The sequence below is a fragment of the Macaca thibetana genome, chromosome 6 (assembly GCF_024542745.1).
Source record: "Macaca thibetana thibetana isolate TM-01 chromosome 6, ASM2454274v1, whole genome shotgun sequence".
In the NCBI taxonomy this organism is placed as follows: Eukaryota; Metazoa; Chordata; class Mammalia; order Primates; family Cercopithecidae; genus Macaca; species Macaca thibetana.
In genome coordinates, this window is record NC_065583.1 from 119,218,949 (window position 1) to 119,363,127 (window position 144,179).

General features: G+C 38.8%; 1 protein-coding gene across 1 annotated transcript; it reads left to right on the top strand.

Moving 5' to 3' along the window:
- The first annotated feature begins 214 nt into the window (after positions 1 to 214).
- On the top strand, positions 215 to 117,430 carry DEPDC1B (DEP domain containing 1B). The gene is made up of 11 exons (XM_050794378.1): positions 215 to 984; positions 18,361 to 18,626; positions 51,949 to 52,084; positions 53,869 to 53,996; positions 54,606 to 54,736; positions 56,626 to 56,673; positions 60,292 to 60,432; positions 100,776 to 100,942; positions 103,603 to 103,779; positions 114,506 to 114,691; positions 116,434 to 117,430. Exons 1-11 carry the CDS (start codon positions 937 to 939, stop codon positions 116,593 to 116,595), a joined length of 1,590 nt encoding a protein of 529 aa, XP_050650335.1. The 5' UTR covers positions 215 to 936; the 3' UTR covers positions 116,596 to 117,430.
- Positions 117,431 to 144,179: the final 26,749 nt, after the last annotated feature.

The window sequence follows — 144,179 nt, forward strand, 5'->3', positions numbered from 1 at the left end:
TTCTCCAATGTTTTCCGCTCGAAATAATCAATATACCAATTACGCATATTTTGGAATGGCACATCTTCACTCCTTCAACGTCTTATCCTGGGTACTTACAGAGATGACCAAATTTGAGTAGGGTACAGAGTCGTAAGTATATGGAGTTACTTCATTTGTCCCTCTGAAATATTGCAAATCGGACAAGCAATTCCCAGGGGGAAAATTCTAAGCAGTCAAAAAAGGACTCACAACCCTATTGCCAAGGACTAAAAATATCAGTCCAATACAAAACATAGAACTCAAAGGAGAAAAGACTATCAAGAGAACAAACAGAAGATAATCTGGGCTCCCTTCCCGCTCTTTATTGCCCTTACATACTGTCTACGTTCCTTGTGGCCATGTGCTCTCTATCCCGTTTTTAAATGTCCCTCCATTGGTAAAAGCTGTCGCCTCGCTTCATTTCATTACCTGCTTCTCCCAGAGTTAGCAGCACCTCCAGGCTCATAGTGCACTCGGTAGGGAGGACAGGGATTTATCCACGCGGCCCAAAGCTGGGTTTCGGTCGTTGGGTAACACCCTTTTATTGACCCTTTTGTAAAGAATGCGTGTGTTTGTGTTGCTCCGACGCAGAAATCTGGGAAGGGCGCTGCACAGCGTTGTCCAGCGCGGGAGAGACGCCCCTGGCCCCGTAGTCGCACCTGCCCAGGTGTGCTCGCACGGTGGGACCAGGGTGGGCAACAGATTTCACCTCAGGCAAGTTGGCAGCCGGAGCTCCATGCGCCGCCGGTCTCGGAGAGACACCGACCTCCCCGCCCACTCTGCGCAGTTCCGGTGACGTACCTTCGCGCCGCCCAATCAGCGCCCGGAGCCCGCGGGCTTGGGATTCAAACTGCTGCTCCGCCGGCTGGCGGAGATCGGCGCTGGCGCGGCTGCTGCCGCTGCTGCCTACTCGCCATGGAGCATCGCATCGTGGGGCCCGGGCCTTACAGAGCTACCAGGCTGGTGAGTGAGTGTGCGGGGGCCTGGGCGGAGCCGCCGGTGCCGCGAGCTCCCACTCTACGAGCGGACAGAGTGCTTGTCAGTCTTCGCTTCTGCAGTTCAGCGGGGCCCGGGTGTGGAGCGTTTCAGCTGGGACTGCTGGGGCTGCTTTTTACTGGACCAGGCTCAAAGAAAGGCTAAAGGGGCCCAGAGCTCAGCCGGCCGGGGGTGAGTGCAGCTTTGTCCCGAGATGTTGACTTGGTTTTCGGCAGTAGATGGCACCTCTCTATTTAAAGACCCCAAGACCAGGCTGCTCCCTGCCTTTTGTCCTCTGGAATCTAACGGACCCGGTCGGTAACCTGAGGGCCACCACGTACCCCGTAACGCTCAGCGTTCGCTGCAGTCCAGGCAGGGCGTGTCTCCTTCCTGAGTGACACCTGATGATACCTGACGAGGTATTCGAACAAACGGTGCCCAGAACAGAGGGGCATCGTCCTGGCCACATTTCCGGCCCCTGGCGTTTCTGTTTCTGTCAGCACCGATCCAACTGAGGAGCTGGCCCGGACAGATGTTTTAGAAGAGTCTTTGCCGACCCAGAGGGTCCCTGGGTCCGTTTTTTTTTTTTTTTTTTTTTTTTTTTTTTTTTTTTTTTTTTTTTTTTCCTGGGAGAAAAGCTTTGGTATTGAGGTGTACTTGGTCTGCTTTATGGCCTGGAGCAAGTAATTTTAGTGATTTCTACCTCAAAGGCTTACTATAATGGAATAAAGGGTGACAATTTGGTAATATCTGCGGCAAGTGTTTAGAGGACTTTCTGTGGAAGTGTAATGGTAATCTGGGAGGACGGTAACTTGCTCCTTGGTCTGCCAACCTCTCTGGCCACATTTAACATGGGAATTACTCTCATCGCTCCATGCATCATAATGAATACACAGGAAAAGGTGGGAACTAAGATCCAAACTCTTACTCAGCTAGACTTATGGAAGAGGTGAGGATGCTGGAATACAGATAATGTAAATAGGGTTTCCTTTTCTTTCCAAAGCCAGCTACACACTATACCAGTAGGTCAAGCCAGAGCTGAGAAGGCCAGCTTCTGGAAGAGAAACCATAGTTGGTGCTGATGGGTCTTTTAAAATTTGGCTCATAGATCACTTTGAGAAGCTGATGAAGATTAAGGATCCTCTTCACCGAAAACTGCACGTGCCACATACTCATGAAATTTTACATGATTTAAGGGAACTTGGGGCTGGGCACGGTGGCTCATTCCTGTAATCCCAGCACTTTGGGAGGCCAAGGTGGATGGATCACCTGAGGTCAGGAGTTTGAGACCAGCCTGGCCAACACAGCAAAACCCTGTCTCTACTAAAAATACAAAAACTAGCTGGGCATGGTGGCACCTGCCTGTAATCCCACCTACTTGGGAGGCTGAGGCAGGAGAATCGCTTGAACCTGGGAGGTGGAGGTTGCACTGAGCCAAGAGTGCATCATTGCACTCCAGTCTGGGCAACAAGAGCAAAACTCCATCTCAAAAAAAAAAAAAAAAAAAAAAAAAAAAAAAAAAAAAAAAAAAAAAGAGGACTTGGGAGAGTCTGTGACATTGGCAAAAAGATAAGCATTTTATTTGATTATCCTTTGGATCAGTAATCTGGGCTAGACTCATGTCAACGGGTCTTCTGTGGAGTTCACTCATGTGCCACAAGTAATATGACTTGGCTAGTACTGGATGATGGAAGATGGCTGCTTGACTTGGTCCTGGCTATTACCTGGGTCATATATCTCTAACAGTTTATCGGAGGCATCTTCACCTAGTGGTCTCATGGTTCCAACAAAGCTAAAAGGAAGTTTCAGCTTGTTACTTTTTGTTCAAATCTCATTGGTCAAAGCAAGTTAAACAGCTAAATCCAGATTCTAGAAATTCAACTCAATTTCTTGATGGGCAAAGTAGCAAAGCCACAGAGGTGCATGTGGAGAGGATGGGAAGAATTATTGCACTCATCTTTGCAAACACTCCATACAGACACCAGAATGATCTGGGGTCACGGCTATTGGTAGGTCTAACTTTAGGGATAAGGGTTGTACCTTATCAGGGACTTTCAAAAAGGTTTATTCTCTTTGCGGGAAGGAAAATAAGGCATTTGATGATTCCCTTCACCAATTTATTTACAGGACTTACACAAGGAAAACGTAGTGAGGCTCTGGTTCTCGACATGACTAGTCTTCATTCTTCCTGCATTAGACTACAAAAAAAAAAAAGAAATTACCTCATAATTGAAATTGTATTTTAATCTCATATTCACAGAATTGTATGAGGTACTTCTTTTCATTGATGCAGAGGGCCCATATATAGATACTGCTGGATTCTTGAGTCACATTAAAATATTATCAAAGGAATTTATTTAATTAAAAAAAGGTGCTCTCTGCTCTCTAAAAGTCTTCAGTCTCTAACAAATGATATTCAGGCTAAATTTAGGTTAAGTTAAGAAGATAAATGACGTGGATAATTAATGAAACAAACACCTCAGTTTCACCAGAATTTCCCAGGTAATCATTTCAGTTCTCAACTTTATAGTGTTTGAGGAACATAATATTAAACTAAGATTTGGAAAGCAGAAAAAAATGGCCATTTTTATTTTTTCAAAAGTGAGTATTCCTGCTGTCAGTGATTGCAGCCAACATTGAAGATGCTTCTTTCCATTATAAAACCTGTAATTGTTTCCCCAATGTAATTCAGCTGTGACTTAAAGCTTTTGCTAGGTAAATCATATGTTGAATAGTTTGAGACTAGTCCTCTCTTTACTTATTGGACATAGCTGACCTTTCCTTCCTCCATCCACAACATACAATTTCCCCCTTTTCCCATTATGCTCATTCTAAACTTTCTTCAGGGAAAGGTTGGTAAAAATCTATTGGGATACAAAAACTAGGCCTTTATTTTCTCCTTTCATGGCTCACTTTACTTTCTCAAAGCATGTACAGCTCCATTTTTCTAAAGCTCCAAAGTCTTATTTGAAAATAACATTTTATAGATTAGGTAAAATGTTATGGCAAAAGTCAAATAGCCCCAACTCATGATAAATGTGAAGCTAATTAGTCATTTATACATTTTCTTTGAAATCACTTTCATATAAATATGAAGCTAATTAGCCATGTATACATTTTCATTGAAGTCACTTTCATTTTTGTAAACTTGGTGTCAATAGTTCATTCAAGTAGAGAGAAAGAAAATTTTTTTCTAGAAACTGCTTACATCTTCTTATCTTTGAACTTATTCTGAGTTATATATATGGTCTGATGCAACTGATAAACTTTAAAAGACATATAGCTTTCACTGAATCTGAGAGTTAGAATGGCAAGATCACACAACAAGGATGTGGCAAGTACAAGTAGATCTAGAACTGGTTGCACTGAATTCCCACACCAATCAGTTTCCTTTATAGCACTGCTATCATAATATTTTTGGTACTAAGAAGAAAGGAAATGGAAAACCCTGGAGAAAAGAACAGGACGCACAGCAGTAGGTATATGTCTTATAGTTTGCCTCATCATGTTAAGCAAAAACAATTGTGTGATTTTGTTTTTTCCTGAGAAACTAGGGGACTGAAATTAATAAGTAAAGCAAAACAAACAGTGTTTTAAAATCATAAAACAAATGTTTTGTTCCATTTGCTATAAAGATTCTCTTCAAATATAATGTCATGAAAAAAAATTCAAGCTCTTTCTTGTTCTTTGTTGACATAGGATATTTTGTTTCCAAATGTGACTGAGAATGGTATATTGCTAGATTATTTAAAGATAATTATTTTTCTTTCTGAGTGGGGTAGCCAAATAACCCCTAGTTATATTTGGAAATAAGTGGGAACAGAGACCAAGGTGACCTCAGCAGGCTTTGAAAAATCTATCTCATATATGAAGGAAATACAACCCATAATGATAAATACCATTCAAAATCAAAATAAGTAAACTCAAAAGTCTATTTATAAATTGTCTTTTTAAAAGGGGCAATGAGACTTTGATAAAGATGTTTTATTAGACATTTTCTATTTCATATTTCTATTATGAAATAAAAGTCAGTAGCAATAGAGCAGTTAATCCATTCTAAATCCTAATGGATTTTTTTTCCCTGTGTGGGAGAATGCAATGAATTGAAAGCTCCTGCTGAAGAGTAAAAATCTGAGAGTTGAAAAGAATTTTCCCTCACAAAGAGAAATGAACCTCACAAAAAAGTTTTCACGCCGGTTGTAGTGGCTCATGCCTGTAATCTCAGCACTTTGGGAGGCCAAGGCGGGTGGATCACGAGGTCAGGAGATCAAGACCATCCTGGCTAACATGGTGACATCCCGTCTCTACTAAAAATACAAAAATTAGCTGGGTGTGGTGGCACATGCCTCTAATCCAGCTACTCTGGAGGCTGAGGCAGGAGAATCACTTGAACCAGGGAGCTGGAGGTTGCAGTGAGCCGAGATCTCGCCACTGCACTCCAACCTGGGTGGCAGAGCGAGACTCTGTCTCAAAAAAAAAAGAAGTTTTCACATTCCCTCACAAAGAAGACAGGGGCGTTGTCCTGCCAGAGATTTATACTAGGTATTGACTGTAATGACAACTGTATGGTATTACACAGGAACAGATAGTTGTTCAATAGGATAGAAACAATCAAGAAATGTGATATGTAAGGTTACTTAATAGTGTTTCTGTTCATTTAGAAAAGCATGGCATAATTGACTCTTGATATGGTTTGGACATTTGTCCCCTCCAAATCTCATATTGAAATGTAATTCCCAGTGTTGGAGGTGTGGCCTAGTGGGAGGTGTTTGGGTCACTGGGGCAGATCATGAATGGACTGTTACTGTCCTCATGATAATTAGTGAGTTTTCACTCTGAGTTCATGTGAGATCTGATTGTTTAAAAGTGTGGCACCTGGCTGGGCGCGGTGGCTCATGCCTGTAATCCCAGCACTTTGGGAGGCTGAGGCGGGTGGATCACAAGGTCAGGAGATTGAGACCATCCTGGCTAACATGGTGAAACCCTGGTCTCTACTAAAAATACAAAAAAATTAGCCAGGTGTGGTGGCATGCGCCTGTAGTCCCAGCTGCTGGGGAGGCTGAGGCAGAAGAATGGCGTGAACCTGAGAGGTGGAACTTGCAGTGAACCGAGATCTCGCCACTGCACTCCAGCCTCAGTGACAGAGCAAGAGTCCGACTCAAAAAAAAAAAGCGTGGCACCTTGTCCCTCGCTCTCTTTTGCTCCTCCTTGCTGTGTTACGTGCCTCCTTCTGCCTGCTTCTGCTTCACCTTCTGCCTTGAATAAAAGCTTCCTGAGGCCTCACCAGAAACTGAGCAGATGCTGGCACCATGTTTCTTATACACTCTGCAGAACCGTAAGCCGATTAAACCTCTTTCCTTTATAAATTACCCAGTCTCAGGTATTTCTTTATAGCAATGCAAGAATGGACTAACACAATTGTCCATCCAGAAAAAAATAGAGATCCCCTGCCTCCCACCATACAAAATTCAGTTAAAGGTTTACATATTAAAAAAGATACCCTCTAAAATATTAAAAGAAAATTTTGATAAATATTTTAATACCTCTGGATGGGGAAGCTTTAAGAGAATAAACCTTGAACTGATAAAGAAAATAGATTTTATTTCCTTATAAAAACATCAACATCTACAACAAAAATCATTGTATAGCTACAGACTATGTAAATAAATTGATAGACTAAGATAAAACATTCTTAACATATAAGAAAAAGGTTTAATATTCTATATTCATCAGTACATATTAAATGAGTATACTATATGTCAGGCACTGGTCTTTGTTGTGAGGATATTGAACTGAACAAAACTGATTAACTTTCCTGACTTCTATGCCCTTAAACATTAACAGATTAAACAGTTCTTAAAATTGATTTTAAAAAAGAGACAACCCAATAGAAAAATGGCAAATCTCAGAAGAAGAAAGGAACATGACTAAAGGTAAATATATGAAAATGCAAACAAAATACGGATCTATAATTTCTTTTACATAGATTGGCAGAAATGAAAGGAATGATAGTGTCTAGTGTAGGCCAAAGTGTAAGGCTTTAGGCTCCCACATTGTTGGTGGAAGTGTGACTTGCTACAACTGATTTAAATATGCTGATATTTTTTAGAAATCTATCAAAAATAAACAAAAGCCTTGCTACTTTAGGTTATATAAACATGTATATACTTGTAATGTATTTGTAAAAACTGAACTGGGCACAACTTGGATGACCGTTTGTTAGAAAATGGCAGAAGAAATTACGGAACATTCTCAAGAATGGGCTAGATTTGCAGGTATGATGCAGAGAGATATCTATGTTAGGTGCAAGTCTTGTTGTATTATAACATACACAACACGATTGATCTCATTTCTTAAAATGGCAAACAACAACAAACAACACACCTACAAAGGAAAAATTCCGTCTATGTGTCTGTATGTGATAGGTATGGAGTAAGATATGCAAACGCTTTTGTGTATACTTCTGTATTTAATTCGTTTGTTTCAATGAGTGTTATTACTTCTGTAATTAAAAGAACAAACAGAAGAACTGCTAACCAAACTGGGTTAATTAGTGGATATATCTAGTGATATTTGGAAATATTGGGTCCCAGAGAGCCATGTCTTCATTATGTTTATGTAATGCATAAAGTATTATGCAGTAAGTAATTTTAGTTCATGATTATGATTGTTCAACCAACATAAAATAAAAATCTTTTTTGTTAACCCTCCCCCCGGCTCTACATACTTCATTATGCCTTTTTGGTGCAAAAATCTAATGATAAATGAAAGCTAGGTATCAGAGCATGTATTAAAAAAATCAATAATCAATGATTAAAAATACGTGAAAATTGTTTAAAGGTGTGATAATATCCATAGGTACTTGGTATAGTGAAATGACTACTTGAAGAAAAGTCCGTAGCACGGGATTCCAGATCTTATTCACAGACTAAGTACCTGAATGACATTTGCTAAGTTGTGTATCCTGCTAAGGTCTTGATTTTGTCCCAAAGATTTTTTTCCAGCTCTAGAATAGATGAACCTTGTAATTTAAGAGATATCCTGGACATTTTATATATTATCCTTATATTTGAGGAACACATTTTTAACAAAGGACTTTTATAGTTATGATCTCATTTGATCTTACAATAACCTTGTAAAGTGGGTGGATAGGTAGAGAAGTTAAATCAGCGTTGTTGGACTCTTTATGGGCTCCCTTTCTACTATTCATTATTTAGCCTTTGCTCTGCTTTTCCTGTTTACATACTTTCCCTCCTTCATCCACTCACTTGGTTTCTTCTCCAACCTCCCTACTCTCTTCCACACCCAGTTTACCACCCCAACCAACCAGTTCATATTTGCCATCTTTCATGTGAGTAATAATCTACAACTGTGGATTGCTCTTAAGGAGGATTTTAGTATGTGAGCATGTGCGTATGTATATTATGTGTTTTTGTTTTTAGGTGTTAATTAGGCATAACGTACATAAAAATGCTCAAAAAAATTTGTTGAGTTGTATAGAAAGTATACAACTCAACAAATTTTCATAAAGTGAGCATCCCATGTAACCAACACTTAGATCAAGGAATATCATATTACTAGCACTGTAGAAGTCTCCTTTCCCCCACTTGGTCCCTACCTCCTTATGAAGGTAACTACTATCATTACTTCAAATATCACGGATCATTTGGCCTGCTTTTGTACTTCAAGTAAATGGAATCATATAGTATTTACTTTTCATATCTGGCCTCTTCATCTCAGTATTATTTTCTGAAATTCGTCTATGTTGTGGCATGTAGCAATAGTTCGTTCATTTTCACTGCATTCTATTGGTGAATATATTAAAACTTATGTTGATGGACATTTGGGTTGTTTCTGCCTATTATGGATAGTGCCATTATGAATAATGTGTCTTTTGGGGAACATATATATGGATTTCTGTTGGGTATATGCTTAGGAGTAGAATTGCTGAGTTATAAGGTGTTCAGATATTTAGCTTTTGTAGATACTGCCAATCTGTTTTCCAAACTGGTCACACCAATTTACATTCCTTTCAGCAGTGTATGAGATTTCTAGTACTTTCACATTCTTACCAGCACTTAGTATTGCCTATCTTTTTTCTTATGTTTTAGGTCTCTAAAAATTTTTTTTAGTTTTTAAAATTGTAAACTGACAAATTATAGTTGTATATATTCGTAGGGAACAAAATGATGTTATGATTTATGAATTCAATGGAATAATTAAATCAAGCTAATTACCATATCCATCACCTCAAATACTTAACATTTTTTTGTTGTACACTTGAAATTTAGTCTCAGATTTTGAATGTACATTATTATTAATATCTTTACCATGATGTGCAAGATACCTCAAACAAAAAAGATAATTTCCTGTCTAGTTAAGGCTTTGTTCCCTTTGACCATTATCTCCCCGTTCTCTACTCCCCTCAGTCTCTGGTTACCACCATTCTGCTTTTTGCCTCTTTGAATTCAGTTGTTTTAGATTCCACATATAAATGAGAATAGGCATTATTTGTCTTTCTGTTCCTGGCTTATTTCACTTGGCATAATGTTCTCCACTTCCATCCATGTCCTTGCAAATGACAACATTTCTTTCTTTTTTTAAAGGCTGAATAGTATTATATTGTATACGTTTACCACGTTTTCTTTATTCATTTATCTGTTGATGGACTTTTAGGTTGATTCCATAACTTAACTCTTGTAAATAGTGTTTCAATGAACTTGGGAGTGCAGACATCTCCTTGACATCTTGACTTTAAATCTTTTGGCCAAATACCGAAAAGTGGGATCGTTAGATCAGCCTGTCTTTCATTTTAGTTATTCTGACAGCCATGTCATGATATTGACTTGTTGAGTTCTTTTACATTGCATTGATAATTAATGAGGTTTAACATCTTTGTGTATGTTATAGGACATTTGAAGATCTTTTTTATGATATGCCTGTTTAAATTTTTTTTTTTATTTTTTAATTGGAGTGTCTTTTTCTTATTGATTTTTTTTGTTTTGTTTAGGCATGACAGATATATCTTATCCTACTCATGGCTTGCCTTGTTTCTGTGTGTTTTTAAATTAAAGATATTAAATTTGGACTAACTTAATTTGGAGCATGACTCATAACAGTGTCAAAAGAAGTAGACAGATTAATGTGGATAAGAATAAAAAGCTATTTCAATTTGGCCAGGAGGAAGACATGATTAGGAATTAGTGGGATTAAATTTTGTGAGGTTGAGAAGTTGGTTAAAAAGAGTAGAAAAAGTGCTGGGTGTGGTGGCTCACGCAGGTAATCCCAGCACTTTGGGAGGCTGAGGTGGGTGGATTATCTAAGGTCAGGAGTTCAACACTAGCCTGACCAACATGGTGAAACCTCATCTCTACTAAAAATATAAAAATTAGCTGGGTGTGGTGGCTCATGCCTGTAATCCTAGCCACTTGGGAGGCTGAGGCAGGAGAATCGCTTGAACTCGGGAGGTAGAGATTGCATTAAGCCGAGATCATGCCATTGCACTCCAGCCTGGGCTATATAGTGAGACTCCGTCTCAAAAAAAAAAAAAAAGTAGAAAAAGTGAAAGATCGATTAAGCACTTGCTTACTGAATACCTAGTGTAGGTCACACACTGTGCTACACATCTGGGGTGCATGCATACACAAACCCCACTTCAGCCCCTCAGGCTCCTGCTGTTGTATGCTCAGGAATTATAAATGTGGCTGAGAAGGTTGGCCATCAAAAATAAAAGAGAAATAGAATAATAGTTTCTCAGGTGGTTGGGCAGCAGAGAGTATGAAATCTGGAAGAAAAGACATGATTAGAAGGGAAAACATGACCCAAGGTTGGGCAAAAAAAAACTGCAAAAAAACAAAAAAAATAACTCTGAGATCAGAAATATAGTTTAAAGAAAAAGGTGACATCAGAAAAATATGATTTAAATAGGAAGAGAGCTGAGAAATAAAAGATTCAGAATTTGTAAAATGACAGACTTGAATGAGAGGAGAAAATGAGAATATGACTATGAATTTTAAGGACATTAGGAGGACTGGCAGGGAGCCTATGTTCCGAAAAAGATGTCGAAGTAATTATGTAGGAAGAAATTAGAGATATATTACACAATAAAAGTTGCCTTATATTCCTTCTTCAAAAGAGATGACTTTTCTTTTTTTTGAACAGTTTGTTATATATTCATTTAGCTTTTCACATGCATATACTAAAGCAGATAGGATCAGATTATATATAGTGTTTTGTATGTTTTTCTTCCACTTAGTTATATTTACGATATCTATTTCTATTTGGAACTATCGATAGTATTTTGTTTTATGGCTATTCCACACTTCAGTCAATTTTATTCAAATTAGTTCTGGTTTTTATCTGATTATAAAATGGCAAATTAGTTCTAATTTTTCTCTGATTATGAAACTTATAAATATAAGTATATAAAAATACTTATAAATGCTTTATCTGAAAAAGCACTCAGGTTTATTAAATATAATTCAACATGTTTAAATAAAATTTAACTTGTGAATACTTTTATCTTTCTTTGAGACAGGGTCTCACTCTGTCGCCCAGGCTGGAGGGCAGTGGTGCAATCATGGCTCACTGCAGCCTTGACCTCCCAGACTCAAGTGATCCTCCCACTTCAGCCTCCCACCTCAGTTTCCCGAATAGCTGCGGCTACAGGCACACACCACTACACCTGGCTAATTTTTAATTTTTTTTTGTAGAAATGGGGTTTCTCCATGATGCCTAGGCTGGTCTTGAACTCCTTGGTTCAGGTGTGCTGCCCACCTCATTCTCCCAGAGTGCTGGGATTAGAGGTGTAAACCACTGAACCTGGCCTGTAAATGCTTTTTAATCTCTTATATTGCTGCTTTTATATAGTGAATCCCTAAAAGTAAAGTGGCTGGGAAAAAAAAAAAAAAGAGATCACATATTATATAAGCATTTATTAAACAAGTACTTATTCGATTCTTTTCTAGAGCTAGCTTTAAAACAATATGGAGATGAGACTGTTATTTCCCTTTAACATTTTTGTATTTTCAGCAGACTGTAGGTAGAACATAGGTTTTTTTTTTTTTTTTTTTTTTTTTTTTTGCAGTTGCAAAATTTAATAGAGTGAAAACAGAGCTCTCATACAAAGGGAGGGTACCCAAAGAGGGCAGCCGTTGCCAGCTTGAATGCCTGGGTTTATATCCTAATCATTGTCCCTCCTGCTGTGCTCTCAGGCAACAGATGATTGGCTATCTTTACCTCCTGTTTTTGCCTAATTAGCATTTTAGTGAGCTCTCTTTACTATCTGATTGGTGGTGTGTGAGCTAAGTTGCAAGCCCCGTGTTTAAAGGTGGAAGTGGCCACCTTCTCAGCTAGCCTTAGGGATTCTTAGTAGGCCTAGGAAATCCAGCTAGTCCTGTCTCTCAGTTTCCCCTCTCCACCGGAAAAACCAAGTGCTGTTGGGGAGGTTGGCCGATGACTGCTCTAACTGCTTCCTGCTGAATTGGGGCGTAGTAGGGGTTGTGCAGCTGAGATTTCCTCGGGAGGGGTGCCTTCAATGTCATTAACATCGGAGCATGGGCTAGCAGGCCAGTCTAGGGGTCTACGGTAGATCTTGGTCATGGACTGTATCTAGGGCTCCATTTGAAGAATGATTTGTAGTTTTACAGCTTTAATTCTGGAAGGGACAAACTTAACAAGGAGGTTAAAGATACAGAGTCCAAAGAGGTGTAGCAATATTATAGCTGTTAGAGGTCCTAAGAAGGGGAGAATCCAGGACATCCATTGACTGAGGAGGTCCCAGGGTCCAGTGTTTTGAAGCTCCTCTGCTCTACATTGTATTTGATCTCGAATTTCTTTAACTTTCTCAGTGATGATTCCGGATTGATTAACATAATAGAATTGTCCTAACCTTTGTAAAACATCAATACAGCCATCAGGGTTATCTGAGAATTTACCTAGGTCTATTTTAATTTGCTTTAAGTCTGAGAGAGAAAAAGGTACATGCACTCCGGCTGGGCCAAATTCTCCTCCTCCCACTGCTTGGAGGAGGCGTAATCGGGGACTATTGGCACTCTTTGGTTCGTTGTTTACCCCTTTATATATCTCCTTTTGGACTGTTTGGGTTGAAGGGGGGTCCTTATTAGTTGGAGAAGGAGTCAGGGGAATGCTGGGGTAGGGAGGTAGACTCTGAGGGCTTCCTGGAGGGCATAAATCACACTTTTTACATAATTGCGAGTTGTCTCTTAATGAAAAGAAAGTTTGTACATATGGCACTTCACTCCATTTGCCTTCTTTTCTACAAAAGAAGTCTAGCTGTAAGATGATGTTATAATTTATACTTCCCTCAGGAGGCCAGGTTTCTCCCCTTGAAGAGGATATCAGGTGGTACTGCAGAAGAATGTAAGTCATTTCTTCTTAGCGTCTGAGGGTCAAATTGGTCCCAGTTCCCCAGAATACATCTTAGGGGTGTTTTTGCCTTGCGGAGGGGAATGTTTCCCATCTGAAAAAAGAACATAGGGATGCCAGCGCCCCTAGTCATTTTCCGATGAGCATTACTCCTAGAGTGTCCTCTATGATCCTAATGCTTATTCCTTTCCAGGGTATGTAACCATCCATGGACCTCTGCTTATCGGATTAGTTATGCTCACCAATGTAGCAGACCTGCATCCCTTTTCCCGCCTTTCTTGACCATAAAGAAAGGGAGCCGGACTGTTGGATTCTACTGGTCCTTTACCAGTGTGCCCAACATTGCCTTTGTGCTCAGGGGTGAGTCCTAGAACTGAACTGGGTTCCTATTTCATAATAACCCAGCTGCCCCATCAAGATGTGTACCCATAAAAGCAGTTCTTATGCAAATTTGTTTCAGTGAGGGTGTAGGTAACCTTTTGAGTCAGGATTGAGATAGTCCTTTTTGATTCTGTAAGTACTTTAAGACTTGACGAAGTGCAAACAGCTTGTAAGTTTGAGGAGACCAGTTAGTTATTAAGCAATTTTTCTAACTCTGCTTCAACAAGAGTCTTCCTATCAATTACTGAATACCCATTGTGGTTTTTTCCTCAATCACCTGGGAGGAACCATCTATTGTCCTTTCCTGAAGGGAGTTCCTCCTAGGTCTGGTTGGACCTTAGTATGGTAATTAAGATTTAAGTCCCCTGTTAGGATCTGGGTTAAGTGAATTATCAGTGGTTGGTGTTAAATTACCTTTTTCTAACAGAAGAGCCCCATGCTTTAAGATTTTTCAGTTAGTAAGCTACCTTTTTGCTTTTTTGACTTAGAATAATTCTGAACTGGTGAGGTGTGCTCACAATGAGGTTTCCTCTAAAAGTTATTTTTCTACTTTTAGCAAAGCAGTTGTTGCTACAGATTGAATACATTCGCGGGTTACTGGGTTAAGGATTTTTGATAGGAAAGCTATGGGTTGTCAGTGGTCTCAGTGTTTTCAGGCTACGCCCTTGTTTACGCTGACAGTGAGGTAGTATTGGAGTGTTATAGGGTCACGGAGAAGACCTTCAATTATCAATTATAGGTTTTAAATTTACCCTGGCTTTTAAAGGAATAGGGCACACTTTTTTTTTTTTTTTTTAACTATTTCTTTCTCTTTTTTTCCTTTGACTTCCTCTCTCTCTCTCCCCTCCGTCTCTCTCTCTCTCTCCCCCCCGTCTCTCTCTCTCCCCTCCGTCTCTCTCTCTCCCCTCTGTCTCTCTCTCTCCCCCCCCCTCTCTCTCTCCCCTCTGTCTCTCTCTCTCTCCCCTCCGTCTCTCTCTCTCTTCCATGTCTCTCTCTCTCCTCCTCTTAGCCATTACAAACTTGGGGTCCTGGCAAGGGTGGTGGGGAACAGGTCCCACATAACTGCTCATGTGGAGAGCTGTATGCCTAAATTGCGAGGGACACCAGGGATAAGACTCCCTGGGTTTATAGCCTAGATGCCTAAGGACTCAGCGTAGAGCTTCCTCAGATCGCTTTGGAGATACAACTTGCTAGAGGAAATCTAAATCTAAAGTCTAAACCATTAGTACCTAGGAGGCAGGGATTGGAAGAAGTAGATTCAGAGGTAAGGAGAATTTTGAGGCTACGCTTTCAAGAAAGTCGTGGTCGGGACCCAGGAGGTATGGTCAGAAGGAAAGGTGGGGGCGCATGCATGGGCGACTGTTGAGTAGAGACTTCTGGCTGCGCCATGATCTGAACCGGCTAATGCCGGGGGTTTGGGACTACAGCTTTCTGCCTCTAGTCCGCCCTCAGCCTCCCCAAGAAAACTGAAAGTGGAAGCTGGCTCCAGGCAGACCAAGGACCCCAACCCTTCTGGGGACCAGGCAGACCAAGGTCCCCAACCCAGAAGGGGTTGTTAAAAAGCTCTTCCTCAGATAGCCTCACACCTGAGTCTTAAGTCCCGCGGCCATGCTAATCGTTTTTAACTGGCTGACAGGTGCCCGGTATTTTCCTCCAATTCTAAGGAAGGATAGGACAGAATAGCAAGTGAAAGTGGTCCAATATTACTCACCACTTTGGAGGGCCCTTTGTGGTCGCCAAAATGTTACCTGGGGGTCCTTGCTCCCAGAGCTCCCAAGATGGTCCTGGGCCGTTTCCAAGATGGCGGCGGGTCACTTCCAAGATGGTGGCAAGCCTTGTGTTCTCTGACCTTGGGTTCTTGGCCTCACGGATTCCAAGGAATGGAATCTTGGGCCATGCAGTGAGTGTTATAGATCTATTAGAAGCCGTGGGTCAAGGAAGAGAACCATGGAACCCAGTGACTAGTGTTCAGCTCGATTAGGGTGAACCCGTGCACTTAGCTGTGCAGGAACAATGGCAAGCCTCTAGCTGGATCAGGAGCAGCAGTGGGTGCCTCGCTGGCTCAGGAGCACAGCTGACACCCTGCCGGATCCGGAGGGATGGAAGTCAGCAGCGGGTCTGCGATGGTATCAAACAGCAGTGGTGGACGGCGAGCTGTGGACAGCGAGCGAAAGCTCAGCTTGAGCTGTAACAAACATGGACCAGAAGAGTGCAGTTGCAAGATTTAATAGAGTGAAAACAGAGCTCCCATACAAAGGGAGGGGACCCAAAGAGGGTAGCCTAGAACATAGATTTTTTAAAATTCAAGTTATAGATTTGAAAATACAGATTGGTTCTACCACTTATTAGCTGGGTAGATTTGAGTACATTTCTTAATTCCGTCTGAAAGATGGTTATTATGAGGATTTCATATATATAAAGACACAGTGGGGAGACAAATTTGGGACATATTGTAGTCTAATGAGAACAAAAAAGTCATTTATTTGCTTCCTGATTTCCTGCTCACTGATGTAACTTCACAGATATAAGGAGAAAGAGGCTGAGTTGTCATGAAGTTATTTGAAAGTAACATTTAAGAGAGACATATGGTTTTTGTCTTCAAGGATGCTATGAGACATGGCAGTTCACGTGCCCCCTAGTGGCATCTTGTAGTGGAAGGAAACTGGATTTTTTTCAGTTCTTAACCATGTGCCAGGCCCTGTGAAACCAGTATATGGCAGAACTGGGATTTGGACTCAGGTCTGACTCCATACCTCATGTTTTGCCCATTCCACAGGGATTGATTCTGTTATCCTGAGGTGGTCCAGTGTTTCTTAACTTAAAGGTTAGGATCATTGGGTGGTGAGCATTGCCAGCAGTGTATTACAATGAGTTAGTATGTACTTGATTTGACAAAGCAAGGTTCCTGAATAAAGTGGAAGCAATGGGATATATATTCCCTGGATTTAACCGAAGTGGATCCAAGCAGTGTGTGGTGTGCTGTTTCTTAGCAGACCTCTCATTTTAATTTCCATGATTTTTGACTCCCAAAATCTGAAATTTTCTGAGCTTCTGGGGCCATGTTTTTATTTAGGACAAATTCCTAGAGAAAAGTGTGAACTGTACCAAAGCCACATAGTTATTGGCAGATGCTGGACTAATGGCCAATGGAGACCCCATTCCAGGGTCTTTCCAATGTACTCACTCAGCTCTGACAGCCACACCCACCCTGATAATATTAATAAATACAGCAGCAATGATGCTATAATGGCTAATGTTTATTAAGCACTTCTTTCGTGACAGACACTGTGATAGGCTGCATCAATATTATCTCATCTGGTCTTTGTAACAACCCTATCATGTGGGTACTGTGTTACACCTGTAGTAACGGAGGCTTACCTAGCAATGAGTCAAAGGTTGCCCTGCTGGTCAGTTGTAGAATAGGCCTCTCAACCCAGCAGTGTTTGACAGAGTGCCTGAGCTCTCTCTACCCGGTCTACTTTTCAGTGTGGTATCTGAAGATGTCATGCACACTTAAACTTGTAGGTCCTTTCCAAGGAACCATGAGGTAGTTTTAAACTAATATATATTTTTTGAGGTATCTAGTAGCTATTCTTTCAAAAAGCTTTGTTTTACGTGTAAGTAAAAACTGGCTCATCACTTTTCAAAGGTTTATTCTTTGTGGTTTTGAGCTGTTTGACATCAGGCACTGTATTATCTTTTTCGTCTCTTTTCCTCCCTCCACAATGCCTTTCACATAATAAGCAATCTAGAAATATTTGCTGAATGAAGGTAAAGTCATACTAAACAGGGGGCTCCAAAAAGCAAAGTTTGCATAGTAGGCTTAGTTTTAATCATTATTTACTGTACGTTCTTCATTTATGTAAAAATCCATTAATAGGACAATTTGATGGCAACCTCCTCAGTAAATATTTCTTGAATGAATAAATGATGAACCACCCTTGAAAAGTTGTATTTTCTTTAGAGTTTTTTTTCTATCAATAATTTCTATTTTTGAGGCTGTGTGCAGTGGCTCACTCCTGTATATCCCAGCACTTTGTGAAGCCGAGGCGGCCGGATCACTTGAGGTCAAGAGTTTGAGACCACCCTGACCAGCATGGTGAAACTCCATCTCTACTAAAAATATCAAAATTAGCTGGGTGTGGTATTGGGCGCCTGTAATCCCAGCTACTTGGGAGGCTGAGGCAGGAGAATCACTTGAATCTGGGAGACGGAGGTTGCAGTGAGCTGAGATCATACCACTGCACTCCAGCCTGGGCGACAAAGCTAGACTCCATCTCAAAAAAAAAAAAAAAAAATTATTTTTGTTTTAATTGTGGTAAAATATACATAATATAAAACTATTTTAACTGTTTTTTAAAGTGTATAGTTCTATGGCACTAAGTACATTCACAATGCTGTACAGCCATTACCACCATCCATTCTCCCAAACTTTATTAGAGTTTGAAGCCTGTAGATAAAACATTTTCAAGGCTCTACCTGTTATTAAAGCAATTTAAGTGGAAAAATTGCATTCTTTGCTTTAATTATTTGGGATGTAGTAATCTTAAAAAAAATCAGTTGATTACTAAATGCCATTCTCTTTCTTTCCCCTAGTGGAATGAGACCGTGGAGCTTTTTCGTGCTAAGATGCCCTTACGGAAACATCGCTGTCGTTTCAAGAGCTACGAGCATTGTTTCACAGCCGCCGAAGCTGTGGATTGGCTTCATGAGCTGCTGAGGTGCAGTCAAAACTTCGGCCCCGAAGTGACCCGCAAACAAACGGTCCAGCTGCTAAAAAAATTCCTGAAGAATCACGTTATTGAAGACATCAAGGGAAAATGGGGTCAGGAAGATTTTGAAGACAATCGTCACTTATACAGGTAATGGCAACATGTAAACCTGGAAGGTGAGGAATTGGGGAGATGAGTGAATCTGGTCCAAGTCTGTTGAAGCTTGCTGATGTGTAAGAATTTACCTTGTTCACTGAACAGTGGGTCTAGTTGTGATTTGTTGAGTGGAGAACTGAATATGTGCTACAATAAAACCAGTTGCGATTTTTCTTGGCTTCTTAGCTGTGTTTTGTTGCAGTGATGTTTCAGTAAGGAAATCTTTTCTTGCCTTTTGCTCACCTGGGAAGATGGTGGCCATAACTTAGTACTTCTGGAGAATCTGAAATGGTGGAGCAGTAGCTCTGGGTTCAGCTTTTCTGAGCAATGGGGATTGGTATATTTAGGAGGTTAGTAGCAGAGTGTGTGTGATCTTTAAACAGCTCAGGGCCTATGTGAACAATTATGCTAGAATTCCCTGATGTGTCAGATTAAGCTGACAATGTGAGTCTGCTTTTCTGCAAACATTTTTGCTCATGTTTCAGTGCTATTTTATCCTGTGGACACTTACCACCAGATAATCCAAGGGAAAATGAAGATTGCTTGTCCTGCACTTCCCTTCTTACTGCATACTTGGCAGTTTTATTGCTGGAGGTGGAGGGGACCAACCTAAGATTCAGGTGTGGGAGAGGACTAAAGAGGAATGAAGTCACACAGGTCCATAAAGGAATTGTTGAGTTCTCTACATGGATTAAAAGACGGAATGGAGAATATGGACCCTTATTATGTGCTTTTTTTACTCCAGCTGAACAATAAGGAGTGTGATTGCATCATATTCAGTGAGGGCATTCCACTGAGACACATGGCTTTGAACAGAGGAAATCTGGCTCTTTCATATCTGAACCATTTCTTTGTCTCCCTCTTGGACTAGCTGCTGAGAAAGGCAGAGAAGGGTGAGAGTGTCTGTCGTGAGTGCGTAGGGTGAAGAACAGACATTGCTGTGCATTAGGATCTAACTTCCTCAGGGAGTTTCATCAGCAGTCTCTTGCGTGCAGATATCAGTATTGTCATCTGGGCAATTAGTCATCTCTCCACTTGGTGGTTAGTTTTGGCTTTGCTGATTCCACTTTTAATTAGGATATTGGGTAATCTTGGCCTATTCTGAGACCTTAGTACTTAATAGCATCAGGCAGTGGAAATTTTAGCCCTGATTCTACATGCCACACTTTATTGGGAATTCTTAAATGATTATTTCTCTTGGAAAACTTTAATTGCTTGTACCCCAACAAGATTTAGCTAGAACACTTCTGAAAGATTCTCTGGATGAGTAACTTCCATTCTATTCTATTGCGACCTTAAACTGGGTACCTCCCATCGAGTCCCAGGAGGCTTTATGAGTCCCAGCAGAGTAAAATAGGAGCCGATTACAGAGCACTAACTGTCAGAACATGTTTCACTTCAATATTAAGACTTAACCATGTATCCCCTTTTAAAAAATAGAGTACACAAGATAGATTAAATTCATCCATTAAACAATTATTTTTTCCCCCAGTTTCTCTTTTTATACTTTTTATACTTGTGAGTCATAAATGGAACAGTATTTTTTTTTTTTCACCATTTACTACTTGAAAGTTCATTATGGCTTTCCATTTTCCTGAGTGGAAGTTATATAAGTTAACCACTGACTTTTGCCAATTACCTAGATTAATCTGGGATGAAATCCATTTAGACATGTAAGTCATTTGTTGAGGTACTCGTGCCTTGAATTGAGAGTGAGCTAATGAGTGTACAGCCAGCCGTTGCATACATGCAGGCTTCTATTACAGTGCTCCACGAAAAGAGCATTTGCTGTCCTACCTGCCGTGTCTCAACTGCTTTCCTTGGGCGAAGAGTACTACTGCCAAGTTATGAAAACAGAGGAGGAGAGTATAAGCGAGAGGCAGGTTAGATTTGAAAACAGATGGAGAGTCAATGAAATGTCAAAATCCAGGAGCATCCTTCTAAATATCAAGCTTTGTGGAAAGGAGCCTTTAAAAATTTATTTCTTTAATTTATTTAAATTAAATTTTATTAATTTTAAATTTATTTAAATTAAATTTTATTAATTTTAAATTTATTTATTTAAATTTTAGTTTAATTTATTTAATTTTTATTACCATATAATAATGGTATATGTTTATGGAGTACTGACTGATACATTGATCTAAGTATGCAATGTGTAGTGATCAAATCAGGGTAGTTAGGATATTTATCACCTCAAACATTTATCATTTTTTTGTGTTGGGAATATTAAAAAAGCCTCTCCTCTAGCTTTTTGAACATATACAAGAAATTATTGTTATTCAACTTATAGCGCCACTGAACATTAGAATTTATTCCTCCTATATAACAGTAATTTTGTATCCATTAACCAACTTCTTGCTGTCCTCCTCTCCCCTTACCCTTCCTAGATTTAATAACCATAATATTATCCTCTGCTTCTATAAGCTTCTTTTTTTAGCTCCCATATATGAGTGAGATCGTGAATTATTTATCTTTTGGTGCCTGACTTATTTCACTTAACATGTCATCCAGGTTCATCCATGTTGTCATGAATGATAGGATTTCATTCTTTTTTTTTTTTTTTTTAATGGCTGAGTAGTATCCCACTGTGTATAGTGTATATGTATCACATTTTCCTTATCAGTGGGCACTTAGGTTGATCCATCAGTGGACACTTAGGTTGATTCCGTATCTTGGCTATTGTGAATAGTGCTGAAATAAACATAGGGGTACCGATATCTCTTTGGTATACTGATTTCCTTTCTTTTGGATAAATACCCAGTAGTGAGATTACTGGATAATATGGTAATTTTATTTTTAGTTTTTTTGAGAAACCTCCATACTGGTTCCTTTTTTTTTTTTTTTAAATACTTTAAGTTCTAGGGTACATGTGTACAATGTGCAGGTTTGATACATAGGTATACATGTGCCATGTTGGTTTGCTGCACCCATCAACTCATCATTTACATTAGGTATTTCTCCTAATGCTATCCCTCCCCCAGTCCCCCAGCCCCCTAGCCCCGACAGGCCCTGGTGTGTGATGTTCTCTGCCCTGCGTCCAAGTGATCTCATTGTTCAATTCCCACCTATGGGTGAGAACATGCGGTGTTTGGTTTTCTGTTCTTGTGATAGTTTGCTGAGAATGATGGTTTCCAGATTCATCCATGTCCCTACGAAGGACGTGAACTCATCCTTTTTTATGGCTGCATAGTATTCCACGGTGTATATGTGCCACATTTTCTTAATCCAGTCTATCATTGATGGACATCTGGGTTGGTTCCAAGTCTTTGCTATTGTGAATAGTGCCACAATAAACATATGTCTTTATGGTAGCATGATTTATAATCCTTTGTGTATATACCCAGTAATGGGATTGCTGGGTCAAATGGTAACAATTCAAGATGGATTAAAGACTTAAATGTTAGGCCTAAAACCATACTGGTTTCTATAGTAGTTATCCTAATTTACATTCCCCCCAACAGTGTATGAGAGTTCCCTTCATACACTGTTTCCTTGGTGGTTTCCTTGGTCTATGAGTTAGAGAACACTACCTGAAATATAAGGGTTCTTTTTGTATATTTTAAAGAGAGAGAATTTGCATATATATGTTAGAGAATTTTATAACAAAAATGATGAGTAAAGCCCTTATTTTAGAATGGTCAAAAATGATTTCTAGATTTAAAAAAGGCATGTCATATTTGTTCTGTGAATGCATTTAAATTTGTTATTTTTTTTAAGACTCAAGATGTTCAGTATAGAAAATAGAAGGGAGGAGTGAATTTTAGTGTATAAGAAGGGAAAGCAAGTTTGTAATATCTGAATGCCTATAATAATAATGAGATGTTGCAGAGATGTACTCAGCACTATACTTCTTTCCTGTTAACCAATAGCAATTACTAGAAAGAGTTCTGGGTTTGCTGCTGGTAAAAACAATTTTAGATTTCACTAAATGGTGCTCATGGTTGAACCAGATGCTGTTGTCTGTGTCTTAAAGCTTCATGACCCTAAACTTATAATGGATAAGGAGATTGAATTATACTACTTTATTTGTTTATAAGAAATTTTGGTTTATGAAACATTTCTACTTCTGTGATATCATTTAATCTTTATGATCTCCTCTGATCTTTACGACAATTCTATGAGGTAGACAGGGTACATATTTAATCCTCAGACACTTTCCTCTTTAAAATTCTAAACAAAATACCAAGAATGTTCTAGTAAAAGAAATTCTGTTCTTACTACTTCTGCCCATCTGCATATGTGAACAATTATGTAATATTATTTAAACCTAATTTAGTGGGTTCTGTACAAATACAAATGTATATTATGATAATTGTTTTGGATTATTTAATGAGAAAAATGTCCTGTTGTAGCTCTTTAGCAGGAAAGGGTTCTCTGGCATGGAGCCTATATATGGCTCCTGACTTGCTCTCATCACTGGTGCTAGCTCTGATGGGTGGCTGAACTGGAAAGGTTTTCATGGCTTGCAGGTAGACATTCACTGGCTCAGATGGTGGGGGCTGAGATTGAACATGTAGGGACCATTTTCTTTTTATTCTCCTGTCTGTCTCATTCCTTTTTTTCTTTCCTTCTCTTTTTTCTTTTTTGTTTCTACCTCCATGTGTGTCATTGTCATGTTTCAGCCTCTCTTTTTCTTCCTCTTTATCTCTTTCTATTCCTTTTCTCTCATACTTTCTTATTTTTCTGGCCTATTTCCAAAATACTGATTTTAATTTGAAACTAAAGTTTGTTATGTAGCTATTGCCAATTTATTGAATAATGTTACTTTCACAGTTCTTAATATAACAAGCAGAGGAATCATACTACCCAGTTTTATGGCTTAGTATATAAAGCCACAGAAGTTAACACTATGGTATTGCTGAAGTGATAGATATACAGATCAGTGGTACAGAATAGAGAGTCCAGAAACAGATACATATAAATATGCCAATAGATTTTTTACAAAGATGTAAATTCAATTTAATGGGAAAAGATTAGTATTTTCAGCAAATTATGTTGGAATAATTGGGCATCCATCCATGTATATGCCAAAATAAAAAAAGAGCCTCAACATAAACCTTATACTTCATACAAAAATTAGTTCAAAGTGGATCATAGATTTAATCGTAAAACTATAGAACTTTTAGAAAAACAGGAGAAAAATCTTTGTTTTGGTATTAGGCAAAGAGTTCTTAGACATGACACTAAAAGCACCAAACATAAAGGAAAAATATGATAAACTGGATTTCATCAAAATGAACAATTTTTGCTCTGTGAAAGACATTGGATGAGAGGATGAGAGGACAAGCTACAGATGGGGAAAATATTTGCAAACCACATATGTGACAGTGGAGTGGTATCAAGAATATATAAGGAACTCATCAACTCAACAGTAAGTAAACAATCCAATTAAAAAATGAGCAAAAGACTTGAAAAGATATATCACCAAAAGTATGCAGTTAGCAGATGGGCATTTGAAAAGATGTTTAATGTAGTATACATTAGGGAGATGCAAATTAAAGCCCTAAGGAGATACAACTATGTATCTATTAGTATGTTCAAAATAAAAATACTAATGATATCTAGCGCTAGTGAGGATGCAGAGTAACTGGAAGTCTTATACATTGCTGGTGGACACCTAGATTGTTAGTCACTTTGGAAAAGTTGGTTTCTTCTAAAGTTAGTAAGTACATGGACTATATGATTCAACATTCCTACTTCTGGGTATTTACCGTAGAGAAACAAAAACAATGTTTACACAAAAACTTGTAAGTGAATATTTATAGATTGCCAATAACTGGAAATAACCTAAACATTCTTCCATGGATGAATGGATAACTATTGTTCACCCATACAGTGTAGCACTGTTGGGTGGGAAAAGGGTGCGAATGTAAAGGGAGAGCAGGAAGGAGCGTTTTTGGGAGTAATGGAATAGTTCTGTTTCTTGATTTTGGTGGTAGGTACACATATGTATACATGTGTTGATAGGAATATACACCAAAAATTTTTTTTTACCATATGCTAATAACTTTCTTAAGCTAGAGATTTGCAAAACCTGTATTTGTACCTCCAGTGAAAGAAACTCGAATTTAAGTTGTTTGAGGGAGGTGGCCCTTAAGTCATTTTCTGTGGCCCTGGGAAAAATTCTTTCATCGCTATCCAATAGGTCTTTTGGACCCGTTTTAGATACCTCACCTTTAAATTAATGGACTACTTCCTCCCTCTAGTGGACATCTTTTGTTTTTCTAGGAAAGCACAGAACTGGTGAGTGTGATTGTATTTTTCCTTTGTCTTTACTCATTTCATTGTCATGGGTTGTTGTCCTGTGATTGGTTGAATAAGTTCTTAGCCTTACTGGGCATCAGTTTTCTCAAATATAAAGTGACAGGGCAACAAAGTGATACCCTGTCTTTACAAAAAGTTCAAAATTTAGCTAGGTGAAGTGGTGGCGTGTACCATAGTCCTAGCTACTCCAGAGGCCGAGTGGGGCAGATTGCTTGAGTCCCGGAATTCAGGGGTGCAGTGACCCATGATCATGCCACTGTACTTCAGCCTGGGTGACAGAGAGAGACCTTGTCTCATAAAAAAAGGAAAAAATGAAAAAGAAAAAAATGACAGGGAGGACTTGATCGTTAAGATCCTTTTTAGTTCTAAACTTTTATGTTTCCAGATATGGAGTACCTATCACATGTTTTCCAATCCGTGGCAGTGAAGGATCTAAAAAGGAAACATAACATGATTCTTTTATCTGCCTGGCTTTGTAATCTCTTTTGAGAGATAGAGTGTGTGTTTATGAAAAAGATTCTGCTATGTAGCAGAATCAAGACAGTATTTAATTAATTACCTAAAATAACCCATAACAAGCAATCAGTTACACTGGCAGTCATTGAGTTGACATATCTGTTTTGTTTGACCAGCATTGTGGTTTAGTCATTAAGTTTTTTTCTATCTTTTTATTTTTAAATTTTGTATATTTTGTGAAGATAATGCATTTATGTGGTTCAAAATTTACAAAGTGCAAAAGGGCATATGCAATGAAAAGCCTTCCTCATATATCCCTCCCCCAGCCACCTAATTCTTTCTCATAGACACCTAGCATCATTAGCTTCTAGCACAGTGTCTTAATACATTATGAACCGTAAAGTCTTTAGATGGGGCAAACTCACTCCAGTGGCCACATTCCCCACCATTTCCCTATAATATTATACCAGACTGTATCCTGATTATGTTATCTGCCTAGCCATTGTAGGAATTGTGTCGGTGATCCAATTGGTGTGGACTGGAGTGTTTGGAACCTCATGGAACAGGAGAAGGACAGGGAGGAGAAGAAGGAGGGGAAGGAGGCAGAGGAGGAGCAGGACTTCAGCCTGGGTCTGGTAAACATGGCAGGATCTGGATAATAAGAAGGGCTGAGAAGGAAAAGGATATTTCGGGTGTCAAAGATGGCACGATCAAGGCTGTCAGTTAGAAACACACAAATAAGCTTCCTGGAAGAAAAGGGAGGAGGATGACCCAGCTGGAGCAGAAATCTTAGGTCAGGAAATCATGAGGGATACATTTGGTGGAATTTCTTACATTTCTGACTGTGGAGTAGGCTTTTATTTCAAAAGGAAAAGTTATTAAAGCCAGGCACAGTGGCATGCGCCTGTAGTCTTAGCTACTTAGGAGGCTGAAGCCAGATGATTCTTTAAGCCCAGGATTTTTTTTTTTTTAAATGATACTTTAAGTTCTAGGGTACATGTGCACAATGTGCAGATTTGTTACATATGTATACATGTGCCATGTTAGTGTGCTGCAGGATTTTTAAGGCCAGCCTAGGCAACATAGTGAGACCCCGTCTCTTAAAGGGAAAAAAAAAATGGTCACGCGCGGTGGCTCACGCCTGTAATCTCAGCACTTTGGGTGACTGATGCAGGCGGGTCACAAGGTCAGGAGATCGAGACCATCCTGGCTAACACAGTGAAACCCCATCTTTACTAAAAATACGAAAAAAATTTAGCCGGATGTGGTGGCGGGCGCCTGTAGTCCCAGCTACTTGGGAGGCTGAGGCAGGAGAATGGTGTGAACCCAGGAAGCAGAGCTTGCAGTGAGCTGAGATTGTGCCACCGCACTCCAGCCTGGGTGACAGAGCGAGACTCTGTCTCCAAAAAAAAAAAAAAAAAAAAAAAAAGAAGAAAGAAAAAAAAAAGGAAAAAGTAAAAACAGAGAAGGCAGCTACTGTTAGTGTTTTGAGCAGTGATGGAGTCTTTGTTCTAGAACAGAGTTAACTGAATAATAGGAAGAGAATGGATTGTAAAGCAGAGAAGCTGGTGAGGTATTTAAGGTAACTGATGAAAGCAGTATTGCCTGGATGAGAATGCTAGCTGTGGGGCTGAAAAGGAAGGAAGGGCTTGTGTTTTGTAGGCAAATTTCAGGCTACACCCTGTAACTGCTCTGCATGTAGTCCATAAGCTTTGTTTGAAGTCTAATTTTTTTTAAACAAGTTTAAACATATTGTTCATTAATCTGAAATTGCTCTTTACATTTAGAATCTTTGTTAATGTTTAGCATCTGCTTATAGAGGCTTGGAATGTAACTGTAATCATTTTCAAGCCAATGAACAGTTCTTCGAACACACCTGCAATGTTTAGTGGGTGTCTGTCTTTGTGATGGCTTTGTTCCTAGGTAATGTCTCAAGGATTTTGGAGTCTCTGGAGCTGGGTGACTGTCTCAGAGTCTGCACCCACATCTCCCACAAAGGTCAAGAATGAATGTCTAGGTTGTTGTGGGATAATGATGAAAAAAATATATAGGGGACAACTTTGTTGCTACCAGGCATTTCTTTTCTATTTCTGTTTCTTGCCAAACTCCTTTTCTATTTTGTGGGAATCCCCATTTGTGTGAGTGTTGGTGGGAGGCAGGGCCCTGTACCCTACAGTGGAAGCTAACAGGGGTGAGACACTCCTGCTTCCTACCGCTGGCAGTGAGGGCTCAGGCACGTCTTCTCCTTGGTCATTTATATGTTCCTCCTTAGGACTTTGAATCTTGAATGAGGCATGCAAACGGGAAGCGACAACAATTTCCTGTGACAGAAGTGGTAGACTGCAGGAGCAAGGACAGAAGTACACAGAGGCATTCAGAGCTACTGGCAGTGGCTTTAGGACCAGATTGTTCCTGGAGCATGAACTCGCTTCCTTCTGTGTGTGCTGGGTGGCCTCCTTTTCCTCTTTCATCTTATCCCCCACCCTCATCCTGTTTCTCCAGCTCTCCAATTGATTTTGTGTACTATTTGATATCTCCAAATTCCTTTATGGCTAAATCAGCCAGAATTTATTTCTGTTCCTTACAGTTGCAACTAAGAACCCAGATGGATATAACAAGCAATGACTGTAGAGTGAGCAAGACTGAGGCAGCTTTTTGGGCCTAGGAAATAGCACAATGACTATTATGTGTATGTGACTGCAACAGATTATTAGATGTATGTGAAAGCAAAGCAACAGATCAGACTGACCTGTAGCAATCAGAGATATTGGGGATGGATTTGAGTTCAGGATCCTTTGTAGGCACCGAGGCACAGGAGCAGAGTCTGCCAAGTATAAGTAGTAGGCCGGTTATATGTGGACCCAAGGTTCAAAGTTATGTATTAAGCTGTTAAGTCAAACTGATTCTGGGGTTATGTTATCACTGCCGTCTTTGCAAAAGAGTCAGTACCGACAAGTGTGTTAAATAGAATATTGAAATATACTGCCCTGAGTCATGAAAGATAATTCCTGGTTATTGATAGACTTTTGTTTTATAATGTTCTTTTTTAGGCTTTTTGGTGATTAACTCATGATAATTTCAAATCCATGGCTTATTCTTCTATCCTGATCCTTCATTTGGGGTCATAGTTCCTGCTGATTTATCCTTTCCCTTTGTATTTATTTGTTTTAAACATTTGGTCTTACCAACTGGCCTTGAAATGCAGTGGCACTATCTCTGCTCACTGCAAGCTCTGCCTCCCGGGTTCACACCATTCTCCTGCCTCAGCCTCCTGAGTAGCTGGAACTACAGGCGCCCGCCACCATGCCCGGCTAATTTTTTTTTTTTGTATTTTTAGTAGAGATGGGGTTTCACCGTGTTAGCCAGGATGGTCTCGATCTCCTGACCTCGTGATCCACCCGCCTCAACCTCCCAAAGTGCTGGGATTACAGGCGTGAGCCACCACACCCGGCCTACTCAGGTTTTTTTGCTGAGAATTCATGATGCCTAGTTATTAGCCACTAGTGTCATTGTCCTATTTATTCCTGAGGTTGCGATTTTTTGAATTTTTGCAATCAGACTTTGGTGGTGACCTTGAGCAGTAGGATAGTAATGACTCCTACATACTTAGCGTTCCAATAATGGAGCACTAGGCATAAATGAGTTTAAATAGGAAATGGAATAAAGGACTCCAGAAATATGAAAGGAGCACGGCTGACTGAAAGCTCCCACTTTACACAGAAGAGAACACTCTTAGAGAGAACGGGGATTTGGGGATTGAACAAGAGTAGTTCTCAGATATTATTGACCCAGAAACAAAATAATAAATATCATTAATCAGTTCTAAACTATAACTTGCTGAGAAAAGTGGGAACTTGCCTTGAGATGTTGGTTGTTAAGACTAGATTTATAAAAGTTGTTGAAAGCTGGGGTATACTATTCCCTGAATTTGTGGAGTTGACAAGCTCTCAAACTAGGAATGAGAGAGGCCCACCAAATGTTTCCTGTGAACATGAGGAAGCACAGTCGGCTTAAGCATTTTATGCAGCTAGTGCCCAGTCAGCATTTCCCCAGTCACTTGATTAACACTTCTTTTCTGGCTTCTTAGCTCGGTTTTGTGTTTTTGGGTCTCTGTTAATTAGATCCTCACATATGCTGCTTCTTCCAGTGCCCCCCCGTCCCCCCTCCTTTCCTTTCTCAGGCATCATGGAGTTCCTGTTGCATGCCAGGCATGGTGCTAAACACTTTTGATGCATGCCCCTATCTATAGTTTAATTAGAAAGACAAACAGATAAATTTGAATTTACTATTTCAAATGCTGTAATGGATGTGAATTCATTGTTATAGGTGGGCTGAGGAATTTACTTGAATCAGTCAGAGAATGGTTTGCTGTAGAGGTGACACTTGGGTCTTGATGCATCAACAGGTGTTTGTCAGGGAAGGAAGGGAGAGAGGTTGGTCAGGGTGATCAAGGGGGTGGGAACCCAGTAAACAATTTAGGTATTATTACACAGGCAGTTGTGGGAGATAAGGCTATGAAAGAATTTGCCTTTTACCTCTGTGTCCTCAACACCCAGCATAATGCCCAGTATTTATTGACAAAGAAGTTCAAAGGTTAGTCAGTGAGTTCCTTTTCTTACTGTGAAGGAGTTAAACAATAATCACCCCGCCTCTGTTCCCCAGTTAAGGTAGCTCAGTCCTCCCCATGTCAGGTGAACTGCAGTTAAGTATAATGTGAGCTCAGTATTGGAGGACTATAACAAACACAGGTTTAGAATGAGGCAGGCCTGGGGTCTAATCCCAGCTCTAAGTTACTACCATTCATATGATCTTAAGCGAAATGCTGACACACTCTGAATCTCTGTGACCTCATTTACAAAGTAAGACTGCTAACATTTCTGTTTTTAGGATATACTGGTCACCAAGAATAGCTGTAGGTATGACATGGTTTGCCTCTGTGTCTCCACCCAAATCTCATGCTGAATTGTAATCCCCACATGTCAGGGGAGGGACCTGGTGGGAGGTGATTGGATCATGGGGGAGGATTTCCCCCTTTCTGTTCTCATGATAGTGAGTTATCACGAGATCTGATGGTTTAAAAGTGTGGCACTTTCCCCTTTGCACTCTTTCTTTCTCTCCTGCCACCTTGTGAAGAAGGTGCTTGCCTCTCCTTTGCCTTCTGCCATGATTGTAAGTTTCCTGAGGCCTCCCCAGCCATGTGGAACTGTGAGTAAATTAAACCTCTTTTCTTTATAAATTACCCAGTCTCAGGTAGTTCTTTATACCAGTGTGAAAATGGACTAATACAAGGTATTTCCCAAGTCTACTGCAACTTGTGCTCAAATTGAATAAGCCAGTTTTTGGGGATACAGTGGGAACATGACAGACAGACTTTTTATCCTGGTGGAGCCTGTACAACAAGCAAGTATTCTTTTATCTCTGTATCCACCAGACCCAGGTCAGCAAACTTGTTCTGAAAAGGGCCAGATAGTGAATATTTGCAGGTCATATAACCTCTGTCAGAATTGCCTAACTGCAGTTGTAGGGAGAAAGCAGCCATACACAGTATGTCAACGAATGGGCGTGGCTGTGTTCCACCAGTAAGACTTTACATCTAATAACACAAGTGGTGGAATTTGGCTCACAGGACATAGTTGTTAGACTCTCAGCAAGTTTCCTGAGGGCAAAGACTGTTGTTTATTCTTGTATCTCTGTTACCTATTGGTGTCTGATATGTGGCAGGTATTTACATTGTTTGCACTGATCTGAGTTCATTACACATAGATAAGTACAAGTTAATAGGAGACTCTGTTAATTCAGGTCCTCTGAGAAGAGAAGCAAATGCCAAGAGGGAACTAGATGTGCAAGAGATTTAATGCCAGGGGTTGGGGTGGGGCACCAGGAAAGGATAAATGGGGAAGGGAACAGGAGGCGGTGGAGTGATCCTTTAGGCTGTGATGAAGGCCTCACCTCAGGGAAAGCAGAGGGGAAAGAATTGGGTAGGAAGAGCCTAAGACCCCATGCCGAAGTTCTGAAAAAGTTTCCCAGGCCGATGGGGAGTTCCCAAGCAAAGGATGCTGTTAGAAGAGTCTTAGGTCTTCTGGAAGGATTATCTTGGCTCATTACCTTGCTGTGCTCCTTGGTGGGCTGGAAGCAGCCTGGGGAAGTGTGAAAGGTAGAGCAGCTGGGAGCTGTTGGCTTCTTGGAGGGAGATGTGAGCTGTGCACCCCTATGGCCAGCACAGTCCATTTCTTGTGCTTCACAGATCTGCTTGCCCACACTTGTTGGTGCTTTCTTCCTGAGTGAAAACCTAGAAGATAGAAATTACCAGGAAGACTATAGCCCCTGTTGTTGCAGTTGGTCTCATGGCTGCAGCTGGTACTCATTGTCTCCCTCCCTGACTCTTCATCCTCAATCCCCTTACTGTCAGCCATCACCTTGGCAGGCCTTGGGTGCCTTACCTTGGTAGTGTGACCCAAAACTTCATTCCTGAAGATCTGGACCCATGGTAATCATGCACTTTTTCAGCTAATGTTTCTGTACAAACCCATTCACAGTTACAATGAGACAAGGAAGTACCAGGAAGTGCCATGTAGATCTCCTGGGTGCCACAGGTATTTCTCCCTGCCCCTGCTGTGTAAATGCAAGTCTCCTGCCTGCTGATCAGGATCCATGACCTCTGCCAAGATAGTGATTCCTTTTCTCTTCTCACCTGCTGCTCCCTGGCCACAAGGAGTCCAAAGTACCCTTACTGTGTCCCCTGGCAAGAATATGTCCCTTTAAGGGACAAGACTGCTAATTGCAGAGCCCAGGGTGATGGAGATGGGAAGCACAGGGAGGGATGGTAAGTAGGGCCACTCCTGCTTCCACTCTCTGGTTCCTAGTACATGTATTCTTCCTAGGGGGATACAATGCCATATAGAGTCCTCTGACTTAATTTATATACCATTCCATTCTATATGTGTAGCTTGTCTCCAATGAAGTCAGGTAATGTGAGTTCTCCAACTTTGTTCTTTTTCAAAATCGTTTGGATTATTCTAGTTCGTTTTCTTTTTCATATACATTTTAGAATCAACTTGTTTATTCCTGTAAAAATTCTTGCTGGGATTTTGAGTGAAATCATATATTTAGGTGTTTAATCTCTCAGCAGCTTTTTTGTAGCTTTGAGTATATAGATCCTGAACATTTTTAAATTTTTTTTTTATTTTTTGTTTTTTTTGAGATGGAGTCTCGCTCTGTCGCCCAGGCTGGAGTGCAGTGGCATGATCTCAGCTCACTGCAAGCTCTGCCTCCCAGGTTCACGCCATTCTCCTGCCTTAGCCTCCTGAGTAGCTGGGACTACAGGCACCCACCACCACGCCCAGCTAATTTTTTGTATTTTTAGTAGAGATGGGGTTTCACCATGTTAGCCAGGATGGTCTTGATCTCCTGACCTCGTGGTCTGCTCGCCTTGGCCTCCCAAAGTGCTGGGATTACAGGCGTGAGCCACTGCGCCGGCCTGTTATATCTAAGTAGTTCATGTTTTTTGGTGCAATAATCACCCCACCTATTTTTGGGGTGATTATTTTGGTGCAGTAATCACCCCACCTATTGTGGGGTTTGGTGCAATAATCACCCCACTTATTGTGGGGTTGTGCTATTTTAAGTGGTTGTAGTTTTTCTTGTAAATCTTGTATGTGTGTATTTATATATATTATATATGTATGTGTATATTTAAGTCATAGGTATTTTATAGATTTTTTTTTGCTGTTGCAGATGGTATTTTCTAAATAACTACCATTAATTTAAGGTAGGAGTATCTTTCAGATAAGCTCACCTCTCTCCTTAAAAATGCTCACTTGATCCTTTACTTACAATGGAATCTTTATTCATGTGGAATAAGGAAAGATTTCTGAGTTTGGATTTTCAAGCTTTCCTTAGTTTGGTTTCCAGCTTCATCTCCCATTCTCCTTTCCTCAAACACTTTATGTTCCTGACACACTTTCAGAAAGTATTGTGAAGTGTAATCGTTACCAGTTTTTCAGCATTTAGGTGATATATACCACTAATGGGCTCAAGAAATATGTTGGATGGGTTTACAGAGCACAGCAAAACCCTACAAATTGCTATGGTTTTGCATAACTCATGGATTTCTGGGAAATAGTAGTCTCAGAAAGCCCAGCCCATATATTAAACAATATCTGGCTGTGTTTTTTTGTATTGTTGTTTGCTTTTTGTTTTTGGGCACAAAGTCTGTAAATTAGTAAGGCAAGGAGGCAGGCTGGCCAAAGCTGTTGATGTTGCAGATTTCTACTGATGCTTTCACAGTATATAAACTCTGAAAAGGGCTTTAAATCACTGAGAGATCTGTCATTTATCAGTCAAGTTTATTAAGATTTATAACTATGTTTCTTTGTGGTTTAGATGCCTTTGAATAATTTTATTGATTTATTAGGTAATAAATCCTACTTTTTTTTTTTTTAACAAGTAAATTCACCAAAGGATAGTTCTGGTATGGATTATTTTAAAATTGCTTTTCTCCAGCCAATATTTGGCAGTGGTGGTAGCACTAGGAGACCTGCATTGTTTGGTTGGACAATTAGCTGTAGCCAGTAACTTTTCTGGCCTTAATTTCTTCAGTGTACAAATGTGTAGTTTGTTCTAGATGATTTCTAAGGGACTTTATAATTCTGGAATCCATGATCATGTTAGGATTAAATTTACAGTTTTTAAAACAAAATGAAATGTAGCCCACTAGAGGGAGCTCTGCTCTTTTTAAATGTTCTCAGTTTTATTGAGAAAGACATCTTTCATAGAAGAACATATGCTAATTTTTATTTCAGTAGCAGAAAATATTTGATATTGACTTAAACTTTTGCCAATTTGATGTGTGTGAAATTCTGTTTCATAATATTATTTTGAATTTCCTTGATTACTGATGAGGTTGAGTATATTTTTATGTTTATTCACCATTCCTGATTCCACATCTGGAAATGCTTGGTTCATGTGTTTTGCCTTTTTCCCCAGAAGTTTTGTCTTATAGATTCATTGTGGTTTAAAAAAATATATTCTGGGCCAGGCTTGGTGGCTTACGCCTGTAATCCCAGCACTTTGGGAGGCTGAGGCAGGTGGATCACCTGAGGGTCAGGAGTTTGAGACCAGCCTGGCCAACATTGTGAAACCCCATGTCTACTAAAAAGCTACTTGGGAGGCTGAGGCAGGACAATTGCTTGACCCTGGGAGGTGGTTGCAGTGAGATGAGATTGCACCATTGCACTCCAGCCTGGGCAACAGAGTGAGACTCCATCTCAAAAAAAAAAAAAAAAAAAATATATATATATATATATATATATATATGTATGTATTCTGGATATTTTATACATATGTATATTCTGGATATTACTGGATATGTAATCCATATCAGTTATATGGATTACAAAGATCTTTCATGTTTTTCACTTTATGGTGTCTTGATGAACATAAAAGTTCTTAATTTTAATGTAGTTGAATCTATTAGTCTTTTTCTTTATGTTGTATGATTTTGATATCTTTCTTAAAACGAGTCTCTTCATTACTCAAAGTCAGAGAGATATAATTTCTTTTGTCTTAGAATAAGAGATATTTTTGTGCCTTATGTTTAGTGGTTTTGCCCATGATTTTTTCATGCTGTGAGTTTGGAATTGTTTTGATTTTGTGTTGCTGAGAAACAATCTACCTCAAAATTTAGTGGCTTAAAGTAACCATTTTATTTTGCTCATGAGTTTTGTGGCAAGCATTTAGAAAGAGCTCACCTAGTAGTTTTTCTCTTCCAACAAAGGTGGCGTCAGTTGGGCTGGAAAATTTACTTCTAAGATGGCTTCTTTCTCACCTCACGAATGTGGTGTCTTTGTGCTTCTTGGCCTCTCTTTCTACATGAGGTTTCATCCTCTAGGTCATCTCCATGTGGGTTGTGCTTCTTGTAGCATGATGGTCTTAGGGTAGTCAGTGCCACCTCTGGGCTGGAGGCCAACCAACACAAAATCAGTCACTAAACAAAACTACAACCAAGGACCCTCACAGAGTCCACTTCACTCCCCTGCTACCCTCACCTGAGCAGATGCTGGTATTCATGGCTGAGGGACCTGAAGATAGATCACATCACAGGAGTCTTGGCAGACACTCCCCCAGTACCAGTCCAGAGCCCAGTATGCACAGGGTGGCTAGACCCAGAAGAGAAATAATAATTACTGCAATTTGGCTCTCAGAAAGCCCATCCTTAGGGGAAAGGGGAGAGTTCCATATCAAGGTGTTATGCGGGGCGGGGCAGCGATCTTTGTTCTTAGAGCTCCCAAGATGGGGGCGGGCCGCTCCTAAGATGACAGCAAGCCTTTTGTTTTCTGACCTGGGGTTCTTGGCCTCACGGATTCCAAGAAATGGAACCTTGGGCCATGCGTGAGTGTTATGGCTCTTAGAAACAGTGGATCAGGAAAGAGAACCGTGGAACCCAGCGACTAGTGTTCAGCTCAATTAGGATGAACCCTGGGGCCTTAGCCATGCAGGAACAATGGAGAGCCTTTAGCCTGATCAGTAGTGGCAGTGGGCTCCTCCCTGGATCAGAAGCACAGCTTCCGGTCCGGAGGGATGGAAGTCAGCAGGCAGTCTGTGATGGCGGCAAACAGCAGTGGTGGAGGGCGAATGAAAGCTCAACTTGGGATGTAACAAACACGGACCAGAAGAGTGTGCTCAACTCGAGATGTAACAAACACGGACCACTTCTGTTCAACATAGTACTGGAATTCGTAGCTGGAGCAATCAGAGAAGAGAAATAAATAAAGGCATCCAAACTGGTAAAGCAGAAGTCAAACTGTCACTGTTTCCTGATGATATGACTGTATACATAGAAAACTTTAAAAGACTCATCCAAAAAGCTCCTGGAACTGATCAGTGGATTCAGTAAAGTTTCAGGATACAAAATTAATGTACACAAATCATTAATGTACAAAATTAATGTACACAAATACCCCAACAGTGACCAAGCTGAGAATCAAATCAAGAACTCAATTCCTTTTATAGTAGCACCCCCCCAAAATAAAACCCAGAAAACTTAGGGAATATACCTAATCGAGAAGAGGAAAGCCCTCTACAAGGAAAACTAGAAAACACTGCTGAAAGAAATCATAGATGACACAAACAAATGGAAACATATTCCATGCTCACGAATGGGTAGAATTAACATTGTAAAAATGACTGTACTACCAAAAGCAATCTACAAATTCATTGCAATTCCCATTAATATATCACCGTCATTCTTCGCAGAACTAGTAAAAACAATCCTAAAATTTATGTGGAACCAAAAAAGAGCCCACATAGCCAAAGTAAGGCTAAGCAAAAAGAACAAATCTGGAAATATTACATTGCCTGACTTCAAGCTATACTATAAACCTATAGTCACCAAAACAGCATGATATTGGAATAAAAAGGCATATAGAGCAATGGAACAGAATAGAGAACCGAGAAATAAAGTGAAATACTTACAGCCAACTGATCTTCAACAAAACAAAGAAAAACATAAAGTGGGGAAAGGACACCTTATTCAACAAATGGTGCTGGGGTAATTGGCAAGCCACATGTAGGAGAATGAAAACTGGATCCTCATCTCTCACGTTATGCAAAAATCAACTTAAGGTGGATTAAAGACTTAAATATGAGACCTGAAATTATAAAAATCGCAGAACATCGGAAAAACCCTTCTAGATATTGGCTTAGACAAAGACTTCGTGAACAAGAACCCAAAAGCAAATGCAACAAAAACAAAGACAAATAAATAAATAGATGGGACTTAATTAAACTAAAAAGTTTCTGCATAGCAAAAGAAATAATCAGCAGAGTAAATAAACAACCCACAGAGTAGGAGAAAACTGTTCACAAAGTATGTACCCAACAAAGGACCAATATCCACAATCTACCAGGAACTCAATCAAACCAGCAAGAAGAAAACAATCCTATCAAAAATGGGCTAAGGACATGAGTAGACAATTCTTAAAAAAAGATATGTGAATGGCCCACAAACACATGAAAAAAATGGTCAACATTACTAACGACCAGGGAAATGCAAATCAAAACCACAATGTGATACCACCGTACTCCTGCAATAATGACCATAATCAAAAAATTAAAAAAAATAGATGTTGGCATGGATGTGGTGAAAAAGGAACACGTTTACACTGCTGGTGGGAATGTAAACTAGTACAACTATGGAAAACAGTGTGAAGGTTCCTTAAATAACTTAAAGTAAATCTGCTATTTGATTCAGCAGCCCCATGACTGGGTATTGACCCAGAGTAAAGGACATCATTATACGAAAAAGACACTTGCACACACATGTTTATAGCAGCACAATTTGCAGTTGCAAAAATATGGAACCTGCCCAAATGCCCATTAATCAACGAGTGGATAAAGAAAATGTGGTGTATATATATACCATGGAGTACTACTCCACCATAAAAAGGAACAAAATAATGACATTTGCAGCATTCTGGATGAAATTGGAGACCATTATTCTAAGTGAAGTAACTCAGGAATGAAAAACCAAACATAGTATGTTTTCACTCATAAGTGGGAGTTAAGCTATGAGGATACAAAGGCATAAGAATGATATGATAGACTTTGGGGACTTGGGGAATGCGTGGGAGGGTGATGAGGGATAAAAGACTGTACATTGGTTACAGTGTACACTGCTCCGGTGATGAGTGCACCAAAATCTCAGAAATCATCACTGAAGAACTTATTCATGTATAAGTAAACAAATAAAAAGCATTCTACAAAAAAGAACCCTTAAAAACTGAGTTCCTAGCCATGATGGGATAGGGGGTTGGACAAACTTCAATATGTCCATTCCTTAGTAACCTTTAACCAGATTTCTTCCCTAAGGAGTAAGCAGAAACCAGCTCTGGAAAACAAGAAACAGACGACTCATTGCTTTATCATCTTAAGCCAGTCATCTGAGGCTGTGACTGGACTCTTCCCACTTGTTTTGCAATTTCACAATACATCCCTTGCTGAAAACTGGCCGCCATCTCCAGACCGGTTTTGGCTGACTGCTGGAGGATACACAGTGATGGTTTTGTGTCCTCTGCTTTATGTTTTGACATCAGTGGGCTGAAAACTCCATCCTCAGATCATGCTAATGCCACCATTTTTTGAACATGCAACCCACGAAAGGTACATGAAGCTCAATTGCACATGTGCATATTTCTCCTTTCATAAATATTCATGACTCTTCCTTTGGCTTATTAAATATGCATATTTGGCCACCTCGCTCAGCAAAAATTCCTGTTCCCTTTACCCCTCCCTCAAAGTGCTTGCTCTCAGCTGCTTCTGGAGGCTTTGCTTCCCAAACTGTGGGATGGCCAGCCTACAGACTGAAACCCTTTATGAGAGATAAAGCTCTTCTTTTCAAATTTATCCACCTCATCATTCTTAAGTTGGCACAATACACACCTGGTTATTGCAGCTGTTATAAAAGAAACCAGTTGTCATTTTCATCATTCATCCTGGGAAATTTGTTCGCCAGATCCACTTTTTCTAGTTTCCCTATTACCACAGGTGACAGTTTTACTGAAATTCATGCCACTGTGCAACACAGATTTTTTTCTCCACCTTCCATACTGTTCCACAACAACTGCCTTACTGTTCTTTCAGCTTCTATTAAGAAGTCCTTCTGAGGCCCTTCATGCATCCATTTCACTGCCCGGTCCTGTTGCAGATGCCACAAATTTCGTTTCTAGTTATCTGTTGTTGTGTAATAAAACTATGTCAAACTTAGTGGATTAAAACAACTATTGTAGTTTTTTCTTTTTTACGGGGAGGGGGGCATTGTAACCCTTTGATATTATTCACAATATCCTAGAGAGACATTACTTCAAATATCACAGCGGGTGTACACCATGTGTGTACACCGTAATACTATTCGTAACATCCTAGGGAGATACAACGCCTAATATCATATAGTGACTGTACACCATGTGTGTATTCCCTTGATAATTATTTGTAATACCCAGGGTAAATATTGTTTCTAATATCACAGAGAATGTATACCCTGTGATATTTTTCATAAAATTTTAGGAAGATATTGCTTCTAATATCACAGTGGGAGTACAAGATATGTGTACACTGTGTGATGTTATTCCTTACATCTTAGGGAGATATTACTCCCAATATCACAGTGGGTGTACACCCTGTGATATTATTAGTAATACCTTAGGAAGCTATTACTCCTAATATCACAGTGGGTGTCCACCCTTTGATATTATTCATAATATCCTAGGGGGATGTTAATCCTATTGTCACAGGGGGTGTACACTCTGTTACATTATTCATAATATTCCGGGGGATGTCACTTTTTTTTTTTTTTTGAAACAGAGTTTTGGCTTTTGTTGCCCAGGCTGGAGTGCAATAGCACAATTTCGCCTCCCAGGTTCAAGCAATTCTCCTGTCTCAGCCTCTGGAGTAGCTAGGATTACAGGCGCATGCCACCACACCCGGCTAATATTTTGTATTTTTTGTAGAGACGAGGTTTCACCATATTAGTCAGGCTGGTCTCGAACTCCTGACCTCAGGTGATCCCACCGCCTTGGCCTTCCGAAGTGCTGGGATTACGGGTGTGAGCCACCACACCCGGCCGGGATGTCACTTTGGAAGTCACAGGGGGTGTACACCCTGTGATATTATTCGTAATATCCTAGGTGGATGTTACTCTTCATGTCACAGGGGGTGTTCACCATGTGAAACTGTTCAGAATATCCTCAGAGCATGTTACTTCTAATGTCACAGGAGGTGTACACCCTGTGACATTTTTCATAATAGGAAGATGTTACTGTGCAATTATTAATAATATCCTAGAAGGATGTTACCCCTAACATCACAAGGGGTATACACCATGTGTGTACACACCCTGTGATATTATTCATAATGTCTTAGGAACATGCTACTCCTAATTTTACAGAATATGTACACCATGTGTGTACACCCCCTCCGATATTATTCATAACATCCTAGGGGGATGTTACTGCGTATGTCCAGTGATATTATTTCTAATATCTTACGGGGATGTTGCTCCTAATGTCACATGGACTGTACACCATGTTTGTACACCTTCTGTGATATTATTCATATATCCAGAAAAATATTATGCCTAATGTCTCAGGAAGTGTAAACCATGTGCAAAAACCGCCTTTGATGTTATTTGCAATATCCTAGGGGGATGCTACTTTTAATGTCACAAACGGTGTACAAAATGTCACAGGGGGTGTACGCCTTGTGATATTATAATATCCTAGGAGGATGTTACCCCTAAGGTCCCAGGGTATTTACACCCTTCAATATTATTTGTAATCTTACAGGGACATATTACTTTAAATATCACAGTGGATGTGCACCATGCGTGTACACTCTGTGATACCTTGTATCCTAGGGAGATATTATGAGTAATATCACAGTGAGTGCACACCCGGTGATATTATTTGTAATATCCTAGGGGAATGTTACTCCGAATGCCACAGGGGGTGTACACCCTGTGATATTATTTGTAATATTCTAGGGGAATGTTACTTTTATTTACTTATTTTTATTATACTTTATATTCTAGGGTATATGTGCACAGCATGCAGGATTGTTACCTATGTATACATGTGCCATGTTGGTGTCCTGCATCCATTAACTAGTCATTTACATTAGGAATATCTCCCAATGCTATCCCTCCCCCTGCCCACCCCACAACAGGCCCCGGTGTGTGATGTTCCCCTTCCTGTGTCCAAGTGTTCTCATTGTTCAATTCCCAGCTATGAGTGAGAACATGCGGTGTTTGGTTTTCTGTTCTTGCGATAGTTTGCTGAGAATGATGGTTTCCAGCTGCATCCATGGCCCTACAAAGGACATGAACTCATCCTTTTTTATGGCTGCATAGTATTCCATGGTGTATATGTGCCACATTTTCTTAATCCAGTCTGTCATTGATGGACATTTGGGTTGATTCCAAGTCTTTGCTATTGTGAATAGTGCCACAATAAACATACGTGTGCATGTGTCTTTATAGCAGCATGACTTATAATCCTTTGGGTATATACCCAGTAATGGGATTGCTGGGTCAAACGGTGTTTCTAGTTCTAGATCCCTGAGGAATTGCCACACTGTTTTCCACAATGGTTAAACTAGTTTACAGTCCCGCCAACAGTGTAAAAGTGTTCCTATTTCTCCACATCCTCTCCAGCACCTGTTGTTTCCTGACTTTTTAATGATCGCCATTCTAACTGGTGTGAGATGGTATCTCATTGTGGTTTTCATTTGCATTTCTCTGATGGCCAGTGATGATGAGCATTTTTTCATGTGTCTGTTGGCTGCATAAATGTCTTCTTTTGAGAGGTGTCTGTTCATATCCTTTGCCCACTTTTTGATGTTTTTTTTTTTTTGTTTTTCTCTTGTAAATTTGTTTGAGTTCTTTGTAGGTTCTGGATATTAGCCCTTTGTCAGATGAGTAGATTGCAAAAATTTTCTCCCGTTCTGTAGGTTACCTGTTCACTCTGATGGTAGTTTCTTTTGCTGTGCAGAAGCTCTTTAGTTCAATTAGATCCCGTTTGTCAGTTTTGGCTTGTGTTGCCATTACTTTTGGTGTTTTAGACATGAAGTCCTTGCTTATGCCTATGTCCTGAATGGTGTTGCCTAGGTTTTCTTCTAGGGTTTTTATGGTATTAGGTCTTACATTTAAGTCTCTAATCCATCTTGAATTAATTTTTGCATAAGGTGTAAGGAAGTGATCCAGTTTCAGCTTTCTGCTTATGGCTAGCCAGTTTTCCCAGCAGCATTTATTAAATAGGGAATCCTTTCCCCATTTCTTGTTTTTGTCAGGTTTGTCAAAGATCAGATGGTTGTAGATGTGTGGTATTATTTCTGAGGGCTCTGTACTGTTCCATTGGTCTATATCTCTGTTTTGGTACCAGTACCTTGGTGTTTTGGTTACTGTAGCCTTGTAGTATAGTTTGAAGTCAGGTAGCGTGATGCCTCCAGCTTTGTTCTTTTGGCTTAGGTTTGTCTTGGCAATGCGGGCTCTTTTTGGGTTCCATATGAACTTTAAAGTAGTCTTTCCCAATTCTGTGAAGAATGTCATTGGTAGCTTAATGGGGATGGCATTGAATCTATAAATTACCTTGGGCAGTATGACCATTTTCACAATATTGATTCTTCCTATCCAATAGCATGGAATGTTCTTCCATTTGTGTGTGTCCTCTTTTATTTAATTGAGCAGTGGTTTGTAGTTCTCCTTGAAGGGGTCCTTCACATCCCTTATAAGTTGGATTCCTAGGTATTTTATTCTCTTTGAAGCAGTTGTGAACGGGAGTTCACTCATGATTTGACTCTCTGTTTGTTATTGGTGTATAAGAATGCTTGTGATTTTTGCACATTGGTTTTGTATCCTGAGACTTTGCTGAAGTTGCTTATTAGCTTAAGGAGATTTTGGGCTGAGACGATGGGGTTTTCAAAATAGACAGTCATGTCATCTGCAAACAAGGACAATTTGACTTCCTCTTTTCCTAATTGAATACCCTTGATTTCTTTCTCTTGCCTGATTGCCCTAGCCAGAACTTCCAACACTATGTTGAATAGGAATGGTGAGAGAGGGCATCCCTGTCTTATGCCAGTTTTCAAAGGGAATGCTTCCAGTTTTTGCCCATACAGTATGATATTGGCTGTGGGTTTGTCATAAATAGCTCTTATTATTTTGAGATATGTTCCATCAATACCGAATTTATTGAGAGTTTTTAGCATGAAGGGCTGTTGAATTCTGTCAAAGACCTTTTCTGCATCTATTGAGGTAATCATGTGTATTTTGTCTTTGGTTCTGTTTATATGCTGGATTACGTTTATTAATTTGCGTATTAATTTGCGTATGCATCCCAGGGATGAAGTCCACTTGATCATGGTGGATAAGCTTTTTTTCTGTGTTGCTGGATTTGGTTTGCCAGTATTTTATTGAGGATTTTTGCATCGATGTTCATCGGGGATATTGGTCTAAAATTCTCTTTTTTTGTTGTGTCTCTGCCAGGCTTTGGTATCAAGATGGTATTGGCCTCATAAAATGAGTTAGGGAGGATTCCCTCTTTTTCTATTGATTGGAATAGTTTCAGAAGGAATGGTACCAGCTCCTCCTTGTACCTTTGGTAGAATTCGGCTGTGAATCCGTCTGGTCCTGGACTTTTTTTTGTTGGTAGGTGTTAATTATTGCCTCAATTTCAGAGCCTATTATTGGTCACTCAGGGATTCAACTTCTTCCTGGTTTAGTCTTGGGAGAGTGTAAGTGTCCAGGAATTTATCCATTTCTTCTAGGTTTTCTAGTTTATTTGTGTAGAGGTGTTTATAGTATTCTCTGATGGTAGTTTGCATTTCTGTGGGATCGGTGGTGATATCTCCTTTATCATTTTTTATTGAGTCTATTTGATTCTTCTCTCTTTTCTTCTTTATTAGTCTTGCTAGCAGTCTATCAATTTTGTTGATCTTTTCCAAAAACCAGCTCCTGGATTCATTGATTTTTTTGGAGGGTTTTTTGTGTCTCTATCACTTTCAGTTCTGCTCTGATCTTAGTTATTTCTTGCCTTCTACCAGCTTTTGAATGCTCTTGCTTCTCTAGTTCTTTTAATTGTGATATGAGAATGTCAGTTTTAGATCTTTCCTGCTTTATCTTGTGGGCACTTAGTGCTATAAATTTCCCTCTACACACTGGTGTAAATGTGTCCCAGAGATTCTGGTATGTTGTATCTTTGTTCTCATTGGTTTCAAAGAACATCTTTATTTCTGCCTTCATTTTGTTATGTAACCAGTAGTCATTCAGGAGCAGGTTGTTCAGTTTCCGTGTAGTTGAGCAGTTTTTAGTGAGTTTCTTAATCCTGAGTTCTAGTTTGATTGCACTGTGGTGTGAGAGACAGTTTGTTATAATTTCTGTTCTTTTACATTTGCTGAGGAGTGCTTTACTTCCAACTATGTGGCCAATTTTGGAATAAGTGTGATGTGGTGCTGAGAAGAATGTATATTCTGTTGTCTTGGGGTGGAGAGTTCTGTAGATATCTATTAGGTCTGCTTGGTGCTGAGTTGAGTTCAATTCCTGGATATCCTTGTTAACTGTCTTGTTGATCTGTCTAATTTTGACAGTGGAGTGTTAAAGTTTCCCATTATTATTGTGTGGGAGTCTAAGTCTCTTTGTAAGTCTCTAAGGACTTGCTTTATGAATCTGGGTGCTCTTGTGTTGGGTATATATATATTTAGGATAGTTAGCTCTTCTTGTTGAATGGATCCCTTTACCATTACGTAATGACCCTCTTTGTCTGTTTTGATCTTTGTTGGTTTAAAGTCTGTTTTATCAGAGACTAGGATTGCAACCCCTGCCTTTTTTTGTTTTCCATTTGCTTGGTAGATCTTCCTCCATCCCTTTATTTTGAGCCTATGTGTGTCTCTGCATGTGAGATGGGTCTCCTGAATACAGCACACTGATGGGTCTTAACTCTTTATCCAATTTGTCAGTCTGTGTGTTTTAATTGGAGCATATAGCCCATTTACATTTAAGTTTAGTATTGTTATGTGTGAACTTGATCCTGTCATTATGATGTTAGCTGGTTATTTTACTCGTTAGTTGATGCATTTTCTTTCTAGCATCAGTGGTCTTTACATTTTGGCATGTTTTTGCAGTGGCTGGTAGCGCTTGTTCATTTCCATGTTTAGTGCTTCCTTCAGGGTCTCTTGTAGGTCAGGCCTGGTGGTGACAAAATCTCTAAGCATTTGCTTGTCTGTAAAGGATTTTATTTCTCCTTCACTTATGAAACTTAGTTTGGCTGGATGTGAAATTCTGGGTTGAAAATTCTTTTCTTTAGGAATGTTGAATATTGGCCCCCACTCTCTTCTGGCTTGTAGAGTTTCTGCTGGGAGATCCGCTGTTAGTCTGATGGGCTTCCCTTTGTGGTAACCTGACCTTTCTCTCTGGCTGCCCTTAACATTTTTTCCTTCAGCATCGGTGAATCTGACAATTATGTGTCTTGGAGTTGCTCTTCTCGAGGGGTATCTTTGTGGCATTCTCTGTATTTCCTGAATTTGAATGTTGGCCTGCCTTGCTAGGTTGGGGAAGTTCTCCTGGATAATATTCTGCAGTGTGTTTTCCAACTTGGCTCCATTCTCCCCATTCCTTTCAGGTGCACCAATGAGATGTAGATTTGGTCTTTTCACATAGTCCCATATTTCTTGGAGACTTTGTTCATTTCTTTTTGCTCTTTTTTCTAAACTTCTCTTCTCACTTCATTTCCTTCATTTGATCTTCAATCACGGATACCCTTTCTTCCAGTTGATCGAGTCGGTTACTGAAGCTTGTGCATTTTTCACGTAGTTCTCGTGTCGTAGTTTTCAGCTCTATCAGGTCATTTTGGTGATTCTAGTTATCCATTCGTCAAATCTTTTTTCAAGGTTTTTTGCTTCTTTGCAATGGTTTCGAACTTCCTCCTTTAGCTTGGAGAAGTTTGATTGTCTGAAGCCTTTTTCTCTCAACTCGTCGAAGTCATTCTCCACCCAGCTTTATTCTGTTGCTGGCGCAGAGCTGCATTCCTTTGGAGGGGGTGAGGCACTCTGATTTTTAGAATTTTCAGCTTTTCTGCACTGCTTTTTCCCTGTCTTTATGGTTTTATCTACCTTTGGTCTTTAATGATGGTGATGTACAGATGGGGTTTTGGTGTGGATATCCTTTCTATTTGTTAGTTTTCCTTCTGACAGTCAGGAACCTCAGCGGCAGGTCTGTTGGAGTTTGCTGGAGGTCCACTCCAGACCCTGTTTGCCTGGGTATCAGCAGCAGAGGCTGACGAAAAGTGAATATTGCTGAACAGCAAATGTTGCTGCCTGCTCATTCTTCTGGAAGCTTCATCTCAGAGGGGTACCCGGCCATGTGAGGTGTGAGGTGTCATCTGCCCCTAGTGGGTTATGTCTCCCAGTTAGCCTACTACGAGATCAGGGACCCACTTGAGCAGGCAGTCTGTCAGTTCTCAGATCTCAACTTCTGTGTTGGGAGAACCAATTCACTTTTCAAAGCTGTCAGACAGGGACATTTAAATCTGCAGAGGTTTCTGCTGCCTTTTGTTTGGCTATGCCCTGTCCCCAGAGGTGGAGTCTACAGAGGCAGGCAGGCCTCCTTGAGCTGCGGTGCCTCCACCCAGTTTGTGCTTCCTGGCTACTTTGTTTACCTACTCAAGCCTCAGCAATGGCCGGGGCCCCTCCCCCAGCCTTGCTGCAGCCTTGCAGTTAGATCTCAGACTGCTGTGCTAGCAATGAGGGAGGCTCCGTGGGCGTGTGACCCTCCCATCCAGGTGCAGGATATAATCTCCTGGTGTGCTTTTTGCTAAGACCCTTGGTAAAGTGCAGTATTAGGATGGGAGTGACCCGATTTTCCAGGTGCTGTGTGTCACAGTTTCCCTTGGCTAGGCAAGGGAATTCCCTTCCCCCTTGTGCTTCCCGGGCGAGGCGATGCTTCACCCTGCTTCGGCTCTCTTTCAGTGGACTGCACTCTCTGTCCTGCACCCACGGTCCAACACGCCCCAGTGAGATGAACCCAGTACCTCAGTTGGAAATGCAGAAATCACTCGTCTTCTGTGTCACTCACTCTTGGACCTGGAGGCTGGAGCTGTTCCTATTCGGCCATCTTGGAACCCCCCCTCCTCCCCCACTCCCAGCTTTATTTTTGAGATGGAGTCTGGCTCTGTTGCCCAGGCTGGTGTGGTGCAGTGGCGCAGTCTCAACTCACTGACACGTCTGCCTCCTGGATTCATGCAATTCTCCTGTCTTTGCCTCCTGAGTAGCTGGTATTACAGGCACACGCCACCAGGCCTGGCTAATTTTTGTATTTTTAGTAGAGATGGGATTTCACGATGTTGGGCAGGATGGTCTCAAATTCATGACCTCAGGCAATCCACCCACCTTGGTCTCTGAAAATGCTGGGATTACAGGTGTGAGCCACTGTGCCTGGCCCATTGTAGTTTTTACGTAATTGTGTGGATCAGGAATTTTGGAAGTTTGCTTAGGTGGGCATGAACTGGGGCTGCTGAGGCTGGAGAATCCACCTCCAGGAATATTTGTTTATTTGCAGATGTGGAATTTTGGTGCTCCTTTACCTCAGTTTCTTTCCTTGCAGTATCTCGTCTTCTAGAGCCTCTTCCTGTTGCTTAGATATTTCACAACATGGTGGTCTCATGGTGGTCATACTTCTTATAAGATGGCTGGTTTCCAAGAGGGAGCTTCATAATAATGAGTTATACAAGAGTGAGACTTTCAAGAGGCAGGAAGAGAGTTCTAGCCAGTTAGGCTAGTGCTTCTGCCTTATTGTATTTATCAAAGCAATTATAGGGGGCTCACCTAGACTTGAGAGGATAGAGAAAGGCCCTCTGCCTCTTGATACAGTAGTGGCAAGTCATGTTGCAAAAGAGCATATAGTTAGGAGGTATGATTGTAAACACCTTTGGAAATATGGCAGGCTGAACCAGGATGCAATTTCATTTTTTCCGAATAGGTAACCAGTTGGCTCAGTACTATTTATTGAGCAGTCCATACTTTCCCATTGATCTGTAATGTCTGCTCTATCATAAATCATGTTTCTAAAGAGTAATGTTTATTTGTTTTGATTTCTCTTTGTCTAGACCCATGATTTGCAACTGGGGGCCATTTTGCAGAAGACATTTGGCAATGTCTGGAGAAATGTTTGGTTGTCACAACAGGTGTGTGTGTTGTGTGTAGGATGCTACTGACATCCAGTGAGTAGAGGCCAGGGATGCTTTGCACTTAGCAGCATCCCCCAGTGCACAGGACAGCTCCCCATAACAAATAACTATCCTGCCCTAAATGTCAACAATGCGGAACTTGGGGAAGTATGGTCTCTGCCATTAGTATTGCCCTATTATGTTAGTCTTGATATCTGATAGGGCAAGTCACCTCACTTTGTTTTTTTTCTTTAAGAATGTCTTATTTTTGGGCCTTTGCATTTTCGTATAAATTTTAGAATCAGTTGATCTTGTTTCTTGTTTTTTTTTTTTTTTTTTTTTTTTTTTTACTTTAGAGATGGGGTCTCGCTTTATTGCCCAGGCTGGTCTTGAACTCCTGGCCTCAAGTGATCCTCTCATCTCAGCTTCCCAAGTAGCTGGGACTACAAATGTAAGTCACTGTGCCTGGCTTGGAATAAGTTTACCATGTTTCATAAAAATTTTTATATTAATGTTTTTATTAAATTTTCATTGTAACTATGTATCTTCATGGGGGAAACTTAACATTGTATGATATGGAATCTTATTCACTAAGCTGCGCACAGTGGCAACTACTTGTAATCCCAGCTACTTAGGAGGCTGAAACAGGAGGACAGGAGGATTGCTTGAGCCTGAGTTTAAGATAGAATCTTATTTACCAGCATAATATAGCTATCAATTTAGTTCTTCTTCAATGTCTTTCAATAAAATTTTCTAATTTTCTTTTTAGGGGGCACACTGTCTTTTTTTTGCATAAATTTTTATAATTTTCTTTTTTCTTTTTTTTTTTTTTTGAGACGGAGTCTCGCTCTGTCGCCCAGCCCAGGCTGGAGTGCAGTGGCGCGATCTCGGCTCACTGCAAGCTCCGCCTCCCGGGTTCACGCCATTCCCCTGCCTCAGCCTCCCGAGTAGCTGGGACTACAGGCGCCCACAACCGCGCCCGGCTAATTTTTTGTATTTTTAGTAGAGACGGGGTTTCACCGTGGTCTCGATCTCCTGACCTTGTGATCCGCCCGCCTCGGCCTCCCAAAGTGCTGGGATTACAGGCGTGAGCCACCGCGCCCGGCCAATTTTCTTAAAAACTTTGATTTAAGATATGGCTTGCAAATCCTTTGTGTAAGATTTAATTTGGCTTGCAAATCCTTTGTGTAAGATGGTTTGTTCTCTTGGCCAGTTGTGAAGCTTTTAAATTAGTTGCTTTCCTCTTTTGAGCCTTAATTTCTCTGAGTGAAAAATGTGGCATTTGAACTGGATCATCTTTAACAGTTGAAATATTACATTATTAAAATGTTAGGTTTAAATTACTAACTTTCAATGCCCAAAATAAAAGTACTCCACTGGAGGGAGCTCTTCTGCATTTTTTCTCAGGCAAAGTTGTCAGACTGCTGTGAAAATAGATAGCACATCTTCTGTTGGTAACTGCAGATGTTACTGACAGCAAAGATCTCATCTTCTTAGTGTGGAGGAAAAAAGTGATTTCCTGGTATCTCTTCAATCACAGTTTTACACGTAACAAATTCTACTTTGGTCTTTGGAAGATATTACTTTTTTTCTGGTTATGGGAATATAAGAAGCATCTTTTTGGACTTAGGAGAAAATTTATGGGTCATCCAATTTAATTCCTTCATTTGACAAATAAATGAATTATTATTTAGAGAGACTTATACTTTCTAAAGACACATAGACAGTTTGTGAGAAAGCCCGGAACTCAGATCTGAAAATTTTTGTGTCATAGTTGAGGGGATGAAGTGGGAGAGTAAACAGAGGGCATTAGTGGTGGGATGGGAATAGGGATTTTGTTTAGTTTTGAATGAACTGAGAGGTGGATGATCTGTGAACATATCCTATGTGTATGTGAATGTGTGTGCACATATACTTGCATAAATGCTGTACTTTGTCTGGAAATGGGCATTTGTTGGGATTGTTGACTTGTAAGAAATATAATTGGACTTTTATAAGCCACCCTTTATTTACAAAGAAAGATGCTTTGGCTATAGAGATTCATTTAGTTTATATTTTGGAATCTTTTGGGAACACCTGCCTTGGTAACTTGATTACCAAACTGTAAGCTATCTTTAACTTGATTCAGTGATTTCTCTTTTTTTAACCGACCCCAAACTGATGTTTAAAATAGTTCTTGGATATTCTTTTCAGAAAAGATGAAATGCAACTTTTCTCCAGTAGTCATTCCTTTTCAAATCTATTGTGACTGTTTTTGAAACGTTTCTCTATTTGAAGATGAGAAATTATAGTTTTTGTCAACCTTCAGAAGTTCATACTTGGGACATATTCCTGCAAGAAAAGGCAGATTAACAAGAGAAAAACGAGCAGGTTTGTTAATGTGTGCAGTGCACATTCCATGGGAGAAAAATAACTAGATGCAGTGCCTTAGAGTCCCAGCTTATATCAGGTCTTCAACAAAAAGCAATAAATTTTAGAGAAGCATCAGGACACATGAAAGCAGTTTAAGGCTTCCAAAGACAGGAAAGTGTGGGAAAGTAAATTTATGGGGAAACTAATAAAGTCTGCTTAGATTCCTCTGGTGCAGTCTCTAAGCTGATAAAGGTTGTAAAGGAGAATTTACATACTGTTTTGAGGCAGGAAAGAGGGAAAGATCAACTTTTTGTCTTTATATTAATAATTCTCCTGCTCTTAGAGGAAAGAGTGCTTTTCTGTATTTGCTTCAAAAGGCCTTTAGATCCAAAAACTTATGTCAAAGAGGAATATTTTGAGGTGACACATTCTGTTTCCTTTAGTACTCTTGTTTGTGATTCTCTGGATTCACCTTCATATAAACTTCCCTTGAACACTATAGACATTTTATAATTCTTTATTTCTGCATTTGCTTTGAGATAAGGTCTTTCGTTATTTGTATGATTTTTTTTTCTATGGATAATATGGATTAAGCTGTTATTTTGGCTTAAGTAAATAAAAAGTCAAAATAAAAGTCAACAACCTACTGCCTTTTATATCAACATTAAGAACTAGAGTTCTTACATTGCTTTTGCAGTGCAATGTAATGCATTGTATCCTTTTCTAACAAGCCTACAGAAAAAGATTCTCTGATAAAAACTATGTATTCAATCACCTTTCTGTTATTTACCAGGTATGGTATAGAGCAGTTTTAAAAATTAAAATTTATTTAGACTTTTAGGTATTAGTCCAAGGAGTGATGCTGTCAATACACAGGAAGGCTAGGAACAGGGGAGAGTGTGGAAGGGCAGAATAAGGACATGGCCACTTTCTAGCTCCTTCCAAGATGGGTTTCTAGACCGAAGCTCCAATCTCAGTGTGAAGTGCTAGATATTCAATGGAAAAAGGATTAATCTTTATTAGAAATAGTAATACAAGTGAAAATTAAGCCAAATGATTTTTGTGTTAATGTATTCTTTCTTAGCAAGTATTACTGAGGATTTCTCTACCAATAATTTCTATATGCAGCTCACCATGTATGCATTTTGGCTGGAGTTATGAGGCAGTAAGGATTTTAGCTCAGTGAAAGAAATGGCTTAGTCTAGCATCTCCTTAAGAACCTCTTTGATCATGGACATCACATGATAAGAGAACAAGTTTTGTTTATTTATTTAAAAATGTGCCACATATTCAATTCCTGTTTTTCTCCATAAATGTTATTTGATGGGCATAATGAATGAATATTAAAAAGAAAACCATATTATTGTTGGGTACAATTAATCATGTGTAATAATTTGATTAAGTATGAGCTCATTTATTATCTGAAGTTTGTAATTACTGTATAACTTTACAGGGACACAAAAGTGGAGACTATTGTTAAAATATCTGTGTCTCCCACTGACTGCAGTAATAGAGAATTTCTTCTTGGGTTTTAGATTTCCTCCTTCTTCACCCCTGAAACCATATCCAAAGAAACCCCCATACCAAAAGGATGTTATTAAGTTTCCAGAATGGAATGATCCCCCACCAGGCACTTCACAAGAGAACATCCCAGTGAGGCCAGTTGTGATGGTAAGTGCCATAACTGAAAGACAGAGGGGCTGGCAGCAGGGAGAATCATCCATGAACTCTTAGGCTTGGTCTGTCTCTCTGTGGTCCTTTATGAACAATAGTTTAAAGGTACTTCAAAACAAAATCATACCTGCCAATAGCCGGGAGACCGGTAACAAAGAAAGACTGACTCTTGCAGTTTTTCACTCTTGCATGTAAATAGTTGTTGTATTGTTTAGGGCAGCAGTCCCCAACCTTTTTGGCACCAGTGATGGGTTTCGTGGAAGACAATTTTTCCATGGACCAGGGCTGCTGGGGTGGGGATGGGGGTGGTTTCAGGATGATTCAAGTGCATTACATTTATTGTGCATTTTATTTCTGTTATTATTACGTTGTAATATAGAATGAGATAATTATGCTACTCACCATAATGTAGAATCAGTGGGAGTCCTGAGCTTGTTTTCCTCCAACTAGATGGTCCCATCTGGGGATGATGGGAGACAGTGACAGATCATCAGGCATTAGATTCTCATAAGGAGCACACAACTTAGATCCCCCAGATACACAGTTAACAAAAGGGTTCACGTTCCTGTGAGAATCTAATGCTGCGGCTGATCTGACAGGAGGTGGAACTCAGGCAGTATGTGAACAACAGGGAGAGGCTGTAAATACAGATGAAGCTTCACTCACTTGCCCAACGCTCACCTCCTGCTGTGCAGCCTGGTTTATTATAGTCTATTAACTGATACCAGTCTGTGACCTATGGGTTGAGGACCCCCGGTTCGGGGAATAACAAGAAAAAATATCTACATGTTCTGTACAGATGAAACCATCCATTTTTTCCCCCTGAATATTTTCAATCTGTGGTTGGTTGAATGCAGAGATGCAAAACCCATAGATATAAAGGGTCAATTGTATATGGCAGCTGTTTTTGTATGTTCAGACTGAGCAGGTTTTTGTTAAAACTCTCTTGTAACCGCCTTTTCCTGTATGTTCTATAATTTATTACTCTTTTTCCTCTTTGTCTCTTCCTCCTAAACTTTGTTATTATTGCCAGTTGAGGGTAAGAAGATTAGGGCATGGAATATTGTGGAATAGCCCCTGACCAAATATATAAACAAAGGTAGATTCTTCTAGTCTTGGAAAACCTAAGCTCATTATAGAATTGACTGCCTCTTTTTTTTTTCACATTTTTTCCTTAAAATATCCCCAGTAGAAGACCACCAGGATTGAGGTAATGCTAAAAAGCAAACAAACAAAAAAAACCCTTTTCTTCCTTTTGCCATCTTCAGCTGTCCTTGTGGAGCCTTTTGCAGATGCCTAAGATTTGGGGGCTACTTTCAAACATTGCACTTACTTGATATTTGCTTATAAAAAAATAGACAACCCTCAAAAGTAATACATTTTAATTTCATTTTCAATAATCAATCTGTACTGTGTGTGAATTTAGATATGTATTCCTTAATTTTTAATTAACAAACTTTTATTTCACTGCTATGTCACTGATTCGTTGAAACATCCACAGGGAAAATTAGCTAGTTAATGCCATACTTATTGCCATAGCTCTTTTGTAATTCATGAATATTCATTTATAATGTGACCTAGTCTTAAGAATCACTCTTTGCTTCTCTGAGGTTCATGCAAAGAAAGTTAGTTTATGTTTCTAATTATTATTTTAAATCAAATTACAGGTGACCAAATCAAAGACATTTCTCATAAAAATCACACCACCTTATATTGAAATATTTATTCTCTCTCTTTCTACTGTTTCTCCTTCCCTCCCTTCTTACATCCCCCTCCATCAGAATTCTGAGATGTGGTACAAGCGTCACAGTATTGCTATTGGAGAGGTTCCAGCTTGCCGTCTTGTCCACCGCAGACAGCTGACAGAGGCCAATGTAGAAGAGATATGGAAGTCTATGACATTATCATAGTATGTACATTTGATATTAATGAGAAATTTTAGAGATATTGTTTCCTATTTTGCTACTTCTTCACTCTCTGCATATTTAATTTTCTGAAATTGTATATAAATATCTCCACTTTGCATTATTTGCAGTTGTGCTCAGTCAACATAGTTTAGCGGAATTCTGGGGATTATCTCCTGCTATTTACATAATAGGAGTTTAAAAGTTCTTAAGTGTAATAAAATACATAATAGAAAATTTGGTCTCCTAGATATTGATGTACTATTCGTATAAAGTTAATCATATACAGCAAAATTTTGTTTCTCATGAAGATATGCTAATAGTAGTTTCTTATCATTGGGTAAGTTAGTTTTTGTGTTGTAGTAATTTTACTTACAAAATTACTTTCTTGTCATTTGGCGTATTACTAAATCTGTGAAGCAAAATGTTAATAGCAAAAGGATATCTTTTACATTTGTTTTATTGTACTCCATTTCTACCCTTTTTGTCCCACAAAGATTGGGTGCAGTGCATGAAAATAAAGCATTATGAAGATTGATTTTTTGTAGTACCAAGTTTTTGAGTAAATATAATATGAAAGAAAGAACTAATTAATATAATTACTTATCTTTTAGTTTACAGAAAATTCTTGGCCTGGATTCCTTAGAAGAAGTTTTAGACATCAAACTTGTCAATTCGAAGTTCATCATCCATAATGTATATAGTGTTAGCAAGCAGGGAGTTGTTATTCTTGATGACAAGTCAAGTAAGTGCATAAACATAATTTTGTTACTTATTGACACAATATATTGGCTGCATAGGTCCATCAGCTCCTGTTTGACCCTTCCCTAAACCCTGAATAAGTTTGTTCCTTCATTACATATATTCTTTCTAATACCTTTTAACAAATTGTTTGGATTAAGGCAATGTCATAGGAAGATGAATATCTAGGAATGAGAGCCTCAGCAAAATCCTTCTAGAAGCTAGTTCAGTGTTAGCCACCTTGGGCATTAAGTGGTTCCGTATTCCCAGGGAGATCTCTGAAAAGTGAGAATATTCAAGACATAACTAAGAGTTTGAGTCAGTTTTTAGGTGGGCCCTGGGATCTGATTGCTTTTAGAATTCACACTTACATGTTTGTTTTGGTTTCTCTGTGTTAGATTTTCTGGAATAGTCTTGGTTCTTTTTAATAAGGTAGTTTTTAAAATATTGATGTTGCTTTTTCATATTTCCCACCCTGGGCCAGTTTACAAATCAGAAAAACAAAACAAAATAAAACAAAACATATAACAGCCACCTAACCTGGTTTTTGATTTGTACAAATGTGGTTAGGGTACTGACAGTGGACCACAGCCCCCACACTGATTTTAAATCTTTCTGTGGATAAGGACCAGATTTGGATGGGCTCATTGATTTGTTCTTCCTTTAGTTCAAACCCTCGATGCTGGGAATTGGCTGGAACTTGATGATCTTTGGATGTGAGAAGATGGCATAATATTTTTTGACTTTTTAGAAATATGATTAAATTTAGGGCGGGAGGCTCCTGGGAAGCAGACAGAATATAGCAGAATAGCTTGAGCAGTGGTGAGAGGGGAAGAGATTTTTCTAGGCCATGTTTGCTGACAGGAGCAGAACCTGCAGAACCTATCTTCAGACCTGAAACACTTCTCCGTTTATAGTCACTATATAAGGAATGGAGAACAATGAGAATAAATTTGTGGTGACTTTATGAGTTGTGAAGTTAATATCAACATACAAAATTAAGTTCCATAGAAGGAGGGGGAGAGTGCAGCCTTTGAAATGCGTCTAAAATTCCTCCACATTCTCTGAGTGTAACAAATTAATACTTTTAGTTATCAGTTAGATGATCAATCATCTTTCATTTTATTAAGTAAGATCTTAAGAAAGAAGAGAGCATCTACAAGGTTCGTTAGATCTAACACAATTCATCAAGTGTCTTTGCAGTTTTACAGAAATAGAGAAGGTGAAGTGGCAGCCCGAGTGCTAATCCATCTCATCAGATGTCTGTGGCAGGGCCTGGAGGGAAGAGATTCTGTACCAAATGGTTCAGCTGGGATTTTTTTGTAGCAATGTTAGGTTACTGTTATTTAAAGGTTGTCCTAATACTAATAGCCTAACATTAATATGTAAGTGGAACTTTCTTGGCCTAAAGCATTTTGAAAATGGAAACATGTAAAATGATACTTATATTGCACCTACAGAATTACCCTTTTTGTGGGGCTGGTGGTGTTTGGTGAACTCGTTTCACAAATGTGTTTGATGACTAATATTTTTTCTTTTCTTTTTCTTCTTTTAATTCTTAAAATAATTGGTTTCTCTTTTGGTTTGTTTGGAGCAAACTGTGTGTGTGTGTGTGTGTGTGTATATATATATTTTACTGTAGCTTTAAAAGGTGCATTGTGTCCTTAGAGAAATCTGTAGGCATGATTTATGTAAGCACATGTTGTTACTGCTGCCAAGGAAAGATTTCCATCTTTTAAATGTTCTAATTACATAAATTGGTGATTTGTGATTAGCAGATATGGTTCACATTACTTGTGCAGGTAATGCATTCTTATGATACCAAGTATGTATATGATTTCTTGAGTTATATGGAATTGAATTAAAATTTTCTTCTTTTTATTTTTCCTTCAGAAGAACTTCCTCATTGGGTGCTGTCAGCTATGAAGTGTTTGGCAAATTGTAAGTACTAATTATCTGACAGTTTTGTGAAATTAACAGAAATTAGTGCCCTAAATTAGAAAAAATTTCTGCTCAATGGCCTGAACATTGATTTGACACCTGTGAGACTGGCAGTTAATTATTTTGGGACTACTGTGCTTTTAGTGATAAATTTGTGACTTAGTGAAAGGACTGAATTCTAGAACAATTTTAAAGGGGTTTAGTACTTGTACTTTCTAGTAGATCCATCCACACTAGTTCTAATTGCTTCATCACAGGATGAAGGATGGTTTGGAAGGAGAAGAACCTGCATGTAGAGAAACGAGAAAGACTATTCCAGTAATTTGGATGTTAGATGACAGGGCCTGGACCACAGTGGTCCCTGTGAGGATATTTATAGGTATATGAAATCCATTTCATAGGCATGTGATTTCGAGCATTGAATATCATAGGTACTGTGAAGGCATTAGTTGTTATAGTATCTCAGAAACGCTACCATTCTTCTGGGAATTTTCAGACGGGTTAACCCAAAGAAGGGATTTTAATGATCAATGACTTAACCCAAACAAGTAATTTTGATGGAAAGAGTTCCGGTTCTTTTGGCTGACTGATAATAGTGATATTTGGTCTGGAGTGCCTTTTGAGTCTCACAGATACCACAAGGTAGTAGTTTATTTTCCTTTCTTTTGTACAGGACTAGCATTACATATATAGGTGTAAATTCTCTTTAAATTCGTGAGTTAGTAGACCCTAAAATATGGGTTTAGCTGGAATTAATTTTGTTTGATTATAGAATGAAACTAAAATAACTCTTAAGCTTAATGTGGGGAATCTTAGTGGTAATATATGGAACATGATCCTATGATTTTGAATAGCCTTTTGAATGAGTGTTATTCATTCTATACTATCCTTCTGTATATGAATAGTAACCATTAGTTTGTGTGAATCCTAAGTTTCTCTGGGTTTAATTATTAAAATTTTCATTGGTTTTTGGTTAAAATTTTGGAACTTCTGAGTTGCAGAGTACTATGGTCTTAGTAGGGGAAGTACTTTTTATTCTTCCTGCTCAGGCGTTTGAAGTAAATGAAATTTAAATTGCATCTTTGTCTAGGGTTGGAAATGATGAGATAGAAAGTATAAATGGGAAGTTAAACTTCCCATTTCCGAACTGGCAAACCAAGGATTTAGAAGTTGATCAGCTAGGAATGAACATAGGAAGCTAGTATAACCAATTTAGCCTGTAATATATTGTAAAATACATAGTAAGATGTTTATGATGTTGAATTTTCAGTGATGACTGAAATGTAGTAAAGAACATAATTTTCCTGCAAGCAACATGTGCACCTAAAGCCAAAAAACTTCTACAGAAAGCTTAGAATAACTCTTAATTTCTTATCAATGGAGAGCAAAGATGTGAGGGGTGAATTATTAATGATCTTCATGTGTGTGAGGTGGAATGATACTAGGTGGCAAGTGCTGGGAAAAGGGAACTTGTCTTACATGTATCAAGTACAATGCTTTGTGAGTGGTTGGCATATCTGTAAAGATGTTTATGTGTCAAACAAATAAAGGTGGCCAAAGGGCAAGATTAACCTTTTGAGTAACTTTATAAAGTCTATGTTTTCTGAAATTACTGTTGACCCTCAAAATCTACTTTGAGTCCACCAAAGTCACGACCTGTTTCTTGTCCGTCCTGTCCTTGATAAGTCCAGATTCGCGTTACAGTCATCTAAAAGGGAACAGAAAGGATAGGCTGATTGTATGGTATTTTGAAGGCCTGTTGCCTCCTTTTCTGTTCGTGTGCTGCTCGCCTCTTTCTCTTCAGGCCCATCTGTGTTTATTGTCACACCCGTGTGCACATGGGCCTGTATACATTCATTGTTGGCCAGCCTCAATGCTGGTTACATAAATGCAAAACCAGGTTAACTGTGTTTTTCTTCTTTGCACATGTCCAGGATTCAATAAAAAATAGATACAGAAAAGTCAAAGCATTTCTTTTCCAGAATCCGTCAGCAATAACATTTATGAAAAAAAAATTTATTATTATTAAAGTTCAAGATAACTGAGAAAGAAAATGTCATAAAAATATGGCTTCCTCTCATAGGGCTCACTATGCACTGTTTTTTTTTTTTTAAACCTTTAAAATTTTTTTGCATATTTCTAAGAAGGATGATGAGATGTTCACAAAGGGGTACAACTGCTTAGAATGAACCACATACTTATCCTGCCAGGGAGTAATTCTAGGCAATGTGTATTGCTTGCTGAGACATATCAACCTAATTATTTTAATTGATTAAGCTTGGGATATGTCAGAGGACGAGGCAAGCAAAATGGCAACTACCTTTGCTGCTGGATTCATGTGGTACCACACACATAGATATTTCACAACATTCATTATTTTAGCCAATCAAATTATTTTATAAGAAGAGAACAGAATATTGAAAGGTAAGAGAGTCTTTAAGGACGATGAAAAAGCCATTTGATCTTGTCACGGTGACCTCAAAATGTGAAGACCTGGAATGCTTTACTGCCCTTTTTAACTTGATCCCCTTTCTTTAGTTACAGAGATTCTGTAGGAAGAATTTCCTTTCAATTTATCTTGGCTGCTGCTTTTGTTCCTCTGGGGATAGAGGTCTATTTGGGTACAGTTGTTTAGTCTTCTGCTGGGCCAGAACTAGCCAATGCGGATGTGGTCCTTTCTTCCATGCTGTAATGGAAATAGAGAAGGCTGGCTACACTGTTCCTCATGGGACCACTTGCTATTTTCCTCAAGGTGCAGGCAGCTCCAGTTCATCTCTCAACTTGGCATTGTAAATCTGTGGTCTGTGGATGGATTGGTGGGGCAGTTGTTGCCAACTCTGTAGATAAATTTCTTGCTCCTCTTTGGGCCATACACAAGTGGATGTTTTCCTTGCTTGTTGCTGGAGTAGGGTATGGTTGGGAGCAGGCCGTTTAAGGGTTTCAGTGGTTGCTTCAACTTTGCAGTATGACTTTGCTTGATAAACTGTCTTTTGATGGTTGGTCAGGGATCAAATAGAGCGTTTATAATCAGAGTGAATCAAGACAAAATATAAAATCCCCTTTTAAGGATTTAAGTTTAAATATTTATTAGTCTGAAATAGAGGCAGAAATTGATTATTTTGCTCAACTCTATGACTGTAGGATTTTATAATATAGCAATGATGAAATAATGAAAAGCTTTAAAAATTGCTTTATAACTTGTCTATTACAAATGTGAACTAATTGTTATCTTGGTAAACTTTATTAAGACTAGGATAATGTTGAGTATTTCAAAGAAAATTATCATTGTTTACATTTCATAAAAATGCCTTTCAGAAGAATTTTTTTAAAAAGACAGGTTTCTTTTAAAATGGAAGTAAGCGGGTGATTTTCTTCATTGTATTATAATAGATTTCAATTTAGACACAAAGCATATGTGTGTAGGCAAAATATAAAATGTCTATTTAATGAATGTCAATGTAGAATGCCTATTTAATTAATGTCAATTTTCCCCATAAAAACTTTTCTGTATATGTTAAATATCTGAATATCTGTACATGCCACACATATTCACAGAGAATAATACTTAGAGGTAATTACTCCATTAATATTTCTCTTTCACTCTCTTTTTGAAAATAGGGCCCAACTGTTCTGATTTGAAGCAGCCTATGTACTTGGGATTTGAAAAAGATGTCTTTAAAACCATAGCTGATTACTATGGTCACTTGAAAGAGCCTCTGCTTACATTTCATCTTTTTGATGCTTTTGTCAGTGTACTGGGTAAGTTGGAATAGAATGAACATATATATGCATCACTGATATTGAATCGTTTTATTTTTCACTATCTTGAGACTTCCATTAGCCAAAGCTCATACCATTTTAAAAATAAAAACTGATAGAGTATTTGGCATAGCGAGAGTCTTGTTCTGTTGCTCTATGAAGAAGTAAAAAAAGTGGTTAAGCTCTATTAAGAAACTCAAAGCAAGGACCAGTAGGTTTTGTTTCTTAAGAAAGAATATAATATGTTGTATGTCATTTTTATTCAAAAGACTATTAATTTTATTGGCAGAGGAGAATGTAAGTTTGACATTTACTATTGCTGGCTAAATCTATTATTCTGGTTATGACTTCATGAATAGTCAAGTGTGGGAGGTGTATTTTCATTTAGAAATCTAACTTTTTTTAATAAAAGAAACAGATTTTTGTAGGACTTTGTAATTTGAGACATATAAAATAAATATATTGACTTTATCATTCATTAAAACTTGTAGCTATTCCTCATATAGATTTATACTTTAGAATTTACACTGTGAAAGAAACATGGTAGAAAGGAAAGCAACATTATTGTTATAGTTCGTTCTGATACTCCTTTCTTCTTGGAAATCAGATTTTCTTGTTCTTGTAATTGTTCATTAAGTATTATTGTTTTCTTGTCAAAGGAGCTTTAAGGACCAAATTATTGTGTGGGTATCATATTCTGTTAGGTAAAGTTGTAGGAATTAGCATACTTTTGTTTTTGAATGTTGTTGGGTTTAACCGTCTTACCCTTTCCCTTCTTTTTCCTTGCTTACTCTTCCTCCTCTTCCTTCTCTATGTCTTTCTTTCATTTTGGAAACTATGGATGCTATCCTTGTATTGTAACAAAGTATCAGCAATGTGTGAATAAGTTACTTGATCTCATGAGAAATACTTTGGATTTTAAGCTTTTGTAGATTTCCTGATAATAACAAAATACAACAATTATCAATCATGTAAATAAAGAGTCAGTGTTTTCCGACAGAACAATATTGGAACAAATTAAAGGATTAGGCCTATTACTGGGTTTTGAGACTACTGGATCTTCTTGGTATTTTTGTTCCAACTAAGGAGAATTGAGGGCCCATGGACTTGTGAGGGTCATGCCTAATGATGAATATATGCTTATGGACTAATTGGGTAGATTCCTATTACAGCCACTGTATTAGGAATTGCATTGCTGCAGAGAAATACCTGAGACTTGGTAATGAGTAACGAAAAGAGGTTTAATTGGTTCTGCAGGCTGTTCAAGAAGCAGTGTCTGCCTTTGGGGAGTCCTCAGGGAGCTTTTACTCATGGCAGAAGGCAAAATGAGAGCAGGCATCTTACATGGCAGCAGCAGGATCAAAAGGGATAGGGGAGGTGCTACACACTTTAAAATAACTAGATCTGGGGAGAACTCACAGTTGCAACAACGTCACCAAGGGGGATAATGCTAAGCCATTAGAAATTGCCCTCATGATCCAATCACCTTCCACCATGCCCCACCTCGAATGCTGGGGATTAGCTTTCAACATGAGATTTGGGCAGGGATGCATATCCAAACCATACCAGCCACTTACTGCCTTTATGTCACTGTTAAAATAAGAGTTCTGAAGATTGTATTAAAAATAACTTCTTATATTTCATTCTCTTTTTCTGTTTTTATAATGTTCTGTAGTAAAATCTGTTTTGGAAACTTTTTCAAAAACAAATTCCAGTTAGTATCAGTTATAATTATGATGTCACTGCTTTATTTTATCACAATTGTTCATTTTGATCTCAACTAGGAATGAAAGCTGGCTGTTTCTAAATTGGTATCAGAGTCAGCTACCCTCTAATGTATCATCTTTAGAGGCTTTAGGGTGGCATGGGATGGGCAGATTGGGGGAATTTATTGCCCTTAGGTATCAGCATGAATAAACGAATGCATGTGGATGGTAATTCATTAACCTTGCCTAATCCAGTCCTGTTCAAGTGAATATATTTGAGATATCCTACATCGAAAACTATTTTCTTAGATCCTTACGTAGAGGAAGTAGGAAGAAGAAGGTCTTCTAGATACAGAAGACCATAGTTTGTTTATATGTTTAACAGAGATTATCTAACATAGCAATCCTGTTAGAATCTATGGGAAAGGGTAAATATCTAGATATGTAGGTTGGATCCCAGTGGAGTTGACCCATCCTTTCAACCTTTTACTTACTTTGATTGGAATAGGATGTCATTAAAGTATTAAAGTAAATAATAAGTCTACTTTGTGTAGAAGCTAAAAATTCTACAGCATTTTCAATGGAAGTGATGTTCAGCTTAGTTAATGAACTTCTTTTGAGGTTTCTTCCTTTGCTTGTGGCATGGTTGGGCTTGGTGGCAAAGCTGTATGAGAGCAGTTAGTCATCACTGATACATGAGATAGGACATCTAAAGGTTCTTTAAAAAAGACTTGGCAGTTTTGGAGATGAGAATTTGTTACTTATATTAAAAAAAATTATTTAATTTGACCCAGCTGTCTGACCTACCAGTATGACTCCATTGTAATTGATCTTCATTTCCAAATAGAAATTCCTTGTAGTGAGATCAGAGCTCAGCTGACTCTTGAATGGGGTGATTGAGATAGAGTAGCATTCTTTACTCACACTCCACACCCAACCTAGAGTCCGTTGAGATGTGTAGCATGCTGTAATTTGGCATATTGAGGAAAAGACGGAGGCAGATAGGAAGCAGAAAAGGCCACAGGAGCAGGGTAGACTGTTGTGGAAAATTGATTGACTTGTAGGTTGTATAATCTGAGAACCCACACTGTTCGTCTGTAGGCCAAATATGGCCCACATAAATTCACCATGAATACATCTGATTTGACTTGTATTTTTAAAAAGAGAATTTAATTAAATTGCCAATCCTTAAGAAATAGGAGATTCACATAAGAATTCATATTTCTGGCTTTTAAAAAAAATTTAGAAGATCTGACAGCCCTGGGCTTGAATTTTTGGTGGCACAGACTGCTGCAGCTGCATAGTGAGTGCTTCCACTAGAAGCAGCAAGTGTTTAAGGGGCATGAACTCCAGTTTGCCAAATCTCTTAATATTCCTGATTGCTTCTCAGACTCTGAAGCCAAGTTCACTTGATGCTCTTCACTTATTTATTTCATTTGTCTGTTCCTGTAGGCAGTTGAGCTTGCAACTCCTGGTTTATTTGTTAGGAGACTGAAATACTGAGATAATAGCTCTTTGCTGTTCCCTTTCTCCTAAATGTTAAATATAGAAAATGCCATAGACATTCACTAGATTGATTATGCACTGGATCATTTAACTCAATAGGTTGAGATCTTCCGTTGTGATTTTTAACCTAGAAGCATCCATAAGGTTAGAATTTCCATTCATTGGTTCTTTTGTCTAGTGCCTTTAAGGAGACCCTCTGGAGCGGTGAAATCTTTGCCTTATTACCTCTCTGCCCTTATGTTCTTCAAGTTATGTCAGGGTCCCTATCCCATGGTAATTCTTAAGGGAAAGCAATTCTTTGTTTTTTTTTTTTTTTTTCAGAGTGCTTAGTTTGTGTGCTTGACCAGGCAGAGAGCTCTTGCTCATGTTAGTCCAAAGTTCTTGCTGATGGTGCTATCTGCTCTCAGAGCCCAGGGCTTATGGCTGGAGTTTTTTTTGTTTCGTTTTGTTTTCCTCTAGAGATGGAGTTTCACTCTTGTTGCCCAGGGTGAAGTGCAATGGCACGATCTCGGCTCACCACAACCTCCACCTTCTGGGTTCTAGTGATTATTTTGCCTCAGCCTCCTAAGTAGCTGGGATTACAGGCATGCACCACCATGGCCAACTAATTTTCTATTGGCTGGCGCTTTTAAAGATGCAGATGGGGTAAGGATGTTGAATTACCTCAAAACATAATGATTGCTGCCTACCATGATTGTCAGAATAAAGTGGAGCTAGGTATTCATTAAAGGTGGAAATTTAGTGAAATGCCTAGGTATAACCTGGTATAACTAAATAAACAAGCTATTTATTTATTTTTATTTAATTAATTAATTAATTAATTTTTTTGAGATGGAGTCTCACTCTGTCACCCAGGATGGGGTGCAGTGGCGCAATCTCGGCTTACTGCAAGCTCTACCTCCCAGGTTCATGCCATTCTCCTGCCTCAGCCTACTGAGTAGCTGGGACTACAGGCACCCACCACCATGCCTGGCTAATATTTTGTATTTTTAGTAGAGATGGGGTTTCACCGTGTTAGCTGGGATGGTCTCGATCTCCTGACCTCGTGATCCCGCTGCCTCGACCTCCCAAAGTGCTGAGATGACAGGCTTGAGCTACTGCACCCGGCCTATTTACTTTTATTTTTTAAGAGCATTGGGAATGATATATTTCCAAGATTCATGATTGCAGATAATGTGTGGACAGTAAGTGGTCACAAAGGAGGTTCGCTGTATGTATCTGACTTGGAAGGAAAAAACTCTGATAGGACAGTGAGTTCTTTGGCTTCCTCATTCAGACCATGCATGCCAGTGCTTCTGTTTCCTCCTTCTTGGCCATTGCTTGGTCTCTAGGCAGATTAAATTCTTAGAAGGGTGCTGGTCACCCAGAGATTGCAGTTATGCAAAAGTTGGCTTTTAAAGTTTAGTGTCCCATAATTGGATTTTTCACTGCTGCAAACACTACTGCATGCCACTCTCTGCCATTTGCCTATGCCTGTCCAAAGGTGCCTCTTTTACATTTTCATCGGTAGTAGCTTTAAGTCCCTGACTCACACACCCAACATTGTGCTTCCTGGATTTGTGGGTATAATTTGTGAGTGTAAAGGGGCATCCTATACTATCTATTTCTGAGGCATAGTTTCAAATAAAATGGTATTTTATAGCCTGCATTAATGGGAAATTACTTTCAATTAGGATTCTGAGTAATTTGCATGTAATGTTTATAATGTGAAGGAAAAATGTCAAGCATTTCACTAACAAATGAAAGTAAAGCTCACAAGACTCTGCCAGAAATGAATTCCAAGAACACTTTCTTTATCATTTCTCCTTTCCGCTAACAAATCTACAGGCTGGTGATTTAGCCTGGGCAGCTCTTCAGGTCTCAGCTGGGCTCACTCCCAGGACTGCAGGCTGTTGGTAGGGGCCTCCCAGGTCTGGAGGTTGGCTGGGGTGACTCAGTTCTTCTGCTCCACATGTCTCCCTCCAGCAGGCTACCCCTGGCATGTTCTCACAGTGAAGACAGAGCTTCTGTTGGAGTACTTGCCTACAGCTACTCTTTTTCCAAGCCTCCAGCATAGCTTTCTTGTATGCTTCCCAAGTCTGTTTCACAGTTTCTCCAGAAGAATTCAGTCATTTTACATGGAGTAGACAGATAGTCTTGCAGATCCTCTTCTTGGCCAGAGGAAGTCACCAGAGTAAGGAAGGAAAGAAGAGGTGAGGAAGGCAGCAGGGCCAGCTCCTCTTGGTAAAGTGTGAACACTAACTGAATAGTACCTACCATAGAGAAGGCAGGAGAGTAACTTCAGGGGTGAGGAGTCCCGTCCAGGCTCTAGAGAGAAACAGACGTTGATTCCAGTCCTGGCTTCTCCACTCACTGTGGGCAAGTTATTTATCCCCTAGCCTCAGATTCCTCAGAAGTGAAATGGGATAATGCTATTAACTACCGCCATAAGGCCTTTGTGAAGTTCAGATACACACAAAGAGCTTGGCACAGCAGCTGGCACATAGCAGGCACTCAAGGAAATGATGATTGTGGTAGTACTTAGGTGAGGGCATAATACAGGTTTTAAAAGGAATGCCCCGGCCTGTGGCTTATTCTGCTGGCTTATTCAGGACAAGGACAGGGATAGACATTTCCCCTGACTTCTCTTCACTTCCAGAAGTGCACTGGCGACTTGCCCCAGTCTTCTGTCCCCAATACCACCACACTCACCTAAAATCCCAGACCTGGATGCTGCATTATCCCCGCAGCTGTTGAGGTCTCCATTCCCCAGGCTGGCTTATATAAAGGAGCACCAGGGACCCAGCCTAGAGGCACCCCTGCTAGTTTGCCAGTGGTCCCTGGTGGTCAAATGTCCAAGGCCTTGGGCACTGAGCGCTTTAGAGGCCATAGGCCCTTGAAGCAAGGCCCGTGCTGGGCACTGCAGAAGGCAGAGGCCAGGTTGGGAGTGGCCACTGCTGTCCAGCTTTGGTCTTGTGGGGCCAGATGCACCCATGACTCTTAGGCAGGAGCTGGATATTCTGGGTAAGTTATATGTGGCCGCTGGGCTTAACTTCGCAGAGGGGGCGCTCTCGCCAGGTGGGTGGAGGCTGCAGGATTTGGGGCTGAGTGGGTCCAGGCTACAACCAAGGCAGGTGGCCTGGCTGGCTGCTCAGTTCGCAGCAGCTGCCTTTCCCCAGCATGCCTATGGTGGTGGCATCAGTGATCCTGGCACGTGGGATGATGCCTGGCAGCCAGTTTGGGGTGAGGAGTGGCTTCCAGGACACGGGCATGGAGTGCTTCAGCCAAGTGTTGCCATTGCTGTGTCCCCGTGTGCTCTGAGTGGCCTGGGCTGCCCCGCCAGATGGCCTCTTAGTGCCCCTGGTGCCCCAGGTTCAGGCAGAGGGCACAGTGCCCAGGCGCAGTTTCATAGTTAATTAATGCAACAGCAACAAAATAGACAAAATTTTCCACTGGTCCTTTAGATAGGTTCTTTCCAACAGCTTTGGAGAGTGAGGGTGTCTCTTCATCCTCATCAGCACAGGACATCATTCATGTTGAACAGTTTTGACATTGTGTACACCAGGAATAGGTTTCGTGAGCAGGGAGATTCCCAGGATAGCCAGGATGGTTACAAAAATGGCAAAGTTCAGATAGTGTGCTCCACTTATTAACTTAGGACAGCCACCAGCCACCAACCAGTTTTCTGTTCTTTGGGTGAACTCTGTGATCCTATGAATAAGATTGACCACAATTTCAGTTAGACCCTAGAGCCCCCTGTTGATTGACTCTTTTATAGTAGACGGCAAGGAAGAAAATAACTATAATTGGAGGCCCTGTAATGAGCGATTTATTCTGGGTAATAGAAGAGTGGCCGATTTGGAGATATCTGTGCTAATAGGACCCATATGATGCAAATGAGACTTGCCAGGATGAGAAATAACCTGGAGAGTCCTTCTCATCACTTACCCTTTCCAGAATCCACTTGCTTTCCCTGGCAGTTGCTGATATATTGCTAGTGCCTTCTTCCTTTTCAGATCTGGTTTCCACATGGTCCTTGCAGGGAGCTGGAGAGTCCTCCCCATCTCCAGAATCCACTCTGGATCACATGAAGTTGATGACATGTGGGAACATGTCATTTCCCTGAGAAGAAATCTTCCTCATTTCTGCTGAGAAGATCCTCAGGAGCAGCTGACAAGTCTTCGTCTTTACAGCTGCCCTCATAGATGATGTCCAGGGGCTAATCATATTCGTTGATTCTTGAGGCTGCCATTGTCTTTTTTTTTTTTTTTTTTTATTATACTTTAAGTTCTAGGGTACATGTGCACAACGTGCTGGTTTGTTACATATGTATACATGTGCCATGTTGGTGTGCTGCACCCATCAACTTGTCAGCACCCATCAACTCGTCCTTTACATCAGGTATAACTCCCAATGCCATCACTCCCCCCTCCCCCCTCCACATAATAGGCCCTGGTGTGTGATGTTCCCCTTCCCGTGTCCAAGTGATCTCATTGTTCAATTCTCACCTATGAGGGAGAACATGCGGTGTTTGGTTTTCTGTTCTTGGATAGTTTGCTGAGAATGACAGTTTCCAGATGCATCCATGTCCCTACAAAGGACACGAACTCATCCTTTTTTATGGCTGCATAGTATTCCATGGTGTATATGTGCCACATTTTCTTAATCCAGTCTGTCACCGATGGACATTTGGGTTGATTCCAAGTCTTTGCTATTGTGAATAGTGCCGCAATAAATATACGTGTGCATGTGTCTTTATAGCAGCATGATTTATAATCCTTTGGGTATATCCCCAGTAATGGGATGGCTGGGTCATATGGTACTTCTAGTTCTAGATCCTTGAGGAATCGCCATACTGTTTTCCACAATGGTTGAACTAGTTTACAATCCCACCAACAGTGTAAAAGTGTTCCTATTGCTCTACATCCTCTCCAGCACCTGTTGTTTCCTGACTTTTTAATGATCACCATTCTAACTGGTGTAAGATGGTATCTCATTGTGGTTTTGATTTGCATTTCTCTGATGGCCAGTGATGATGAGCATTTTTTCATGTGTCTGTTGGCTGTATGAATGTCTTCTTTTGAGAAATGTCTGTTCATATCCTTTGCCCACTTTTTGATGGGGTTGTTTGTTTTTTTCTCATAAATTTGTTTGAGTTCTTTGTAGGTTCTGGATATTAGCCCTTTGTCAGATGAGTAGATTGCAAAAATTTTCTCCCATTCTGTAGGTTGCCTGTTCACTCTGATGGTAGTTTCTTTTGCTGTGCAGAAGCTCTTTAGTTTAATTAGATCCCATTTGCCAATTATGGCTTGTGTTGCCGTTGCTTTTGGTGTTTTAGACATGAAGTCCTTGCCCATGCCTATGTCCTGAATGGTATTACTAGGTTTTCTTCGAGGGTTTTTATGGTTTTAGGTCTAACATTTAAGTCTCTAATCCATCTTGAATTAATTTTCGTATAGGGATTAAGGAAAGGATTCAGTTTCAGTTTTCTACTTATGGCTAGCCAATTTTCCCAGCACCATTTATTAAATACGGAATCCTTTCCCCATTTTTTGTTTTTGTCAGGTTTGTCAAAGATCAGACAGTTGTAGATGTGTGGTATTATTTCTGAGGGCTCTGTACTGTTCCATTGGTCTATATCTCTGTTTTGGTACCAGTACCATGGTGTTTTGGTTACTGTAGCCTTGTAGTATAGTTTGAAGTCAGGTAGTGTGATGCCTCCAGCTTTGTTCTTTTGGCTTAGGTTTGTCTTGGCAATGAGGGGTCTTTTTTGGTTCCATGTGAGCTTTAAAGCAGTTTTTTTTTTTTCGAATTCTGTGAAGAAAATCATTGGGAGCTTCATGGCGATGGCATTGAATCTATAAATTATCTTGGGCAGTATGGCCATTTTCATAATATTGATTCTTCCTACCCATGAGCACAGTATGTTCTTCCATTTGTTACTGTCCTCTTTGATTTCACTGAGCAGTGGTTTGTGGTTCTCCTTGAAGAGGTCCTTTACATCCCTTGTAAGTTGGATTCCTAGGTATTTTATTCTCTTGGAAGCAATTGTGAATGGAAGTTCATTCATGATTTGGCTCTCTGTTTGTTTGTTACTGATGTATAAGAATGCTTTTGATTTTTGCACATTAATTTTGTATCCTGAGACTTTGCTGAAGTTGCTTATCAGCTTAAGGAGATTTTGGGCTGAGATGATGGGGTTTTCTAAATGTACAATCATATCTTCTGCAAACAGGGACAATATGACTTCTTCTTTTCCTAACTGAATACCCTTTATTTCTTTCTCTTGCCTGATTGCCCTAGTCAGAACTTCCAACACTATGTTGAATAGGAGTGGTGAGAGAGGGCATCCCTGTCCTGTGCCAGTTTTCAAAGGGAATGCTTCCAGTTTTTGCCCATTCAGTATGATATTGGCTGTGGGTTTGTCATAAATAGCTCTTATTATTCTGAGATACGTTCCATCAATACCGAATTTATTGAGAGTTTTTAGCATGAAGGGCTGTTGAATTTTGTCAAAGGCCTTTTCTACATCTATTGAGATAATCATGTGTTTTTTGTCTTTGGTTCTGTTTATATGCTGGATTACGTTTATTGATTTGCGTATGTTGAACCAGCCTTGCATCCCAGGGATGAAGCCCACTGGATGATGGTGGATAAGCTTTTTGATATGCTGCTGGATTTGGTTTGCCAGTATTTTATTGAGGATTTTTGCATCAATGTTCATCAGGGATATTGGTCTAAAATTCTCCTTTTTTGTTGCGTCTCTGCCAGGCTTTGGTATCAGGATGATGTTGGCCTCATACAATGAGTTAGGGAGGATTCCCTCTTTTTCTATTGATTGGAATAGTTTCAGAAGGAATGGTACCAGCTGCTCCTTGTACCTCCGGTAGATTTCGGCTGTGAATCCCTCTGGTCCTGGACTTTTTTTGGTTGGTAGGCTATTAATTATTGCCTCAATGTCAGAGCCTGCTATTGGTCTATTCAGGGATTCAACTTCTTCCTGGTTTAGTCTTGGGAGAGTGTAAGTGTCCAGGAAATTATCCATTTCTTCTAGGTTTTGTAGTTTATTTGCGTAGAGGTGTTTCTAGTATTCTCTGATGGTAGTCTGTATTTCTTTGGGGTTGGTGATATTCCCTTTGTCATTTTTTATTGAGTCTATTTGATTCTTCTCTCTTTTCTTCTTTATTAGTCTTGCTAGCAGTCTATCAATTTTGTTGATCTTTTCAAAAAACCAGCTCCTGGATTCATTGATTTTTTTGGAGGTTTTTTTGTGTCTCTATCTCCTTCAGTTCTGCTCTGATCTTAGTTATTTCTTGCCTTCTGCTAGCTTTTGAATGTGTTTGCTCTTGCATCTCTAGTTCTTTACATTGTGATGTTAGGGTGTCAATTGTGATCTTTCCTGCTTTCTCTTGTGGGCATTTAGTGCTATAAATTTCCCTCTACACACTGCTTTAAATGTGTCCCAGAGATTCTGGTAAGTTGTGTCTTTGTTCTCATTGGTTTCAAAGAACATCTTTATTTCTGCCTTCATTTTGTTATGTACCCAATAGTCATTTAGGAGCAGGTTGTTCAGTTTCCATGGAGTTGAGTGGTTTTGATTGAGTTTCTTAAACCTGAGTTCTAGTTTGATTGCACTGTGGTCTGAGAGAAAGGTTGTTATAATTTTTGTTCTCTTACATTTGCTGAGGAGTGCTTTACTTCCTACTGTGTGGTCAATTTTGGAATAAGTGTGATGTGGTGCTGAGAAGAATGTTTATTTTGTTGATTTGGTGTGGAGAGTTCTGTAGATGTCTATTAGGTCTGCTTGCTGCAGAGTTGAGTTCAATTCCTGGATATCCTTGTTAAGTTTCTATCTCGTTGATCTGTCTAATGTTGACAGTGGGGTGTTGAAGTCTCCCATTATTATTGTGTTGGTGTCTAAGTCTCTTTGTAAGTATTAAGTACTTGCTTTATGAATCTGGGAGCTCTTGAATTGGGTGCATATATATTTAGGATAGTTAACTCTTCCTGTTGAATTGATCCCTTTACCATTATGTAATGACCTTCTTTGTCTCTTTTGATCTTTGATGGTTTAGAGTCTGTTTTATCAGAGACTAGTATTGCAACCCCTGCTTTTTTTGTTTTCCATTTGCTTGGTAGATCTTCCTGCATCCCTTTATTTTGAGCCTATGTGTGTCTCTGCATGTGAGATGGGTCTCCTGAATACAGCAAACTGGTGGGTCTTGACTCTTTATCCAGTTTGCCAGTCTGTGTCTTTTAATTGGAGCATTTAGTCCATTTACATTTAAGGTTAATATTATTATGTGTGAACTTGATCCTGCCATTATGATATTAACTGGTTATTTTGCTCGTTAGTTGATGCAGTTTCTTCCTAGCCTTGATGGTCTTTACATTTTGACATGTTTTTACAATGGTTGTTACTGGTTGTTCCTTTCCATGTTTAGTGCTTCCTTCAGGGTCTCTTGTAAGGCAGGCCTGGTGGTGACAAAATCCCTAAGCATTTACTTATCTGTAAAGGATTTTATTTCTCCTTCACTTATGAAACTTAGTTTGGCTGGATATGAAATTCTGGGTTTAAAATTCTTTTCTTTAAGAATGTTGAATATTGGCCCCCACTCTCTTCTGGCTTGGAGAGTTTCTGCCGAGAGATCTGCTGTTAGTCTGATGGGCTTCCCTTTGTGGGTAACTCGACCTTTCTCTCTGGCTGCCTTTAAGATTTTTTCCTTCATTTCAACTTTGGTGAATCTAGCAATTATGTGTCTTGGAGTTGCTCTTCTTGAGGAGTATCTTTGTGGTGTTCTCTGTATTTCCTGGATTTGAATGTTGGCCTGCCCTACTAGGTTGGGGAAGTTCTCCTAGATGATATCCTGAAGAGTGTTTTCCAACTTGGTTCCATTTTCCCCCTCACCTTCAGGCACCCCAATCAGATGTAGATTTGGTCTTTTTACATAATCCCATATTCTTGGAGGCTTTGTTGATTTCTTTTTCCTCTTTTTTCTCTAGACTTCTCTCTTCATTTCATTCATTTGATCTTCAATGATTGATAGTCTTTCTTCCAGTTGATCGAGTTGGTTACTGAAGCTTGTACATTTGTCACGTTGTTCTTATGTCATGGTTTTTATCTCTGTCAGTTCTTTTATGACCTTCTCTGCATTGATTATTCTAGTTATCCATTCTTCCATTCTTTTTTCAAGATTTTTAATTTCTTTTCACTGGGTACGTAGTTCCTCCTTTAGCTCTGAGAAGTTTGATCGACTGAAGCCTTCTTCTCTCACCTCGTCAAAGTCATTCTCCGTCCAGGTCTGTTGCTGGCGATGAGCTGCGTTCATTTGGAGGGGGAGATGCGCTCTGATTTTTTGAATTTCCAGCTTTTCTGCCCTGCTTTTTCCCCATCTTTGTGGTTTTATCTGCCTTTGGTCTTCGATGATGGTGATGTACTGTTGGGATTTTGGTGTGGGTGTCCTTTCTGTTTGTTTGTTTTCCTTCTAACAGTCAGGACCCTCTGCTGTAGGTCTGTTGGAGATTGCTTGAGGTCCACTCCAGACCCTGTTTGCCTGGGTATCAGCAGTGGAGGCTGCAGAAGATAGAATATTGCTGAACAGCAAGTGTTGCTGTCTGATTCTTGCTCTGGAAGCTTCATCTCAGGGGTGTACCCCACAGTGTGAGGTGTGAGGTGTCGTTCTGCACGTAGTGGGGGATGTCTCCCAGTTAAGCTACTCAGGGGTCAGGGATCCACTTGAGCAGGCAGACTGTCCATTCTCAGATCTCAGCGTCCGTGCTGGGAGAGCCACTGCTCTCTTCAAAGCTGTCAGTCAGGACATTTACATCTGCAGAGGTTTCTGGTACCTTTTGTTTAGTTTTGCCCTGTCCCCAGAGGTGGAGTCTACAGACACAGGCAGGCCTCCTTGAGCTACGGTGGGCTCCACACAGTTGGAGCTTCCTGGCGGCTTTGTTTACCTACTTAAGCGTCACCAATGGCAGGTGCCCCTCCCCCAGCCTCACTGCTGCTTTGCAGTTAGATCTCAGACTGCTGTGCTAGCAATGAGGGAGGCTCTGTGGGCGTGGGACCCTCCCGGCCAGGTGTGGGATATAATCTCCTAGTGTGCCATTTGCTAAGACCCTTGGTAAAGCACAGTATTAGCGTGGGAGTTACCTGAGTTTCCAGGTGTTGTGTGTCTCAGTTTCCCTTAGCTAGGTAAAGGGATTCCCTTCCCCCTTTCACTTCCCAGGTGAGGCGATGCCTCGCCCTGCTTGAGTTCTCGCTGGTCCTGCTGCACCAGCTGACCAGCACCGATTGTCTGGCACTCCCCAGTGAGATGAACCTGGTACCTCAGTTGAAAATGCAGAAATCACCTGTCTTCTGTGTCACTCGCGCTGGGAGCTAGAGGCTGGAGCTGTTCCTATTTGGCCATCTTACTCTGGGACTTGCCATTGTCTTTCATGGGACCTTTTCCACTGCCCAGTAATGAGGAAGCTGTTTCAATATTTCCTCAATGGGAAGGTTTTCACTTGCTTTTGAGTCTACCTTGACCACAAATAAAGTCTCCTCCTCTGACCTGTCACCTGGAGGCTCTTCGACCAGGTCTTCAGCCTGAGCTTCAGTGAATTATTCCTTAGGATGTATTCTGTTATGTGACCAGATGTGGATTTTTTTCACCCACTGCTTGGGGTGGGCAGCGGATCTTCCGGACCACTGAAGACATGTTCTCATAATCTCAAGGCAAAATTCTGAAGAAATCTTAAAACTGTTCCCACCACAAAATGTTCTTTGTAGGTCGTTCATGTCTGATACAGTCTTCTAACACTATCCACAATGTAGAGGTATTTCTGGAGGTTCACACCCTTTCAATAACAGGAGCACAATATTCTGCTGCATACAGATGTCTTCAGCAGTAGGAGTTCTTGCACTCATTTGTCTTCTGAGAATATTGTTGAAAATTTGAACACGTCTTTTTGGTTCTTAAAGTCAACGAGCTGTGGATTGGCTCCTAAGTGCTAAAGAGCCCACAGTTGCAGAGTTCCTGAGTGGGTTGAGTGCACCTTCAGTCTGTGGCTGGTTTTTATTTGTGCCTGCAGAATTTCTTTCATGGCAACCAGAATTTTGGAAACTTCTGTAGTCTTTTCTGCTTCTTTGTTTTGTTTTGGTTTGATTTTTGGTTAGAAATGCTTTTCTTTTCCAGAACAGCCATGCTCTTCGGGGCCTGCACAGTGCCTGCCACAGATGTGCAAGGCATCCCAGGAGAAAGCAAAGCCCCCACTGCTTGGTGGGGCCAGGTTGCTTGCTGGTGGTCTCCATGTCCTCCCCTTTCCCGTCCAAGGCTGTTACTGGCTTGGGCTGCTCCCTTGGTTCTTGCAGCCATGCCGAGTGCACATCTCCCGATAGCTCCTACTCTGGGCAAGGAGCTGACTCGGCAGTGGACAAATTGAGGCAACCAAATAATAAACACAAATGGATAGTCAACACATTTTTTGAAAGAACATCTGAAAGACAAAATGGGGAATGGCAAGTCTGTCTAATACATGATTTTGAGAAAACTGGATATTCATATAAAGAAGTATGAAGAGGATTGTTATGTTGCACCACACACAAAAATCAACTCAAATTAAAGACCTAAACTTAATATCAGAAACGATGAAACTTTTAAAAGAAAACATAGGTGAATGTATGTTTAGGGAAACTGAAATTCATGCTCACAGGTTGGAAAAAGAAAAATATGGAGAAAAACATAGAGGAAAATGATTCTGCCAATAATGTGGGTTGGAAATAATTTTTTCCTTTGTCACAAAAATCAATGCTAACAAAAACAAAAATAAGTGTGGGACTATAGAAAACTGAAGAGCTTCTGCATAGGAAAGAAAATAATCAACCAATACAGAAGGCATCCAGTAGATTGGGACAAAATTATGAGGGATTATATATCTGAAAGGCTTGTTATCTAACATGTACAAGAAATTAATACTACTATGTAGGAAAAACAACAACAACACAAAACAACAACAAATAACCAAATGGAAATTGGGCAAATAACTTGAATAAATGTTTCTGAGTAGAAGACATGAATTTGACTACTAAGTAAAAGGTTCTCAACATACCTAATCATCATGAAAATGTATATGAAAACTCACCGAGATATCGTCTCCACTCTAATTGGAATTAATGTTATAAAAAAGAAAGAAATTTTTTACAATGCAATGATCAGTGTGGAGTTGGACAAAGGGGTACTATTACACTATTACACAATGTAGGGTGGAATTTAAGTCAGTATGCACACTATGAAAAATAGTTGGAAGTTGCTCAAAAAATAAAATACAACTATCATTTGCTGTAGTAATTCCACCACTAAGTATTAAGAATATTATACATTTCCATTAATTTTAAGCAAATGAAATCAGTGTATTGAAGAGATAGGTGAAATCCTACATTTCTTGACACATTATTCACAATACTCAAGATATGGAATCAACCACCTGTCCATGAGCAGATGAAGAGATAAGGAAAATGCAGTATATACATAGTGGAATGCTCTTCATCATAAAAATTCATGGAATCATGTCATTGCAGTAACATGGTGGACAATGTAAGAAAAACTCCCCGGAGAAGCTGTACAGAAGCTCCCTCCTCAGCAGTCAGGGCCAGGGATGGGAGCTGTTTTTTTCCCAGGACAGGGCCCCAAGTCATCCCAAAGCTGCCATGGCATCCCCTCAGTCACGTCATAAGGAAACCTACACAAGCTATTTATATCAGTGATCACTAGGATAATCCATAGAACTTTTGGGAAAGAAGTTTAAGACCTTTCTCCCACCATTTCAGCAGGATAAATTCCAACTGGATTAGAAAATGAAATGTTAATACTGCAAATAAGTACATATTTATATCTGTATATAAAATACAGTTGATATTTGCCTGGTGTTTAGGTGTGTAAAGGACTTTCTAAGCATAAGAGCAAAAAAAAACCATATAAATGCTATAGCAGTTTGAGACTATGCAGGAAAGCACATCATCATGTGCATGGATGAATCTGTATGTAATTTTAAACAATTCCCAATGGTGCCTATTTCCTTTTCTTTGAAAATCTCTGGAGAAATAGTTCCTCTTGCTGTGTCTTTCTTTAGGCAAGACTTTTTACTGATTGATGTGTAGTCTGAATCCTGGCTAAGTATAAACCTTTTGTTTTTTATACCTGTTCTTAGCGAAAATGAAACTGTGACTTTTTTGTTTATTCCTTTGGTTGGTCAAAAACTGCAATTAACTCTTCTGAGTTTCTTCTCTGATTGAACAAACAATGGTCCCATTGGCCTTTCGAGGAACTCTAGGCCCTCTCAAAAGCCTTCGTATTTCATTTCTTTTCAGAGCTCCCAAAAGGAATAACTTGCTCTTGATGTTATACATGTTAGTGAAATGATCAGGCCTACTTTGCAAAGATGAAAAATTTGTGTTTCTAAGGATTTGAAAATAGAAATCCGATGTAACTTTTAGATACTGGGAAAGAGGGTGATGAAGGTAGGTAACACCCAAAGCACCTAACAATTCTGAATAATTCTGTACTTAACCACTAATAATGTAGAATATTATACATTTCCATTAATTTTGATTGCATTTGTGTGTATCATAGGAACAGCTGGGTTTCTTTGAGTGTTAAATTATTTATTCACCTATTCCACTACAAGCCAGCTAAATGATTGTTTCCCTGATTGAAAAAGTCTCACAGATTGCACAATTTATTTGGTTGGATTGTTTATGCTCTTTTTATTATTTATTCTTGTTTCACCAATGAAAATATCACTAAGTTCTTTGGTTTGTTGACCTGATTGTACTTACTTTGACAAATCACTGCCTTTCTGGACCCAGTTTTCTCATTAAGTGGCAGTGATACCTGTCATACTTACAGATGTGAAAACATGAAAGTTAAAGTATTGGGTGATACTTTCCTCCTATCTTTTTTTTTATTTTGAAAAATATTAAAAATTGGCATAATGCATTAGTTAAGATGGAATAATCATATATTGATATCCAGCCATAATCTCTCAAATGATAGGAAGGTTTTTATGTGAAACTACTTGTGAGAGATCTTAACAATCTGTAGTTAGAGAAAGCATTATTATATCATTTGAAAATGCAAGAAACAAGTTACCTTTGGGGCAACAGAGGCCCTTGTCATTTTCTCAAAAGAAGGAAGAATCAGCATTTTGATGATGATGTTGAGATTGTAGAAATGATGAAGGTGAAAAAGTTATTCTGAGCTTATGTTTAGCAAAATGAAATGAACCCAAATAATAAAACAGTTACAAAATTGAATCTCTTTGGGGAAAACTTGAATGCTAATGTCCTTCAGAACTTCTTAAACCAGAACCTTAAAAAAAAGAAGCTTTTTAAAAATCAGTAATAGTTTATGATCTTGAAGGGTTTCAAAATATTTGATGAAGATATCTCTTGAATTTATTCTTGTGTATTTAAAAGCTAAGTTATCTTGTAACCATTTTTTTCTATACTTTTGTCAGTAATCTCTTAGTGATGAAATAAAAAAGATTAGGTAATCATCCAGCAATGGGAAAGAAGTTAAGGAACAAAGAGCTCAGATTAAACTAGTTTTTAGAATCTAAGCATTTCTACATGAATTTGAATCATGGAAAACAAAATGTAGCACTCCAAGATTCGATGCAAAACTAAAAGTGGAATACTGCTTTGATGTTTGAATGAATTGAAAAATAATTAACATCCTTAGAACTGTATGTAAAGAAGGACTTCACAAGTATTATAGATACCCACAACCTTAGCCCTTTTCCCATGTATCTCTTTGATCACATACCTACCTCATAGATCACCCATGTGCTGAGGACTTTCAGTTCTGTATCTTTATTCTAGATCTCCTGAACTCAAGATGAGAATATCTTTCTGACTTCTGTGTATTTCTGGATGTTATACAAGAACGTCAGTTCAAACTCAGTAGTCCCTAAACCATTGTTTTTGAAACTTTCTGTTGGATATGAAATCTGTATTGTAGAATAACATTAAAAAAAGAAAAAATAGAATAGTATACAAAATATCAGAGTGCATTGTATGTAACAAGAGTAGGTATTTTCATAAACTTTTTTGTTTTAATTAAACACATGTATATGTATTGTTGCAGTCTAAAATGTATTTCTTAATTTGGATAAGTGTTAATGAGGATGTGGATAAATTGGAACTCTTGTACATTACTGGTGGGAATATAAAATGGCACAGCCATTTGGTAAAAACAGTTTGGCAGTTCCTCAAAAAGTTAAGCATACAGTTAATATGTGATATAGAAATTTTACTTCTAGGTGTATACCCAAGAGAGTTGAGAACATATGTCCACACAACAACTTGTACACAAATGTTCATAGCAGCATTACTCAGAAGAGCCAAAAAGTGGAAACAACTGAAATGTCCATCAAATGATGAAGGAGTAAAATGTAGTATATCCATACAATGAAATGTTATTCAGCCATGAAAAGGAATGCAATGTTGTTACATGCTATAACAACTTGGATGAATCTTGAAAATATTATTCTAAGTAAAAGATTCAATTTTTATGAAATGTCCAGAATAGGCAAATCTATAGAGACAGAGATAAGTGATTTCCAGGGGTTGTGGGGAGGAGAAAATGGGAAGGTGACAAAATGTTCCAGAATTAGATAATAGTGATGGGTATAACTTAGTGACTATATAAAAAAATCACTGGACTCATATACTTTAAAAAAGATAATCCCATAAAAAAGATCAAGCAAAGAAAAATAACTAAATTTGACTTTAGTAGTTAAAAAGAATATAGTATCTCAAATGAAAACTTTGCTGGATAGGATTAGGGGTAGATTAGACACTCTAGAAGTTAAAGATCAGTGAGCTTGAATACATACAATAAAAGCTAGTCTAAACAAAGCACAGAGAGTAAAAAGAACAAAACAAACCTCCCACAACAAAACAAAACAAAAACCAGCAAAAAATACAGCCTCAATGACCTATAGGAAATATTTAGCAGTCTAATATACATGTAATTGGAGTTCCTGAAGGAGGAAGAGGGTAGAATGTATCTTTTTTTGTCCCCTATGACTGCTGTTAGGATTTTATTATTGATTTTTAGGAATTTCATTATATCTTGGCGTGGTTGTTTAAACAGATGTATAGCTTATCAACCAATGGTGGAGATAAAATAGAATATTTGAAAATACTTATGGATTCACAGAATCTAAGATGGCCCCCAATTTTCCTGCTACCTTGTACTCTTGAGTATATGTGGGACCTGTTACTTGCTTCCAACCAATAGAATCTCACACCAGTTAGAGTGGTGATCATTAAAAAGTCAGGAAACAACAGATGCTGGAGAGGATGTGGAAAAATAGGAATGCTTTTACACTGTTGGTGGAAGTGTAAATTAGCTCAACCATTGTGAAAGACAGTGTGGCGATTCCTCAGAGATCTAGAACTGGAAATACCATTTGACCCAGCAATCCCATTACTGGGTATATAACCAAAGGATTATAAATCATGCTACTATAAAGACACATGCACATGTATGTTTATTGCGGCACTGTTCACAATAACAAAGACTTGGAACCAATCCAAATGCTCATCAATGATAGACTAGATGAAGAAAATGTAGTGTATATACTCCTGGGAATACTATGCAGCCATAAAAAAGGATGAGTTCATGTCCTTTGCAGGGACATGGATGAAACTGGAAATCATTCTCAGCAAACTATCACAAGGACAGAAAACCAAACACCACATGTTCTCACTCATAAGTGGCAGTTGAACAATGGGAACACATGGACACAAGGAGGGGAACATCACACACCGGGGCCTGTCTGGGGGTAGGGGATGGGGGAGGGATAGCATTAGGAGAAATACCTAATGTAGACAACGGGTTGATGGGTGCAACAAACCACTATGGCACATGTATACCTATGTTACAAACCTGTACGTTCTGTACATATACCCCAGAGCTTAAAGTATAATAATAATAATAAAAGAATATGTATGTCAAGGGTGACACGTAATTAAGCAAAGCTCAGTAAATTTAAAGTGTTTGAAATTGTACTAAGTTTTCTGACTATGCTAGAATTAAGCTAGAACTCCAGGTCTAGGTGGCTTACTGATCAATTTTACCCAACACTTAGGAATAAATAATGACATTTGTACGAAAGTCCTTTCAGAAAATAGAAGATGAGGAAATATTTACTGAATCATTTTATGAGGCCAGTATTCACATGGGTAATAAGACCAACAAATACATTACACAAAAATAATGTAGTGCATGATGTCCCTGGTAAAACCAAATGCAAAAATACATTCAATTTGCAAATTGAACTCAGCAGTAGATAAAAAGGACAATAATACGTCATGGCCAAGTAGGGTTTATCCCAGCGAGGTAAGACTGGTTTAACATCTAAAATCAATCAATAGAATTCATCATATTGATAGTATGAAGGAAGAAAACTCATGTGACCATCTCAATGATTGCAGAAAATGTATGTGACAATATTCAACACCCATTCAGGATAAAAATGCTAAATAAATCAGAATAGAAGAAAACTTCCTCAGCCTTATCAAGGGTACCTATGAGAAAATTATGGATAACATTTTTCTTAGTGGTGGTAGACTGAATGCTTTCCCCTATGGTCAGAAAAATACAAAGCTCACTACTTCTATGCAACATTTCATGAGAGGTCAGCAGTGCTTTCATGCCTTAAAGGCATGAAAATGAAATAAGTGATTTAAGATTGGAAAGAAGAACTAAAACTACATTTGCTGATATCAAAAATCCCAAGAAATCTGCCCCCAAAAAGCACATATGAATTAATAATTAAACTTAACAAGGAAGCAGGTAAGACCACTGTACAAAAATCAATTGGAAAACTAAAACAAAACCCGAAAAAACCCAACCTAATAATCTATTTCCAATGACACCACAAAAACATGGAATACTCCGGGATGAATTACAAGTAGGAATAAACAAGGTGTATGCAAGACCTGACAATGAAAACTATTAAATGTTGTTGAGAGGAACTAAAGATGACTTACATAACTGGGGAGACACACTATGTTCATGGACTGAAAGATATGCAATATTGATAAGATGTCAATTCTTCCAAAATTGATCCATGGATTATTTAGCTTGGTAAAAATCCAAGGGCTTTTTTTGTAGAGTTTTCAAGCATTTTGTAAAATTTATTTGGAAATACAAAATAATCTGAATAGCCAAAACAATGTGGAAAAAAGGAGAAAAAATTAGAGAACTTATATTACCTGTTTTTAAGACTTACTATAAAATCTTACTATCAAGTGTGATATTGGTATCTTATTGTAAAGTCTTCCTGTAAAGTATATTGATATTTAGTGTGATGTTGGCATAAGGATAGATATTCAAGCCTATGGAATGGAATAGAGGGTCCAGGAGTAGATTCACATATCTGTAGTCAATTGATTTTCAGCAAAGAAGCCAAGGGAAAGGGTAACCTTTTCAGGGTAGTGTTGGAGCAACTGGATACCTATTATGGAAAAAGTGAACCTTGCTGTATGTACTCGAATTTTACTTTGGAATAGATCATAGATTCAAACATAATAGATAAATCTAAAAACCTTCTAGAAGAAAGTATAGGAAAAAAATTCTTGCAATTTTGCATAGACAAAGATATCTTGGTTCCCAGAAAACATAAACCATAAAATAAAAATTATATCAAATAGACTTCATCAAAATTGGAAATTTCTGCTCTTTGAAATATACTGTTAAGAAAATGAAAAGACAAGAAAATTCCCATTACATAGCTCACAAAATACTCATAAATAGGATATGTAGAGAACGCTTCAATAATAAGACAATGCAATAAAAAATAAAAATTGGATACAACAGGAGTATATATGAAATACTCATAAGCACATGAAAAGATTATTAACATCATTAATCATACAGGAAATGCAGATTAAAAACACAATGATATACTACCATGTACACACTAAAATGGCTAAAGCCAAAGACACTGTCATAAGTTTTTGGTGAAATGTGGGGCTCCTGGAGCCCTCAGACGTTGCTGATTGGACTGTGAAATGACACAGCCACTTTGGAAAATGGGTTCATTGTTTCTAACTAAGTTAAACACACATATACCTTAATTTCATTCCTAGGTATTTATCTAAGAGATAAGAACACGTGTGTTCACACAAACTGTGTGGTGCTCATAGCAGCTTTATTCATAATATCAAAACATTGGAAACAATCTACATGTCTATCAGCAAGTGAATGGAAAAACATTTTGTAGTGTATGCATCCAATGAAATATTACCCAGCAATAAAAATAAACTATGGATACATACAACAATATAAATGAATCTCAAAAATATGCTGAGTGATAAAAGCCATTTTGGTTCTATTTACATGAAATTCTAGGAAAGGGGAATCTATGGAGGCAGAAAGCAGGTCAGAGGTTGCTTTGATCTAGGGGATCGAGAGGCCTTACTGCCAAAGAGCACCAGTAGATTCTTTGGGGGGATGGGAAAAGTTTTATATTTTCATTGCTGTGCTGTTTACATGGGGGTATGCATTTGTCAAAACTCACTGAGCTCTACATTTAAAATGGGTACACTTTTGTAGTATGTTAATTATAAATCAAAGTGGAACAAAAAAGTAACACATGTTATTTGAGGACTTTTCATCTACTTTTGAGATTTTAAACTTGGGATGCCCTTGACTCATTTTACTCAAATATTAATTTGAGTAAAAAGTCATGTATATGCATGAAATACTAGCTGCAGGGGTGGCTTGTTCATCATAACTTTTCTCATAATAACTTTGTTTGTTTGTTTGTTTATGTATTGATTGCTTTTTGAGATGGAGTCTCGCTCTGTCACCCAGGCTGGAGTGCAGTGACATGATCTTGGCTCACTACAATCTCTGCTTCCCAGGTTCAAGTGATTTCTCCTGCCTCTGCCTCCTGAGTAGCTGGAATTACAGGCATGTGCCACCATGCCTGGCTAAGTTTTGTATTTTTAGTAGAGACAGGGTTTTGCCGTGTTGGCCCGGCTGGTCTCGAACTCCTAACCTCAGGTAATCCACCTGCCTTGACCGCCCAAAGTGCGGGGATTACAGGTGTGAGCCACCGTGCCTGGCCTGCTAATAATAACTTTGAAAAACCTAACATTTCAAATTTGGATAAAACTCATATCCAATTGAAAGGGAAATACAACATTATTTAATAAATATATTACATCTAAAAATAAATTCATATCTTATATGGTAAGTTAAAAAAAAAGAGAAGAGATTAAGCAGGGGCTTAGAAACATAAACCAATATAAACAAATTTTACAAAACTGAATGGATTAGCAGGGTGTTGGGGCACACACTTGTAGTTCCAGCTCCTTGGAAGGGTGAAGCAGGAGGATCCCTTGAGCCCAGCCCAGGCAATAAAGCAAGACCCTATCTCTTAAACAAAACAAATAAAAAATGATTGGAGGAAGACATAGAAACTAGAAAAGAAAGTGTAAAACAACAAAAACACCCTAAAACTCACAGAAATTAAAGTGATTTTTAAAAGTTGAGTTGTTCATTTATTGACTATGAGCATGACTGCTCTACAGTCAGAAAAGATAAAATCGAGGCTCAGATGGGGAAATGCATGGTACTGCTTTTAGAACCATGCTCAGAAAGATTTGGTAGAGTTTAAACAAACAACTTCAGGCTTCTGTTGCCCTCTTTTATAGGAGTGAAAGAGAAAGGGAGGAAAGATTCATAAAGGTGTAAATTCCCTTGATACCGTGGACCACAGAGGCATAGCAGAGAATGGTTCCTGTAAGACTTGAAAACTGAAAGTACAACATAGCTGCAATTTGTGACCAAGTATCACTGGTACAAAGGACTTAACTGATTAAGATATATCAATAAGTAATCTCTTGGGTGATCATACAGGAATGCTTAAAACCTCAGACCCAATTAATGTCAAAACAATGACCCTACATCTGTTTTATACACACACACACACACACACACACACACGTTACAGCCTTTTTTCATGGACTGTCTTAGTTCATCTCATTTTGAGGAAATAGTTATTGAATGACTTCTGTGTGTTTCTGTGACATTGTATTAAGTATTCATATACTTACTTCAATACAGACTTAAAAAAGTAACTTCCTCTTATGGCTATTATATTTTAATCTTCCTGGGAAAGATCATTATCGATTACCTGTCAGTCTCCTTGGTGCTTCCATGATATCCCCTTGACACATCTCTACTGTTGTCTTCCACATTGCTTTGTGATGGCTTACGTTCATCGTCTTCACCAGACTGAGCTTCTTGATAACAAGATCTTTGTCTTTGTCTCACTGTTTTGGGATTCTTAGATCTCAGCACAGTCCTAGAACATTTTATGCTCTTTTCAAACCTTTGTTGAATGAATACATTAATGATTCTCAAGTATATATTTCAAATGTTGACCTGTCCCCTAAATTCCAGCTCTGCTGTCGTCATCTGCCTGTTGACTATTTCCATGAGTCTACTGTCTTTCACAAACCCAAATTGCTTCTCTTCCGTGACAAGTCAGCAGCCCCTCTGGCTCCACTGTTTTTGAAGTAGGCCCCCTTAAAGCTGAAGATTCACAGTTTATTTGTCCATAATTGCCCTATCTTAACACCCTATTTTAAAATGTGTTTTTGTTATGCAGATTTTAAAAGGGTTAAATCATGGCCTTCAAACTGGTTTAGAGAAATTGAAATCTCACAATGAATATCTCATGAGAAGAGAAGCATAATGAAGACTACAAAAATATATTGCATTTTAAAAGCAGCATGTAGCTCTTGTGTGTGTATAGCACGAGAGAAGCTTAGAAGAGTGACAACATCTCCCAGGTGTCACACTTTTATTTTATATACTTCAGTTATTTGTGGCAATGATGGAAACCATAACAGTATCATTGACATCCTTAGACTATTCATAACACTGTTTTTAGCCTGCGTGTGACCTTGCATTCCCTCAGACCTTTCACCATTTCTCTTTTAAACAAATTTTTAAATTTTCTAACAATCTCCAGTTTATAAGAATGGCTATAGTACAGTCCAAATAACTCTTTTTTTTTTTTTTTTCCTGAACCATTTGAAAGTAAATTGCTAGTCAAATGTTCTATCACCTATAAATACTTCTGTGTGTTTTTCCTGCAAACTAGGTCACTCTCCTATAGGACCAAAATATAAGCATACAAATCTGAAAAGTAACACTAATTAATTACTATTACATCTCATTCAAGTTTGCCAGTCATCCCAAAGTTCCTCTATTTTGCTTTGTCTGATGTTTCCTCATGATTAGATTCACACCATGCATTTCTCGAAGGTTATAACAGACACAATACTATGTTCTTCTTATTACATCCCAACAGGTAGTGCACAATCTTGATTTGGCCTATTACTGGTGACGTGCACTTTGATCACTTGATAAGGTGGTATCTGTCAGGTTTTTCCACTATATAGTTACAGTTTTTCTTTTTGTAATTAATAGTATTTTATGGGGTGGTAGCTTTGAAAAATGTTTAGGTAACTTTTCCCACATTAAACTTTCAATTTACTTAGCAGTATGGACTCCTGACTTTGTATTTTATTCACTGGGTAATAGTCCATTGCCTGATGCTCAAACTGTCTCAGAATCAGCCATCAGGAGGCCCATCAAGCCGGCCTCTGTGTCCATTTGCCACTTGCCTGTCATTCTTGGACCACTTTCATTTATTATTATTACTATTTTTTTCCCCTTAGAAACAGAGTCTCACTTTATTGCCCAAGCTGGAATGCAGTGGTGCCATCATATCCCACTGCTTCCTCAAACTCTTAAGGCATAAGTGATCCTCCTGCCTCAATTTCCTGAGTAGCTGGAACAACAGGCACTTGCCACTATACCCAGCTAATTTTTAAATTTTTTGTAGAGAAGGGTCTTGCCATGTTGTCCAAGCTAGTCTTGTATTCCTGGCTTCAAGCAATTCTCTTGCCTTGGCCTCCCAAATTACTGGAATTACAGGCTTAAACCATCATGTCCAGCCATATTTTTTGTGTTTGGATACTTAAGGCTCATCTTGTACTTGCTTTTTTTTCGTGGAATTATTGTTTTGGGGTATTGCTCATGGAAAGAGAACAAAATTCATGAGTTCGTGTCCTTTGTAGGGACATGGATGCAGCTGGAAACCATCATTCTTAGCAAACTATCACAAGAACAGAAAACCAAACATCGCATGTTCTCACTCATAGGTGGGAACTGAACAATGAGATCACTTGTACTCGGGAAGGGGAACATCACACACTGGGGCCTATCATGGGGAGGGGGGAGGGATTGCATTGGGAGTTATACCTGATGTAAATGACGAGTTGATGGGTGCTGACGAGTTGATGGGTGCAGCACAGCAACATGGCACAAGTATACATATGTAACAAACCTGCACGTTATGCACATGTACCCTAGAACTTAAAGTATAATAATAAAAAATAATTTAAAAAAAATTCTCAAACAACACTAAAAAGTGACCCTGCAATTTGATTTTCGAACTTCCATCAAATGTACTATTTGTGGGAAAGATTGTGATTAAATTGGCAAAACAGTAACATAAGACATCTGTGTGTCCATCACTCTGATTTGCATTGTTGCAGTGATATCAGTGTGTTTATATCTAGAAGCAGAATTGTTAGATTGTTTGGTATTTACTTCCTTCCTAGGTCTAGCAAATTGCTTTCCAGAGTGGGTGCAGCAATTTACACACTAATATACTATTAGTAGTATATTCCTATAAGCATTTACTTACCAATCCTTGGTTTCATCAGGCTTTAAAATTTTTCTAGTCTGATGGGTGTGAAAAGGAATCTTATTGCTGTTTATAGGTCATAAGGGTTTTTTCTTGAGTGAAATGCTTTTTCTATCCATTACCCATTTTTTTTGGTGGGTAGGGGAGTTTCTTTTTTTGTCTTTCTAAAAATATATTCTGGATAAAATCTTTTGCACCTTAGCCTCAAAAATACTTCCTAGTCTGTGGCTTATCTTTTGATTTTAATGAAAATATAAAGAACTTCTATGTTTAAGTCAAATTAGTTTGTGTGTTTTTTAAAAAATCTGTATCATTCAGTGACAAAGAGATTGTGTACTTCCAATATTTTAGTTTTTTTAATGTTAGGTTTCTAATTTCTCTTAATTCATTTAGTTTATCTTTAAAATTAACTTTATTGATGTATAATTAATATACAATGAAATACACTAACCTTAAGTACAATTCAGTTAGTTTTAATAAATATGTACTTGTGCAATTAATATACAGACCATTTCCATCAACCCTAAAGGTTTTCTTGTGCTGTCTCTTGGTCAGCCCTCTACCCCATCACTGGCACCAGACAACCAGAAATAGAAACTTTCTGTTTAGTTAGGTTTTCTTTTTTAAGAGCTTCATACAAGTGGAATTATACAGTGTGTACTTTGTATCTGGATTTTTCTGCTCAACATGATGGTTTTGAGATTTTTTTTCATGTGGGGCACGTATCAGTAGTTTGTTGCATATACCAGCAGTAGTTTTATTGCTAAATAGTCTGTTGCCTGATATATCACAATTTCTCTATTCACCTGTTTAGGGACATGTGGATTCTTTCCCGTTTTGGGATTTTATGAATGAAGCTCCCGTGAACATCCATGTATCAGTTTTTATATGAATATATATGTATATCTTTATTTCTTTTGGATAAATAGGAGTTGAATTTCTGGGTTACATGGTGAACTTATGTTTACATTTATATGAAGTACTTTTTTCTAAAGTAGTCGTGCCATTTTACATTTCCATCAGCAGTGTATGAGAGTTTCAGTAGCTCTACATCCTTATTAATACTTGGCATTGTTAGTCTTTTAAATTTTTGCTACCCAAGTGGGTGTTTAGTGGTATGGCTTTGTAAATTTGCCTTTTTCTGATGACTGGTAACATAGGCATGTTTTCATTTGCTCATAGGTCGTTCATAGATTTTCTTTTGTGAAGTGTTTATTCAAATTTTCTGCCCGTTTTTTAAATTGGTTTGTTGTATTGTTGAGTCACAGAGTTATTTGTGTATTCTGCATGTACATCTTTTGTTAGATATATTTATTATGAATGTTTTCACCCAGATTTTTTTTTCATTTTCTTAACAAATGTCCTTTGGAAAGCAGAAATTTTTAGTTTTGATAAAGTCCACTTTTTATGATTCGTGCTTTTTGTGTCTCAAGAAATCTTAGCCTACCTATAAATATTATACCATTTTATGTATAATGTTACTCCCCTACAACAACATTCTTTAGTGTTTTCCTCCTGCTCTTTGTGTTATTGTTGTCATACATTTTACTCCTACTTATGTTATAAACTGTACTATATGTTATTATTTTTTCTTTAAACAGACAAGTTCTTTCAAAGAAATCAAGAAATGAGAAACAAGTTTTATCTACCCACATATTAGTCTTTTCTTGTACTCTTCATTGCTTTGTATAGGTCCAGGTTTCCATTTGGTACTACTTTCTTCTGCTTGAAAAACAACCTTTAACATTTTTTGTAGTACAGATCTCAGCAACAAATTCTCTCAGCTTTTTCTGTTCATTTGTTTCTGGTGGAAAGTGGTGGGGAGGATCTGTTTTGACTAAAGTTTGAAAGATACTTTCAGTGGCTATAGAATTCTAAATTGCTAGTTTTTCTTCGTTCAGCACTTTAAAGATGTCAGTATCCTGTCTCCTGGCTTGAATAGTTTTTGCTGAAAAGTCTGTTGTCATTTTAATTTTTGTTCCTCTGTTCATGTGTGTTAATTTCTGACTGTATTTGAGATGTTCTGTATCACTGATTTTTTTTTTTTTTTAGGAATTTAATTGTAAAATCCTCTTATAGTTTTCTTTGTTTATTGTGCTTTGATTTACTGGATGTCTTTGATTAACTGATTTGTAAGTTTCATTAAATTTGGAAATTTTTTGGCCATTATTTCTTCAAATATTTTTTCTGTGCCTCTTTCCCCTTTTCTAATTACATATATGTTAGATCACTTGAAAATTTCCCACAAGTGGCTGTAGCTCTATTTATATTTTTCTACTTTTTTTTCTCTTTGCTTCTATTTCAAGTAATTTATATTACTATGTATTCAAGTTTTTTGATTTTTTTTTCTTGCTGTGTTTAATCTGCTTTGGTTCTCATCTAGTTAATGTTTTCATTTGAGACAGCATTTTTCATCTCAAGAAATTCCATTTGGTTCTATTTCATATCTTCCATTTGTTTTACACACATGAACATAGAAAACCTTTTTGATAACCTTTTCTGCTAATTTTTTTTATCTCTATTGTTTCTGGGTCTGTTTTAATTGATATTCTATTGATTTTTCTCTTGTATATTGGTCACATTTTTCTGCTTCTTGGCATGAATAGTAATTTTGATATTGAACGCTGAATTCTTCATTGCCGATTGTCTAGATTTTATTGTCTTCCTTTTAAGAGTATTGGGCTTGTTCTGTTAGTCAGCTAATTTACTTGTGTTTCTGCTTGCCCATTTCTATCTTATTTTTAAAGCTATTGTTAGGACAGAACTACATTAGCCTTTACTGAAGGGAAAATGTAATCTCCCTACTGAAGCACACTCTTTCTGGGCTTTCTACTGAATGCCCTCAGCTGTCAGCGGGGTTCTTTTATTATGAGGGCTCTGGGAATTGTTTAGCTCATAGCTCACTGGCAATTTTTTGTGTGACTTCATTGAGTTTCACTTTATACACGTATATATATTTCAGTATTCCTCAAAGTTTCAAGGGGATTCTTATGCACATTTATGGAGCCATTTTTGTGCATAGCCCCTCCACTTGGAACTCTGCTTCAGAACATCCGGCTGATTCAGCCTCGCAGAACTCCATTCTTTGTCTCTTCCACTCAGCCAGAACTCCATGCTTGAGATTCCTGTCTCTGATCCATGGCTTGCAAGACCCTTCTAGGCAGAGTCTGAGGATGATTGTAGTGCTCATTTGTCTTGTTACCTTTCTCAGGGATTATGGTCCTGTACTGTTGACCTTCACTCAGAAACAGCTGTTTCATAAAATTTGTCCAGTTTTCTGTTGTTTTTGGCAGGAGGGTTATTTGGTTCTTGTTATTCCACTACGATTGGAAACAGAATTTCCTGTTTTTTAATAAGGTAAGAAATTGTCATTTAATTTTTTTCTTACATGTGGTTATGAAATTGTTCCAACACTGTGCTTTGAATACAGTATACTTTTCTCAGTGATTTGTAATGTCGGTTCTGTCATATGTCAAGTTCTCTCTTGTACATACTTAGACCTGTTTCTAGGCTTTCTGCTTTATCCCATTCATCTTTTGTCTATTCTTGTGGTATATTATACTGCTTAATTAATACAGCTTTAGAGCAAATCTTGTTATCTTGTAGATTGAATCCCTACTCCTAATCTTTGCCATTTATAAACATTGCATAACTCCTTTTGTGTTTTTCCCAGTAAACTATCTATTTGAATTAATTGGATTGGAGTAAGAAGTAAATACAGGTCAGCAATTGTGGTTTGTCTTTGAAATCTTGTGTTCAGCCATGAACTTACTTTATCAATTAGCAGGTGACAAGTTATTAAATGCAATGCTTTTTCCTAGAAGTGAAAAATTCAAAATAGTGCTTTTATTAGTATAACTTTAAGAATACTGATAATAACTAACTTATTAGTATTTACTGTGTGTGTCACACTGCTTTCACCACTGTAATATACTACCTCATTTAATTTTACAACTCTTAATTATTTTCTCCATCTTACAAAAGTCCAAGTTAGGGCTTCCAGGTCAGATAGCTAGTTAGGTTGCAAAGCTTGTATAGGAACGCAGGTATTTCAGTTTCCAGATAATCTTAATTGCTATGCCAACTTGTCCAATAGGCCTTTGCATATTCCTAGACCAGAGCAGATGTTCAAAATTCTAAATACTTACTGAACTTGGGAAAATCTTTACCACGGGGGTTTCTCAGTGGGAAATATGATTTAAAAAACAGAACAACTTTTCACCTGGATTTTAAGGCAGTGGCCTTGTACATTATACAGGCATAGCTTGAAGATATTGCAGGTTTGGTTCCAGACCACCATAATAAAGTGAATATTGCAATAAAGTGAGTTACACCAATTTTTTGGTTTCCTAGTGCACGTAAATGATGTGTTTATACTATACTGTAGGCCATTAAGTGTGCAATAGTATTATGTCTAAATAAACAGTGTGGTGTATTACTTAAAAATAATTTATTACAAAAAATGCTAATGATCATCTGAGCCTTCAGCGAGTCATAGTCTTTTCACTGTTGGAGGGTCTTGCCTTGATGTTGGTGGCTGCTAACTGATCAGGGTGGTGGCTGCTGAAGATACGGTGATTGGCAATTTCTTAAAATAAGACAATGAAGTTTGCTGCACTGATTAATATTCCTTTTACAAAATATTTCTCTGTAGCCTGTGGTGGTTATTTCATAGCATTTTACCCACAGTAGAACTTCTTTCAAAATTGGAATCAGTCCTTGCAAACCCTGTGGTTGCTTTATTAACTAAGTTTATGTAATATTCTTAATCCTTTGTTGTCATTTCAACAAAGTTCACATCATCACCAGGAGTACATTCCATCTCAAGAAACCACTTTCTTGGCTCATTCTTAAGAAGTAACTCCTCATCATTTCAAGTTTTATCATAAGATTGCAGCAATTCAGCCCCATCTTGAGGCTCCACTTCTAATTCTAGTTCTCTTATTTCCACTATATCTGCAGTCACTTTTTTCACAGAGACTTAAACCCCCCAAAATCATCCAGGAGTATTGGTATTACTTATTCCAAACTTCTGTTAATGTTGATATTTTGACCTCCCATGAATCATGAATGTTCTTAATGACATCTGGAATAGTAAATTCTTTCCAGAAGATTTTCAGTGTACTTTGCTCAGACCCATCAGAGGAATCACTGTCTATGGCAGCTATTGCTTTATGAAATGTATAAATAATAAGACTTGAAAGTTGAAATTACTCCTTGATCTATGAGCTACAGAATGGATCTTGTAGTAGCAGGCATGGAAACAATGTTAATTTCCTTGTACTTCTTTATCAGAGCTTTTGGGTTACTAGGTGCATTGTCAGTGAACAGTAATATTTTGAAAGAAATTGCTGGCGATTTTTGTTTTTGTTTTTGTTCTGTTTTTTTTTTTTTAGCAGATCTCAACAGTGGGCTTAAAATATTCACTAAACCATGTGTTGTCATTTCTAGAGTGCAGGTAGAATAGATGTAGCATAATTCTGTTTTTTTTTGTTTTTGTTTTTGTTTTTTTAGATAGAGTCCTGTGCTGTCGCCCAAGCTGGAGTGCAGTGGCGCAATCTTGGCTCATTGCAACCTCCACTTCCTGGGCTCAAGCAATTCTCCTGCCTCAGCCTCCCAAATAGCTGGGACGACAGGCATATGCCACCATGCCTGGCTAATTTTTGTATTTTTAGTAGAGACAAGGTTTCACCATGTTGGCCAGTCTGGACTTGAGCTCCTGACCTCAGGTGATCTGCTCACCTCAGCCTCCCAAAGTGCTGGGATTACAGGCATAAGCCACCACACCCAGCCAGTTGTAGCATCATTCTTAAGGGCCCTAGCCTTTTTGGAATGGTAAATGAGCAGTGGCTTCAACTTCAAGTCACCAGCTGTATTAGCACCTAACAAGAGAGCCAGCCTGTCCTTTCAAGCTTTGAAGCCAAATATTGACTTCTCCCTTCCAGTTACAAATGTCCTAGATGGCATCTTTTCCCGTTAAAGGCTGTTTTGTCTACATTGGAAATCTGTTATTTAATGTAGCCACTTTCATCATGATCTTAGCTAGATTTTCTAGATAACTTGCTGCAGCTTCTACATTAACACTTGCTGCTTCACCTTGCACTTTTATGTTATGAAGACAGCCTCTTTCCTCAAACCTCATAAACTAGCCTCTGCTAGATTCTAACTTTGCTTCTATAGTTTCCTCACTTCTCTCAGCCTTCATAGAATTGAAGAGTTAGGACTTTGTTCTAGATGAGGGTGGGGCTTAAAGAAATGTTGTGATTGGTTGGATCTTCTATCTAGACCATTCAAACTTTCTCCCTATCAGCAACACACTGTTTCACTGCCTTATCATTTGTGTGCTCACTGGAGTGACACTTTAGTCTCTTTCAAGAACTTTTCTTTGCATTCATAACTTGGCTAGCTGTTTGGCACCAGAGACCTAGCTTGTGACTTCTCTCAGCTTTTAACCTGTCACCCTTACTAACGTCAATCATTTCTTTGATTTAAAGTGAAAGATGTATGACTTTTCTTTCACTTGCACACTTAGAGGCCATTGTAGGGTTATTAATTGGCCCAATTTCAATGTTGCTGTGTCGAGAGAATAGATAGGCCCAAAGAGAGGGAGAGAGACGGGGGAACCACCTATTGATGGAGCAGTCAGAACACACTCATTGGTTCATTAAGTTCACAGTCTTATGGGCATGTTGTGTGGTTCCCCCAAACACTTATAGTACTTATTGATCGTAGGTCATAATGATAGATAAAATAATAATAAAAAATGGAAATATTCTGAATTACCAAAATGCTACAGAGACATGGTGTGAGCACATGTTGTTGGAAAAATGGTGGTGATAGCCTTGCTTAACACAGGGTTGCCACAAAACTTCAATTTGTAAAAAATATAGTATCTGCAAACATTTCTTTTGGAAAGAAATGTCCTTAGTCAGATTGGGAAATTCCAGAAAGAGTCTCTCTCAGTGCTTCAGGAAAAAGGATCAGAAAGACTAGAGACCAGGCAGGTCAGAGGGAGACCTGGAGGTGCTTCTTTAGTTCACCAGATCAAATGCCAAGTGTCAGTATTTTAGGGTATTGTTTGCAGACCCCCAGTGCAATGATACAAGGCAAGTTACTGTTGGCATCAATAGCAAGCCCCAAGTGTGGCAGCACAAGATTTACATTCAAAAAGCAGGCCATAATAGTACACATTTACTTTGCACTATGTGGACCTTAGAGCTTGAATCCCTGGTGGCTTGACTGCTCTAGAGTGAAGGCAGGGAAACAAAGGAGTTTACACAGCCTGCTCTCTTGCCTCTGGGTGAGGGCCACATTCCTCGGGAGCAGTCAGGAGTTCAAAGGAAGGGGAGAAGTGGAAGCTCACTGAGCTCCTAGCCTGGCCCTGCTGGTCTCATTTGCCAGCCATAGTATAGACCTTCTGCCCTGTGAAAGGCTCCAGGAATGGCAGCCCGGCTGTACACTTTTCCAGGAGTGCACTCAGGACAATCCCATCAGGAGGTGATGAGGACCATTTGTTTGACCATTCCCTGATCAGGGATAATGGCTGGCACTGATAATGAGGCAACAGTTTTCTTCCTTCTGCTAATTAAGAGAGTCTGCCTTGGACTCTAGAAGCTGCAGAAACTGCCAAGTCATGCATTTAGATCACTTTTAGTTTTTACAAGTGCTGAATGGATCTTAAGAGTTAGTAACTTACCTTTCAAACAGTTAAGGAAGCATTTAAAGCATTTGCTTATATACCACTTATTAATTACAGAGGCTGCCAGACTTCATCTTAAATGGTGTCGAAAGTATCATTGGTGTTGAGAGTCTTTATTGACACCTTGGTAAAGTTCAGTGTTGTCACTGTGACATTGATGATATTGGCATTTTGTTAGGACTGATTGTTAGAAAGTTGATAGATGTTTATTACCACTCTCCCATCACACCTACTTTCTTCTAAACAGGCCCAAACTGTCCCTGCTATAGAAATATAAAAAGAAGTTTCCTCACTAAGTTTCCCAGACAAACTTTGTCATAAACCATTGTTTGTTCTCAGGTCCCATTCAATTCCCAAAGGGAATTATTGACGATACTTATCTGGTAATTGGGTCCATTCATTCCCCCTGAAATTCATTGCTCTTGCGCCTCCCGTCTCCTCTTCCTCTGTGGTAGGGGGTGTATGGGCATTTGGACCCTACTGGGTTGTTGAGTGATCATTCTCTTGCTATTGTCCCATGCTATGCATGTTAGAATAATTTCTCCTGTTAATCTGTCTTTTGTCAATTTGTTTTCAGTGAACCTTCAGAGAGTGAAGGGGGGAGCTTTCCCTCTTCACCCCTATGGTATAAAAGTCACATCTATCTTGTTCACTAATATATATCAAAGGCTCAATAAAAACCTTGTTGAATGAATTGTAAAAAAAAAAAAAAAAAAAAAAAAAAAAAAAGGGAAGTTCAATAAAACGAGGTTATACCTGTATATTAATAGGTGACTCCAATAAAGACTTCTGTAATCTTTTACAAGGGGCCAACTATCAAATGGCAACTGCAAAGATAGTTCTCTCATTGAAGCTAACAAAGACATCTACAAACTTTCAGCTGAAAAATCAAAAAAGTTTGAGTTGTTTAGGACCTTCTAACACCAGGGAACGAGACATATCTTTTTGTATGTAATAAAAATGCAAGTCTGAAAATCTTCCAGTGACTCACAGAGTAATAACTGTGACAGAGGCTTTCTGAATTACACATAGTGAATTTTACAAAAACATAATATGTGGATGATGTTTATGTAAGTTTATATCTTCTTCCGTACTATGTAATGTGGTTCTACAGGTGTTTAGGCATTTAGGGTTTAGGAGGGCATAATTAAATGATTTATTATTCAATAATATGCTTGTGTTGGGACATTGTGGAATTTTACTTGCTGTTGTTGTGAGGCCCAGAGCCAAAATTAATCTTATCTATTAGTGCACAATACATTTCTTAACCAGATTTTAAAGAAAATCTAGCTAAAGTTGTATGTGATTCATGTTGTGTCTTCCTCCTGATGTTAGTTTTAATGCTTTAAGGTAGTAGTAGCTATGACTCATGCCATTGAAACTTTCAGTTCACTTGACTCCTCTATATAGCCCATGGATACCCAGTGTAGTCCATTGATTTGGTTTTTTGACTATTGATAACATTTTCTGATTTATGGAGGTTGACTTGTCCACAATCGGTGAGAGCTGGGATTTAATCCAGATATTCTGGCTACAATCCCAATAAGAGATGGGTCATTCTTATTCTTCATTCATGTATTCAAGTATTCATTCATTCATTCATTCTTTACACAGAAATGTATTGGTACCTATGATGTACCAGGTATTTTTCTAGCTACGGGAGGCATATCAACAAACAAAAGTGTTAAGAATCCCTACCCTGTGGAGCTTAAATTCCAGTGGGGCAGAGGGGAAACAATGGTAGATAATATGATAAGTAAATTCTGTAGTATATTAGGTGGTAGTAATGTATACTTTGAAAAAAGTAAGCAGGTAAAGGAAATTGAGCATACCAATTTTATACCTCTTTGGAGGGAGAAATGAATTAAGTTTTCAATTTTATCTCATAAATTATGTCAAAATGATAGGTTTTGTCCCAAGCCTTTCCAAGCAGGTAACTTGGAACAAGTGTTCTGCTCTTCTCCTCCCTCCCCACTACTCAGAACATTGCTATAAAAGATGGCTAAATTACAAGATCAACTTACAGAGTCCTACTTAATTCATTATGTAGCTCAACTGTGGTTCAACTCTAGTAATGTTATAGACCTAACCAGTCCTTACAGTGGGTTTTCTCCCCAGTCTGGGAAACTGTATTCCATGTTCCAGCTGCAGGTGACAGGACCTCATCCTTTCATGCTGCTCTTTTAGCTTTGGGAGTAAGCAACTCCCTCTCCCTCCACAAGACTTCCTTCCATTAAAGATACTGATAGTGGCTCCTCCACTACCAGAAGCAGGAGGATGATCTTGGGGAATGATGATGGGTTTAAAGGAGGAAGAGATAGTAGCATAGGATTCTGTTTTCACAGGAAATAGGAAGGTTGACAGTTGGAAGGAATTGTAGAGGAGTCCCAGCTGGGATCAGTGACAGGAGGGAGGAAAAGGGAGACCCTGGTCTCACAGGAAGGTTGAGTTATTGGGATGTTTATGAGTCAAGGATAGTCGCTCATCACCCTGTATGTAGGTTTGTGTAGATAAATTCCTGAGATGGATTTACCTATGCCTTCTTCCTTGATTTCTTGTTTGCTTCTTGTTTCTTTCTCCTTTTCCCTTTCCTTTTCCTTTCCCAGGGTATTGCTCTTTTGCCGAGGCTGGAGTGCAGTGGTGCAATCATAGCTCACTGCAGGCTCAAACTCACAGGTTCAAGTGATCCTCCTGCCTCAGTTTTCTAAGTAGCTAGGCCCACAAACATGCACCACTATGCCTATCTAATTTTTTTAAGTTTTTTGTAGGGATAGGATTTTGCTATGTTGTCCAGGCTGGTCTTAAGTGCCTGGTCTCCTCAGATGATCCTCCTGTCTTGGCCTCCCAGAATGCTGAGACTATAGGCGTGAGCCACCATGCCTAGCCTCACTTAATTTTCACAAAGTCTGAAATTATTATCTACTCTAAGTTTGGCAAGGAACTGGTTGTTTAGAATTTAGTAATAATTTTTTGAAAAGATACAATGGATATAATTTTACATATTTGCTTAATATCATCCTCACAAAGAAATTTTTAAATTTCTTTTTATAAAATTCTGATTATTTTACAGCCCTGATGTACTCTTAATTTTAAAATATATTTCTTTTTTAATAAATTATTTTTCATAAAGGCTTTATAATCATACTTTTATTATTTTTAAAAAATATTGTACTAATATTGTTGCATAACTTCAAAAATTATCATTTAGTAGCCATGTAATACTGACTAATAATATAATATAATATACTATAATATGTAGTCTATTGATAAATATGTATTTGAGTGTTTATCTGTTTGCCTTGTATTATACTAGGAAATGTGGCTTGCCAAAATAAATGTATTATGCTTTCAGTTAGCTTGTAGTCTCATTCATAAAGCAATGTAGATACAGTGTAGTAAGGATAAGGTGAAATCTGCCTTTGCAAAGGGATTTTTAATTTGGGAAAAGAAGGGATTTGTGGGACAATGAGATAGAAGGCTTTACGGAAAAACTAGATGGCTTTATGGAGAAAGAGAATTTAACTAGTTATTACCAGTTCAACTGCTACATCCCCATTCAGACCATCAGCATGCTGTGTGTCTTCCTTTTTCCCTGCTTTCCCCTTGTAGCCTACAAAGTTCTGCACAATCCGCCCCTTGGCTGCCTCTCTAACCTGATTTCTGACTTGTGTTTTTCTTACACTCACTGTCTCTTGACGCTGGCCCCATTCCTGTACCTTACACATTCCCAGCATGCTCTCACGTTATAATCTTTGTAATTGCCATTTCCTCCACCTTGAAAGTTTGTCTCTGCACTATTTCCCTGGCTTGCTGTCATTTCCTTTGGATCTCTGCTCACATGTTACCTCCTTAGAGAGGGCCTTCCTGAAAATGATAGAAGTGTTTTTTTGAGCACATTCCCTCACTCCCCAGCTCCTCTCCAGTGTATTTTTCTCCATAGCATCTTTCCGCCTGACCTTGTGTTTTTATATCTTTTTGCTTTTCATCTTCTGGAAAACAAGCTCCATGAGATCACACAGGGATTTTGCTTTATTCCTCACTATATGTCCCCTCCTAACACAGTTCCTGGAATACAGGTGAGGCTTCATAAATATTTGTTGAGTAAATGAAAGAATATATTAAAATATGATCGTAAACCTTTTTTCTTTCCATGATTTGATGATGTGGAATTGAAAACAGGTCTACATAGATGATAATGATGTAATCAACAGCCTTCCCGAGTATGTCTAGGATCAGCACTTGGTCTAGAAAATCTCTGTCTTCTGCCCTCCTTTCCTGTCCATGCACATCCACTGCCTTTGAGAATAAACCCAGTCTCCTTCATCTGGCAGTCAGGGCCTTCTGAGACCTCATCTCTGTTGATCTTTCTAGCTTTACTTCTACCAAGTCATTCCCCTCATAACCTGTGCTGCAGTCATATTGAGTGGCTTATAGTTCCCCTTCTGTGGCCCTTGCAGATATTTCTTGCATTGCCTTTCATTTGTCACTTATTTGTTTATGGGTTTCTCCTCATAGTGCATAAGCTCTTCAAAGGAAGAGGCCTGGTATGTCTTTGTATTTCCGGGATCTAGCACAGTTCTTGTATATTGTAGATGGTCAGTAAATACTTACTCAATATAAAAGATGTTTTTTTGCCTCCCAAAGACTAGTGGTAACTTGAAATGGCTGGATATAGGACAGATAAACTGATAGAAGCAGTTTTACCTCATTAGAGGGCTTGGATATAAGTGTGTCCAGTGACAAATATAGTAAAAAAGAGAGCAATATTATAATATCCTTTAAAAAAAAAGAGAGAGAGAGAGTCTGGTTGTGTTGCCCAGGCTGGTGCCATCATGGCTCACTGTAACCTCAAACTCCTGGGCTCAAACAGTTCTCCTCTTCAGCCTCCTGAATAGCTAGGACTACTGGCGTGTGCCACCATGGCAGCTAATTAAAAAAAAATTTTTTTTTTTTGTAGAAATGGGTTCTCACTATGTTGCCCAGGCTTGTCTCAAATTCGTGGCCTCAAGTGATCATCCCATCTCAGCCTCTCAAAGTGCTGAGATTATAGGCGTGAGCCACTGTGCCTGGCTAGAATATTTTAGCTTTTAGCAAAATCATACCTGAGATGAGGAAGGATGACATATAATATGATTGAATCAGCACACTTAACTAAGAAAGATAGCCTAACTGGAAGGAAGGATTGTTTGACAGGCCTTGTTTAGAAAGAAGGGGAGCCATTTGGCGGTGGACTATGTGGGCATTAGTCCTTTGTTTAGTCAGTGAGAGTCATGCAAGGTGGTCAGCCTGCTGACTGATGACACGTTCATGTTCTTTCTATTTTGGACTAATTAACAATGTGAGTGTTGAGGGTTAGGGCAGTGTTAGCCTGGCTGCTCCTGGTTCAGGAAAGAATGCTATGAAAAGTGAGATATAGCTGTTTAGTGTATGGGAGGAGAAAATGGCTGTATTTGGTTCTATATATTTGTCATGTCTGGTTGATGGTTTGTATTTTCTATAGCGATTTGTGAGTGACAATGGATCTATATTCAACTGACCCAGTATAGTTGAATATGTGATAATATTTTATGTAATTTTACTAATATATATTTTGTTAAAATATGACCATATAGAATCTACTAGGCTATAGGTGTTGAAAGATAACAATTTTTTTTTTCCTAAATCAGGTTTGTTACAGAAAGAGAAAGTGGCAGTTGAAGCATTTCAGATTTGCTGCCTTCTCCTGCCTCCTGAAAATAGGAGAAAGTTACAGCTATTGATGAGGATGATGGCAAGGATTTGCTTAAACAAAGAGATGCCACCCCTGTGTGATGGCTTTGGTACCCGAACACTGGTAGGTTGATTTTTAACATCAGATATGACTTTTTGGAATGAAAGTCGACTGAGTAAGGTGTATTAGTTTGGGTGATCAGAGGGAAATACAAAGCAGGCTTGCTTAAAAGAGCCACAGTCAGTGTTCACCCAGACTTGTGGTCATGCTTTTGGTCTAAGTGTCTTAAAGAACATAATGAGAAATGGGGACTTGAGTAGGGGGCAGACTCTGTAGAGAGATCTGCTACATCCTGTTCTCCCACTTAAAATTATTTTAAATTTATTCTTAATTGACAAATAAAAATTGCATATATTTATGAGGTACAATGTGATTTTTTTTTTTAATTTATTTATGATTATTATACTTTAAGTTGTAGGGTACATGTGCATAACGTGCAGGTTTGTTACATATGTATACTTGTGCCATGTTGGTGTGCTGCACCCATCAGCTCGTCATTTACATCAGGTATAACTCCCAATGCAATCCCTCCCCTCTGCCCCCTCCCCATGATAGGCCCCGGTGTGTCATGTTCCCCTTCCTGAGTCCAAGTGATCTCATTGTTCAGTTCCCACCTATGAGTGAGAACATGCGGTGTTTGGTTTTCTGTTCTTGTGATAGTTTGCTAAGAATGATGGTTTCCAGCTGCATCCATGTCCCTACAAAGGACACAAACTCATCCTTTTTGATGGCTGCATAGTATTCCATGGTGTATATGTGCCACATTTTCTTAATCCAGTCTGTCACTGATGGACCTTTGGGTTGATTCCAAGTCTTTGCTATTGTGAATAGTGCTGCAATAAACATACGTGTGCATGTGTCTTTATAGCAGCATAATTTATAATCCTTTGGGTATATACCCAGTAATGGGATGGCTAGGTCATATGGTACATCTAGTTGTATACATTATAGAAAGAGTCAATCAAGCTAATTAACAGATTCATTACCATACCAACTTATCATTTTTTTTGTAATGAGAATGTTAAAAATCTATTCTTTTGGCAATTTTGAAATATACAATATATTGTTATAATTGTGGTCACCATGCTGTGCACTAGAGCACTAAGACTTGCTCCTCCTGTCTCACTGGATCTTTGTACCGTTTGACCAACATCTTCCATTTCCATGCCCCTGTACCCCCCAGCCTCTAGTAACCACCATCTAATCTCTGCTTCTATTGGCATATGTTTTTAAAGAGAGTTTATTTTAGAATTTATTTACTAGCAAAATCTCTTAATTTTCCTCAAAAAATGTCTTGGAGGAAAACTGGTGCTTCAGTGGAATGTACGTGCTTTCCATATCCTGCTAAGCCACTGTGTACTCCCTGGGGATTCACTGGCCCAGTTTTAGAAGTAATAGAGTAAGATCAGAGGAGCACTTAGTGCCTAGGAGGATTCTTGATCTCTGTATTGTTTTGGAGTGAGTGAATGGCTAGAGAGGCTAATGGACCTTTATGAAAAGCGGAAGAAAACTTTATATCTATTCTGCATATAGAATACATGTGCAAAACTTTGCATGCAGTTTCAAGGCAATCACAGAGTCCCTGGGGTCCATGGTCTCCAGGCAAAAAGTTCTCTGCTTGTGTGTCTCTCTAAGTGAAGATCATTCGCAGTGTGTTAATGAAATGAAGTCTTAGCAGAATTACATGATTTTATGCTTAAATATTTTGAAGGAAGATTGTCAGCAATAAAAGTAGTGGGGGAAAAAAAAAAGCTAGTCCAAAGAACAGTATTAAGAATGGAGTAGTTAGGCTGGGCGTGGTGGCTCACTCCTGTAATCCCAGCACTTTGGGAGGCCGAGGTGGGTGGATCACCTGAGGTCAGGAGTTCTAGACCAGCCTGACCAACATGGTAAAATCCCATCAAAAATTAGCTGGGCATGGTGGCGGGCGCCTGTAATCCCAGCTACTTGGGAGACTGGGGCAGGAGAATTACTTGAACCTGGGAGGCAGAGGTTACAGTGAGCCAAGATCACACCATTGCACTCCAGCCTAGGTTACAGAGTGAGACTCCATCAAAAAGAAAAAAAAAAAAAAGGAGTAGTTAATATAAATTATATGGAAATTATTATATTATATTGATACTATAATGTATTTTGTATTTCTGCTTGCTGCAAAGAGTCTCATCACTTAATGTACTTCTTGAAAAGTCCCATGGCTTTGTTCAAAGGTGATTGTCAAATATACATGGAAAATCCTAGAGAAAATAAGTTAACTAGGAAAAGATGTAATGGTTGAGGCATGTGGACTGTGTTAGCAGTTTAAAACAAATCAATAATGAAATTAGGATAAATAATAATTGACTAAATGGCTATAAAGTGCTTTGAACTTAATAGTGCTGCATGATTCAAGTCATGGTGATAATGATTTTCGAAATTTGTTTTCATATATTCATATGTGTGTATGTGTATATATATGTATGTATGTTTAAAATCATGTGTAAAAGAGGTACCTTTAAAAATTGCTCAGATAAGCATCTCTCTGCAGTCTCTTAATAGGAAGATGCACATTTTGTTTGTTCTGGTTGTTGAGACCACCAGCCCATTTGAGATAGCTGGGTACTCTTGGTAGAATGTGCACCCTGTGCCTTAGACCATTTATTATATTTGCTTTTTGCAAATTAGTTTGCACTCAGTTCAGAAAAATACTCACTGCATTTACTCCCCTCACCCCGCTCTTTTTTTAGATGGTTCAAACATTTTCCCGGTGCATCTTGTGTTCCAAGGATGAAGTGGACTTGGATGAGTTATTAGCTGCTAGATTGGTAACATTTCTGATGGACAATTACCAGGAAATTCTGAAAGTCCCTTTGGGCTTGCAGACCTCTATAGAGGAGCGTGTGGCTCATCTACGAAGAGTCCAGGTAAAGAAGAGGATATTATCAGTCCTATAAAATTGGCAATATTAAGTCATGTAAGCTTGCTAGTCTTCTTGGGGCATTTTATTGTGAGGATTAAGTGAATTAATGTTTATAAAGTACTTACAACAGGTCTTGGCACATAGAAAGCCCCTGCATGTGTTTGTATTATCATTGAAAAGTTTATAGAATGCACATTTGGTTTTGTTATATCAATCCATGCAGCATATTTTTTATTGCTAATTCCTTGAATGAGTTTGTTCAGAATCTACATATACGTACTGATGGAAATGATTTTATGTGCAATTAGTGTCTTGATTCATAATTGCCCTGTGACCTAGTTTAATATTGCCACTTTTTGCATGAAAAAGCTAAGGCACAAATTACTTAAATAACTTTGTTTAAGGCTACAGAGCCAGAATTCTGATGGATGCAGTCAGCCTCTGGAATCAGTACTCTAAACTATCATTCCATATTCCCTGTCTAAAAATCATAGTACGGTAGAAGAACACTGGCATGAGAGCCATGAAACCCTGGCCAAATTCCTAGCTGTATCCTTTCCGTTGTGTGACTCTGGGCAAGTCCCTTAACCTCTTTGGATTTTACTTTCTTTCCTCAGGCGTTAAAATGGGCCATTCTTACTTTATAAAGTTGTGAAGATTAGAACACTGTACTTTACAATTCTTAGGATGAGTTTCTGACATATGTCAGGTATTCTTTGAAAGGTAGCTGCTGCTATTGTCATGGTGGTTATATAAAAACAATGCAAAAGAAGTGTAATAATATATTACAAGAAGTGTAATAATAATATTACATAATAATAATAATAAAAGAAGTGTAATAATCATATATATACATTTTTATTATACTTTAAGTTCTATGGTACATGTGCACAATGTGCAGGTTTGTTACATATGTATACATGTGCCATGTTGGTGTGCTGCACCCATTAACTCGTCATTTACATTAGGTATATCTCCTAACGCTATCCCTCCCATCTCCCCCTTTCCCACAATAGGACTCGGTGTGTGATGATCCCCTTCCTGTGTCCAAGTGATCTCATTGTTCAGTTCCCACCTATAAGTGAGAATATGCGGTATTTGGTTTTCTGTTCTTGCAATAGTTTGCTGAGAATGATGGTTTCCAGCTGCAACTGTGTCCCTACAAAGGACACGAACCCATACTTTTTTATGGCTACATAGTATTCCATAGTATATATGTGCCATGTTTTCTTAATCCAGTCTTTCACTGATGGACATTTGGGTTGATTCCAAGTCTTTGCTGTTGTGAATAGTGCCGCAATAAACATATGTGTGCATGTGTCTTTATAGCAGCATGATTTATAATCCTTTGGGTATATCCCCAGTAATGGGATGGCTGGGTCATATGGTATTTCTAGTTCTAGATCCTTGAGGAATCGCCACACTGTTTTCCACAATGGTTGAAGTAGTTTACAGTCCCACCAACAGTGTGAAAGTGTTCCTATTTCTCCACATCCTCTCCAGCACCTGTTGTTTCCTGATTTTTTAATGATTACCATTCTAACTGGTGTGAGATGGTATCTTATTGTGGTTTTGATTTGCATTTCTCTGATGGTGAGTGATGATAAGCATTTTTTCATGTGTCTGTTGGCTGTATGAATGTCTTCTTTTGGGAAGTGTCTGTTCATATCCATTGCCCACTTTTTGATGGGGTTGTTTTTTTCTTGTAAATTTGATTGAGTTCTTTATAGGTTCTGGATATTAGCCCTTTGTCAGATTAGTAGATCACCAAAATTTTCTCCCATTCTGTAGGTTACCTGTTCACTATGATGGTAGTTGCTTTTGCTGTGCAGAACCTCTTTAGTTTAATTAGATCCTATTTGTCAATTTTGGCTTTTGTTGCTGTTGCTTTTGGTGTTTAGACATGAAGTCCTTGCCCATGCCTGTGTCCTGAATGGTATTACCTAGGTTTTCTTCTAGGGTTTTTATGGTTTTAGGTCTAACATTTAAGTCTCTAATCCATCTTGAATTAATTTTCGTATAAGGAGTAAGGAAAGGATCCAGTTTCAGCTTTCTACTTATGGCTAGCCAATTTACCCAGCACCATTTATTAAATAGGGAATCCTTTCCCCATTTCTTGTTTTTGTCAAGTTTGTCAAAGATCAGATGGCTGTAGATGTGTGGTATTATTTCTGAGGGCTCTGTTCTGTTCCATTAGTCTATATCTCTGTTTTGGTACCAGTACCATGCTGTTTTGGTTACTGTAGCCTTGTAGTACAGTTTGAAGTCAGGTAGCGTGATGCCTCCAGCTTTGTTCTTTTGGCTTAAGATTGTCTTAGCAATGCGGGGTCTTTTTTGGTTCCATCTGAACTTTAAAGCAGTTTTTTCCAATTCTGTGAAGAAACTCATTGGTAGCTTAATGGGGATGGCATTGAATCTATAAATTACCTTGGGCAGTATGGCCATTTTCACAATATTGATTCTTCCTCTCCATGAGCATGGTATGTTCTTCCATTTGTTTGTGTCCTCTTCGATTTTACTGAGCAGTGGTTTGTAGTTCTCCTTGAAGAGGTCCTTTACATCCCTTGTAAGTTGGATTCCTAGGTATTTTATTCTCTTGGAAGCAATTGTGAATGGAAGTTCATTCATGATTTAGCTGTCTGTTTGTCTGTTACTGATGTATGAGAATGCTTGTGATTTTTGCACATTAATTTTGTATCCTGAGACTTTGCTGAAGTTGCTTATCAGCTTAAGGAGATTTTGGGCTGAGACAATGGAGTTTACTAAATGTACAATCATGTCATCTGCGAACAAGGACAATTTGACTTCTTCTTTTCCTAACTGAACACCCTTTATTTCTTTCTCTTGCCTGATTGCCCTGGCCAGAACTTCCGACACTATGTTGAATAGGAATGGTAAGAGAGGGCGTCCCTGTCTTGTGCCAGTTTTCAAGGGAATGCTTCCAGTTTTTGCCCATTCAGTATGATATTGGCTGTGGGTTTGTCATAAATAGCTCTTATTCTTTTGAGATACATTCCATCAATACTGAATTCATTGAGAGTTTTTAGCATGAAGGGCTGTTGAATTTTGTCAAAGGCCTTTTCTGCATCTATTGAGATAATCATGTGTTTTTTGTCTTTGGTTCTGTTTATATGCTGGATTACGTTTATTGATTTGCGTATGTTGAACCAGCCTTGCATCCCAGGGATGAAGCCCACTGGATGATGGTGGATAAGCTTTTTGATGTGCTGCTGTATTCGGTTTACCAGTATTTTATTGAGGATTTTTGCATCAATGTTCATCAGGGATATTGGTCTAAAATTCTCTTTTTTTTGTTGTATCTCTGCCAGGCTTTGGTATAAGGATGATGTTGGCCTCGTAAAATGAGTTAGGGAGGATTCCCTCTTTTTCCATTGATTGAAATAGTTTCAGAAGGAATGGTACCAACTCCTCCTTGTACCTTTGGTAGAATTCGGCTGTGAATCCGTCTGGTCTGGGACTTTTTTTGGTTGGTAGGCTATTAATTATTGCCTCAATTTCAGAGCCTGCTATTGGTCTATTCAGGGATTCAACTTCTTCCTGGTTTAGTCTTGGAAGAGTGTAAGTGTCCAGGAAATTATCCATTTCTTCTAGGTTTTCTAGTTTATTTGCATAGAGGTGTTTATAGTATTCTCTGATGGTAATTTGTATTTCTATTGGGTCGGTGGTGATATCTCCTTTATCATTTTTTATTTCATCTATTTGATTCTTCTCTCTTTTCTTCTTTATTAGTCTTGCTAGTGGCCTATCAATTATGTTGATGTTTTCACGAAAACAACAACTCCTTGATTCATTGATTTTTTGGAGGATTTTTTGTGTCTCTATCTCCTTCAGTTCTGCTCTGATCTTAGTTATTTCTGCCTTCTGCTAGCTTTTGAATGTGTTTGTTCTTGCTTCTCTAGTTCTTTACATTGTGATGTTAGGGTGTCAAGTTTAGATCTTTCCTGCTTTCTCTTGTGGGCATTTAGTGCTATACATTTCCCTCTGCACACTGCTTTAAATGTGTCCCAGAGATTCTGGTATGTTGTATCTTTGTTCTGATTGGTTTCAAAGAACATCTTTATTTCTGCCTTCATTTTGTTATGTAACCAGTAGTCATTCAGGAGCAGGTTGTTCAGTTTCCATGTAGTTGAGCGGTTTTGATTGAGTTTCTTAGTCCTGAGTTCTAGTTTGATTGCACAGTGGTCTGAGAGACAGTTTATTATAATTTCTGTTCTTTTACATTTGCTGAGGAGTGCTTTACTTCCAACTATGTAGTCAATTTTGGAATAAGTGTGATGTGGTGCTGAGAAGAATGTATATTCTGTTGATTTGGGGTGGAGAGTTCTGTAGATGTCTATTAGGTCTGCTTGGTGCAGAGTTGAGTTCAATTCCTGGATATCCTTGTTAACTTTCTGTCTGGTTGATCTGTCTAATGTTGACAGTGGGGTGTTAAAGTCTCCTATTATTATTGTGTGGGAGTCTAAGTCTCTTTGTTAGTCTCTAAGGACTTGCTTTGTGAATCTGGGTGCTCCTGTATTGGGTGCATATATATTTAGGATAGTTAGCTCTTCCTGATGAATTGATCCCTTTACCATTATGTAATGACCTTCTTTGTCTCTTTTGATCTTTGATGGTTAAACTCTGTTTCATCAGAGACTAGGATTGCAACCCCTGCCTTTTTTTTGTTTTCCATTTGCTTGGTAGATCTTCCTCCATCCTTTTATTTTGAGCCTATGTGTGTCTCTACCTGTGAGATGGGTCTCCTGAATACAGCAAACTGATGGGTCTTGACTCTTTATCCAGTTTGCCAGTCTGTGTCTTTTAATTGGACCATTAATCCATTTACATTTAAGGTTAATATTGTTATGTGTGAACTTGATCCTGTCATTATGATATTATCTGGTTATTTTGCTAGCTAGTTAATGCAGTTTCTTCCTAGCTTCGATAGACTTTACATTTTGACATGTTTTTGCAATGGCTGGTACCTGTTGTTCCTTTCCATGTTTAGTGCTTCCTTCAGGGTCTCTTGTAGGGCAGGCCAGGTGGTGACAAAATCTCTAAGCATTTGCTTATCTGTAAAGGATTTTATTTCTACTTCACTTATGAAACGTAGTTTGGCTGGATATGAAATTCTGGGTTTAAAATTCTTTTCTTTAAGATTCTTGAATATTGGCCCCCATTCTCTTCTGGCTTGGAGAACTTCTGCTGAGAGATCTGCTGTTAGTCTGATGGGCTTCCCTTTGTGTGTAACCCGACCTTTCTCTCTGGCTGCCCTTAACATTTTTTCCTTCATTTCAACTTTGGTAAATGTGACAATTATGTGTCTTGGAGTTGCTCTTCTCAAGGAGTATCTTTGTGGTGATCTCTGTATTTCCTGAATTTGAATGTTTGCCTGCCTTACTAGGCTGGGGAAGTTCTCCTGGATGATATCCTGAAGAGTGTTTTCCCACTTGGTTCTATTTTCCCCGTCACTTTCAGGCACCCGAATCAGACGTAGATTTGGTCTTTTCACATAATCCCATGGTTCTTGGGGGCTTTGTTCATTTCTGTTTACTCTTTTTTCTCTACTCTTCTTTTCTTGCTTCCTTTCATTCATTTGATCTTCAATCGCTGATACTCTTTCTTCTAGTTGATCGAGTTGGTTACTGAAGCTTGTGCATTTGTCATGTAATTCTCCTGTTATGATTTTCATCTCTATCAGTTCTTTTAAGGTCTTCTCTGCATTGATTATTCTAGTTATCCATTCCTCCATTCTTTTTTCATGGCTTTTAGTTTCTTTGCCCTGGTTACGTAGTTCCTCCTTTAGCTCTGAGAAGTTTGATCGACTGAAGCCGTCTTCTCTCAACTCGTCAAAGTCATTCTCCGTCCAGGTTTGTTCCATTGCTGGCGATGAGCTGCGCTACTTTGGAGGGGTAGATGCTCTCTGATTTTTTGAATTTCCAGCTTTTCTGCCCTGCTTTTTCCCCATCTTTGTGGTTTTATCTGCCTTTGGTGTTTGATGATGGTGACGTACTGATGGGGTTTTGGTGTGGGTGTCCTTTCTGTTTGTTAGTTTTCCTTCTAACAGTCAGGACCCTCAGCTGTAGGTTTGTTGGAGATTGCTTGAGGTCCACTCCAGACCCTGTTTGCCTGGGTATCAGTAGCGGAGGCTGCAGAAAATAGAATATTGCTGAACAGCAAGTGTTGCTGTCTGATTCTTGCTCTGGAAGCTTCGTCTCTGTGGTATACCCTGCTGTGTGAGGTGTGAGGTGTCGGTCTGCACCTAGTGGATGTCTCCCAGTTATGCTACTCAGTGCCAGGGACCCACTTGAGTAGGCAGTATGTCTGTTCTCAGATCTCAACCTCCGTGCCTGGATATCCACTGCTCTCTTCAAAGATGTCGGACAGGGGCATTTACCTCTGTGGAGGTTTCTGCTGCTTTTTGTTTAGCTATGCCCTGTCCCCAGAGGAGGAGTCTACAGAGGTAGGCCGGCCTCCTTGAGCTGTGGTGGGCTCCACCCAATTCGAGTTTCCCAGCGGTTTTGTTTACCCACTTAAGCCTCAGCATGGCGGGCGCCCCTCCCTCAGCCTCACTGCTGCCTTGCAGTTAGATCTCAGACTGCTGTGCTAGGAATGAGGGAGGCTCTGTGGGCGTGGGACCCTCTGGGCCAGGTGTGGGATATAGACAGACACACACAGAAAAAAAATCTGAAAAACTGTAATACTGACTATGAACATTTTAGTGTAACACTGATACCGTTTGGTGTGGTTTTTTCTATATTTCCCAGGTTTCTTCAATGTGTTAGTTTGATCATTGCAAAAAAATAAGAAAAAAATTTAATTTTAAAATTGCCTTCTAGAAAGAATTTTAAAATTGCCTTCTAGATTAAAATTTTTAAATTGCCTTAAAATTTAAAATTTTAAATTGCCTTAAAATTTAAATTTTTGCCTTAAAATTTAAATTTTTAAATTGCCTTAAAATTTTAAATTGCCTTAAAATTTAAATTTTTGCCTTAAAATTTAAATTTTTAAATTGCCTTAAAATTTAAAATTTTAAAATTGCCTTCTAGATTTTCCAGGTGTTGTGTGTCTCAATTTCCTTTGGCTAGGAAAAAGAATTCCCTTCCCCCTTGCGCTTCCCAGATGAGGCGATGCCTCGCCCTGCTTCAGCTCTTGATGGTCGGGCTGCGCCCGTGGTCCAGTGCCAAGTGTCCAACACGCCACAGTGAGATGAACCTGGTACCTCAGTTGAAAATGCAGAAATCACCCGTCTTCTGTGTCGCTCACGCTGGGAGCTGGAGGCTGGAGCTGTTCCTATTCGGCCATCTTGGGCGCGCCTCCCAGTTATAATATATGTTATCCTGTGGACCCCAAAGTGGGGTTTTTATGTCAGTCTATGGGAGCAGAAACTCTGTAAAGGCAGGCAGAAGGTCCACTTGACTCCTTCTGACTGATTGGACCTCTTCTCATTTGAGATCTTTTTGAGGCACCACAATTAAGGACCAGTGAACTGCGTCCTTCTGAGGTATTACAAAAATAATTAACTGTGCAGCTCTTTCTAGAAGGCAATTTTAAAATTAAATTTTTTTCTTATTTTTTTGCAATGATCAACCTAACACATTGAAGAAACCTGGGAAATATAGAAAAAACCACACCAAACGGTATCAGTGTTACACTAAAATGTTCATAGTCAGTATTACAGTTTTTCAGATTTTTTTTCTGTGTGTGTCTGTCTATATCCATGCCTGCCTTACTCTCTTCCCTCTCTCCTCTCTCCTCCCTCCCCTGCCCTCCCTTCATCCCTTTCTTCCTTCCTCCTTTCCTTCCTTCCTTCCTTCCCTCCTTCCCTCCTTCTTTCTTGCCTGCCTCCCTTCCTGCCTGCCTCCCTTCCTGCCACTTATGTTCTCTTAACATTGAGAAAAAATTCCCCCATCATTAATTATTCTTGATTGGCATGAGAGTGGCCGAGAGCACAGACTCAGGAGACTTTGAATTCATGACATGCTTTTTGTTAGCTGTGTGACCTTAGGCAAATTATATAACATGTCTCTGCTTCAACATCTGTCCCAACATTTCTCTTTCTCATCTGTAAAATGGGAATAATAGTAGTTAATATTTACCTCATAGGGTTTTTCTGGGGAATTAATACATATGATTAATACATGTGGGCTTAATACATGTGAAATGCTCACAATAATGTTTATCATATTGTAAACCTACAATTAGTAGCTGCCTTTGTTGTTGGTATCATCATTATTGTTATATTATTCTATAGTAATATTATTGGCCACACAGTATTCCATAATATGGATATACCATAATTTATTTAAATGATACTTTTTGGATGGTATTTAGATTGTTTCCATGCTTTCCCCCGTTTTGGAAGCAGTTACAGTAAATATTTTTAAAGGTAGATTTTTTTTTTTTTTTTGGCTGATCTGTGATTATTTTCTAAGAATAAATTCCTAGGGACAGCATTGCTTGGCCAAAGGCCATGAACATATTTAAAGTATCGATAGCATATTGCCAAATTTCCCTTTAGAATGATCATTTAAATTTACATCTCTGTCAGTGGTATAAGAAAGTGAGTGTTCATTTCTCTGCACCTTTGCCTACTCTGGATATTATTAATACTTGTACATACCTTTGCCACTTGCATGGGTGAAAAGTGTAATCTTAACTGCTGTTTTAGTTTAATTTTTTTTCCTCTGATATTTTTATGAGCCAAACCTAAAGAAAATAAAAATGAACAGAAATACTTCACCAGGTTTCGCAAGGAAATGTTATAGCAGTGTATTAGTCTGTTCTCATGCTGCTAAGACATACCCAAGACTGGGTAATTTGTAAAGGAAAGAGATTTAATTGGCTCACGGTTTAGCACGGCTGGGGAGGCCTCAGGAAACTTACAATCATGGCGGAAGGGGAAGCAAACACATCCTTCTTCATGAGGCAGCAGGAGAGAGAAGCGCCGAGCAAAAGGGAGAAAATCCCCTCATAAAACCATCAGATCTCATGAGAATTCACTCACTATCATAAGAACAGCATGGGGGTATAACTGCCCTGTGATTCAGTTACCTCCCATCTCCCACAACAAGGGGATTATGGGAACTACATTTCAAGATGAGATTTGGGTGAGGACACATCCAAACCATATCAAGCAATAACTATGTCGCCCTATATACTTGCTAGGTTTGTGTATTCACATGCATAGCACAGGCATATATTGTAGTAACAGCCTTGTGAGCCCTTTACTATTGAAGTTCAGAAGGCTGAGCTATGGTGATTAATTTAACTGCAGGTAAACATGATCTTGTGAAGAGACACTACAGTGTGCTCTGAATAAAATCAATAGTGATTAATTTGTCCAGTTACCTTTTCTCTCTTGCAAGTACATATTAGAATTGCCAAGCAGTTGTTCCATTCAGCACTCAGAACCTATAGATCATTGTTATCTTGATTAGGCTCCTAAGCCTCTACACTGTATCACATTTAGGGGAGTGCTTCTCTGAAAATGCAGTGTTGCTTGGATTATTCCAGTGATTGTTTTAGGACAGTTTCAGGGCTGACCCTGGGATACATTATGAGGTAGACAATGTTTTTGACACAAGCCTTCTGTGATCCTCATCTGCAACCTTCTGTTTCAAAAGACTCCAGACTCTGAAATTAAATATTTTCAATGTATGTTCATTTATTCACAGGTCTTTTTTTTCTTTTTTCCTCTTATTTCTTCTCCCTTATCCCTTCTGCACTGTCTGCACATTTGTTGTTTTACTTGATTCTCATGGGTAAGATGTTAGAAAATGGTTGTAGTAATCCTCTCTTCCTAAAAGCTTAGCTCAATACGTGCCACTACTATCCTCAAGGCATTGAGAATCCGACTCTTCAGATGTGGGAAGGCGCCTGGATAGTTCCAGTGAATGTCCAACATTATCGATGTTTGAATCATTTTAGTCAATGTGTTTAATTTATGCTTGAATTTCAGATCTTGTTAAAAGAGGGCATGCCGAGACTAGCTTGGTCATGGAGACCCTAACCCAGTGTCACTAGAGGAATTAAAGACACACGCAGAAATATAGAGTGTGGAGTGGGAAATCAGGGGTCTCACAGCCTTCAGAGCTGAGAGCCTTGAACAGAGATTTACTCACATATTTATTGACAGCAAACCAGTCATAAAATTTACTAAAAGTATTCCTTATGGGAAATAAAGGGATGGGCCGAAATAAAGGGATGGACTCTGGATAGTTATCTGCAGCATGAACATGTCTTTAAGGCACAGATTGCTCATGCTATTGTTTATGGTTTAAGAATGCCTTAAGCGGTTTTCCACCCTGGTGGGTCAGGTGTTCCTTGCCCTCATTCTTGTAAACTGACAACCTTCCAGCGTGGGCGTCAAGGCCATCACGAGCATGTCACAGTGCTGCAGAGATTTTGTTTATAGCCAGTTTTGGGGCCAGTCTATGGCCAGATTTTGGGGCCTGTTCCCAACAAGGGCACAAGCTTTTTTGTTATTGAAATGGCTCTTGGGTTTACAAAGGTAAAAATCCCATTTAAAACTGTGGCTTTAAACAATAATATTTTGAAGTTATGGGAATGCTTTTACTTTTCAATATAGAGTTTCCCCCAATCAAATTTTGAGGACTAACATGGCATCGCTACAGTACAAGGAGGTATCCCGCATTTGATCTGAACTAATTCTTATAATTTATTTGAAAATATGCTATATTCTTTCACTCTTAATCGTTTTGCCTCAGATAAAATACCCAGGAGCTGATATGGATATCACTTTATCTGCTCCATCATTTTGCCGTCAAATTAGTCCAGAGGAATTTGAATATCAAAGATCATACGGCTCTCAGGAACCTCTGGCAGCCTTGTTGGAGGAAGTCATAACAGATGCCAAACTCTCCAGCAAAGAGAAGAAGAAGAAACTCAAGCAGGTAAAAGGATATTCTTTTTATTTTATTTTATTTTATTTTATTATTATACTTTAAGTTCTAGGGTACATGTGCATAACGTGCAGGTTTGTTACATATGTATACTTGTGCCATGTTGCTGTGCTGTACCCATCAACTCGTCAGCACCCAACTACTCGTCATTTACATCAGGTTAACTCCCAATGCAATCCCTCCCCTCTGCCCCCTCCCCATAATAGGCCCCAGTGTGTGATGTCCCCCTTCCCAAGTCCAAGTGATCTCATTGTTCAGTTCCCACCTATGAGTGAGAACATGCGGTGTTTGGTTTTCTGTTCTTGTGATAGTTTGCTAAGAATGATGGTTTCCAGCTGCATCCATGTCCCTACAAAGGACACAAACTCATCCTTTTTGATGGCTGCATAGTATTCCATGGTGTATATGTGCCACATTTTCTTAATCCAGTCTGTCACTAATGGACATTTGGGTTGATTCCAAGTCTTTGCTATTGTGAATAGTGCCGCAATGAACATACACAGATCTAGAACTAGATGTACCATATGACCCAGCCATCCCATTACTGGGGATATACCCAAAGGATTATAAATCATGCTGCTATAAAGGATATTCTTTATAAATCATTTTTCTCCTCCCTACTGTTTTTTTTTAATTTTAATAGGCTTCATATAAATCTCATCTTCTGAGCCATAGCAGTTTTCTAAGTATACTAGTCAGTTCATACATTCCAGAAGTCTCAATGATTTACTCACTATGGTCAGTTTCCTAGATCTATATTCTTCAGTGTAAACCTGTTACCATTGCCAAACTCTTCATTGACAGAGTTATTCTCTAATATTTGTCCTTTATTTTGGTATGTGGCATGATGTGAATTAGCAGAGCATCTACATTAATCTCAGAGTAAAGATCAGTGAGGGTAGATTTCTTTTCATGTTTTCAAAAGGCAAATCCGATGGAATTCACAGATGTAAAATATCTAGAGTTTAAAAGTCATTGGTTTTAGATAGCCACTATCAAATTAGTTTCTTGCCTCAGGTATCAGTACAAGTTTTTAGTTCCTCTTATGTTAGGGAACACAGCTTAGGGTTCCAGAGAATTGTTTTTAACTCACAATATGTTAATTTTGACTATTCATCACGATTGATCCATGATCAGGTGAGTGGTTGTTGTTTTTAAAGACCGAACTCTACATAGTTGGATTCGGGAAACATCGTACGTGTAGGGTTACACATAGAGCACCAGAGTTCTGGGTTTCTAATCATATTATTCTCAGAGTAATTCTGGAGGAGAGTTTGGTGGTGAAGATCAACAGAAAGTATACTGCCTCTCTTTTAAGCTTTTCACAAAGTAATATACACCAGAATATTCCCTCTTCCATTTGGGCAGAAGCTGGTGGGACTGAGTTGGAGAAGCAGAGAAATGGTGTAATGTAATTGGGACAAAATTTTATTTAGCTGTGTAGAACAGAAGTTATTTTGAAGTCAGAGTTACTTGTGAATATTTAAAAAGTGAGGTCTATTTGTAGTTGGCGGTGGGGGAAATTTTAAGAAACATGATTAAAAGGGGAACTTACTTGAAGCTTAGATCAAAAGAAAGATAGATTAACTCTATAGAAATTGGAATCAAATGGTTTAACAAAAATAAACAAAAATAGGAAAGTACAGGCTCAGAAACTCTTACAATTTGGCTGCCTAATTTTATTGGCTTTTCTGTGTCTTTTTTTACTCTTCTTGGACCATTCGTTATTTTAGTTTCAGAAATCCTATCCTGAAGTCTATCAAGAACGATTTCCTACACCAGAAAGTGAAGCACTTCTGTTTCCTGAAAAACCCAAACCGAAACCACAGCTGCTAATGTGGGCACTAAAGAAGCCTTTCCAACCATTTCAAAGAACTAGAAGTTTTCGAATGTAATAATACTTCCACAGCAACAGGCGCCAGAGACCACTGTTGTTGTTTTGAGTGAATGGTGGTTAGGAGAAAGACTTTGGTGGTGGAAGAAAGAAAAGCATAAAACAAAGACTACTGAAATGTAGATAAAGATTGCCTTAGTTTTTAAAAATGTTTAGTCATTAGTATTTTTATAAAACTCAATGCTATTTTTAAAGTGTATAAATTGGTTAAAATTTATGAGTCAAATATATAGTGATAATGTTAACATGTTTGTAATTGTTACAAAATTTAAGGATATTTTTATCTCTGCTTTCTTTTTTATGGTGTTTATTAAATAATTGTGTATATACATCCTAGCTACTAATATCTTTATTACAGCCTTAAGACTTAATTTTAAGTCTTAAAAATAGTGTGTATACTTGAATAAGAAAGACACTGGGTACTGTTAATATGATGCTATTGACTTCGTAGCCAATTATGATTTCTCCTGTATAAATTCCAGTTTTTATTGCTGCACATAAATTTTGTAATGTCTTATATTGTGATGGCTATGTCTTTTATTGCAGATTTATTGGATATTATGACAGATTTTACTAAAGCTAGTGTTTTTATAACGTATATATTAGTTGATGTTTACCTATAAGTGGAGTAGATTTTCATCTGCCTGCAATGGTATAATTTCAGTCCTAGCTAAAAATGGAAAGTTGAACTGGATAAATTCTTTGGGTACCCTTAGACCTGTGATTCTAAGTCAAACACAAATGGGTTAAATAAAATGAGACTACTTCCGTTATATATTTTCATCCTTTTGAAAGTAAGTGAAATGTAAATAAATTTATTTTTTTTTAAAATGCCATACCTCGTGTTTCTTTTTTCGCATTTATTTAGATCAGTTAGAGAGCATCCTCAAATGCCTTTGCCAATGATCTTCATCAGTCATTAATTTCTATGAGAAAATAGAAAGTAAGATTTGGGCTTTTGTATTGACTGGCCTTTAGGTGAGCACTTTGTTAATTTTTTAGCATTGCTTTGCCCTTTTGTAAAATTGTGGTGCACTTGGATTATGGAGCAGCTGAAAGTCTTCCTCTGAGCGCAATTACCCAAAAAGCTGAGAGCAACACCTACTAATTGACTTACAGTACTCCTTGGACTGATTTTTCTTTGCACTTAAGATTTGCTCCTGTTTTCTTGTAGCAAAATACCTCCTACAATTGATGCAGATTTTGCTTTTAAAAATGGATCAAAGTATTCCTAATGGTTTGGGTACCACCTTACATTCCAAATACGTAATGTAATGGGAGATTTTTAGTGTTTCGGGATTCATTCTCAGACTTTGGCAGTCTGTTTAGAGCCAAGAATAATTACTCTTTCTGCTCTATTTTCACTCCAAGGTAGAGTTTATTTTTCAGAGTCTCTTTTCCTGTTGCTTATCTTTGAAAGTATATGTAGTTGTTTTCTTTCCTTTTTTTTTTTAAGATTACTTTTTAAAAAAAAATATAACATACTTATGGAGAGATCATAAAATATAAGCACCAACTAAATGTGAAATAGATGACTAGATAATAGCAGTTATCCAAAGTGGTTGTCCCAATTAACACTCCCATTAACAGTGTATGAGAACTCCTTTTGTTTAATATCCTCACCAAAACTTGATATTGGCAGAGTTTGAAATGTTGTCAATGTGGTGGGTATTAATAGTGTCTGATTGTGGTTTTAGTTTGCATTTCCCTGATTATTAATATGGCTGAACATTTTTTCCTTTTTTTTGACTTTTTTGTCTTTGTACAAATTTTAATATCAGATCAAGCCTACACACCACGCACACAGAGACACACACTCACCCTGTTGAGTTTTTTTTAAAATTTTGATTGTATTATATCTATAAATCAATTTGGAGAGAATTGCTATCTACAATATTAGGTCTTCTAGTCCATGACCATGGTTTACCCTTCCATTTGTTTGAAATAAATGAGAAAAAAGTTGTTCTTTTCTTTGAAGATTTACAAATCTTTTGTTAGATTGTTCCCAAGTGTTTGATACTTTTAAAAAAGTATCAAAAATTTTCAAAGAAGATAGTACCCATTTCTTGTTTCAACAGTTACTCAGCTGATCAATGTTAATGTTCAATTCTTTTGTAAATGGTGGTGGTGTAAAATTTCCTTATACTGTTTGTTGCTTGTGTATGGTATAAAACTTAGTTTTCCTGAGTTTTGTATACAATGAGCCTTGCTAGACTTGCTAATTCTAGACATTTGTGTGATTCTTTTGCATTGTCTACATATTAGGGAAAAAACAACTTTTGCTTTGCCGTTCTGTGGTAGACAGCATCTATATTGTCCTCAGTGATCCTTGCTTCCTGATATTTAATGCCTTGTGTAGTCTCCTGTCCTTGAGTATGGGTGGAGCTAAAATGACACATTTCTAAAGAATAGAATACATCATCAGTGATGGGGTATCACTTTTGAGATTAGATTCCAAAACTCTGGCTTCATCTTGCTTGTCTTCCTTCTTATTCTCTCCCTGGCTTGCTCTGGGGAAAGCCAGCTGTCATGTTGTGAGCTACCCTTTCAGAGGCCCACCAGGCAAGGAACTGATGTATCTGGCCAACAGCCACCGTGGATGTGAAGCCTACCAACATCTTTATGAGTGATCTTGGAAGTGGATCTTCCCTTGGTCAAACCTTGAGGTGACTCTAACCTTAGCTGACACCTTGATTGGAGACTTTTGAGAAACTGTAAGCCAGAGGACTTAGCTAAGCTGTGCCTGGATTCCTAATCCACCGAAACTGTGATATAATAAATGTTTATTGTTTTAAGCCTCTTAATTGAAGAGTAATTTGTTATAAAGTGACCTAGATACAATATACTTTCCAATCTTTATTTCCTTCCTTCCTTCCTTCCTTCCTTCCTTCCTTCCTTCCTTCCTTCCTTCCTGCCTGCCTGCCTGCCTCCATTATTTCTTTTCCCTGGCTCCCTCCCTCCTACCCTCCATCCTTTCCTTCTTTTTTGTCTCAGGACACTGGAGATCTTCAGTATAGCAGTTCATTGTTTCCCCTTTATCCGCTGTTTCACTTTGCACAGTTTCAGTAAGCCATGCTCGACCACAGTCAGAAAATATTAAATAGAAATTTCTAGAAATAAACAAGTTTTAAATTGTATGCTGTTCTTATAGCATGATGAAATCTTGGACTGTCCTGCTTTGTCCACTCTGAAAATGGCTTATCCCTTTGTTGCGTGGATCCATGCCTGGTAGACCAGGTGCATTGTCTATGAGCGGTAATATTTTGAAAGGAATCTCTTTTTTTGTTTTGTTTTGTTTTGTTTTTGTTGTTGTTGTTGTTTTAGCAGCAGCTCTCAATAGTGGGCTTAAAATATTGAGTAAACTATGCTGTAAACAGATGTACTGTTATCCAGGCTTTGTTGTTCCATTTATAGATCACAGGCAGAGTAGATATAGTGTATTTTTTAAGGGCCCAAGGATTTTTTGTTATTTTTTTGTTTTTTTTGTTTTTTCATTAAAGAACGTTTATTTTGTGATGTGAAGTTTACACAACTCTTTTTATTTATTTATTTATTTATTTATTTATTTATTTATTTATTTATTATTATACCTTAAGTTGTAGGGTACATGTGTATAACGTGCAGGTTTGTTACATATGTATACTTGTGCCATGTTGGTATGCTGCACCCATCAACTCGTCATTTACATCAGGTATAACTCCCAATGCAATCCCTCCCCCCTCCCCGCTCCCCCCTCCCCATGATAGGCCCCGGTGTGTCATGTTCCCCTTCCTGAGTCCAAGTGATCTCATTGTTCAGTTCCCACCTATGACTGAGAACATGCGGTGTTTGGTTTTCTGTTCTTGTGATAGTTTGCTAAGAATGATGGTTTCCAGCTGCATCCATGTCCCTACAAAGGACACAAACTCATCCTTTTTGATGGCTGCATAGTATTCCATGGTGTATATGTGCCACATTTTCTTAATCCAGTCTGTCACTGATGGACATTTGGGTTGATTCCAAGTCTTTGCTATTGTGAATAGTGCTGCAATAAACATACATGTGCTTGTGTCTTTATAGCAGGATAATTTATAATCCTTTGGGTATACACCCAGTAATGGGATGGCTGGGTCATATGGTACATCTAGTTCTAGATCCTTGGGGAATCGCCATACTGTTTTCCACAATGGTTGAACTAGTTTACAATCCCACCAACAGTGTAAAAGTGTTCCTATTTCTCCACATCCTCTCCAGCACCTGTTGTTTCCTGACTTTTTAATGATTGCCATTCTAACTGGTGTGAGATGGTATCTCATTGTGGTTTTGATTTGCATTTCTCTGGTGGCCAGTGATGATGAGCATTTTTTCATGTGTCTGTTGGCTGTATGAATGTCTTCTTTTGAGAAATGTCTGTTCATATCCTTTGCCCACTTTTTGATGGGGTTGTTTGTTTTTTTCTTGTAAATTTGTTTGAGTTCTTTGTAGGTTCTGGATATTAGCCCTTTGTCAGATGAGTAGATTGCAAAAATTTTCTCCCATTCTGTAGGTTGCCTGTTCACTCTGATGGTAGTTTCTTTTGCTGTGCAGAAGCTCTTTAGTTTAATTAGATCCCATTTGTCAATTTTGGCTTTTGCTGCTGTTGCTTTTGGTGTTTTAGACATGAAGTCTTTTCCCATGCCTATGTCCTGAATGGTACTACCTAGGTTTTCCTCTAGGATTTTTATGGTATTAGGTCTAACATTTAAGTCGCTAATCCATCTTGAATTAATTTTCGTATGAGGAGTAAGGAAAGGATCCAGTTTCAGCTTTCTACTTATGGCTAGCCAATTTTCCCAGCACAATTTATTAAATAGGGAATCCTTTCCCCATTTCTTGTTTCTCTCAGGTTTGTCAAAGATCAGATGGCTGTAGATGTGTGGTATTATTTCTGAGGACTCTGTTCTGTTCCATTGGTCTATATCTCTGTTTTGGTACCAGTACCATGCTGTTTTGGTTACTGTAGCCTTGTAGTATAGTTTGAAGTCAGGTAGCATGATGCCTCCAGCTTTGTTCTTTTGACTTAAGATTGTCTTGGAGATGCGGGCTCTTTTTTGGTTCCATCTGAACTTTAAAGCAGTTTTTTCAAATTCTGTGAAGAAACTCATTGGTAGCCTGATGGGGATGGCATTGAATCTATAAATAACCTTGGGCAGTATGGCCATTTTCATGATACTGATTCTTCCTATCCATGAGCATGGTATGTTCTTCCATTTGTTTGTGTCCTCTTTTATTTCACTGAGCAGTGGTTTGTAGTTCTCCTTGAAGAGGTCCTTTACATCCCTTGTAAGTTAGATTCCTAGGTATTTTATTCTCTTTGAAGCAATTGTGAATGGAAGTTCATTCCTGATTTGGCTCTCTGTTTGTCTGTTACTGGTGTATAAGAATGCTTGTGATTTTTGCACATTAATTTTATATCCTGAGACTTTGCTGAAGTTGCTTATCAGCTTAAGGAGATTTTGGGCTGAGAGAATGGGGTTTTCTAAATATACAATCATGTCATCTGCAAAGAGGGACAATTTGACTTCTTCTTTTCCTAACTGAATACCCTTGATTTCTTTCTCTTGCCTAATTGCCCTGGCCAGAACTTCCAACACTATGTTGAATAGGAGTGGTGAGAGAGGGCATCCCTGTCTTGTGCCAGTTTTCAAAGGGAATTTTTCCAGTTTTTGCCCATCAGACTAACAGCAGATCTCTCGGCAGAAACTCTACAAGCCAGAAGAGAGTAGGGGCCAATATTCAACATTCTTAAAGAAAAGAATTTTCAACCCAGAATTTCATATCCAGCCAAACTAAGTTTCATAAGTGAAGGAGAAATAAAATCCTTTACAGATAAGCAAATGCTTAGAGATTTTGTCACCACTAGGCCTGCCTTACAAGAGACCCTGAAGGAAGCACTAAACATGGAAAGGAACAACCAGTACCAGCCATTGCAAAAACATGCCAAAATGTAAAGACCATGGAGGCTAGGAAGAAACTGTATGAACTAACGAGCAAAATAACCAGTTAATATCATAATGGCAGGATCAAGTTCACACATAACAATCTTAACCTTAAATGTAAATGGACTAAATGCTCCAATTAAAAGACACAGACTGGCAAACTGGATAAAGAGTCAAGACCCATCAGTCTGCTGTATTCAGGAGACCCATCTCACACGCAGAGACATACATAGGCTCAAAATAAAGGGATGGAGGAAAATTTACCAAGCAAATGGAGAACAAAAAAAAGCGGGGGTTGCAATACTAGTCTGTGATAAAACAGACTTTAAACCATCAAAGATCAAAAGAGACAAAGAAGGCCATTACATAATGGTAAAGGGATCAATTCAACAGGAAGAGCTAACTATCCTAAATATATATGCACCCAATACAGGAGCACCCAGATTCATCAAGCAAGTCCTTAGAGACTTACAAAGAGACTTAGACTCCCATACAGTAATAATGGGAGACTTCAACACTCCACTGTCAACATTAGACAGATCAACGAGACAGAAAGTTAACAAGGATATCCAGGAATTGAACTCATCTCTGCAGCAAGCAGACCTAATAGACATCTACAGAACTCTCCACCCCAAATCAACAGAATATACATTCTTCTCAGCACCACATCGTACTTACTCCAAAATTGACCACGTAATTAGAAGTAAAGGACTCCTCAGCAAATGTACAAGAACAGAAATTATAACAAACTGTCTCTCAGACCACAGTGCAATCAAAGTAGAACTCAGGACTAAGAAACTCAATCAAAACCGCTCAACTCCATGGAAACTGAACAACCTGCTCCTCAATGACTACTGGGTACATAACGAAATGAAGGCAGAAATAAAGATGTTTTTGAAACCAATGAGAACAAAGATACAACATACCAGAATCTCTGGGACACATTTAAAGCAGTGTGTAGAGGGAAATTTATAGCACTAAATGCCCACAAGAGAAAGCAGGAAAGATCTAAAATTGACACTCTAACATCACAATTAAAAGAACTAGAGAAGCAAGAGCAAACACATTCAACAGCTAGCAGAAGGCAAGAAATAACTAAGATCAGAGCAGAACTGAAGGAGATAGAGACACAAAAAACCCTCCAAAAATCGATGAATCCAGGAGTTGGTTTTTTGAAAAGATCAACAAAATTGACAGACCACTAGCAAGACTAATAAAGAAGAAAAGAGAGAAGAATCAAATCGACGCAATTAAAAATGATAAAGGGGATATCACCACCGACCCCACAGAAATACAAACTACCATCAGAGAATACTATAAACACCTCTACGCAAATAAACTGGAAAATCTAGAAGAAATGGATAATTTCCTGGACACTTTCACTCTTCCAAGACTAAACCAGGAAGAAGTTGAATCCCTGAATAGACCAATAGCAGGCTCTGAAATTGAGGCAATAATTAATAGCCTACCAACCAAAAAAAGTCCAGGACCAGATGGATTCACAGCTGAATTCTACCAGAGGTACAAGGAGGAGTTGGTACCATTCCTTCTGAAACTATTCCAATCAATAGAAAAAGAGGGAATCCTCCTTAACTCATTTTATGAGGCCAACATCATCCTGATACCAAAGCCTGGCAGAGACACAACAAAAAAAGAGAATTTTAGACCAATATCCCTGATGAACATTGATGCAAAAATCCTCAATAAAATACTGGCAAACCAGATTCAGCAACACATCAAAAAGCTTATCCACCATGATCAAGTGGGCTTCATCCCTGGGATGCAAGGCTGGTTCAACATTCGCAAATCAATAAACATAATCCAGCATATAAACAGAACCAAAGACAAGAACCACATGATCATCTCAATAGATGCAGAAAAGGCTTTTGACAAAATTCAACAGCCTTTCATGCTAAAAACGCTCAATAAATTCGGTATTGATGGAAGGTACCTCAAAATAATAAGAGCTATTTATGACAAACCCACAGCCAATATCATACTGAATGGGCAAAAACTGGAAAAAGGATTTTTTGAATGATAGATGAGCATTTGCTTCAGCTTCAGGTCACCAGCTGCATTAGCTCCTAACAGGAGCGTCAGCTTGTCCTTTGAAGTTTTGAAGCCAGGCACTGGCTTCTTTATAGCTATGAAAGTCCTAGATTACATCTTCTGCCAATAGAACACCGTTTTATCTACAGTGAAAAGCTATCGTTTAGTGCAACCACCTTCATTAATGATCTTAGCTATATCTTCTGGATAACTTGCTGCAGCTTCTCCAGCCTTTGTTGCTTCACCTTGCACTTTGCAGTTATGGAGATGGCTTCTTTCCTTAAACCTCATGAGCCAAGCTCTGCTAGCTTTCAACTTTTCTTCTGCAGCTTCCTCACCTCTTTCCGTTTTTACAGAATTGAAGAATTAGGGCCTTGCTCTGTATTAGGCTTTGGGTTAAGGGAATATGTGGCTGGTTTTATCTTCTGTCCAGACCACTCAAATTTTCTCCATTTCAGCAATAAGGCTGCTTAGCTTTTGTATCATGTGTATGTTTACTGGAGTGGTGCTTTTAATTTCCTTCAAGAACTATTCCTATCTGTAAAGGATTTTATTTCTCCTTCACTTATGAAACTTAGTTTGGCTGGATATGAAATTCTGGGTTTAAAATTCTTTTCTTTACGAATGTTGAATATTGGCCCCCCACTCTCTTCTGGCTTGTAGAGTTTCTGCCGAAGAGATCTGCTGTTAGTCTGATGGGCTTCCCTTTGTGGGTAACCTGACCTTTCTCTCTGGCTGCCCTTAAGATTTTTTCCTTCATTTCAACTTTGGTGAATCTAGCAATTCTGTGTCTTGGAGTTGCTCTTCTCGAGGAGTATCTTTGTGGCATTCTCTGTATTTCCTGGATTTGAATGTTGGCCTGCCTTACTAGGTTGGGGAAGTTCTCCTCGATGATATCCCGAAGAGTGTTTTCCAACTTGGTTCCATTTTCCCCCTCACTTTCAGGCACCCCAATCAGACGTAGATTTGGTCTTTTTACATAATCCCATGCTTCTTGCAGGCTTTGTTCATTTCTTTTTCTTCTTTTTTCTTTTGGTTTCTCTTCTCGCTTCATTTCTTTCATTTGATCCTCAATCGCTGATACTCTTTCTTCCAGTTGATCGAGTCGGTTACTGAAGCTTGTGCATTTGTCACGTATTTCTCGTGTCATGGTTTTCATCTCTTTCATTTTGTTTATGACCTTCTCTGCATTAATTACTCTAGCCATCAATTCTTCCACTTTTTTTTCAAGATTTTTAGTTTCTTTGCGCTGGGTACGTAATTCCTCCTTTAGCTCTGAGAAGTTTGATGGACTGAAGACTTCTTCTCTCATCTCGTCAAAGTCATTCTCCGTCAAGCTTTGATCCGTTGCTGGCGATGAGCTGCGCTCCTTTGCCGGGGGAGATGCGCTCTGATTTTTTGAATTTCCAGCTTTTCTGCCCTGCTTTTTCCCCATCTTTGTGGTTTTATCTGCCTCTGGTCTTTGATGATGATGGTGACGTACTGATGGGGTTTTGGTGTAGGTGTCCTTCCTGTTTGATAGTTTTCCTTCTAACAGTCAGGACCCTCAGCTGTAGGTCTGTTGGAGATTGCTTGAGGTCCACTCCAGACCCTCTTTGCCTGGGTGTCAACAGCAGAGGCTGCAGAAGATAGAATATTGCTGAACAGCGAGTGTACCTGTCTGATTCTTGCTTTGGAGGCTTCCTCTCAGGGGCGTACTCCACCCTGTGAGGTGTGGGGTGTCAGACTGCCCCTAGTGGGGGATGTCTCCCAGTTAGGCTACTCAGGGGTCAGGGACCCACTTGAGCAGGCAGTCTGTCCCTTCTCAGATCTCAACCTCCATGTTGGGAGATCCACTGCTCTCTTCAAAGCTGTCAGACAGAGTCGTTTGCCTCTGCAGAGGTTTCTGCTGCTTTTGTTGTTGTGTATCTGTGCCCTGTCCCCAGAGGTGGAGTCTACAGAGACAGGCAGGTTTCCTTGAGCTGCTGTGAGCTCCACCCAATTCGAGCTTCCCAGCGGCTTTGTTTACCTACTTAAGCCTCAGCAATGGCAGGCGCCCCTCCCCCAGCCTCGCTGCTGCCTTGTGGTTAGATCGCAGACTGCTGTGCTAGCAATGAGGGAGGCTCCATGGGCGTGGGACTCTCCCGGCCAGGTGTGGGATATAATCTCCTGGTGTGCCTGTTTGCTTAAAGCGCAGTATTGGGGTGGGAGTGCCCCGATTTTCCAGGTGTTGTGTGTCTCAGTTCCCCTGACTAGGAAAAGGGATTCCCTTCCCCCTTGTGCTTCCCAGGTGTGGCAATGCCTCGCCCTGCTTCAGCTCTCGCTGGTTGGGCTGCAGCAGCTGACCAGCACCAATTGTCTGGCACTCCCTAGTGAGATGAACCCAGTACCTCAGTTGAAAATGCAGAAATCACCGGTCTTCTGTGTCACTTGCGCTGGGAGTTGGAGACTGGAGCTGTTCCTATTCGGCCATCTTGCTCCGCCCCGCTCAAGAACTATTCCTTTGCACTCACAACTTGAGTAACTGTTTGGCACAAGAAGCCTAAACTTTCCTTCCATCTTGGCTTTCAACATACCTTTCTCATTAAGCTCAATCATTTCTAGCTTTCGATTTAAAGTGAGAGATGTGCGACTCTTGTTTCACCTCAACAGAGGCCATTGTAGGTTATTAATTGACCTGACTTCAATATTGTTGTGTCTCTGGGAATAGGGAAGCCCAAGGAGAGGGAGACCTATGGGGGAATGGCTGGTGGCTAGAGCAGTCAGAACACACAACATTTATCGATTAAGTTTTCAGCCTTATATAGGTATGGATTGTGACACCAACAAACAATTACAATAGTAACATCAAGTTCACTGATCACAGATCACCGTAACAGATGTAATAATAATGAAAAACCTTCGAGTATTAAAAAAATTACCAAAATGTGACTCAAAGACATGAAGTGAGCACATTACTGTTGGAAAAATGGCACCAAGAGACTTTCTCAATGCAGGGTTGCCACAAACCTTCAATTTGTAAAATATGCAGTGATCTGGATACAATATACAATATAATCTGTGAAGTGCAATAAAACCAGATATGCCTGTGTATATAGTGTTCAATACTATATGGTTTCAGGGCCAGGCATGGTGGCTCATGCCTGTAATGCTAGCACTTTGGGAGGCCAAGGCGGGTGGATTGCTTGAAGCCAGGAGTTTGAGACCAGCCTGGCCAACCTGGTGAAACTCTGTCTGTACTAAAAATTCAAAAATTAGCCAGGTGTGGTGGCGGGCTCTTCTAGTCCCAGCTACTCTGGAGGTTGAGGCACCAGAATCGCTTGAACCTGGGAGGCAGAGGTTGCAGTGAGCCCAGATCATACCACTGCAGTCCAGCCTGTACAACAGAGTGAGACACTGTATCAACAAAACAAAACTATATGGCACCTATGGGGGTCTGGCATGTCCGTAGCAGATAAGGGGATGTTACTGTTTAATATGGAATAGAGTGGGGATTGCAGCAGCATCATCTTGTTCCTAACTTCAGAGAGGAATCTTGTAGCATTAGAGTATTTGTAGATACCCTTTTATAATTTTAAAAGAAGTTATTTTTTATTTCTATTCTATTGTCAAAAAAATTTTTATTGCTTGTTTTAATCATGAATTGATGTTGAATCTTAATCAACTACCTTTCCTACATTTGTTGAGGATTTCATAAGTTCTATCTTTTAGTCTATCATTGGGGTTATATTGCATTAATTGATTACTAATATTAAACCACTTTGCATTCTGGGAGTGGCATAAATCTAATTATGATGTATTATCATTTGAATATATATATCTAGATTCTGTTGCTCGTATTTAGTTTATAGTTCTTGTATCTATGTTCATGAGTAAAACTGTCCTGAAAATTTCCTTCTCTTATGATCTTTGTTGACTTTCTGATCAAGGTTATAAATTAAGCTGAAAATTACTCTTTCTATATATGGTTGGAATGATTTCTTTCTTGAATCCTGGGTGGAACTTAGTTACCTTTTTTTAAAATTAATGTAATTACACTGAAGTCATAAAAATGGTTTGTATAATTTCAGTCTTTGAAACTTGTTGAGACTTGTTGTGTAGCCTAGTATATGGTCAATTTTTGTTAATATGCTGTATACATGAAAATAATATGAATTTTGCAGTGATTACAGTTTTTCTCTCTGTATAAAATCTTGTTTAAATTTCCTACATTCTTACTGATTTATTTTGCCTGCATATATATATATGTGTGTGTGTGTGTGTGTACATATATATATGTGTGTATATATATCTATGTTTTTTCTCCCCTTTTCTTTTTAGAGGCAGGGTTTCACTCTGTTGCCCAAGCTGGAGTGCAGTGGTGCAGTCATAGCTCACAGCAACCTTGGCCTCCTGGGCTCAAGTGATGCTCCTGTCTCAGCCTCCCAAGTAGCTAGGACTAATTATGCTCAGCTAATTTTTTTCAACTTTTTTAGAGATTTTTGTCTTGCTGTGTTTGTTACCCAGACTGGTCCCAAACTCCCAGTCTTAAGTGATCTTCCCACCTTGACTGCATTTATATTTATTACTGAGAGAATTATTATAGATTTCTGATAAAATTCATTTTGAATTTTCATATTTATCTGGTGGACTGACCTTTTTATTTATTATTATAAAAGTCATTCTTTATCATTAGTAATGTGTTTGTCTGCAGTCTTTCTGTATTGTATTTTAGGTGTATCTCTTATAACCAGCACGTAATTTATGTTTTAAGAAGCCAACTTCACAGTCTTTATTTTTAATTGTAGCATTTAGACAGTTTATATTTAATATGATTACTCTAATTTTGGGTATACGTCTACTCTAATTTGAGTAAAAACGTCTTTACTGGTGCTTTCTAACTGATTATCTTCACTTTCTTGCCTTTGTTTGGATTTTGGAAATAATTTCATGGTTTCTTCTGCTAATTTGAAACCTATGCACTCTGTTTCTAATCTTCTTGTTGGATTCCCTAGGAATTATGTCTTTTATAGTAACATATCAAAGTTTAAAGTTAGTGTCAGTGCGTTTTCCCTCATCTCAGACTATTTAGGGACCTTAACACAGTAAGAACACCCTTCTAATTAGATATTATTACAATGTATTATGTTTTATTGCTTTTTAAACTTCATAATATATTGTTGTTATTTTATATAGTCTTTGTTTACTAGACTTACCTACGTATTTTACCATACTTTTTTTCTTCTTAAAGTAAATTATTTAGAATTTATCTGCAGTAAGGGTTTGCTTTTTGTCTGAAAACTTTTGAAATTTTGCCCTCATTCTTTTTAACAGCTTTATTGAGACATAATTCATATAACCTACAATTCACCCACTTAAAATGTATAATTTAGTGATTTGAGGTATATTACGTTTTTTTAAAAGTTGTGGTAAAATATAAATGGCAGAAAATTAGTATTTTAGCCATTCAGTGTACAATTCAGGGTAAAGAATGCCATCATTGTTTAAAGATAGTTTAACTGTAAGTTATGGAGTAAATGTCTCCCCAGAAAACTCATGTGTTGAAATCCTAACCCCCAAAGTGACGGTATTAGGAGATGAGGCCTTTGGGAGGTGATTAGGCCAAGAGAGTAGACCATGAATAGAATGAGTGCCCTTACAAAAGAGAACCCACAGAGCTCTCTTGCCCTCTTTCTATCATGTGGGGATACAATAAGAAGTCAGTAGTCTACAACATGGAAGAGAGCCCTCAGCAGAACTGGACCATGCTCACACCTTGATCTTGGATTTCCAGCCTCTAGGACTATGAGAAATAAATTTCTATTTATAAGCCACCCAGGGTATGGTACTTGTTATAGCAGCCTGTACTGACTAATACACTGCATATAGAATTCTATGTTGATAGCTATTTTATTTCCATATACTGCAGTTATCCCTTTGTTAGCAGGCTTCCATTATTGCTGCTTAAAAGCCAGCTGCTGCTCTAGATATCGCTTCTTTATCAATAATGTGCCCCTTTCTTGGCAGGCTGCTTTTCGCTCTGTCTTTCATGGTCTTTTCATTGATGTTGCTGTATCTTGGTGTGTACTTTTAAAATAATTATCCTGCTTGGGATTTGTTGGGCTTCTTGAATCAGAAGTTTGAGGTCTTTCATCAGTTTAAATATTGCCTTTGTCACAATCTCTCCTCTGCTTTTGAATCTTTAATTAAATATATGTTAGATCTCACTCTATACTCTGTCTCTTAATCTCAATGTATGTCTGTATTTTTGTCTTTCTATGCTGCTTTCTGGATAATTTCTTCAGAATGTTCTTATATTTCAGCCCTTCCAGTCTCCTGTTCAATTCATATATCCACTACTATGGATTTTACATTCATTTTACTATCCATTTTACAGCTTAGGAAACTGAGGCTCTGTCAGGTTGGGTAATATCCCTGAGATTACTCAGCTTGTGAGTAAAATAGTTGGCAGTCAAAACAAGCACTGTCTAACCGCAAACCCCAGGCTCCTGACTAACGCGTTGTGTAGTTTCCAGTGAGCAATGTTTTATGGTTTTTAGCACATTTACTTTGGATACTTATGTATAAGCTCATATGTCATTTTTCAACCTATACTTTAAAAAATTTAAGATCTCTTAAATTTAACCAGTTGTCTTAACCAGTTTTGCCAAATTCATATCCAATCTCTTTTGGTCTCTTTCTACAAATATATGCTAAAGATTTTTCATTGAATTTTCCACAAATTCCCATAAAAGATACTGCAACAGTGATGAAAACAAAGTCTTTCTTTGATGCTCTATAGACATGAGCATGTATTTGTTTTATTTTTAGGTATGATTTTTAAAGTATTTTTTATTTTTATGTATCATTGCTTTTATTTTTAGGTATAATAAGTCAAAAATATCATAGGGAGTATCATTGCCCTAAGAGACTCTAGTAAGAAGTTTATCAAATGAATGTTCCATACAGAAAATTTTTAAAGAGTACTATAGCAAAATTTCAAGGTTGAAGACCCTCTGTGTAGGAGCAGGGTGATGGAATTCAAGCCATTTCTCATTTTTATTTCTCACACATCTTTGTATTCCTGCATCTGCCTTCAGGGAAGTCATGTCTGGCAGTCTCGCAAATTTAATAGACATATGGGTCACGACTTAGCACTTATGTTATCCAAGAGTTTGGTTTTGATTCCCACGTAGAGAAGAGAGTTTCTGCACATTGTTATAGGAAATATAACTTTTAAAAAGCTGATGTTTGTGAGTTGCTTGTATACAGGAAGAAGAAACTAAAAATTTCTTATATTTGGAATGTCACAAAAATCTTAAATCATGATTAAAGGAGGAATCAGTTAAAATCGTCCTTAGTTATATGGGTGTGGCTGTGATGAATGATTAGTTTTACCCTCAAGAACAAAAACCTACAAATGTCAAAGACCTAGGGAAAAGTAGTTTTATTACCTATGAAAGTCAGTATTTAGGAGAGATTCAACTGTATTTATATTCATCATCATAGTATTTTGAAGTACTCACTTCAGCATGAAACATAGGAAATTCTAATTTTACAGCATTTTCAATCATGCATTTTCTTGCTTAAGACAATATATCCTGCAGAGTATAATACCTTGACATCATTGGGTGTTCCAAACAAGTTGCCATAAAACATAAACTATGATTATTGAGTCTTAAAGAAATTATTTGTTCATGGGTACTCAAGTAGTTTGAAAGTTGGGATCTAAGACCACATTAATAAACAGAATTTGCTACTTTGTATCAACTTGGAAATATATTTCTTATTTAATTTTGTAGAACAAATATACTTCCTGGGATAAGTAGAGGATATATTTATTAACAGTGTAATAAGTACCCTGTGATGGATTTTTTCAGTGTCTAGTTAATTTAACGTTTAAAATTTCAATTTGAGGAAATAAACTGGGAACAGTAATGGGACAATAGGGTGCTAACCCAATAAAAAATGTCACTTTCAGTTTGTTAGTGCATATTTATGTTGCAATGTAAGTTTCATAATTAAGTACTGAATCTAAGTTAAAATTCTATGTGCAGTTTTTGCAAATTTCACCTTGGAGAATTGTTGAGTGAATTGTTTGCTTCATTTGAGGATGTAGAATAAATTATATTTTCCATAAAATGTCACCAACTGTGCTTATTTCCAAACAAAAAATAATTATGTATTTGGCTAGGTCTGCTTATTTTGTAATACCTCTTTTCAGGCTCTTCTGTCAGAACTAAAGACACTTAGAGTATCTAGAGCCTTTTCTAGAGAATATAACAAAAGCTTTTCTCCCTCTTCTAGCCCCCACAAATTTAACATCTTGCTGCCAGCATATCTTTCAAAGTAATAACAAGGTAGTCTTCTTGAGTAGTTTATAATGGATTTCTTTCTATGTTTAATAAAACAGATGAAACTTTATTTTTTAAAAAACTCAAGGACTAAAAATTATTTTCATGAGACCTAAGTAAAATATAATTGATATTTGTATTAGTCCATTCTCATGGTGCTATGAAGAAATAGCTGAGACTGGGAAATTCATAAAGAAAAGAGGTTTAACTGACTCACAGTTCTGCATAGCTGGGGAGGCCTTAGGAAACTTACAATCATGGAGGAAGGTGAAGCAAACACATCCTTCTTCACAAGGCGACAGGAGAAAGAAGTGCCAAGCAAAGGGGGAAAAGCCCCTTATATTACCATCGGATCGTGTGAGAACTCACTATCATGAGAACAGCATGGGGATAACTGCCCCCATGATTTAATTACCTCCCACTGGGCTCCTCCCACGACACGTGGGCATTATGGGAACTACAACTCAAGATGAGATTTGGGTGGGGACACAGCCAAGCCACATCAATATTGAAAATTGAAGTACTTCAATTTTGAATTAGTGTAGACTAATGCAACATGCGAATGTAGAGGCCTTTTGCTCACTCTTCGGACTAAGAACTTTTAACCTTTGAAGGGTCCTGACAACAGACATTTCAGTGATAATTTACCAAGACAGCAGAACTGTTTGTTGCTAAAAATAGTTATGCAGGATAAAATGCAATCTATACTTTTATGAGAACCTGTGATGCTAGTTTACCTCCAATTACAGATATCCATATCTATGTATGTATATTTTTTAATCAGATGTGTTTTGGGCTCAGAAGTTATTAAAAATTCAGTCGAATGATGGGAGTGGTGTTTTGAAGATTAGAATCATGTAGCTGATTCACATGAGTTATTAGACCATGATAAGAGGCACAGAGGAAATATAACAAATGAAATCAGCCTTCTTGCCTACTGATTCTGCATAATTTTAAAAATTAAATTTGGGTTTTTGTCCATATGCAAATTTGTCCTAAAAATTCCAATCTTTTGAAAGCGTTTTGATACTTAGAAAAAAAATTTAAGACTTTTCTAAATAGAATATACAAGATGGTACAATCTGATTGGATAATAATGCATCGGTGTTCTAAGTTAATAATTATCTAAGGCAATAGTTAACATTTAAAACATACAGTGACATCATTTCTGAATTTCTACTTTTCCTTGTCAAAATGCCAAATATAATTATACACAATTATTGCTTAAAGATGATGAAGGTTTTGATTCAGAAAGTTCATCACTGTTACCTTTTCACAGAGAATTAAATTTGATGATCTATTAAAGCCCTAGCAGGTGTCTGATTTAGCATATTTGACTATTTTCACAAGTCACGATCCATCTAACAAGGACAGACGTTCCCAGTAGAGGTCAGTCTTGTGTTGATAGTTATTGTATCATAAAGGAAAACTAGGGATTTTATGTTTAAGTCCAGTATATTTGATATAGTTAGCCATTAATTGTGGAAGAAAGAAACTTAAAGATTGGTCATCTTTATTGTAACAAAAATTATTGTGGGTAATATTTTGGCTCCTTTATTACCATATGTTTTCCTCAAAACCCCAGAAGGCTTTACTGCTTGCTAAATACTCCCTAAAAGGGACTTATCAATGGTAGAAATTAACAATTATCTAAATGTAGCAACAGATAATTTGGGATAAATGTCAGATTACTGGATTTTAAAGTTAAAATATTTCTTGCAAATTTCAGTTTGAGAAGAAACACAGAGGTAGGATAATTTTACGCATCAGCTTCTCACCTTAGCTGTCTTCTCTGCAATATGGGAACAACTGTGCCTGTTCTCTTTCCTTCAGATAAATCTTGTTTTATTCCCCAGACTAATGTTTTGGTCTCTAAACCAAGATTGTATAATAAATGCAGATATGGCAATCTGAGATAAAACATTTGTTTACAAGTAATGCCTTTGGAGTTGTTGATGCCAAAATACAATAAGCAGTCAAACCAGCATAGCCCAGGAAACATCTTTGAGGTTACTGAGATGATAAATGACTTTACTGGAGGTAGATGGTGTGATGGAAAGAGCAGTGTGTTAGCAGCAGTGATTCTGCCACAAGATAGCTTGAGGAGGCTTTAATCTCCAACACCCTAAATAAATATAATTAAGTAAACAGTGTGTTTACTATGCAAATACAGTCTAAAAGCAAGACTTCTAGTTCCTTCTTTCCAACTAAATTATTACACAACAGTCCTTCCCAGTAGAATTTGTAGCACCAATATTAGTTAGAAATCAGAATATTTGGATTTTAACCTGTGGCACTGCCAGTTGGGCAAGTGACCTTGAGCAAGCCACAACCTCTCTGAGATTTGTCTTTTTCTCAGTAAAGTGAAGGGATAGGATTTGGAAGGAACAAACTCCAGTGTTTTCCAGGACAGGAAAATATTAGAAGTTACTGAGAATGGAGGGGTCAGTGGAGAAATGGAGTGTGTGGGTCTTACAATTAGGTATCCGATAGAGATAAAATGTTGAGTGCTCTATGTTGGCCAAATTTATGCTATATGTAGAGGCGGGCAGACAGATGAAGATGAGAAAACTGGGAGAGAGGTGCCCAGTTACAAATGCAAAACTTCAACTCTGGTCTTCTCTCCGATGATGTGGAGTTCTTCCCACTTCACCACACTAAGTCTTGTCGCTGACAGGAGTGTGTGGGCTTGATCCAAGCAAATCCCTGAAAGAGAGGGCTTATATTTGGTTCCCTTTATCCTCCATCTATGCTCCTTCTTTATTGTTTGGGTCCCTTTCTCTTTATCCACTACCTCCTTAGTTGTGTTCAGGTGTTTCCTGAGCCTGAGCTTTGTAGGAGGCACCTTTCAGGAGCTGAAATAGTCCAGTCCCCACCTCTCTTTTCAGGCTCCCCACTATGATGTTGACATTTGCCCTCCACAGAGCTTATACCAGGCTGCATTATGTTTCTTCATGAAGACTTGTTAGCTAAGCAAGTGCTTAGAGCCTTTTCACTCATTCAGTTTATTGTAGAGCCTTAATACTGCAGGTGCTAGGCTGGGCAATGATGGAGGGAGAAAGACGGCTTTAACTCTGAAGGAGCCTCAGCCCAATGAGGAAAGCAAATATGTCTACGTGTAACTCTAGCCGATGAAGTCAGACCCCTGTAGAGTGCAGGGTACGCAGAGGAGAGGTAATTTTTCCAGGGCAGTGGAGGGATGTGCAAGGTGTTACTGAGGAGCTAATATTCAAGCTGAGGCCTGAAGAATGTGTCCACCAGTGAGGAAGGCAGGGAAGAGGCATTTTCTCAGAGGAAATAGCATGAAATAACGGTCTGGTGACAACTAGAAATGATTTACTGTTCCATGTGGTCCAGGTAATGCTAATACTTCAATATAAAGTCTGACATGGCTCTCTGTAAAGGACTGAGTAATAAGGTGATTTCATGAACTGTGACCAGGCAGGCAGGGGACTTATTTTTAAGGAGTTTTTTGGCACCTCTCAAATAACATCTCTGAGATGTCTTCTTCTTCTACATATTCCAGGTCAGTTTATCCAGATCTCAATGCTCTTTGGAATTTTTGGATTCTTATTAGGTTGCTGCTACACCATGGTTTCTCTTTCCACATTTTCACAGAGCATTCCTGCATTAGTCTGTACTGACGAGTTTACAATGGTTGCAGTAATCGTTGGTGTTGATGAACCTTCCTTATGCTTTATGTAAAAGAGTGATCCTTTTATTGCCAGTTTCTACTTTTCCATCAACAGCCTGTTGTTGGTGTTGATGAAACTTCCTTGTGCTTTATGTAAAAGAATGATCCTTTTATTGCCAGTTTCTATTTTTCCATCAATAGCCTGTTATTCCATGCCTCTGGGTCTATACTGTTCCATTTCATAACATTTAATGAATGTTAGAAGTGGCTCTGCAAATGCATTGCCTTAATCTTGTTGCCTGCAGTGAGATGCTTTTAATATTTTCTCCACATGTGAACTCAGTGTTTTCCTTTAGCTTTTCTTTAATTTCCATGTGGTTAATCTCACTACTGCAGGGAGCCTGGATATTTATAGATTTTTCCCTTTCACTCTATCTTCAATAATTTGCTTTCGCATTCAGTGAACACATCCATCACAATAAATGGTCCTTTTCTCATTTGTATTGACTTGCATTTATATAAACCAGACTGCCTTTTTATAGTATTATTAATGTTCATGGCAATTTTCAGTAGCTTGGGGAGCTGGGTATGAGAGTTGGCACAGAGCTTCAAGTTTTCGTATTAGATCAAATGACTCATGTCATGATGCCTGGTTTCAAGCTTTATCATTAAGTCAAAACCAAGGTTATATGGTTTTTTTTCCTTAATTGCCTCAATATAAAATGAGAGTATTAAATAAGCATCTCTAAATTATTCCCCATTTCGTTAAATGTTCTTGATTTGATAACCATTTTGTGCACTGAAAGATGTAAAAAATTCCAATTACATTGTTGACTATTTTCATAATCAGTTCAATGTTATAAACTTGTATAGCTCCTAGTAGAAATAAATAGGGAACTGAGTTATACACAGTTCATATTGATCATTCTTAGATGCTGTTGTTTTCTGATAGCTCAATTTATTTTAACAGAGTCTACAATGATGACATTTTAAAATTTATATTATTTTGATACTTCATTTATATTCTTTTAATATAAGTTAATTTTTTCCTATCACTGGGCATGTCATTGGTTTGCAGATTGTTGGGAAGAATATCATTGGCAGGACTTGTATTGCTGTTCTTTGGGCAAAAGCAAACTGGTCTAGAGATCATCAAACTTTTTCTAGCTTGTGAAGGCCTCTCAGAAAATGTCTTTCAGAAGCAGCTCTGTGTGCTCAGACCCCTGGAACCAGTTATTCTGCTGCAACAGAGGCCTGTACTTTCCTTTTGCCACCCATTTTCACTTCTCAGCAGCCTCTTCAGATATTAATGGTATTTCCATAATTCCAGTTGCATATGCTTTTTTAGTTTCTTATCTATGTCACTTGAATATTGTGACATTTTGGGAGCACTTAAATATTTGCTTCAAAACTTCACATATTTGTGGCATTTTTCTATAGTAACTTGTGGTTGTTAGAAATGCTGAAAATAAATGGTGCTGGGATAACTGGGTAGCCAAATGCAGAAGACTGAAACTGGACCCCTTTCTTTCACCATATAGCAAAATCAACTCAAGATGGATTAAACACTTAAATATAAAACCTAAAACTATAAGAATCCTAGAAGAAACCCAGGAAATACCATTCTGGACGTCAGACCTGGCAAAGACTTTATGATGAAGATTCAAAAAGCAATTGCACCAAAACCACAAATGGACAAGAGGGACCTAATTAAACAAAAGAGCTTCTGCACAGCAAAAGAAACTCTCAACAGAATAAACAGTCAACCTACAGAATAAGAGAAAATATTTGCAAACTATGCATCTGACAAAGGTCAAATATCCAGAATCTATAAGTAACTTTAAAAAATCAACAAGCAAAAAACAACCCAATTAAAAGTAGGCAAAGGACATGAATACAGTTTTCAAAAGAAGAGACATGAATGGCCAGTAAGCATGTAAGAATGCTCCACATCACTAATCATTAGAGAAGTTTAAATCAAAACCACAGTGAGATACCATTTTGTACCAGTCAGAATGACTATTCTTAAATAAAAGTCAAAAAATAACATGCTGGTCAGGTTGCAGAGAAAAGGGAATGCTTATACAACTGCTGGTGGGAAGGTAAATTAGTTCAGCCACAGTGGAAAGCAGTTTGGCTGTTTCTCAAAGAACTTAAAACAGAACTACCATTCAATCTAGCAGTCCCATTACTGGGTATATACCCTAAGGAATAGAAATTGTTCTACCTACCATATAGACACATGCATGCATATGTTAGTTGCAGCACTATTCATAGTAGCAAAGACATGGACTCAACCTAGATACCCATCAGTGGTGGACTAAAGAAAATGTGGTTCATACACACCACAGAATACTACACAGCCATAAAAAAGAATGAGAGATCATGTCCTTTGCTGGAACATGGATGGAGCTGGAGGCCACTAACCTAAGCAAATTAATGTGGGAGCAGAAAACCAAATACCACATGTTCTCATAAGTGGAAGCTGAACATTGAACACACATAGACGCAAAAACGGGAACAAGAGACACTGAGACCTAGTTGAGAGTGGAGGGGGGAGTAGGGTGAGGATTGAAAACTACCTATGGAGTACTATGCTCATTATCTGGGTGATGAAGTAATCTGTACCCCAAACTCCTATGACATGCAGTTTACCCATAAAACAAACCTGCACATGTACCCCCTGAACCTAAAATAAAAGTTGGAAAGGCAAAAAAAAAAAAAAAAAAAATGCTGAAAATATATTATTCCATTATCCCAATAAGCTTTTACTGTAATATTTTATCTTAGTGACTTTTTGGGGGAGTATATCTCCAATATAATTTAAAATAATCACTTAATTTTTGCTTTCTGGATTCAGTCATCTTTATTATCATATTAAATTACTTCTAAGACATATATTTTTTCTCCACATTTTAGCATCTCTGAAACTAGAATGCATCTTTCAACTAAGGATATATGATAGTCTAATTGGCAACATTTTTTTGTAGTGGTAGAAAAATTAGTGGTATCCTAGATTTAATAAAATGTGGCATTTTATTTTTATTTTCCAAGGACAGATAATGGAAGGTGGTTCATGATGTCAGTGATTTCATCTGTTTTATGCTTTGAGTAAGCATTCCTGGGTATTCACTGAGCTTCTTTTCTGTTCTAATCTTTTCTATGCAAGTCTGTCTTCTATCTTGTTCATTTATTTATTCATTCTCTGCAATTAGTGGAAGTATTTAACAGAAGGTAAAAGCATTTGAAATTTGTTTACTCTCCTCTCCTAAATTTCTATGCATATGACTTTATACGTGGTCAGGCCAAGGAATTTTTCTGTAGCAGGGGATGGGGGAAGGAGAAATTATGGGAATAGTGGTGGGATTAGGACTTTTATAACAAGAATGCAAAGAAGAACCAGTGTTCAGCTTTTAATTACTATAGTATGTTTTTAATAATGCTGGCAATGAGGAAAGCTTGACTTTGTCAGGCGAAGGAAGGATTTTCTAAATTTCTTTAAACCTCAGAAATGTAGTAAAAGAACTATTTCTAGAATTTCTTCCAGAGTCTCAAGGTATTGGTTTATCTAGAAAGAATGATTTGGATTAGAGCAAGTAGATGCCCTCCTCTTTTGGTCTCATGGAGTAAGAGTCCTGTTTTTTCCTTAAGGTCCTTGCTTTTCCCCTTCTTAGAGCTGTGCCTCAAATGAGGTGAATGTAGAACATCAGGAAAGGTTTGGAAGAGTCTGAGAACATTTGAGCTAGTGGTCTGCTCCTCTGTCAAAGCATGAGGGAGACCACAGACATTAGTTGGCTCCACTTCAGCCTTCAGGTCTGGGACATGATCAACAGTGAGAGAGCAATGACATGGAGGTAACCTTGGAGACAGCTCGAAGGATTGAGACTGAGGATGGGTTCCTGGCTCCCCAGGGCCTGCGGTTGGCAGGGGATTGTGTGGCTTTTCATGCCTGGAGGTTTTCTACTGCCTCAGGGACCTCTGAGGCCAACCGATCAGAAAAGGTTGTATCAGAGTGAAGAGACTATAATAGAAGGTGCCTTTAAGACTAGAGGCCAGGATCAGTTTCTAGTAGTGGTTGTCCACACTTTCCACCCCAGACCAAGTATGAACAGTTTTACTCATTGTAACTGGTTCAGGGAGCTGAGCGACCGACCTACCTACAGTAGAATGCTGTGGAGATTCAGAGAACAGCTCCTGAATCTGAGGTCTGCCTCTCTCTGTCTCTCTGTCTCTCTCTCCCTCTCTTTCGCCTTCCAAAAAGAATAAAGTAAACGTCTTCACATACCTAGATGCCATCTTTGGGAGGAGAAGAGGTTAGGGATAGAACTCTGAAACGCAAGTGTATCTGTTTGGATCCAATCAGGAGATAAGAGAACATACAGTAATCTGAACAGGGGAATTTTAATATAAAGATAACTATTAATATAAATATAATTATTAAATAATGATAAAACAGTAGCTATAAGACGTAAGAAAACACGTTATTGTACCCTCTGACTGAATGAGAGTACTCAGGAAAGACAAATTCGGAAGGAGAGCCCTCTTCTTGAGACCAGAGTTCAGACCTCATTGGAGAACATGAGATGCAGATCTCTGGATGTTAGAGGAGTTTCTGTGGTTTGCCCATGCCAGAGCTGGTCTGTAGTCACTGGGCAAGCAGAAGCAATTATCTGGAGTGCAGGTGGGGCACAGGTGAGCTGCAGCTGGTGGCTGGGTGGGTAGGCACGTAGAGAGAATGGTGATGCTGGTGGCAACCCTCTGGGGAGTGGCAGTTTGCAGTTACCCATGGCTGTGTAAAAGGAGTGTACTGAGGGTTTGGGGGTACCAGTGTAGGCAAGAGGCCTAGAGCATGCACTATGCAGATATGCAGATTGTGAGTATGCAGATGTGGTGGCAATATGTTGTGAGGGGATGCAGATTGTGAGGGTGTGGCAGTATGCAGATTGTGAGGGTGGCAGTATGCAGTTTGTGAGGGTGTGGCAGTATGCAGATTGTGAGGGTGTGGGAAGGTGATCAGGAGTCCTGGCTTAGGCTCTAAGGTAGCCAAGGAACTTCACCTTCTGGACCAACGGGTGAGGCAGAACACCACTGGACTCCTCACACTCACACCGCTGACCCATTGTGCAGTAGCCAGAAACAGCAGAAGCGTCATTTCCTTCTACATTGCTCCTCTAGCACTTTTAACTGTGAGAGTTTAGTATCATACACACTATAAAGGAGAAATGCTCAAAGGAATTCTGTTCATTCTCACAGAGCATGTATTGAATGGTGAATTTGGAGCTCAAAGGTGGTAATGTGTTGGGAATTGGTGGGTTCTTGGTCTTGCTGACTTCAAGAATGAAGCCGTGGACCCTTGCGTGAGTGTTAACAGTTCTTAAAGATGGCGTGTCAGGAGTTTGTTCCTTCAGACATTCAGATGTGTTTGGAGCTTCTTCCTTCTGGTAGGCTCGTGGTTTCACTGACAGCAGTGAAGCTGCAGACCTTCGCAGTGAATGTTATAGCTCTTAAAGCCCGGCATCTGGAGTTGTTTGTTCTTCCTGGTGGGTTCACGGTCTCGCTGGCTTCAGTAGTGAAGCTGCAGACCTTCGTGGTGACTGTTACAGCTCATGATGGCGGTGTGGACCCAAAGAGCGAGAGGCAGCAAGAATTACTGCAAAGAACAACAAAACAAAGCCTCCATAGTGTGAAAGGGCACCAGAGTGGGTTACCTGTGGCTGATTCAGGCAGCCTGCTTTTATTCCCTTATCTGGCCCCACCCACATCCTGCTGATTGGTCCATTATACAGAGAGTTGATTGGACCATTTTGACAGGGTGCTGATTGGTACATTTACAATCCCTGAGCTAGACATAGAGTGCTAGACATACAAGTTCTCCAAGTCCCCACTAGGTTAGCTAGATACAGAGTACCCAATGGTGTATTTACAAACCTTGAGCTAGAGGCAGAGTACCTATTGGTGTATTTACAAACCCTGAGCTAGACACAGAGTGCTGATTGGTGCGTTTATGATCCCTTAGCTAGACATAAGTTCTCCAAGTCCCCACTAGGTTAGCTAGACACAGAGTACTGATTGGTGTATTTACAAACCCTGAGCTAGACACAGGGTGCTGATTGGTGTGGTTAGGATCCCTTAGCTAGACATAAATGTTCTCCAAGTCCCCACTAGCCTCTGGAGCCCAGCTGGCTTCATCTAGTGGATCCCACACCAGGGCTGCAGGCGGAGCTGCCCTCCAGCCCTGAGGGAGCCTGCACTCCTCAGCCCTTGGGCAGTTGCTGTGACCAGGCGGCAGGAAACAGGGGGCGGCGCCCATCAGGGAGGCTCGTGGGTGCAAGAGCCCACCGCAGGGGGTGGGGCTCGGACATGGCGGGCTGCAGGTCCCGAGACCTGCCCGGCAGGGAAGCAGCTGAGGCCAGGCTAAAACTTGAGCTCAGCACGGCCGGCACTGCTAGGGGAGCCCGGGCACCCACTGCAGCTGCTGGCCTGGGTACAAAGCCCCTCATAGACCTGGGCTGGCAGCGCCTGCCAGAGCCGAGTGTGGGGCCTGCCTAGGCCTGCCCGTGCCCGGGGAATTCGCGCTGGCCTGTGAGCGAAGCTCGCAGCGCCAGTTCCCGCCGGCGCCTCTACCTCCACACCTCCTGACAAGGAGAAGGAGCTGGCTCTGGCCGGCCAGCCCAGAGAGGGGCTCCCACACTGCAGTGGCAGGCTGAAGGACTCCTCAAGCGCCCAGAGTGGAGGCTGAGGCTGAGGGTGCTGAGAGTGAGGGCTGTTAGCACATTGTCACCTGTCAGTAAGTTGATAACTGGCACAATAAATCGTTTTTCAGAAGAGACTAAATCATCCAAAAGAGATTCTAACAGCTGGCACTCTTTTAATGGGCCTCCAATGAACAGAGTTGTTGGATTAACCAATGCATTCTGTATCCTCCATAAAAGTGTATATAGATTCATGGCCACTGTGTGGTGTTGACTCATAGCCAGTTGGCTATGCTCTACTATACCATTATACCTATGTTTCCATACCATTTGGGAGCTGTGTTTATTCCCTATATGTTCTTACTAGTTGTATTAAGTATCTATTCCAAGCCTATTTATAGTAGTTGTGTTAGTTTTCTATTTCCTAACACACTTTTATTTCTATTTTATAACAGTCTGAAAACTTAGTGACTTAAAACAACAATAACTTAACAGCAGTGGACACTTAGTCTGCCACAGTTTCTGCAGGTCTTGAATTCTGGTTTGCATAATCTGGGTAGTTCTGACTTGGAAGTTTCTCAGAGGTTGCATTCGAGTTACTGGATGGACCTGCAGTCATCTGAAGACTTGACTGTAGTTGTAGGAAGGAGTTCCAAAATGGCTCATTCATGTGGTTGGCAAGCTGATGACAGCTGTTGCCAGGAGTGTCAGTTTGTTGCCAATGAGACATCTCCACTAACTGAGTACCCTCATGACATGACAGTTGGCTTACCCCAAATTGGGTGATCTTAAAGATAGTGAGGCAGAAGACACAATGCCTTTTAAAACAGTTTCAATAAGTCACAAAGTGTCATTTCTGCAATATCCTGTTGGTTACACAGCTCAACCCTTTTTAGAAGAGGACCACACAAAAGGGTTAATACCAGGAGAAGCCACTGGAA

Coding starts and splice junctions, on each gene's coding strand:
- DEPDC1B (XM_050794378.1), top strand. CDS start 937: ATGGAGCATCGCATCGTGGGGCCCGGGCCTTACAGAGCTACCAGGCTG. Junction 53,997..54,605: donor AAGTCTATGACATTATCATA/GTATGTACATTT, acceptor CTTATCTTTTAG/TTTACAGAAAATTCTTGGCC. Junction 103,780..114,505: donor CTCATCTACGAAGAGTCCAG/GTAAAGAAGAGG, acceptor GTTTTGCCTCAG/ATAAAATACCCAGGAGCTGA.